Source organism: Aedes aegypti, chromosome 3 (assembly GCF_002204515.2).
Source record: "Aedes aegypti strain LVP_AGWG chromosome 3, AaegL5.0 Primary Assembly, whole genome shotgun sequence".
Taxonomy (NCBI): domain Eukaryota; kingdom Metazoa; phylum Arthropoda; class Insecta; order Diptera; family Culicidae; genus Aedes; species Aedes aegypti.
Window position 1 is genome coordinate 310,239,919 of NC_035109.1, and position 144,179 is coordinate 310,384,097.

The 144,179-nt window shown below is 37.3% G+C and overlaps 2 protein-coding genes across 3 annotated transcripts; both read right to left on the minus strand.

Annotated features, from left to right (window-relative positions):
* Window positions 1–1,177: 1,177 nt before the first annotated feature.
* On the minus strand, window positions 1,178–120,382 carry LOC5573470 (zinc transporter 10). 2 transcript variants are annotated; one of them, XM_021849354.1, is made up of 6 exons: window positions 119,566–120,382; window positions 42,152–42,703; window positions 17,286–17,940; window positions 8,955–9,086; window positions 2,222–2,400; window positions 1,178–2,153 (listed from the first exon to the last, which is right to left on the minus strand). In XM_021849354.1, exons 2-6 carry the CDS (start codon window positions 42,338–42,340, stop codon window positions 1,677–1,679), a joined length of 1,632 nt encoding a protein of 543 aa, XP_021705046.1. In that variant the 5' UTR covers window positions 42,341–42,703; window positions 119,566–120,382; the 3' UTR covers window positions 1,178–1,676. The 2 variants fall into 2 exon arrangements, with proteins under 2 accessions (XP_021705046.1, XP_021705047.1); XM_021849355.1 differs by lacking the exon at window positions 119,566–120,382 and adding an exon at window positions 42,885–42,974.
* Window positions 120,383–138,857: 18,475 nt separating this feature from the next.
* Window positions 138,858–139,866, minus strand: LOC110678182 (angiopoietin-related protein 1-like). Its single transcript, XM_021850805.1, has 3 exons — window positions 139,721–139,866; window positions 139,090–139,653; window positions 138,858–139,028 (listed from the first exon to the last, which is right to left on the minus strand). The coding sequence occupies exons 1-3, from the start codon at window positions 139,864–139,866 to the stop codon at window positions 138,917–138,919; spliced, it is 822 nt and encodes a 273-aa protein (XP_021706497.1). The 3' UTR covers window positions 138,858–138,916.
* Window positions 139,867–144,179: the final 4,313 nt, after the last annotated feature.

Here is a 144,179-nt window from a genome sequence, read left to right on the forward strand (position 1 = left end):
GGGAAAATAATAATAAATAAAAAAAAAAACAGATCGACACAGGATACGGAGAAAACTCGAAGTCGCAGAAAAATCAAAACAAAAATTTAAGGTGAATCGAAAAAATAATCGGAGGATAAAAATGTTCCAAACAGGAGATTTATAAAAATTGAGAAAAACACGAAGAAAAATAGATAAAAAAAAAACATCGGAATGATAATAAATCATTGAGCTGTTTAGTGGAATACCTACCTATCTATCTATATAAATAAAAATGGAATGGTGTTTGTATGTCACGAAATGGCTCAAGAACGGGCCGATGGATTTTCATGAATCATTCATAGTTGAATTCCTGAAGGGCTCCGACGTGTTCGTGTGAAAGAAAAACTTAGGAAAGTCTTCGGAGTAGTCGGGAAAACGGGAGAAAACTAATCTGTAATTTTGTATAGGGAATGGACATGACGTTTTATAACAGCCTACTTGATGGCAAGACGAAGTTTGCCGGGACCACTAGTAAGTAAATGAAAACCGAATAAGTACTATACCACACACAAACAGACGTAACACTTAGAACAAATCTCGATCAAAATCATAGTCACGAGGACATTGTACGCCCAATGCTAAAATCAGCGTGTTTGGCCGACGGGCCAATAGAGCGCGGTAGTGTGTAAACGTCAAACACGAACAAAAACGAAGCAAGCGTTGCGGGTGGCGGATTGGCCACCTAACATATTTTTGAATCGACCGTTAAAAAGGTGGTCGATGGACAATGATGAGAGTGTGACGTCTGTTTGTCTGTGACTATACCATTTAATTTTACTAGAGTTTGTATCCTATGACAGATACGCGTATTTTAACATCAAACGGTAAGGCTGTCTTCAGTGTCTTGTACTTGACTCGACTTCTTCGGACATCGAAATCAAAATCGGAAATTAGTTGGAAAATCGTAGAAATATATGATTAAAATAATTGGGAAAAAAGATGAAAAAAGGAATAAAATCAGAACAAATAAAGGAAAAAAAATAAAGAAAGGAAAAAATAAATATAAATAAAATATAAATAAAAAAAATCGAATGAAAATTGGAAAAGAATCATCGGAAAAATCGAAGGAAATTTGGGGAACAAATATCGGATAAACGAGAAGAGAAAGTACTAAAATTGCCGGGATATGGATATAATTTCCTAGATCATAAGCAAGTAAATTAGATTAAATAAATTCGTTTATTTTCTTCGTCACTTAAGCTAACTGTAGTTACTAATACTAAGCCTTACTATCGGTACAAATGCACAACAATGTTTTAAAAGCATCTAAAATAAAAACTGGTTTGTCTCGCTGTAGTATAGTAACCCTGCTCCACGGGATTCCATATCTTCCTATAAGATAGATCCCACTCAAATTTTCCTGTATTTCCAAGTTCTTAACGTCCTTTTAGTGAATAAAATACTCACATGGTTCATATAATATCTTACCGCTAGAGAATTTTGTTAGGATTCAAAGCTTTCTTTGTGCGTTTTGACGTAGCACTACGTCTCTGTTTTTTTATTGTAGTGTTTCGTGATAACGAAACATCCCTGTCGAGGAAACAGTTAAAACTTAAACAACTCACTTTGAAACTACAATAAGCGTAACGGATTTTCGACTGTTTCAGCTTCTGCTTCTGACTCGGATCAGTCTCAATGGTTATTTGTACTTCACTCTAGTAGCGTCGCTTGGTGGGGTCTTCGCTGGTGGCGTCGCCCTTCGAACACTCCGCAATAGTGGAGCAGGCTAGGGCCTGAGCTTCGTTTTCGATGGCCAGCGTTGGGCTGATGGTTTGAGTGATTGTGGGAATCTCCTTCGCACTTGTGCCATCTTCCAACTGGTAGTGGGGGTGGACTTCCATCGGAATCTGTTCGATCTTCTCCTTGGAGGCGGAGTTCGATTTGGCGGGAGATTTCTTGCCATCATTCTTGATGATTCTTTCGCAGCAGTGCTTCTGGAGACAAGCCTCCTGGCGACACTGCATAAGGCACGAACTAGTGGAGGTATTGGCGTCGGTGGCATCTTTGGCACTAGGGGACGTTAACAGGGGCAGTTCTGGTAGCTTAGTTTTAAACTCAGGCTGAATGGTGACCTTGCTGATGCCTTGGTCGTGGAAGAAGTTGATCACCATGTCGTTTATTTCCGGGTATACCTGTGACACGAGAAGAGTCGATTAAACAATGACTGTTTAATGGCATTTTAATTAACAATTAGTATTACCTTGTGGTCCTCGAAAATAATGTGAGCCGTAGCGACGTACTTTTCGCCACTGAGCTGCCAGATGTGCAGATCGTGGACGCTCACAACGTGCGGGAACGTCTTCAGCAGCGATTGCTCGAATATTTCGATGTCGATTGTGTTCGGGATGGTTTGCAGGAGAATCATGCCGGATTCTTTCACTGAAAATGAAAGATTAGGGTTTATTTCATATACAAAAAATGTCAATTTTATTTAGGACTTAATCTTTTCATGTAAGTAAGGGCTTAAAGTGTCGAGTTTTAGGGGTTAACCTACTTCACCATAACAGTTCCAACCCATAAGAGTGCCTAATTTTTCCCAAGTATCCAAAGTTATCAGGAATTGTAAGGGCAGAACAAGTTAGCGATTACAATATCTTTTTAATAAAGTAAATTAAATTGAATCTTATTCAATTGAATTAGTAATAAAAAATGTGCGTAATTTAAATTATATGAGTCTAGTACCACCTGGTGGCATACACTTGTCCCACTGAATAACTTTGTCTAAGATGCCATCTGTTTAAATAATCAGCATCCTGAGATGTACGCAAACCAAACTTGCTCACTAGCACCGCCTGGTGGCCAAATTTAAATCTAAACTTCAAAAAAATTCATAGCGCTTAAGGGGTGGGTGGCTGCCCTCATAATGTTACAAAAATTGTAATTAATCCATACCAAATCGTTGCGAGAAAGTGGGTGGGTATCAAAAATGACCATTTCCAGCGTTATAAAATTTTGTGAACGAACCCCTACTGAACAACTTTTCCGAAGACGAGAACATTATACATAGCATATGTTTCCAATGATTTTTACAAAGAGGAAGACGCCATATTGGATGTTGAAATCGAATTTCATAACCGTTTTGAACCATTGTTCAAGTTTGTCCAGGACATGAACCTTCTATGTCTTGAGGTTAATACTTATGACACACTTGTGGTATACGTACCATTGTACAATTATCTTGAAATGGGTTCTATACTTATAATTGTCTTCATTCAAGATAGCCTTGGAATAATTTTCTTGACAACTTGTACCATGGTATATGTATCAGATGTCTGTCCAAGGTATAACCTTCTGTCTGTGTAAAAAAATACGTTGTCTGTACCTTATTTCCAAATTGTGATTAGTAATATAGTAATGTGCGCAATATTTCTAAGGGGTTTTGATTTTTTTTTATATTAAAAAATATAGGAATATTGAAAAGAGGGGTAGTTTAGCGCGGAAAAATGTATCAAAATAGCTATATTGAAAGCTACGGACAGAACAATATGAAAACCTTAGAAAAAATGTTAAACTCGCTGATATATTGGTTTCCTTTTTAATAATTAAAGGTTTTTGTTACATTTTTTTTAAACTATAACCCTTCTTATCACTCCACAAATCCATAAAATAAAATAATTAGGATTATTCTACGACAAGCGTAAGGTGAGAATTGTCGGTCTAGTATTATAATAGCGAGATGATAATTTTCGACTCAAGTGACTCGCTGTGTTAATCAAATGGAGAGTCACTTCACTCGAGTCGAGTATTTTCACCTCGCTATTATAATACGAGACCGACAATTTCAATTTTCATCTCACGCCACTCGTAAAATAAGCTCAAATTATTAAGGCATGAAAAACGAATAAATTTATATTTGAGGTTAAAAAAGCTAGTGACAAAATAATAAGACCAGTACCGCAAAAGCTGAATCATATCACAATATTACCGTAAGGACGCCATTCACTGCTCATTTGCTCTAGACGTAAGATACAACATTTATTTTCGCAGGAAAAAAAGAAAAATGAAAAGTGAAAAATGTATGAGGGTACCAAATAATATCTATGACAATGATACAGGTTTAGGGTGCCATTCACCGTATGAGTTCATATAGGGGAATTGGGGGTAAAATTAACATCCCAAGCAATTTTCATGTTTTATTGCTTATGGAGTTGTCAGATTCTTTCTAAATTGCTCAGAATTGAAGAAGGATGTCTATGCAATGTGCCAAGTTGAGATGGAAATACAATTTTATGAACATTATAAGGCTGACACAAATATTAATTTTCTTTTATGTCACCCCCCCCTCTAAAATCCGAAAATTTTAAAGGAGAGAAAAAAATATTCATCATTTTTTTTTTACATCAGTTAGGTTTTTTGAATTTTTAGAGTAAAAACCAGGTAAAATAATGATCCAGTTGACTATTGGAAAAAGTTTAACAACTATCGTTAAAAATAAAAATTCGAAAAAATAACTTTTTTTTCATTTTTATTTTTATGGCACGTTACTCCTCTCTACTCATAAAGCTTTTGTTTTCGAATGGAAATATTTCATTATCTTGAATTGATATAAATGCATTTCACGTATTGATAGCTTTATATTCGTTTTTTTTAGAGAAACTTAAAAGTAGATGGAGTACCGTATTCCGCTCCTAAATGCTTATCTTTGACAGATACGCGTATTTCGACTACCACTTACAGTCTTCTTCAGTGTCAGTTACTCGTATCTACTAGTAGTAGTCGAAATACGCGTATCTGTCAAATATAAGCATTTAGGAGCGGAATTAAAAGGTATACGGTACACCATCTACTTTTAAGTTTCTCTATTGAGATTCTGCTCAGAGGATTCGAACATTAATTAAAGAGTTCGTTTTTTGTTATTTTTTAACTTTTAACATTTTGTTCCATATTTTCTTGATAATTACATATCAAAATATCACAATGTTGAATGTTGAAGTTGTGTTTCGTTAAAAAAATAAATAAATCATTTTTACAGGGCACATTTTTTATTTCGGCTCATACCATGAAAAATTACCAAATCAATATTTTTTCAAATATTTTAGTCAAAAATTATCTGCTCTTTCAGACAATGAATAAATTTCTAGACTTATTAGCCTCGAAAAACATTCGAAAATGACCGAAAATTGAAAATTATATCATAATTTTGTATTAAAATCGCTGTATCTTCAAAACGGTAAAAGTTAGCCTGATTTTCCCGTAAACCTTTTTTGTTGTAAATTTTGCGTACTTTCATAAAATCGAGTTGAAAACATTTAAAAAGTTTATTATAACTAGTGATCCTTTATAGAGAGATAAGCGGAAGTAAAATGGAATGATTTGGCAACAGACCAGCAGTGCTGATTTCGCTCGGCGTCGAGAATAATATTATAACACGGACATGACTTCCTCATTGCTATAAAGTGTATTTTGTTTCGTTATAGATCTTTGAGCTATATATCAAAACTAATAAACAGCCAAAAAAATAAAAAAAAAACTAAAAATCGCATTGACAAAAATTCAAAAAAAGTAAAACATTTCATTTTTTTGCTTCATGCAAAATTACTTTTACCGAAATAATTTCAAGCGGATTACATTACTCCTCAAGAAAAGTTCAAAACAAACATAACGCATGTTCGTTTGGCTCACACTTTGACAGCTCTCGCTGCTCGATTGGCTCACACTTTGACAGAAATATCAGCTTCCGCGAATCTCTCTTATAAAGGATTTCTAATTATAACCATTTTCAAAAATTCACCTTTTTTAAAAAAATCATAACTTTTTTGTCAATGATTTCTCCATCTTGACCCACTGTGCAAAAGACTTCATTTTTTGTCTACTTTAACATATATAAAAAAAAAATCAAAAATACGATTTTTGAGAAAATTGATTTTCAAGCTTTATTTTCGAAATATTAAAACTTACAACATTTTTTTTACAGTGTATTTGATCGGACAAACCGTTTCTAAGTTAATTTTTTTTGAAAATTATGAAGGAATTTTTTCTTAGGCCCTTCTCAAAAGTAAGGCTAGAGTCAAAATGGCGAACCGATGATGCAAAAAGGCATTTTTGGGCATAAAGAAAGCATGTGCAAAATTTCATCCAAATCAAAAAATATAAAATGAAATTTGGGAAAAAAGTCGTCATTTTCTGTAGAACCGCTCTAATCGTTCTACTTTTGACAGATTTCATTTTCTGCTGCATTCGCTGCTTCAAATCAACTGTTATACAGCACAAAGCAAATAATCTTGGCTTATAGCGCTGAAATTGTTAGGGTATAGCCATCCAAATGGCCGCGGCCAAACGTTTCATCGATTCTGGAAGGTCTTCGAGATCTGTATTGATCATGTACAGTCAGTGACATAAGTTAGTAACCAAATGCTGTTTTTTCATACAAAATGCCCAAGTTTGGGGTGCTGTATCTCAGCTTCTGGTAGTCCGAATTGGCTGAAATTTAGATGAAGAACTACAAATAACTTGAAGTTTTGCCTGTATGGGAATTATTACATTGCAGTCATTTTACATAGAGTTTCAGAGGGTTGTTCAAAGACAAAAGTAAGTAACCTAGATACTTTTTGATTTAATTCGAAAACGATGACGAACTACGAAAACTTCAAGTTTTTTGTAGTTCGTCATCTAAATTTCAGCCAATTCGGACAACCAGAAGCTGAGATACAGCACCCCAAACTTGGAAATTTTGTATGGAAAAACAGCATTTGGTTACTAACTTATGTCACTGACTGTACCAGATTCCGAAAACCATACTCCACTGCACTGTGACGTCACGCATCAATTTTGACAGGTACTGGTCCTGTTGTTTACAGTTTGGACTTAGTACTTTTTTCAAATCATTCTTAATTTCGTGAAAGTTTGCTGCAAGGAGAGGTCAAATCCACTGCAGATACCCACGGATCGTATTATTCTATCTTCCTACCGTGGAAAATCGTCACCATCAGCATGCTGGTGATAGAAATGCGAAAATGAAAAAATGTTAGTCATATGCAGCGCTCTATACCACAGCCCGTTCAATTTCAATGGTGTTCATTTTACCCCCACTGCATGTTCATAGTACCCCCGTTACATGTTCATTTGACCCACGTGTTTGGAACATTGACTCTGGAAAGAAATTTCAATAATATTGTTTCGCTGGAAAGAAAATTTCAATATTATTATTAAAGAGATTTTACGCCCTTGGCTAGTTTATCTCGGGACCAACGGCTTTACTTCCCTTCCGAAGGAAGTCGTCACTATAACGTTTACGTCATAAGTAGAGATGGTCGGGTTTCACATTTTTCAAACCCGAACCCGACTCGTCCTTGACTTATTTTATTTCATAAAACCCGGACCCGACCCGAACCCGAGACTGTAATTGAAAAGCAAACCCGGACCCGACCCGAAACCCGAAAAAGTTTTCTAAGAAAAACCCGAAGAGAACCCGAGTTTGAAAAGATGAGAAATTCATTGTTTCTGATGCATAGGGGAGCTTTTAGGTTGTTACTCTGTTCACCATTCTCACCAAACCCGACCCAAACCCGACAAAACCCGACTTTTTTCAAGCCCGTACCCGACCCGTACCCGATAATTTTGTAGCATTCAAACCCGACCCGAACCCGAACCCGAAAAATTTTAAATTTTCAAACCCGAACCCGACCCGAACCCGTCGGGTTCGGGTTAAGGTCGGGTTTCGGGTTTGAAAACCCGAGACCCGACCATCTCTAGTCATAAGTGACTGTCTTGGGGATGGGACTCGATCCGAGGTCCTCGGTGTGAGAGGCGTGTGTTCAAACCACTACAACAGGCTAGTCCCCAGTATTAGTAGTGCGTGAAGTAGCATCAGAGAAAGCAGCGATAGTTGTAAGAAAATTATAGAAACCATAAGAACATCACGGAGAAAAAAGGCCTTAGTTTGAAACAACCAATTCGTTGGTTGAAATTTAATGTAGAATTTTGGTTGTTTTCAACTGCATTTTTGTTGATGTAAATTCCTAATTTTGATTTAAACATACATCGATTTATAGTTAATGTCAACCTAAGGAATTAGGTTGAGTTCAATAAACTTTTGTTTGTTTTGAACTGATACTTTACATGTTTTAACAAATGTTTATTTTGTTTTTAACAAAGTGCGGATTACTTTGTTTGCTCCATACCAACGCAGTTCGATTCATTCATGTATTTGGTGATTGAACAAACCTTACCAATTATTTTCAATATGGACGTGAAATCAGGTAATGTTAAACTATAATAGACTGCTTTTTGTTTTAGTTGCTTGAATTAATAATTTTAAATTAGGATTCTAGATTCAAACTACGCACGAATTACCAGGATTCAAGTGTGATATAGGACCCTGTCAATAAAGCAACACGATTTGAACCACCATTAAAAAGATTCCTGCATTTTAAACGAGATGAAGAAAGGTATTTATGCATAAAGTATTCAAGATTTAATGCGGAGACATTCTAACTCATGTTTTTTTTTTCACAGAAACACATTGTGATGGCTTTACCATTCGATGTTTAAGTGCAAAAATGCAGGATCCTTGTACGCAAATCAAAAAGTCTGGCGGTAATGATAAAGGAAGCATCCACGCAGGATATAGCTGTGAATGTGGATCAATTTTATTATATACTTGCACAAATTTGAAAAGTAAATAAAAAATACAAAATTTAAAGTTTCAACAAAATGCATTATCATAAAAAATATGAAGCAAAAACAGTAGATCTACCAGCAAACAATGCTTTGTTTATTTCAAACAAGAAATTTGTTTGCAACAAACTCAATATTGGTAATTTCAAACTATTTTTTAATGTTTAAAACAACCTTAAACAAAAACAACCTTTGAATCAAAATTTATATGGTTCATTTCTTCTGATACTAACGGTAAATGAAATACAGTGCCTCTTTTTCCTTAGAAGTTTTTTCTTCTCTGTTAATAAAGTTCATATACATGGAATCATACTTACTGTAGGGATAGCTGAGCACCATCAGCACTACGCAAGACATTATCGAGCACAGCGGATCGACAAACTTGGACGTATCCTCATCCTCGTTGGTGTAGTGCACAATCATCGAGCACACAATGACGAAGATCGTACCTGCGGAGAAGATAGACGACAATTAGCCACCAATTTGCTGAATGAATTGAGTCATGACATGGTCACTCGCTTGCGTGTTGGTTAGGGCGCTTAGAAGAAAAAATCAAGGTCCGAAAAATCATGTTGCTTAGCCCTAGAATATGCTTATCTATAGCATTTTTAAAGAACAAATTAACAATCTAAAAAAATTTCTAGAGGTTCCGCCAGATCGATTCATAATAAATAGCTATTTATTTAATGAAAATTGTGCCAATCTTTTCAAAATATTTTTCTTATATTTTTTTATGAGCATTATTGGATATTCGTGAGACGGAAATCAATTTGAGAGGAACCATATGGCATGGTAAGTTCTGAACTGGTGGTGACTCCAAATCACGATACACAAATCGGGAAAACACGGGAATTTGAATTGATCGGAAAAAAGACGGGAAAACCCGGGAATTCGAGATGGTCACCGGGAAAATTATTTTGAACGAACATCTTCAAGCTCTAAATCTACAAACCAAAATTAAGTTGTAGGAAGCTGATATGGCTGATCATATTGCCATCAAGCATCTGTAATCTTGGACAAATAACTTTTAAATTTTCTTGTAGAAAAAGTCTAGTTTGCTACACTCAAGTTTAGATTCTGACGAAATTGTTCATTTGCTGGATACAATTTGCACACTCACTAACATCAGCAGGCGTATGGTTTAAAAGCTATTTATGACGTTTCAAAATAATTCAAAGCAGTCAAATTGACTGCATGAAAACTTCTTTCTGGTTATGTTAATTTGAAAACAACCAAAATTGATGTAAAAAAGTCTTCACCGTATTGCCAGCAACGCCTCACCAGCAGACTTCATTTTACATGGTCATTGAAAGTACGAACGGCAACCAATAGCCGGCCGCCGTAAAGCTCATTGGAATTTTTTCCTTTGAGAAGCTACTGTTTGCTGGATCGAAATGATAAAATCATCAAGATCATCTCCAGAATCAGATCTGTTTCCCGCAGATTTGATCAAATCACCTATCGATTATCAATTCGGCATTCTTCCTAACGGAAGAAGTTTCAGCAACTTGATCATCGTCGTTGTCTAACGGTTCACATAAGTGTAAGGAAGTAATGAACTGTAAACTGACCTCTGGTTAGACAAAGATCATCGATGAATGAAATCTTGTTTTGAACGATTGAAGAAGAAACAACCTTAAATCGATAAAAATGTTTAAAATACTGAGTTTTTCAAGTTTCATGATCGACATTTGCACGACTGCAAGATTATGTTAGTTCTTACGTACTGAACCAAAACGCATCATGTTCAAATCATATCCATTACGTTGAAGGTCGATAAAATTGGAATGTTTATGAAGAGACGCAAAACTCAACACACTGTATCGAATCAGGCTAACCTAAAATGCGTGGAAGTTCTTTTCCTACTTAAATCTAGCGCTCATATCAACAGTTATGAAAAATGCTTCCGATCTCCATCGAATCCTGAGAATATTTATCACTTACAACAGCTATGCTATATATACAACTGGAAGCATTCGCAATAGAAGGTATAGGAAAGTCTAGTACAGTTATGCTTGTGAGTCGTCCAGTGTTTACAAAAGAATGAAATCTATTTTTAAGTTTCAGCATTTTACGATACAGTGTTCTGATCATATGGTCCAATGAGTGCTTTAAGTTCAAGACACAAAATATCTCGCATGGCTATGCTTGTACAGTTTGGTAGTACACCAAGTAAGGATCATTGCGTGATCATATGAAGATTTTTCGAAGCAAGGGAAATTCATATTTTTTAAACATTTTATTGTTTTAAATCATAGATTCAGCCTATGCTGCCAATATCTTTCAAGGATACGCAGTTATTCTTAACGTGGATATGATGAAAATTTAATACAAAATAGGTTTTATATTAAAACAGAATCAGACGAAGAATTTCAGAAACTACGAGAAGAATTGATTGCCGAATAGTGGAAACAAGGATCACAGAAATTTGGGTCCGAGGTCAGGTACCCTAGCTTATAAAACATTCTGTTATTCGAAGATATTAAGATTGTATTTTCTAGAAACTTTAGGTATGAAACTTTGCAATCTTCCGCCAGAAAGATACAGTAAGTATCCAGAGCCTTACTGTCATCGGCGTACGATTATTTCTTATTGTTACGGAAAGTATATATTGATTTTTCTAGTACTGAGAATGTTTTTTCAATATGCTAGTGACAAACCACTGAATGTATACGGTTCTAGCAGAAAAAAAAATCAAGGTTATTCTATGAACTCACTTCCATCAGATTAACTTTAATCGTGTCATATCACGTAAGCTGAGATCAGCACGTCTCGCCTCAAATTTGATTGTATTTGAAGATCGTTCGGGGCTAACGGAGTTCATCTAATGAACAAAATCCAGTCAATTTTGTGTTTCAACACAGCCTTATAAACCAGTGCTATAGATGTTGTTGCTCACAATATCGATGCACGATGTATGATATCAGAATATACTACAATAGTTCTAAATAATGGACGCAGTAGTTTCAACCCCCAACAAAAAAATGATATCAGAAAATAAATTTTGCTGTGGACAAGTCGGAAATAACGTATAAAAATTACTATAACTGCAGAAACAGTCGAAGAACTAAAAACTGCAGTATGTTTAGTACCTTGTACTGTAGATTATTAGGCTCCAGTATTCAAATATAATAAAATTGTTCTTCGTAGAAAGCTACCAAATTCGAATGGTGAGTTGAATTAGACATCTAAATTAAAAAAAATGTCAGTATTTGTTTAAAATACTACTAGAATATTGTTGTATACTATGACACAACAACATAAGGATAAAAAAACAGACCAGGATGGTGAAAACAAACTAACACGAAACAATGAGCACCAAAATAGACAGCAGAAAATATAACCATTAGAGCACAATTTGAAATGGCATATAATTCAAATTTCGTATCATCTTTGGTGTTGAAATTCGATGAGCGTTGTTCAACGACAATATTCAATGAAATCCATATTGAACGACTGACTTCGTTATGTGAATCGCTAATGAATACCGATATGAACAGCATTCCTTATAACGCAGAACGCTCCACAGTTTTAACCGTTCGAAGGGAATAGCAAGCAGACATACACTTACCAGAAAATTTTGGAGCATCGCTGATCATAATCAGATAAATATACGGCTGAGAAGTAGAATTTCTAGATTTAAAGCTGGAGAAGATCTGTTGGAAACTTCAACGGAATGGTTTCTGAACAGGATGCATGATGAAACGTCATCGGATGTTTAGACTGTATGAATAGTATATTTAGTTTCACAAACAAGCAATCTGATGAAAAAGCCGTTACCAATTTGTGTCAGTACATCAGTATTATAAAGCTTGAAGTGATTACAATGACTGTTAGGAATGGTACCAATTACAGTACCGTTGGTGCAGTAGAATATCAAAATTTATCAAAGCGGGAATCGAAGAAAAGATGCAGATATCGTTGAAGATTTGAATAAGGTGTAATATCTAACAAATAGCCATTCTGTTATTCAAAACGTTTGAAATTGTACGTCCTACAAAGTTTAAATGTAAAGTATTGCAATCTAATGTTGCGGAACCACGTTCTGCGGAGCTTATTTTTGTGGCTACTATGCTTGGAAATTAGACAATTTAGTTTTCGAATTGAACTCTTGAAAATAAGCCATGAGAGACCTTCAATTCGATGCCGATGTAACAAATTTCACATCACATTGTTATCAGCCCTCGGCGAGTTTACCTCTGGATATTTGATTTTTGGGTATATCCTTCAGCCGTTTAAAGTGAAAATGGCACATTGGAAGACTAAATTTGTAGTTGAACCGAACTTTCAAATTGACAATCTCAACTGACTTTGTGTAATATTTGGATAAATTTGGAATACATTTTGCTAAGAATTATAATAAAAACATAGAATGAATAATATCTGAAATAAGCGTATTTCTTACATTTCTAATAATAAGAGAATTCAAACACTGAATTAGAATTAAAAAGGAGTAGGAAAAGAGAGTAATGTAAGGAAGTAATGAACTGTAATTGAATTGATAAGTAGGCTTAGAGATATAAGAAATAAGCAAGCTGAGAAAAATAAGAAACAAACAGACTGTCAGTTATTGGTTTAATCTTGGCTCGCAAAGACGTTGAATTACTACAACAAGTACTTCACGTTGAGGAACGAACATAACCCGTCACCACAAATCTTCCAACTGGTGGGGAACGTGCCTTTGGGCGGGCCTTCTGAACTCGTCATCTAGAGATATAAATTCTGAACTGGGCACCACAGCATTCTTTCGGTGGCGTTTCTGGCAATGTTCGGATTGCATTCCTGGACCGAATGAATTAAGTTTACCGGTGGATAAGTCAATTACGTTAGTGCTTATTCATAACGCACTAACAGTGGAAAAGGTCGTTTGGATGTTACTACAACTCATACAAAATTTGTAAAACATTCATACAAAAAGCATTACATGGAGGTACGTGGGTGTCATTTTTGGCACACAAAATCAAAACAAAGACGATAAAAGTTAATATCGTAGCATGCTATCATGCTGATGTGTGAGGTGTGCAAATGTTCACTGTGCAAACATTTTCTGCACAGTAGTCTAATAAGGTGCAAAATGCTCAATATTTTGTTTTTTTTTCTCTTACTATCAGGGCTTAATTTATTTTTCTATTTTTTTTTGACTCAAAGTTTTAAATCAGAATTTAAATTTAATTATTTTCTTTAGTTACTTTAGTTTAGTGCGGCTTTGTTTCATCCTCACCTTAAACTTATTCGCTTTAGTGGACTCTTCATTTTTAAGCTAAAGGCCGGTTTGCTACTGACAAGAAAAGGAATCGCCTATCTCGATGCGTGGAAAATTTCTCCCAAGAAATGGTCAAGAAAATCACTTTTTTCTGATCGCAGTACGCAGTTGAGAAGAAATGTCACTTCAAAGGGGGCTCTCTGTAGGAAATTTCTTGACCCTTTCAGTCAAGGAATTTCTTTGCTTTTCTTGAGCAAAACAGCATACTTAGCTTAAGTATGCTTTTTCGCTCAAGAAATGTAAAGATATTCCTTGACTGCATGGGCCAAGAAACTTCCTAAAGAGAGCTTCATTCGAAATGACATTTCTTCTCAACTGCGTACTGCGATCAAAGAAAAGTGATTTTCTTGATCATTTCTCGGAAGAAATTCCCCACGCATCGAAATAGGCGATTACTTTTCTTGTCAGCAGCAAACCATGAAGAAAAAAAAGTAAGGTTGGAAATTGAAATACTTAGGGTTATAGGATGCACAAGAGGGGCATATCTAGGTATGTAAATGGAAATGGAATGGTGTTTGTATGTCACGAGTAGGCTTGAGAACGGGACGTCCTATTTGAACAATTCTTTCACTTTTGTTTTTCTCAAGGGCTCGTGTTTGAGTGGAACAATATATTTGGGAAATCCTTCAAGAAAGCAAATTTGACATTGACTTCGGGATTTTTTCCTCTACGGCCTACTGGGCAATACAACGTTTGTCGGGACAGCTAGTTTTTGAAGTAAATCAAAAGTGCCAAGAGCAGAAGCGAAGGGGTGTAAGTTTCTTTTACGTCAACGTTCTCTATTCCGGACAACTCGAAACCGTACTGTTTTCGGACAAAATCATCCTCTAGAGAAATGTTTTAACTTTTTAAATGAAGTGGATGTCTTTGATTTTAATATTTGTAGAAATCGTTTTAAGAATATTGTTAGACAAATCTATTAGTATTTTAAAGGATATTCAGTCTGTACAGCGAAGCTGAAGACGGTGTCCATAAATAAAAAGTGACAGAATTCTACTTTTGAGAAAACGACTTATTTCAACTATTTGTCATTCCTTACTAATTGTATGACAACCAAAAACATACAAGCCAATCTTCTACGAATATTTTTTTTTATTGGACGGAAAAATCACCCTAAAAATACCGTTGAAAATCTTGAAGTATAGTTTTAGGTGTATTCAATTGAAAAACCGATCAAAGAAGGGTCACATTGTAACAACATTCGGGCCCCTCAATTAAAAACCGTGAAAGTTTTAAAAATTCTACCGGGAAATCCGGGAAAAGCGGGAATTTCAAAATAGATATTTTCTCTGAAAAAAAATCATCCGAATCGGTTGAGTTGTCTCAAAAAAATCTAAAAATTAAAATGTGACGTGTTTTGAAGTTTTCGAGTTTTTTTTCGGCCGGGGTGGTACCAGAAACACACCCAAAAACGGTAACACCAAATTGTAGCATTTTTTTTTACTTCAGACTCTCATCAAAGTATTGTTTCGTAAAGCGAATAATCAAACAGATGAGTAGCCTGAGATATTTATGGTTATATCACCCTGGTTGATCAGGTTCGTTTCAATCTTCTTAATCATTCTAATGATGCAGTTTGATTTTTGCTTTTCCCTACGGGTAATTTGCATTTTTCAAGGAGTTCTTCCAGAAATTTCTCAGGGTATTATATCGAATATATTGCTTTGTGTGCAGAATGCATTTACATAGATCGTTTGACTCTGTGTAGACCGCGGAATATGAAGGCTTCTGCTTTATTAATCATGCCATCCGAACATAGTCAACGCACGTGGTAACTTTGACAGATATTCAAATATCACATAAGTAGGCGGCGACCAACATCGCACCATAGAAACAGTGCCTCTTCGTTTCAGACTTGACAGTGTGCACACGAGTAAGCAACATTATTGCTTGAAGTTAATCATTGGTCCTAGTTGATCCCTTTTCCAAAGATGCAGAAATGCACATTGGCGATCCTGCCAGGTTTGCCTTAAAGGCAATAAAATAACATCCTGGAACTGTTACTCACAGTGATGTTCCTAGTGAAATTCTTGAAAAATTCTATGAATAATTCCTACCGAAATCTTTCGATAATCTTAGCAGTTTCTGAAAGATTGAAGTATTGCTGACAACTCGATGAAGAAATTCAAGGTATTCTGAGGAACGTTTTCTGGAATACATCACTACAGGTGAATTCAGGCGCACAATTTCTTCGAAAAGAAGAAATATTCTTCCATAACTTACCAGCACGAAAATTATCATTTCTTCGAAGGGAATACGCGCCGAAATTCGCCTACTGGAGTGCAAATTGATGAAATCCTTGGAGAATCGAAAGAAAAAATATATACAGAAGTCCCACGAGGAATTCCTCGGGAATATGTGGAACTATCTCTCATCACATTTTTTGACGTCTTCGATGAATCCCTGTATGAATTCCTTTTAAGATTACTTGGCAGATCCTTTTAAGTTCCATAGAAGATTTTTGACGGGTTGCTCTCAAAGTATCGACTGTGTTGATATAATCGTTGAATGATCTCTGGAGAGAACTTGGGCGGAAGTTCAAATATTTGGTGAAGTCCAATAATTCTTCAAGAAGAATTCAATTAGGATGCAATTATGAACGCTGAAGACAATTTTCGATAAATTCAAACATAAGCAACGCAAAATTCTTTGAGTGATTTATTTTAAATAAATGAATGGTGTAAATGCTGTTTTTTTTTAAACTAGTTGGTTTTATTTTTTTCGTCGACCAAAGGAGAAGGGAACGGCCAACTCCTATGCCTCCCCGTGACTACGCTCATGAGTTGTTTTGGTTCATATACGGCAACAGATATTTGCTAGAGTTTGCTTAGAGTTTTTCAAAATTTGATACTTATTATGCGCCTGTATCAGTGTATTCATGGCAAAATTCTAGAAAAATAGAAAAAAAAGTTTCTAATTTACTCAAACGACAATATGTATCTCAGACCCGTGACAATATTTTTTCGATCATCTTTGAAAATGTTCGTAATAAATTGTATTATCGGAGAGGAATTTCAAGTATTAGAATAAAAAATCGTGCATATATTTTAGATTCAATATTTTACAAAAAATAACCCGAAAATAGATATTTATAAGTTTAAAAAGTTTTATAGATTGACAAAATAGAACAATTGAATATTTTCAAAAACTAATACTGCACTATTACTCCATACTCGAACAAAAAATGCAATATATGACAATTTTCATCGAAAATTGTCATTATTTTATAAATCAATGTGGCGGAAACATCGAACGATTTTTTAGAAAGTTGATTTGTTCTACAAAAATGCTACAAATAAGCATTTCATTCATTCAAGGGTTGAGCACCATGACTTTGTGGACATTGATTTTTTTCTGGGACACCCTAGTGTGGCTAAATACTTACTACAGATATCTCGCATCAGTTCTCGCACGCTCTGTCGCTTTGGAGAACCAGCAGCTGCAGCAGCCACGTGTCGTCGTGACCCCGACAGCCGACGCTCGCCCTTCCGGATGCCGTCTCCGGTGACGACCCGATCCAGTATCACCGTTCCGCTGGAAGTGATGTACAGGAAGCTTCCCTGGTGGTACGTGTAGCCCCCGATGAGCAAATAGCAGAACCCATTCAGGATGAGTCCCATGGCACCGAGTATGAGAACCGGAATGGGATAGTGCATCGCGTCCTGGTGGTGGATGTGGGACAAGGTTTGCAGCGCTTCCACCACGGCTGAGAAGCAGAACGAAGCCAGAAAGATGCACACCACCAGCATGGTCAGGACATCGATTCGGGTCCAGCCGAATGTGTTCTTCAAACTGTTTTCACGCTGTTGGCGCACTTTGGCCTTGACTTTCTGTTTGACACTGGTGGCCTCATCTTCCGGTGAGGTTGGTTTGTCAACTTCTTGTAAATCAGCACTGCACGATATGGACGAAGCACTGTCTCCATTCGGTGGCACTGGTATCTCGATGAAGCGGTCCTCGCTGGCAGATGCATCGATGGAGTTACGAGAAGCGGACAGTTGCTTCCGGTTGCATGGTTCTGCCGTTTTCTGTTTGCTGTGCTGCGAATTGATAGAAAAGAGAAAAGCGCTGCAGTTAATTAAAAACGAAAAGTTAAACTTTGCATTTGCAATTGAAGATAGTTAATACAACACGGCAACACTATCATCTTAATTTGATAAACCTTGGACGGCCCTTATGTTCTCTAAATTAAAGTCTGCCTATGACAGAATCAAATGATATGACCCGGGAAACAACTTTTGCTCTATATCTATAGATAGGTCCCGATCTACGGTCACCAAGACTTCATTACCATCGTAAAGTGCGCGCGCGATTCACTGACTGATGGCTATAATGGTGCTAATTACAGTCATCCATCAAATTGTGCATATCATTATCTTGCCAGGCATTTATTATTTCCTATTATTGCTTCCATTCCACGACTCCTGTGTGCACGAATCGGCAGCCAGAGATAATCTTTCGCGGAATCTTGGAATCTGCTGGGTAGACAATCTTCTAAAAAAAGGCTTATTTAAGGTAAATATAAAATAGAGCCATTACCAATTTTTCAAGAGCATTTAGAGAACCAAAAAACAATTCAGAGAAGGAAAGAATTCTTGCTTATGTGACTTAAATCGAGCTGACCGGAAATTTCAAGCAATTTGTTATTCCACTATCATATCGAACAATACGTGTCGCATTCATCACATCGACGTCCACGATCATTTCATTTGGGACCAACTGAAGGTAGTTAGTTTCCAAAGAATAGGATGATTGTTGTTTACTCATACCGGATCGGGAAGCGCCTTATTACCAATGAGTAAGTGACACGATACTGTCCGACCGGCTGCTGTCGCTGAATACCGACGGATCAAGCGGATAGACACTAATAATGGCAGTCGATGGCCATTACCGCGAGGGGCCATAATGTTAGTCAATGGCCTTTGTGACAATCAATTTCGCTTTCAATGGCGCACGAATTGCACTTGATGTGGGTGATTGGACTGATTCCCATTGGGGGATGTATTAGCTGAGTGAAGTGTACGTTGTGGGAGGATTGGTATAGTTCTTTATAGCTACAGGTAACTACAGATCGTTGGATTAGCGTAAATGCGAACAGTCTTCGTATATGATTGTGATCATATTCTTGAGAGAGTGTTAATAAAATACGTGTGGTTAGGCTGTAGTCTGAAGAACGAATGAAAATTTATTTGCTTGTTTGTACAACTAAACAATCGTTGCTAGGGTAGGTATGGCTATAATGAGCCGGTCGTAGGTTACTACAATTTACTCACATCTCAATACTCCCCCTTAACCTACGATCCCAAGCATTTTCTTGAAATGTTCATGATTCTGCTTGGTTAGAGGTTTTGTAAATCCGTCTGCCGGTTGCTGCTTCGTGGAAACGTAGTCCAGGATAACATTTCCTCGGTTGAGCGTCTCCCGTACAAAATGGTAACGAATATCAATGTGCTTCGTCCTCGGATTGAAACCTTGATTTTTGGCCACGTAGATCGTCGACTGGTTATCGCACATGATCGGGATCACTTGCTGTTCGTCGAATTGCTTGATTAATTGCTGCCACCAGAGAGCTTCTTGGGTTGTTCTTGATAGCGCAATATATTCGGCTTCACACGTCGATAAAGCCACAACGTCCTGCCGCTTGGAGTTCCAGGATACCACTCCTCCTATCTTGGTAAAAACGTACCCCGTTGTAGATTTTCGCTCATCTGCATCTCCTCCCCAATCCGAATCGGAATATGCCGTTAGAGTAGGATTGTCGATTTTTGAAAATTGTAAACGGTGGTTCAGCGTGCCTTTTAGATATCGCAATATACGTTTTACTGCTTCCCAATAACGACGTCCAGGGTTGTTACTGAACTTGCTGACCATGTTCACGGCAAACGCTATATCCGGCCTTGTTGCGCACCCAGAGTACCGTTTTGACTCATATTCCGAACACTTAAGGCCAATAGTGACTTCAAATGCATCTGATTGGCATAAATTGGCAGATATTCGTGTAAATTTTAAAACCGATAATAATGTTGATTCAATTAGTTTTAATATTGTTTTTACTTCAAAGTGTGGAAGTGTGGAATGATTCAAATGCCGAACACTGTGTTTATTCTGTCTCATATTCCGAACACCTTGATTCAAATTCCGAACAGCACGAATAAATCGTATTCAAATGAATAATTTCGCAAATAAATTTATTTGAGCTTGTTCTTCTGGTCTGAAACTAGAGAATCATCACTACTCCCGCGGTATAAATTATATTGGGGACGTTAAAATTGAATTGCAATTGACTTCCGTTTCCTTGTTGTTTGGTGACATATTTCAGCGAAACATTTCAACCAAATCGCCATACAAAAACCGAGTGTTCGGAATATGAGTCTGTTCGGAATTTGAGACAAAACGGTACATTAAGCAGATTGTGTTCCACTGCGACTGCCATGAGATATCTGATCGTCGAATAACGCACCACAGCAGCATAGACCTTGTCATAATCGACACCATAACGTTGGGAGCAGCCTTTGATGACTAGCCGTGCCTTAAATCGATCCACTTCTCCGTTGGGGCCGTACTATTTTTTAAACACCCACTTATTGCGAATCGCCTTCTTGCCCTTCGGTAAGTCCGGCAGTTCCCAGGTATCGTTTTCATTCAGAGCATCCAACTCTTCTCGCATGGCCTTCATCCACCGATCTCGATCTGGTCGCTGTACAACCTCCGCATAGTTCGTAGGATCATCAGCTGAACCAGTTCGCTCCGGATCAGCATTCACCGGGCTGAGTTCTGTAAAATCGTCGGGAACAGTAACCGAACTAAAGTACACAAAATCTTAATACTTGCCTGTGGGTTGGCGCTCCCGACCGCTGCGCCTCTTTCCATGCTGCTCTTCAGCGGATCTTTCAAGTTGCGGTGGGAGCGCGACGGCAAGCTCACTCTCGGACGTCACGTTGAAGTTACGACCAGAAACTGCTACGTTGTTGGTTTCTTGAACTTCAGTATCAAAATTCTCCTCAACGTCCAGCCAGGAATGCAACTCCATGAATTCGACTGGTTGATCTGGTCCTTCTGTTGATGACGTCATTGACGGCCGCCCTTCGTTGATGAACACTATGTCTCGACTAACGGTCACTTCATTTGTTGATGGGAGGTAGACACGAAAAACTTTTGAACCTTCATCGTATCCTACAAAGATGCCTTCTACGGACTTCGGGTCGAATTTCTTCCGTTTCTGCTTTGGAGAATGAACCATAACTCGGGATATAAAAACTCGTAGGTGCTTCAGATTTGGCTTCTTCTGCGACCAGGCTTCTTCTGGGGTTTTGGCTTCCAACGCTCGAGTGTAACTCCTGTTCACCAAGTACGCCGCGGTAGATACGGCCTCCGCCCAAAACTTCTTCGGCAGCCTAGCGTTGTTTAACATGGATATGCTTTTTCGACCAGCGTACGGTTCATACGCTCCGCTGTGCCGTTCTGTTCCGGAGTGTAAGGGCATGTTGTTTGATGAACCACTCCATCCTGCTGCATGGATTTCTTCAACGACGAGTTGACATATTCTACCCTATTATCGGTTCGGAGAATCTTGAGCTTTCGTCCTGTTTGTCGCTCAACCAGTGCCTTGAACTGTTCATAAACCTCCTTCACTTGAGTCTTGGATCCAACGAAATATAGGAACACGAAAGTAAAAACACCATCATCAACAAATGTTACAAAATACCGGCTTCCACCAATCGATGGGACCTCGATCGGACCGCACACGTCGGAGTGTACAAGATCCAAAACATCTGTCGCTCTGGAAGTACTGGAATGGAAAGAATTTCTACTCTGTTTACCTTGAGCACAAGAGATGCAATCGGGCATGTCCGTCATCTGCAACACCAGTCCATTCACCAGCGAGGTCGTTTTTCCCATGAACTGCCTGCTCAGATGGCCTAGTCATCGATGCCACAACTCGACCTCGGATATCACGCGCGCTTTCTGAATTCTCTTCGTGGGCAGCTTGTACATTCCGTCCTCTTGAATTCCAGAAACAACTATGTTGCCATTTTCATCACGTACCTCGCAGCCATCGTTCTTGAAAAGCACCGTCATATTCTTCTCTCAGATCTTACTGATGGACAAAAGATTGGTTGACAACTCCGGCACCATCAAGACTTCCTTGACTTCAATCGGACCTTCATCCAGCTCCAGATTAACTGTCTCTTTCGCTACAGATTTGATTCGCTGGCTACCCGCAGTGTTGATCGGATGTATCCAATCAATTTGCTTGACAAATCCTTCTTGAGTCCGCGTCGTATGGGATGTCGCTCCGGAATCGAAAAACCAGCAATCTTCACTTCCGTTTCCAACCGCCAGTGTAGTACAAAGAGCCTTGCCTTTTGGCTTGAACGACATCGACTTCTGGGGACAACTCACCAAAAAATGGCCCGGCTTGTTACAATTGAAGCAAACTTCTTTCTTTTTATCTGCCTTCGGATGCCTTGATTTCGGTTTCGTATAAAGAGCTCCTTCTTCGGTACTTGAAGCATTCAACGGCCACTTCACGTCTTGAATAAGTTTGGTTTTCACCACGTCAGCTGTGAGCTCAATTCCGGAATATCCACGTAATCCTCGACAGATTCACATTCTTCGAGCCACGTCCCTTCGCGTATGAGGATCATCTTCATTGCAAAGGACCAGGAGGCGTAATTCTGGCGTCCTTTCAATTTCTCCACGGCCGGTAGACTAACTGCGTTTCCAAACGATCGCACCGGCGCAGCTGGCCACACACCAACACCACTGGTCGAGGCGCCATCTCCTTCGCCGATTCCTCTCGATCCGCCACCAGTACTCCTACCGCCTTGAGAACTTGAATCGCCCCTCGGAAGAACTATGTTGGGCACACCAGAAAAACTTCCTTTTGATTTACTATTCTTCAGCTATGGCCTACGCTCTGGGCCCATAATTTCTTGAGAGAGTGTTAATAAAATACGTGTGGTTAGGCTGTAGTCTGAAGAACGAATGAAAATTTGTTTGCTTGTTTGTTTGTGGAAGTGCAGAGAACTCCACCGGCTTCCTCAAAGATAGTATAACGTAAATATTTATAACCCCAATTGACCTGTATTCGGACGCAGCCGCACCGGTATTGCTTAGTACAAGGAATGAGAATTCCATTACTTACACACTGAGAATGCGGTGACTAATTCTAAGTAGCATCCGTTGGTTCCTTGTGCAAGCATTGCTCTTGTAATAACGGAGAAGCAACAATGCACAGTGGTCCAGGAATCAGTTTTACGCGGAAAGAGGCATTTTGAGCTTTAGAATGAAACATTAGACAAAAACGGTCTTCTACAAAGTTGTTTGTATTAGTTAGGCCCTTTGGTGTTATTGAAAATTAGGGTGGACCATATTTTCATAGAAATTGTGTAACTAACTTTCTTATTTGTAGAAATTATATTATACATGCTTTAACAAAGTTGTAGACCATTCAATTTCAAGTAACTTTGCCAAAAAAGTTTTTTTGTATCTCTTAAATTGACCGATTTAGAGCTTTTTTCCTACGGCGACATAGGGTGGTCCGATCAAAACTTTTCTGGCTCTAGAGTTTTCAATTCAAATTTCTCATCAAAGTAGTCTATGAAACACGCTATCTCCTTCCGTTTGGGATTTATTTTTGTTTTTCTCTCAAAAACATACCTACTTTGATTGTGAATATCTCTGATTAGGGCAAACATACAAAATATCTTTTGACGGTATTCAAAAGACAAAATAAAATTGTATATTATATCAAAAAATTACAGATGTGTTATTTTTGTAACTCCAATAAAATGCCCTGTAAAACAAAGGATTTTAAGCAGATAAACTTCAATAACTTTTGAACTAAAATAGATATCATCAATATTTTTGCATAGGGGGGTCTGTAGCTTTAAGGTTATGCTTTCACTTCATAAGCGGAAGGTCATGGGTTCGATTCCCAGCCCCTCCACAAAAAAACCAGTCCAGCCACCAGAAGACGCCTAACGGAGGACCGTGCTATGAGGAGCACATCCATCCTCCGTCAGTATCAGATGGTGACTGAGACAAACTGACCCTCTTCGCAGGCAGCTAGCCTCACTAACAACAGAGCTCTCTCCTACCTGCTCGGTGTGAGAGTAAAAGAGTAGGAGAGAGTGAAAGTTGATGTAAATATAAATAAGTTAAAAATAGATCTGTATCGGTAATGAAGCTACAAATCATCTGATTCCGGCACAGCTCTAAATCGGTCAATTTAGAAGATACAAAAAAACTTTTTTGGCTAAGTTGCTTAAAATTGAATTGTCTACAACTTTGCTGAAGCATGTATAATATAATTTCTACAAATAAGAAAGTTAGTTACACAATTTCTATGAAAATGTGGTCCACCCTAATTTTCAATAACCCCAAACAAAGGACCTTACTAAAACAAACAACTTTGTAGAAGACCGTTTTTGTCTAATGTTTCATTCTAAAGCTTAAAATGCATCTTTCCGCGTAAAACTGATTCCTGGACCATAGTGCAATGGGCGGTCAATAACGCTTTTGAATCACATTGATTAACAGGGGCCCACATAGCCGTAGCGGTAAACGCGCAGCTATTCAGCATGACCATGCTGAGGGTTGTGCGTTCGAATCCCGCTGGTCGAGGATCTTTTCGTAAAGGAAATTTTCTCGATTTCCAGGGCATAGAGTATCTTCGTACCTGCCACACGATATACACATGCAAAAATGGTCAATCGGCAAAGAAAGTTCTCAGTTAATAACTATGGAAGTGCTCATAAGAACACTAATCTGAGAAGCAGGATTTGTCCCAGTTGGGACGTAACGCCAGAAGAAATAAAGAAGAAGAAGAAGAAGATTAACATATTGATAAGAGTTTTTTGCATTTAGTAGTGGTAAAATATTGAACGTGGTAATTTAATACTCAAAATTAACTTTATTATAGGCCCAAAACTTCAAAGTACTATAGTTATGTTGTCTCTTGATAACATATTCTCAAACTAGCTGCGAAGATGCTTGAATAATACATCTTTTGGATGCCAAGTGTCAGTCCTATGGACATTTTTTTTGTAAATTCTGTGCATTGTTATATTATATTAAAGCCAAAAAAAGCTCTAATTTAAACTTCATAGAAATAATGGTAAATATACAAATCACTGAGAGATCGCAGCAAGCCGTGCGAGCGGGCGGTTGCGTTTTGCATTTGCTGTCACGTTTGCTTCGGTTCCGTGGCGAAAAATAGAATCGGCTGATGGCGCTATGCCACTTGTTTTAGTTTTGCAAATATTAATTTTGTGTTGTTCTGCGGGCCAGATTTTCACGTGATTTGCAGTAGTTTGGCCGGCACTACGTCACCCGGATTTTTTGTTTTCTTGTGATTAGTGTGATTTCAAGGGCTTCGTGCAATGAAATGCTGTGTGGAAGTGAAAAGTGTTTTTATAGCCAAAAATTCCAAAACAAAGTTTTAAGAAGTACTCCGGAACATGCTGTATCGTGTTACGTATTTTGCACAAATGATTCAGTGAAGTAGTCAATACAGAAGCTGATTATGATACCAGGCAGTTCCCCGCGCAAAAAGGATCATTTTGACGAAGGAATCAAAGTTATAGCTATTGGAACAATTCGAATATTTCGAAAAAGTGAAAAGCGAAGAACGAGTATTTTGTGATGGCAGAAGTCAGAAAGTTTGTCAGTGTTCATTGCTAGTGGAGCGACAGATTGCAGAGTAGTTTCGAAAAAGGAATTTGGTGAGTTTGTTCTGATCAGCAGCGCATGATAACAATGCGTAAATATTGAACATTTATCGGCCAGAACGTTTACCGAACGTATCCTATGGCACTATCCTTTCCATCAACATTCCACAACATCCCGTAACACCTATGAGAGGTCGTAGAGTTCTCTGCATCTTTCTTAAGTAGGTGTTCACTGAATCATCCCTTCCCATTTCCCAGCTTTCGCAAGGACGTGGCCAGGACAGCTCTCGACTATTGGAGGATGCGTCAATCTTGTCTAAGAGTTAGAGGTTAGTCCCAAACTTCTCACTTTGGTAAGGGATTGTTCAAATATTACGTAACGCAACAGGGGGAGGGAGGGGGTCTAGCATAGTGTTACGGTCCATGCAAAAATTTAAAATTTTCCATACAAAAGCTGTTACGTGGGGGAGGAAGGGGGTCTAAAATTGGCAAATTCTGCGTTACGTAATATTTGAATGAACCCTAACGGACGGGAAGGAGGCAACCCTCATACAATGGTCTAGGACTGTACCACCTACGAATTTGTGCGAAATGCTTAAGGCTAATGCTAATGCTAAACATCGATAAATGGTGTTACTTTTTTTGCACGGTTTTTGAAATTTTGAACTGAAAACTTTTTTTGCACGGTACGCATTTCCCGTGCAAAAACAGAATCGGGTGTATGCAGTAAAATAACCATTTTAGGGGGTTAACTGCACCGGCAATTTTCAGCAGACCAGAAATGCGCTGGATTTCACCATGTCTGTAATCGAAATCAGATTGTTGAACATTATTTCTGTCAAATGTTCCAGTAATGTGGTGGGATGTACCGTAAACATAGTAAATTGGTGTTAAATTGCATGGTAGTTTCAAGAATGGGCGTAGTCAGCCAAAATAGTAATTTTTACCACAGATTTTTTCCCGTGTATCAGATGAGGAATTTATGATAATTATTATTGCCATGCACTTTTCGGGGAAATGGGCTACTTGGGAAACGGGGTATTCAGAGAACTTGCATTCGGCCAACTGGCGTTAGGGGAAACGACATTCAGGGAAAATTAGCACAACCAGCTTTACCATGCACGAAAACAAATTTTGTTTTATAATCTACCGAATCCATGGTAGAATTAAGAAATGCACCAACGATTTTCAACCGACTATATAAATCTGTTAAGTTTACTATAATCTGGTAAAAATCACTGAGCAGTGCAGTAAATGTGAATGACTATGTCCATACACTGAAAAGAGCTTTGTAGTGAAAATCATTACAAAAGGGGTTAGAATTAACAGACTCGCACCAACGTTTTTCAACCGAAGTGATCTCATGATTATCATAACAAGATCTATTGTAGTTTTTACCATTATGACCGAATTTAGTCAAGGTTGTTGTCTATACTAACGAATAAACTATTGTGTAGTCAAATATACGAGACAAACTTATTATTTTGACTGTGTTGAAATGACTGCTACGTGGTTATTTGAAAATCTTGATTTAATTATTAAAACAACATATTTTTTTCATTTTATATCATTATTTTATCTTAAGTTAGATGATAAAACATTACACGAACATAATTGTATTGTTAATTAAATACATATTCTACGGTATATTGCCAGCTAACACATTAATATATTGGGAACCGTTTTACGTTTTTCGAATATAGGTATATTGGAGAACATTTCCCGCTGAAAGTAATTCAAAAATTGAAGGATTGGGTAAACAGACTACTAAATTTACAGATCGATGTATACTTACCACCGGAATAAAAGATCTCCATTGAAGCAGGAAATAATGGGTTATGGAAGGAAACAACCGTTCAACTTGACGCGATTGGTTCCCAGTTGGATCTGAAGACGAAACAGCAGCAAACAAATGAGTAAAACAAGCAGCTTCTTTAAAGTACAGACTTACCATGAATGATTTTCCAAGTTTCCGATTAGTTTTTATTATTTTCACTAGCCCAAATGCTCTAATATATGCTGTTTTGGGTGGAAACTTGAATTTTTCCTGCATGTCAACTTTAGAAATACAAAAAATAGAAAGACAAGATGGTGGACAGTAAATAAACACGATAGGAAAAAAAATACTGCGGAGTTCGTAAATTATACATTCTAAATGTTGTAGAAGTGACAACGCATTTTTGAAAATAATAATTTTCTTTTATTTTTACAACAGAGATGGCAGATTAAATCATAAAATGTCAAAATATATATGAGCTTTTTTAAAACATTGTATTCTTAAATTTACCATGCATGGATAACCATGTACATTCTTAAAGTAATGCAATGTCAATCAATTTAACTGAATTTTTAGTAATTTCACCCATATTTGCTCATTGTAAATTTTACTATTATGATGTCGTTTGAATTACGATACCATTCATTTCAGTGTAGTAGCATCAATTACAAAGCATTGTATTTCAATTCGTGACACCCACCGTACAACACAGTGTGGTTAAAAATATAATGCCAAACTTGTCCAATCTAGAATGTTTCTAGTCATAAATACTACAACTCTGGTTAAATAAACAGAATATATTTTCTTGTGCAGGGATGTTGACTATGTTTTGGTAGAGTCAACATATTGATGCAGTCGGTTGAAAATCATTGGTGCAGTTCTTGTTAACATCCTTAGAGGAGTTCCTCGGACCATTGTTGAAGGCACGACAAATTCAAGAGGAGCATCATAACACTTATTATAAACGCAATATTCATTCTCTGAATGCATTCCGTTAAGATGATTATAAAACGAAGCCATACCTCGAATTTTCAAGAGTCAGAAATACCCTAGTTCCAATGTTTCAACATTGGATATTCTATGTAACTCATTGGTACTATACCAGGGAGGAAGCCTCAGAATCATTTTCAAAGTTTTATTTTGAATTATCTGCAGAGCTTTCTTCCTGGTATTACAACAGCTGGTCCATATTGGTACAGCATACAACATGGCTGGCCTGAAAATTTGTTTGAATATCAAAAGCTTGTTCTTAAGACAAAGTTTTGATTTTCTATTAATGAGGGTATAGAGACATTTTACATATTTTTTACATTTGGCTTGAATGCCCTCAATGTGATTTTTGAAAGTTAAATTCTTATCTAGCGTGAGCCCTAGATACCGTTTTGATTCATATTACGGACACTTAAGGCCTCAGTGAAGTATAACCCAGCTAGGACCATACAAAATAAATCATTCTGTATGATTTTTTAGCGTTATCGAGCGTCGGAAGTCCTTAACTTTCGGATGGTGGGTAAAGAACACGCGTCCGCAACTTGAATAATTTTAAATAAATCAAAACGTTTGGCCTTTTCATGATTCTTATTCCGGACGATCCCTCACTTTTGCCTCATATTCCGGACGCTTTGATTCGAATTACGGACAGCTCATGATAATCATTAATGGAACAGTCAAATCATCAATTGAAATCGTTCAACCACTTAAGAGACGTCTAAGGTAGTTGGGCATTATAAATTTGCAATGATATTTATGGAAAAAACCTAATAAAACGAGCCTCGAAAATGAGAACTTTTGGATGGCGAAAATTGAAACATTTCGTGTGAAATGTTTCCCATACAAACGAGAGTGTCCGGAATTTGAAGCTGTCCGTAATATGAATCAAAACGGTACTTAACTTCATCTGACCAATTTATTGGAACCCCTCTCATCGTGACAACATGTCTACTTGAAGGTTTCAAATAAAAAGCTTTTGGTTTATGTGGGAATATTATTAGTTGAGTTTTGGAAGCATTAGGAGAAATCTTCCATTTTTGCAAGTATGAAGAAAATATATCCAAACTTTTTTGCATTCGACTACAGATGACACGCAGACTTCGTCCTTAGGCGGAGAGGCCTGTGTCATCCGCAAACAAGGATTTTTGACATACCTGAGGTAACTCAGGTAAGTCAGATGTGAAAATATTGTATAATATTGGTCCCAAAATGCTGCCTTGGGGAACACCAGCTCTTACACGAAGTCTTTCAGATCTGGAGTTCTGATAATTAACCTGAAGTGTACGATTTGACAGATAACTTTGAATTATTCTAACGATGTACGTTGGAAAATTAAAGTTTTTCAATTTAACGATCAAACCTTCATGCCAAACCCTGTTGAATGTTTTTTCTATGTCTAGAAGAGCAACACCAGTAGAATAGTCTTCAGATTTGTTGGAACGGATACACCTAAAAGTTGATGAGTGGTCGAATGTCCATGGCGAAATCCGAACTGTTCATTGGCAAAAAATGAATTTTCGTTGATGTGGTCCATCATTCTGTTAAAAAAAAAACCTTTTCAAAAAGTTTACTGATGGAGGAAAGCAAACTGATTGGACGATAGCTAAAAGCTTCTGCAGGATTTTTGTCTGATTGGTGCAGTTCTTAATTTTTCCATCGATTCAGTAGTTTCTGAGCGGTTTCACGCCGTCTCGCAAACCCGATTATTTTTGTATTTTTTGAATCTCCTGAAAATTTGCATACAGATTCTTTATGATCAAAAATGCCATTATGCACTTTCAGACCGCCATTTTGAACCTGGCTTTTTTTTTGAGAAGGGCGTATCGGAAAATGTATGGCAAATCTTTAAAAAACTGTAACTCGAAAACGGTTTGTCCGATCGATTTGAGATCTTCTACAAAGTTGTAGGTATTGCTTAGGACTATATGGAGAAAAATATGCACGATAAAAAAAGTTACAGATTATTTTTCATTTCAAAAACAAAATTTTAAAATCAATTTTCTCTAGAAACGCAGTTTCGATTTTTTTTATTTTTGGATATGTTTTAGGTTGTCCCCTGTGATTTATTGCACAATGTTTCAAAATGGAAGAATTATGGACAAAAAAGTTATGATTTTTTACAAATTACAGATTTTGAAAAATAATCGAAATAGAGGAAAACAATATTTTTTCATGTGATTATTTGAAAGTACAGAAAAACTGCAATCGAAAAGTACTTAGGTAAATTTTTTCTAGGTTGCATCAATTTCGAGATATACTCATATTTATATAAAATTTTCAAATAAAAAGCATATTTCGTGTTTCTCCATTCCAGAAAAAAAATATTTTGATTGAGCGAATCGTAGCTAAATCGTTTATCGTTTGATCAAAACATTTATGCTTAAGTATTGAAAAAAGAGTGCTCGGAAAAAAAAAAAATAAACGATATTTTCAAATGAAAATTTGAAGCAACTAGTTTTTAAAAACCGCAACATTGATGTTTTTAATTTTTGGATAGGACTATTTGGAAAAGGACTATTTGGACTATTTTTTTGGATTAGGACTATTTGGGAAAAAAATATGCACGGTAAAAAATAATGACAGATTTTTTTAATAAAAAAAATTAAAATCGATTTTGTATGAAAATGCATCTGTGATTTTTATTATTTTTGGACATGTTTTAGGGGACAACTTATGTCATTTATTGCACAATGTTTCATAATGGAAGAATTATGGACAAAAAAGTTATAATTTTATAAAATATTACAAATTTTGAAAAAAATCGAAATAAAGGAAAACAATACTTTTTTTATGTGTTTAGTACAGAAAATGCATTGGAAGAATACTGGTGGTAATTTGTGATTTTTCGGAAAACTACACATTTATTCTTCAAGATGAAGTTCAAAGCCATCATTGGAATGCTCAGCAAGCTACTTTGCATCCGTTTGTAATATATTATCGTCAAGATGGCAAAGCCAATCATTTATGTTTTGTTGTAATTTCAGAAAATTTGCGCCACGATTCTGTATCTGTCAACTTATTCATATCTAAAATGATAGATTTTTGCGATTGGATCACAAATTAAGTGTCAACAAGATATATTTTATGTCTGACGGAGCTGGATCACAGTATAAAAATAGGAAGAACTTTTCAACTCTTTGGCAATTTAAAATCAAATATGATATAGAAGTTGCATGGCATTTTTTTGCAACACCACATGGAAAAGGGCCATGCGATGCCATAGGAGGGACACTAAAACGTATGGCTACTAGAGTCAGTCTTGCCAAAGAACGTGAACATCCGATAAAAAATGCTAAGGAACTATATGATTGGGCTCAAAATCGGAAAGAAGAGCAGCTTACACAAATCTTCTTTTGTTATTCAACTACTGAGGAATATGATATCATTGCACAAGAACTTAACCAACTATTTTCAAGTGCAAAAACAGTTCAAGGCACTCAGAAATATCACTCGTTTGTCCCTATCTCTGAAACACAAATCGAAGTTAGACAATTTTCGAGCTGTGACGATAACAAGAAAGTAGTTGATATAATTAAGAAATAAAATTGCAGTATATATATATATATATATATATATATATATATATATATATATATATATATATATATATATATATATATATATATATATATATATATATATATATATATATATATATATATATATATATATATATATATATATATATATATATATATATATATATATATAAAACAAAAAAAAAACAAAAAAAATCCTCCATTGTTGCATTGTTGTACGATCTTGCCGCGATGAGAGGGCTTTACTAATTAGCCGGGCTTAGCCCTGGGGACCAAAGGTACACCGTTGTGATAGAATCACATTTTTATTGCCACGTTTAGATTTACCGTGTATATCTCGGAAGTGATGCATCTCAGCAATTTTACTTGAGTATTTTTCGATATAAATTTTTCATATTTAAAAATATATAGTTATTTTTCTGTACTCAAAAAAAAAAACGCACCAAAAATATCGTTTTACGTAAATTCGTTTTATTTATTTTTTTAAATTATTTATTTTTTATCCAAAAATTTTCCGTTTTGAGGCATTGTGCAAGAAATTACAAACAATATGCTGCAAAACATATCCAAAAATTAAAAACATCAATTTTGCGGTTTTTAAGAACAATGAACTTCAAATTTTCATTTGAAAATTTCGTTTATATTTTTTTTACCGTGCATACTTTTTTAAATACTTTAGTATATAGGTTTTGATCTAGCAATAAACAATTCAGCTGCGATTCACTTAATCAAAATAAAATATTTCTGGAATGGAGAAACACGAAATATCTTTGAAAAGGGCCTATTTTACTTTTTTTATTTGAAAATTTTATATAAATATGAGTTTATCTCGAAATTGATGCAACCTAGAAAAAATTTACCTAAGTACTTTTCGATTGCAATTTTTCTGTACTTTCAAATAATCACATAAAAAATTATTGTTTTCCTCTGTTTCGATTTTTTTTTTTCAAAATCTGTAATTTTTAAAAAAAATCATAACTTTTTTGTCCATAATTCTTCCATTTTGAAACATTGTGCAACAAATCACATAAGTTGTCCCCTAAAACATATCCAAAAATAAAAAAAATCGAAACTGCGTTTCTGGAGAAAATCGATTTAAAAATTTTGTTTTTGAAATGAAAAATAATCTGAAATTTTTTTTTACCGTGCATATTTTTCTCCATATAGTCCCAAGTAATACCTACAACTTTGTAGAAGATCTCAAATCGATCGGACAAACCGTTTTCGAGTTACAGTTTTTTAAAGATTTGCTATGCATTTTCCGATACGCCCTTCTCAAAAATAAGGCGAGGTTCAAAATGGCGGTATGATGGTGCAAAATGGCATTTTTGGTCATAAAGAATCTGTATGCAAATTTTCAGGCGATTCAAAAAATACAAAAATTAAATTTAAAAAAAAAATTGTCATGTTCGGTGGAATTGCTCTTCTACAATAAAATTCATATCAGTGTGTGAATGTGGTTTACTTAACACAAAATGATTCATGCGGATTTGTATTTTGAAACTGTTTGGCTAAAACTGGTGCTATGGCCAAAACCCGTGCTTCTACCCTAGTTGAAACATAGCAATCACGTCATGCATTATTCCAGAAAGTCGGAGTGCTACTGTCTATGACGATTTTCCCTTCAAATAGCGCACTTCCCAACCGCATTCGAGATGAGCAATGTATGAGTTATGCTTTTCCGTACCTTTAGTTAAAATACCTCATCCGCGCTTACATAATAGGTAGACTCAGCTATTGAAGCGCCAAACCAAGTTGAACTTAGCATGCATAGCGGACCAGCATCATCATCACTCCCCGTTTGTAGCCCCGGTGTGCCACCACCGTAGACATCTGGTCGAACACAGATCCAAGGGCCTTATTATTTATGGCCTCGTGCCCGGTGGCGGTTATTGAAGTCTACACGAGTGAGAGATATACTTATCGGTGCGTTTAGACTACTTTGCACCTATAAGCAGCAGCTTGATGTGCACCAATAGGTAATTGATTTGCACGGTTCCCATCGTTTGAGTGATCTTTAGGGGTAGCATTTGCATAGAAATGTTAAGTCACCGGTTAACAGTAATCGAGGGGAGCAAAGAGAGAACGAACCCCTATATGTGAAATAATTGCAATCACCATGCTATTTAATTATGAGATCATATCGCTAGTAACTGTGAAAATGGATTGAATTATTGTTCTCGGCTCGTAAAAAATACTACAACTCGATTGACTTGATGAAGAACAGTAGCATACAATACACACTTTGTATATGTGGTGTGGAGTGTAGTTTTTACTAGGGTTGAGGGTTTCTGCAATTATTGCCACATAATTCGAACAAGATTTGTAGTCATATGGATCTCCTTTTTTCAATCAATTTCGCCTTCATAGATGTCAAGAAGTTGGATGATGGGAAGGGTAATGGTCTAGGATTCACTATAAGCGAGTGATGCGACCGGATTCAAATTTAGTGTATGTGTGTTCTAATATATTTGTGATTGGGTGAAAGTGTGAATGAAATGTTTCAGTCAACGTTGGGAGTGACGCAGCTAAGAAAGTTAATGTCACTCCATAAGCGCTCGTCTTCCAGGGTCCCATCCTATGGGTAGGTCACTATGGGCGTACATATCACTAACTTCTGATTCTTCTCACTTAACCGTTCTGATTAAGTCTATTTTATGTGTTTATTACTTGCATTGACCTGATTAAACTTTCTGTAAAGTATTTTAAGTGTGCACTTTGGACGTGGTTTCCTGTGAGACAAAAAACAAACAACGGTTAGCACTCGTGGAATTCGTTCAATTTGAATGACCCAAATGCCATAGCCGAAGCCGCACCATAATTTTTCCTCAAAGGCAAACAGCAATTTTTTAAAAGAAAAACTATGGAAAAGTAAAAAATGTGTTGCCAAAATCGAACAGGCTCTGTACTTTAAATACATGAGCGATCTCATTAAGCAATAGTCTCATGAAGAATCCGTTGAGGATTTCACAATGAATATCAATACAATACGTCATTGTGATTCTCGCCATACAATCATCTACGATTTTAACAGAATCTTCCAAGCTAAAATAAGATCAGATGAAACTAAAGTCTGATAAAATTCGATGCTCTCTTCTAAAAACTAACCACATTTTCAAATTTTGTTACACAGAGGATGTGTTGAAATTGCACAGGCTCATGCTACAGTTCTATGTTGTGATCGAAAAAACTCTGGACGAGAGAGAATGGCAATACAAAGTGTGTTAGCACAACACATAATTTGCGTAACAAAATATAGGCTTGCTAAAAGTACAGTAATGGACAAAACATTTTCAATGTTTTCGATTTTACATACAAAATGGTCAACTATAGAGGGTTAGATCTGAGGTGTATATGGACAGACATAACTTGAATTTTAACATACATATGTGGAAATTTTAACAGGAAGATCGCAGTAGGCTTTGCGCGAACGGTCGTGTTTTATTTTGCTCCACGTGCTTTTTTCGTGCTCCCCTTTTTTGTGATTCCGCAGATATTGGTTAGCGCTACACCAGCAGAATTTTAGCTTGAGAGTGAATCACCGAAGCCTCCGTAGTTAAACGTTCTAATTCGTGTTTTGTTGTAACGGTTCACCGGCAATTGCAACTGGCTAGTAGGTTTATCCCTGGAAAAAATTGTCTCCGAAATTTCGATTTGGGTTCTACCGCCACCCAGAATGTTAATACCGTCGATGGGGGTGACAATGGGTCTAGGGGGTGAGATTGGGTCAAAACGGAAAATTATGATTTATGTAACATATCAGCTAATAACGCTGATATCGCTAGAAATAATTATTCACATGTTGGGGAACATATTATCACACATAATTTATAACAATATACATTTTTAGAATTAGTAATTTTTGTTTACTATATCAATAAACTTGTATGTTGAAACTAGATAAAACTTACAGCATTAAATTTCTCCTGTGCAAAGTATAACGCATGTACTTTAACCTCTATCGTTGTATTAGTAGAAGGTTGAAAGACTTTTCATTACACTTCACAAGTATTTTCCAAAATCTAATTGTTTTTTCCAGAAAAAAAAAATTTTTTTCGGTACGATGTCTGAAACATTGAAAATGGGGGTGAGATTGGGTCAAGCAAGAACGATAGTAAATTAAATTGCAAGACCATTTTTTTGAAATTTTACAGTGCCGGGTGTTGTCATTCCTCATTAAGATGTGGTTATTCTTTCTAAATACAGCATCTCTGAAACATCAAACAAGGATTCCGTGCATCGAATAACAATGCAACGAAACATCTCAAACCAGCAACTGTGTTTCGTGCGCAGCAACATCGTAAAATTTTATCAATTGTTTTTTTTTATAAATTCAATTATTTATTAGTGTTTTCATATTACAGAAACATCTCACGAAAGTACGAATGAGTTGGATCGCTGAAATACCGGTACTATGAAGTCAAAATCTGCCTGAAATTTATTGGTCGAGGAATGCCGCACCGAAATTTAACTATTTGCGAGGGTTTAAAATAATCACTGTTTCAGTACACCTCTCGGAAAACTGAATAGGCTTTATGGCAATGGGGATGAGACTTTGAAGATAATTTGAGGGAAACAAACAAGAAAATTTATGTAAACTTGACGATAAATGTTGGGTCTCATATATTTTCTCATAGCTCTTCAGATTTTTGGTATTATCGTTCTTTTAAGTGGGTTTATCATACTTGTGAAACATCTTAGATATCTTTTCGTCTTGTTTGCATCGTATTTCATCAATATTTTTCAGCTGTGAATGGTTTTGCAATCATGTTCTCAAAAATAAGTTATTTCAATAATAGTGACCCAATGTCACCCCCTCTATGGGGCGAGATTGGGTCATTTTTTATTCACTTGTAGTGCCGCTGTGAATAAATATTTTTCAATAATTTTTTGAACAGTTGTTAATGTACCATCAAAGTACATACACACCAAATTTGAAGTTTATTGGAGCTAAATTGCGATAGTTATTCAATAAACAAATCGTACATATGCCTTTTTGACCCATTGTCACCCCCAACGACGGTACGTGATAAAAAAAGTCGCTAATTGATCGCAGAGAGCCTCTTTCTGATAAAAGGAACAAATTAGAAGCAGTAAATATCGCGTTCTGTAATTCGGTTTGTTGGAGAAAAGTGCTTTAATGTGAAAGAAACGTCGTGTAATTAAAGACATTGAAGAAATTGTTTTTGTGTGGTGAAATGACGAACGAATGCGCGGCAAAGGCGAAAGAGGAAGACAAATATATCCCAAGGCTGGTTGAGCCGAAGGTTTCCATGGCGACGGCAATGCCACCTTAGATGGCTTTTGGTGAGATTGTTCTGATTATGATTTTTACTAAAAAAAAAACTAAATACGAGCCAGTTTAAAAGAAAACATCTTTTAAACAGGAAGTGTGTTTTCATTACCGTTATCCATTTGATAACGGTAATGCATGCATGCGGGGCTTATTGTTAGTGAAGGTGACTTCTGAATGGACGTGTCTCTCCAGCCACTCTGAAATGAGCCACTGGATCTGCAATAGAGCTATCACCTTCTAACTCCTGGACTAAAGCTTTCTGCAAGAGCATAAAAAAGCATTGCAGAAAGATTTCTTCCATAATATCATTGCCAGACAGTGGGTGTTATTTGGATTACACACACATATATGGAAATTTTAACAGACATAACTTGAATTTTAACATACAGTTTTGAGTGATTTTGTAACAACATTCATAAATTATTGTTATTATTATGTTATACATTTTTTTTTTTCAAAACATCGTTTTCCATTTATTTTTGTAATTAAAAAAAAAACTTGGAATGATTCGAAAACTCTTATTAAAGTATTCGAATCCTCTGAGCAGAATCTCAATAGAGAAACTTAAAAGTAGATGGAGTACCGTGTACCTTTTAATTCCGCTCCTAAATGCTTATCTTTGACATATACGCGTATTTCGACTACCACTTGCAATCTTCGTCAGTGTCAGTCACTCGTATCCACTGATTCGACACTATAAGTGTAGACTTGCAAAAGGTTCACTTTATACAACAAACTTTGAACGTTTTGCCACTGTAAGTGTCTAGCCAATCGAGTATTATTCTTTTCATATGAGTAAAATATGATAGCACATGCTTTCGTCTTGACAACTGTAGGAATGGTGCGTTTAGCTATTTGTTCAACAAAGTTTGAATTGTTCGTCACTTTAAGTGTCGACATTATTTTCTTTTTTCCAAGTTGTCATATCAATTGAAATCATTATATTTAGTAGCATTTTCGTTCGGAATGCATAACACAAACATTTTGTTTTTAAAAATTCTACGCTGTTCCATCAAAAGGGCTTAACTGATATGAGCGATTTCTCTTCATCGATCCTCTTTTTTGCTAATAATGTTACCAAGTTGAATAATTCTGTAATGTTTTTAGTTCATGAAGCAAGATATAGCGATTTTTTTTTATTCAACATCACGAAAACATGTAACGAAAAGTGAATCGGGTTTCTGCAAAGAGAGCAGCGATGCAGAGATATCGATGAATGGCAGATAAGCCCTTATGAAATATCAATGTCGAACTATATAGTTTTGACTATCATAACTTAAAAACGAGAATGTTTAGAGGTACCTACATATGCATAAAGGTGGAATAGTTTGATATCGAACAATCGAATGTATCTTTCGGAGACGAATTCGCCATCGGTTGAGGTTTCGATGATGAATTCGAATAAATCGAATTATTATCTTCTTATCAAATGGACCGACGCACGAGTTCACTAGTTTGAAATTTGAGCGATTCACTGGTTTCCATCAGTCTTCAAAATTTCCTTTGCTTTGCGTTGCTTTGGTTCATAAAACAAGGAGAAAGAGAATGCACGATCCTTATTTTGATTTTGGCTTTGATTTGCTCCTAGCATTTCGGTGAAAATATTGCATCATTTAACTGAATCATTTGTGGCTTTTTCAAGTAGGCAGACTATGGACCAGTGCACGAGTTCACTAATTTGACGTTTGAGCGGTGCCGAATTCACTCGTTTCCATGGACACATAAATAACACGGCACCGCTCAAACGTCATATGAACCAATGCACGAGTTCACTAATTAGACATTTGAGCAGTGCCGAATTCACGGGTTTCCATGGTCACATAAATAAAACGGCACCGCTAAAACGTCAAATAGTGAACCCGTGCATTGGTCCATAATGAACTCGTGCATTGGTCCATGGATCAATGCACGAGTTCACTAATTTGACGTTCGAGCGGTGCCGAATTCACTCGTTGCCATGGTCACGTAAATAACACGGCACCGCTCAAACGTCAAATAGTGAACTCGTGCATCGGTCCATACTGCAGGTGAATCACAAACATTGTTGGTAGGCCTAGCAACCAACACTGTTTTCTTTTCAATGCGAGTTCATAAAGTGCGCGTCAACAGTTAACAATTGAAGTTGCTTCTCTATGTGGTAAACGATCTTGTGTGACCAAAGTGATTCTTCCAAAAGAACTATCTATTCAGAACTCAAGTGTTGTACTGTTGCTCTACGCACTAGGCACTACTATACTCGAGCTGTTGTTGAGTATAAGTTAAATTTGCGCATGTGTCTTAAAAATACGTTAATATAATCTTTTTATTGCAGCCACAGACAGCTTAAGTTGTCTTTTCTGAAGAAAATGGTATGATGTTTCATCAAATGTGTTTGCTTATGACATTGGCATCACGCTTAACCAGGAGCACAACCGCTGAAGCGCTGTTAGAGGTATCGATCATTTACGAAGCTCAAATATTGTTCGTTCAAAACATTGATCTTCATTCAATTTTTTATTACATTAATAATGCTTTTGAAATATCTGGGAAAGATCTACCAAATAAAAAATAACTAAATAAATTGTTTTGACATTTTGTACGCATTTCTACTCTTACCCTGAATTGAACAAACGTATCAAAAGTTTCCCTTGCAAACAAATTATAGTTTAATTCGCCCTGCTTCCTAATAGAGTGCTATTAGTATTTGGAAACTTGCAATCAGAAGACACAGTGTGTTTGTTTGACAAATTGCGACGTGCGGTCGCACGCTCTACGAGTGCTATTATACTGCTGGTATACCCTATATTAGTCGCATATTAGCCAAAAAGAGCAAATGACACTTTTTTTCCGTGCTCAATTACGAGAACATCTCGCTTTCAATAACTTTTCGAAGAATTCACCGACACTTAATTTTGCCGGAATTATCTCACTGGTACATTTTTCCGCTAAAAGCCTTTAAGCACTTTAAATCAACTTCACTGCTTTAGTACTCACTATGGTTTATATGTGCGCTTCTGTCGAATAGAAACTGGCACAATCTTCTCACAAAAGGCTTTGTTCAAGAACAAACAGCTATTCACATTAAATATCACTTATATGGCTCTTTTGGAGAAAAAATGTGCACTCTGTATCACCTAGATTAACTATATCCCATCTTCGTCGCCACTGTAGTATTTCACTAAACGGATAACTTTTCTAACTTTGAAGTAATAAACCTTAAGTTAGACTTTCATAGACTCATCGTTTATTCCTTCGCATGTTTGTGGTCATTCAGTGAGGATCTCGGTATCTCATATCATCGGATAAATTCGTACAACTTGCAGGTTACATTTCGAAATGGAGTTTTCCCATTCTGGTCGAATCATACATATCAACTCTATGGCCAAGAATAAAGGTGGTAATCTATGCCCTATTTTGTCTATGTTTACTGAAGCTGAGAAACTGAAGTCTAGAGTATGCAGTTTGCTTTGAAATGATTTAAATCAATGATGCATTATTTTTGATCAAGTGAGCACAGGAGCAATTAAATGCAAAAGGCGCAAATTCGACGCGAAGCATTGGTTTTTCCAAAGCATGCTTTTCAAAGTATCTCTGCAGCAATGATGATCTTTGAAGACTGGTTTCCATGGTGACATAAATGACACGGCATCGCTAAAACATCAAATGGCGAATCCGTGCATGGGTTCATTGTCCCTCAATACGGATTTCTTCGGTGGTTTTTCTTTGGTGATGTGTATTTCGGTGGTCAAGAAGAACCAAAGTGGTCACCATGTATTCAAAACCATGAAGATTGAGCTGTCGCTTGTCTAATGGACCAATGTACGAGTTAACTAATTTGACGTTTAAGCGGTGCCGAATGGACCGATGCACGCGTTCATTATTTGACGTTTGAGCGGTGCCGTGTTATTTATGTGACCATGGAAACGAATGAATTTGGCACCGCTCAAACGTCAAATTCGGGAACTCGTGCATTGGTCCATCCACTCGTTTCCATGGTCACATGAATAACACGGCTCCGCTCAAACGTCAAATAATGAACTCGTACATTGGTACATGGATCAGTGCACGAGTTCACTAATTTGACGTTTGAGCGGTGCCGAATTCACTAGTTTCCATGGTCACATAAATAACACGGCACCGCTAAAACGTCAAATAGTGAACTCGTGCATTGATCCATTATGGTGATGAATCTTAGTGGTCCGGTGGTCCGGTACTCCAAAAGGACCAGAATAACCATTCATTCATCCTTTTGGCAAATAACATCCAAACAATAAAAAATCATAAAGATTTGGACGCCGTTCATTTGGTTTTGGGGCAGAAATTCGTGTAATTTCATCGAATTGTTCAGATTGGCTATCCCCCGGAACTCCCAGGAACCGGTTTCGCACGGACCAAACTGAATCGAAATTTGTAGGGGATGCGCTCCGGTAACTTGTTTTTCCTAATTGTAGAGATTTTTGCCAAAATATCCATGACATCTGACATGTATCCATTTAAGCCTAATAGAACTCAAATCGTACAACACACTGATTTTTGCGCTATTTCAATTTCTGGTTGAAGTCATAATTTGTAACTTTTTCATAAGGGTCCTTTTGTTTCCGATAAATGAAATTTCCCTCAAAAAAATAATTGTCAGAAAATTTCATCTAAAGTTACATTGATTTGAATTTTGAAATGAGTCGAAAAAGACCCAAAGTCATTACTAATATTGACCTAGTCATTGGAAAAAATATATGCTAAAATACAAGTTATGTCGTACTTGCAGTACCTACACTCATTCAAATCGGTTTATGAATAACTGAGATCTAGATTACCGAAGTTGATCATTTTGTATGGAAAATCTAAAGAGTTCCAAGTGCTATTATAATATTATATCTCCGAATATTATCAACATACTCTATGTCCTACAAAATGACAGAGAACATCACATAGTACATTCAAATAAACTTAAGCTGTATTGATTATACTTTGATAGCCCTCGTAGAACAAACTTACCTTGATCGTCAGGATACATCCGGTCAGGGCGATGATGTTACACAACATATGATACGAATCGACGAGCAGCACCAACGCGTGCGAGATGTGACTCAGGAACAGTTGCACCAAAAAGTACAGAATCGACAGCACCAGTACAATGTACAGCTGCACCGGTTGCATTCGGTAGATCCATTCTTTCATAGCCATCTTCACTCACGACCTCTATCTTCACCTTCCGGCGCCGGCTGTCTGACTTGATCCACTACAAATTCTCCCTATATTTAAATTCTTCCACTGGATTCAGCACTTGGAATGATTCTTTTATTCTTAAAATTTATGCGATCATCTTCACCATAAACACCTTTAAAGCCACTTTCCTTGTTTGATCATCACATGTATAAATTTCCTGGATAGATTTGTTTTACACCAAAGTCCATATTCACACTATGAAGACGTTGACGACGAGTCGTTCTGTGGTTCGTCACTAAATGCGCGACACTCCTACTCCTCAACCGCACGCGACGAGCTCCGATCGGTGAATAAATTGAATTATACGCCGCATCTGGAAATCTGTATGGAACAAAAGAAGCATGGCAAGAGAAGCGAGATTAGAAATATTGAGATAACCACAACGACGGATAACGTCGGAGTAGAATATGGGTGGCAACTACTCAAAGGTGTTCATTATCAAAATTAAATTGGTCTGTGATGGAAATTGTGATATACATAAGATTATATCTTAATTAACAACAATTAGGCTATGGCTTAAATATGTTAATCGTTTCAGATCTTCAAACTCGGCTGTGTTTCCTTATTGGCTCTTCTTCAAACTAGTACTCATCCACAAATTGGCAAATACTTACATGCACCTTATTCGATTACTTGACTGGGCTTGATATGGGAAGCAAAATGGAGAGTGATAAGATAAGACGTAGAGAGACTGAACCGAGGCTTATCTCCAGAGTGGTAAATAATGGGAATACGATGACGCGTTATTGAGGCGATTCGGGGGTGTTGTAAATTTGACTGCCTGATTTTTGTACATTGATTATTGTGCCTATTGTTGGCACAAATTGGCACTGGATGGAACTTAACTTTTTGCTGTTATCTTTTCAAAATCAAGGACACGCTGTAGATAAACTGTACCATATTATTTTCACAAATTAATCAAACTCAATATCTAATGATTGCTGAATATTCTGAAATTCTTGGGAAAACTTTTGAAACATAACTGGAGAGATCTCAGTTTTATCATAGATGGAGTATTTCAGAGTCTCATTAAACTTACAGAATAATACTCAGAATGCTGATAGCCAGCAACACTTAGAGATCAAAGCAAGTTGTGAAAGACTTTGCTATGGATCATTAGACCCTGACCAATTGTTGCACAGCATGAGATGATGATACCGTGATGCATCAATACCCGGACGCTTAAGGCGACACAAATGTTCGAACTCTAATATGAGTGTGTTGTTTTAGGAAATTCTTAATGTAATATTGTTTAATACATTGTTTCAAGCAAGATCTTCACGAAAGTGATTGTTTTTATTTTTATTAATTATTTGACGATGGTTACTAGATCAGAAATAAATGTTAAATGATTAATATTGTTAAAAGTAAAGGGAGTGAATAAAAACCAAACATATTATAACTTAATTTTAACTTTAATTTATTATTAGCACCAGAGTGTCCGGATATTGGTACCGTCCGGACTTTGATTCACCACGGTAAGCAAACTTAAGATTTTCTCTAGAGGTGAGGTCCGCTCTCTATAACAATCATGATCCACATCACATCATTAGAACCTGTTTATCATCTCCTGTTACAGCTTTTATAAGGTCGGAAGGATAACAGTGCATGATAAAACTCATCTAGACAAGCTACAATCCTGGGGGACACTATTGCTATCGAATATTCGAAGATTCTTCACGCTAGGAAAATTGAATTCGTATCTTCAACGGTAAATAAGCGAGAGAAATGGGTTTTATCATCGCTCTCTCTTCGAGGCTCTCGTTCGCTGCGGTTTTTTTTTCAAGCTTTTTTCAAATTGCGAAATATTGCCGTTCATGGACCGATACAAATGAAATCAATTTCTGCAATGCCTGGTGAAGATGAATCGAAGCCATTTACATTTAACCCCTCTACCGGCAGCTTAATTTTTTACCGCTAAAAAAATATTAAAATCGCGATAACTAGTCTGACCATCTATCGTATCGGCAATGATAAATTTATTTTTTCAGATTTTTATTTTACGTACTTTATGACCTAGCACAAATTTCGTACAACAAAGTCGCTCAAATATAATGCGATTTGTGCAAAACTAATAAGAGGAGCTTTCAGAAATGTAACACCATCAACAAACAGGTAGCAAAAAAAATGCACAAAATTCACAATCTGCTCTTGATAAGTGCAAAAATGAAATGTGAGAAAATCAGATTTTTATCTACACTAGTATCTGAATGGCAGTATGGTAATATGGTAATATACTAGATATTTGTAATGTTTTTATAAGGTTTTCATTACCAGAGTCAAACTATTTTATAACGTTAAAAAAAATACTTGAAATCCCTTATGAACGTAATTATAAATATTTAACTAGTGGTTCCGGCAAACTTCGTTTTGCCATCAAGTAGGCTGTTGAAAAACGCTATAGATCGTCCCTGGGAGGGAGAAACCGATACAAAATTTATGTACGTCATAGTGAGCCGCGATTCTGCTGTCACGAACTGTCACTGTGAGCCCAGATCTTAAAGAATGGACAAACATGAAAAAAGCGCTTAATCGATCAAAACATATTTTTGCATTTCAACAAAGTTGACAACAATCGGTTGAAAATCAATTTCTGCACACCCAAAAGCAATGCCACGATAGCACCTTTTTATTTTATCGAATATAAAGTACTGAAATACGCATCTTTTTATTCTTTTTCAATCAAAATTAAAATTCAATGCACATAAAACTATGGCCCTTTTTCCAAGTTTGTCCAGAAAGATTGCAGGTACACATCGAAAGAAAACTAGCGATTTTTCCCAAGCCTTCCTTGATTGTCGTTGGTGAGCGGAAGTTATCTTGCAATTTGGAAAAATGTTGTTCAATATTTTGTGTGTAGTATCTGTGCCTCCCTCCCAGCCCAAGTAGCAAAGTTAATGTTATGCTATTCTTGAAGTATTCTCTTACACCAATTCTATAAAACTAGAAATAAAACCAGTAATTCTAAAAACCTACACAAACCCAATGATAAACCTCTCATAAGACTAAAGTGGCCCATACTAGAGACGGTGTTGGAGAGCAGCTGCCAGAAGTCCACCTTGCAAGGAGGTGTTCAGTGGTCCAGTTCCGCTCCTATATCATGGCCAAGAGGAGGAAGACCACTGGAACTGGTTGTTTTCGTTATTAGTAAGTTGTGCGCCGTGAGTTCAACAACGACTTCTGTGAAGAACAGATCAAAAATCTACGCAAGGCACTCCGTAAACGATAGGATTCATAATACTACAATCAATCATGTACATATTAGTGCGTTGATTGATGGGAGAGAAATTTATGATGTTCTCGGCCAAGAGTTCTTACTCTCGCTTGAGCGCGTTCTTACAGATAAGTACAAGAGTTTCATAAAACTGTTGCCAAGGTCACTTGTTCTTATTGAAAATGAAGTTTTATGTGATGCATCCGAAGTGTTCTTGAAGAAGTATTTAAAACCAAAAACGGTTCAAGGTCATTTCTACTGGGTGAAAATCACTATAAAACCGAGAAGAATATGCAAATCTACGATAAAACTATCATAAAAATAAATAAAGCCAGTTAGAATCTAAATTGTTACTTGGGAGGATCGTCCCATACAAAATGACTGTTCCTTTTACTCTTGGTTTTCCGACTTTCCCTACTATTCTACTCCATTATTCCCGAGATTTTTACACATACAAACACGTCGGAATACTTGACGAACAAAACAAAGAAAGAATCATCCTAATCCGTTGACCCATTCGTAAGCCATTTTGTCACATACAAACACGATTTTATTTTTATTTATATTTAATACATCTTAGAAAATTTGTATGTTTACAGTTTAAATTCAATGTTTTTGTCAATGTCAATGTCAACAACAAAACTCGTTTGATGAGTCTTTTCTTATAAGTACCTTTATTAAAATTATGCTTATTCGATTCATGTTTATTATTCAAGTTGTTGAACAAACAAGTGTATTTAACAATTTTGAATTGCAGAAATTTCTGTAGGGCTGGTAGCAGGTATTTTTCTAGAGACTGTCTCTATTTTAATAAAAGCCTCTGAATAGTCTCCATTTTTATTGGAAGATATTTAAGATCTATTTTTTAATCAACATGCTCCCTAGAGTCTTTTTTTATTAGAATTGCAGTGAATCCTAATGCAAAATTCTATGGCTTCCAGAGAAAAAACAATCAAAGACTTTCATGCAGTTTTTCAGCAGGTTCTTCTTTCATGTCTCATGGAAAAACCTCTAGGAATCTTCTAGTGGTTTTTCCAGAGATTTCATCTGAAATACTTTCAGGGACTCATACTTGGATCCCTCTTGATTTTTTTTTTCTAGAGCTTCCTCTACCAATGCTCCCAGAAATTCTTCCAGCGATTTTGCAAAGGATGTTTAGAGGACTTTTTCCAAGAAAACCTTGAGCACTCCAACGATTCACTTCCAGTTGTTTCTTCAGGGATTACTCCGATTTTTCTTTCCAAATACTATACTAGGAGTTCCTCTAGTTTTTTTTCACTCATCCTTGAATAATCACCTGATACAATCATAGAGGACTCAGGCCTTCCTTGAAAAAATCTAAAATAATCTTTGGAGAAATTCCTGGGTAAATTCTCTTGTTATCCTTGTTAAAATCTAGGTTATATTCTTGAGATATCCGAAACAAAATTCTTGGAGAAATTCTGAGCATGAGCATGAGCATGAGCCACGTCCTTATGGTCATCGGGGAAAGGAAGGAATGTTAGTGTGACATCCATTATAACTAAAGACCGAGTATACCTCTGCATCTTCATGGTTGCCACGGGAAGGAGTTTTGTTAGTGGGAGGGCTTCAAAGCTACATGATCAGGATTCACCTTGGTAAGTGATGCGATTTATGTAACCTCTGTTTAAAAAGTTATCTATCAATGCGTCGACATCTTAAACATCGAACTATTCAAAGGTTTGAGTCTCGAAATTTTATAAAACATGAATAAGCGCTTATGTCAACACTTAAAGTGACGAACAAGTTGTTGAAAGTACTAGCCATCTTGTTTGATTCGGAGGAATCAGTCGATAGCATTCCTCCGAATCAAATAAAGTGACGAACTATTCATAGTTTGTTCAACAAATTCATAAAAAATACATGTTATGATACAAATGTGTTATTACAAGCATGAAACGAGCTCACCAATTGGTAATCCATCCCCGACTGAACAGTTACAATCGCAGCGTCAACACGTATAAGCAGGAATATAAAATAACTCCGATGGCACGCGAATGAAGTGCTAACTGAACAAAAAACACTCCGAGCGCACGAAAATGGATCGGACTGCTTGGGCCTTCGCAAAGCACTGGGCAAACGAATGAAACCAGCGAAAATCACTCCGAGCGCGCGAAAATAAATCGGACTGCTTGGGTGTTCGGAATTATCTCTGAATCTTTCGGAAAATACCTAAATTCTCAAAAAAATCCTACAAAAAAAATGAAAAAATACATACAGTAATACGAGCAGTAACACTGTCTAAATGTCGTCATAAAGAATTACAAAAAAAAAGAAGAGAAATGTCTGGCCTGATTATCTTTTTTTCTGGTTTATTTTAGGTTACATTTTGTTTATATGTTTCCTGTTTTTGGATCCTGTCTGGTCTCTTTTTGCACCATTTTTTTCAAGCTAGAGTTCTCTAAAGTTCCTTTATTCAAGGCACTTAAACGCTACCAGGTCTCATCAAAATTTGAACAAATTTTCTTGAAGGTTGATTACGCGTTTGTACTTTTTATGATCGTTTCTTAATGAATGACGATTTTAATTTTGTTATTAGTCAGAGCTTGAACACTCATCAAATTACGGCTTACATATATACATCAACGCTGTGCATAACAGACACACTTAAGATACTACTTGCAAATATTCTGATGATGTATGGTCAACTAAAGCGTATTTATTTTTATTTTTCCAAAGAAATGCAAAATTAACAAAGAAGAACTTAACATGCATGCAACGTTTTCAAATCAAGTGTTCGATGCCTCGGTTCTTGGAAGACGATGCAATTTTTTTTTTGCTCAAGAAATGCGTTTTGCTTGGTCCTCCGTACAAATAACATCGAAAAGATGCATTGCACCCTGCTGAGAAAATTAAATGCTTATAGAGCTGTGATACCCTGGTGATCCAAAGGGATCCAAGTTCAATACTGTAACCCGTCGATGTTTTGTCAGAAAGGTTCACAACTGTTTCACATACGGCTCACAGAATTGCGAGAATGGATTGCCGAGATTTCATCTATATAAATAAAAAAGGAGTGGTGTTTGTATGTCACGAAATAACTTGAAAACGGATGAACTGATTGACGTAAGTTAACCCTGAAATAATCGAAAAAAAAAACCGGGAGAAGACTAATGTGTCATTCTGTATGGGGATTACATGACGTTTTACAACAGTCTACTTAATGGCAAGACGAAGTTGGCCGAGACCACTAGTAGCTAAATATAAAATTTTGAACTTTGAGAAGATTCTCAGAAAAAAATAGATAACGCCATTACATAGTCACATTTAGTTATGAACTGTTGTGTTTTTATTTTAATTTATTATCGTTTTTCAGATATGCCTTAACAATATTGAAAGAAGGATCTTTTAAGTATTATAAAAAAGATATTCAATCTGTCGCCGGTTCACGGTAGTAAACTGTCAGGAATGCCCAAAAATATAAGTTCTGCGATAGCCGAGAAGCGAAGGCAAGTTTCTCCATTCGTGTCGATTTACAACCGGTTGACCTTCGTTAAACCACACGATTGGGATCGTTCTAGTGATGCGTTGTTCAAACTACGACACGCGGCCCACGCTGATGGCATTTTGTGTGTGTAGTGATTGTTAAGTTAGTATTAAGTAACTTAACATTGATAAGTTAGTATTAAGTAACTTAACAATGTTAAGTTAGTATTAAGTTAACTTCAGACTGTTAAATCTATCGTTACTTTTGGTTAACCCTCTTAAAAACCGAACAAACTTCATCAAATTGGTATTGAAATATGTTTTATTTTTATTTTTTTAAGGTGATTATAAAACGAAGCCAAACTTTGAATTTTCATGTGCACAAGACTGGAGAATCTGACAACAGTTCGCGTTGAAAATCAATCAAATTAGTTGCTTGCTGATGGTGACCAATGGAATAAATTTTCAACGCGGAGCGCTGTTCGGTTCTCTCGTCTTTTGCTCTTGAAAATTTGAGGGGTGGCTTCATTCTATAATCACCTTAAATCTCCATCTTCTTCTTGACCTTACGTCCTCACTGGGACAGAGTTTTATTCTCTGCTTAGTGTTCTTATGAGTTCTTCTTCCACAGTTATTAACTGAGAGCTTTCTTTGCCAAAGTTGCCATTTTCGCATTCGTATATCGGTGGCAGGTACGATGATGCTCTATTCTCAGCAAAGTCGAGGAAATTTCCATTACAAAAAGATCATGGACCGACCGGGAATCGAACCCAGACAACTTCAGCATGGCTTTGCTTTGTAGCCGCAAACTCTAACCACTCGGCTAAGGAAGACCCCATGTATCACAGCTCTTCTTCGAATTTCCTGTCAAGACTTTCAGTTTTTTATTGTTTCATAGTGCATTTAGAGTATTATACATTTTGAACAATGCCACAAACTGTGATACTTTGATTCCCTATTTAGAGTGCCGAAGAAGCCAGAATGACAGAATAAAAAAAATGTGTTATATTTTTTCGCATGCGTTGAGCTTAGATAATAACATATTTTTTACGTTTCCAGCTTACTTTTGCAGTTATACAATTATGTAAGTTCAATAAGATTGTGATTGATATATTTTCAAGCATTTGCAAAATACATCACTATTTCAAATTCGTTCATCTACATTTCATTGAAATGTAGATGCAAACCGTCCCGCAATCTGTAACAGATTGAAAACCTCTGTCCTAGTGTAATATTTACGATGAGTGCTTCCAGTTCTGTTGTGTGATTAAAATAACAACAAAACAGCTTCCTTGAATGGGCAAAGAAGGAGAATATTATCGAAGGTGTCCCATAGGTTGTTCTAATAATAGCAGAGCATTGTTTTGGGGGGAATAGTTTCAAGGCTGAATTTATTATGATCGTCCATTGAGCATGAATGGCATACGCGTATTCGAGGCTTGAATTGGAAATGAGTTTACACTCGCGTAAAGCCAGTACATGAAATTTAATGTTCGTTCCAGACGAAACGAATTGTAACTCAATAGTAGTCTTCTTTATTCGTGAAAAAAAAACATAAAACTTGACTTTGTATGTAATTCAGTAGTCACTCTGAATCTTGATATTCTAGAAATCATCGAGATATAAAGATATAAAGATATTGAGCAAGTTGTAAAACTTAGTGAAGATGCGGTTGAAAGTGGTAAAAGCTAACTATCATCCAACAGCACCCTTCTATCAGCTAACAGCACCCCATTTTAATTATAATGCCATATCGAGTAAAGTGGAATCGACAGCATATTTTGGACTACTTTAGTGTTTTATTGAATTCGCCGAAAATCTTGAATATAATTCAACAGCAATAACAAAAAGAAGTTTTTCTCTCTCCAGAAGTTCAGCATTCTTCTGATGCTATTAACCCCTCCACCGGTAGCTTCATTTTTTTTACCATAAAAAAAAAAAAATCAAAATTTATGGTAAAAAATAGAACCTGCTGGTAGAGGTCCCAACTGAGACAGAGCCTTCTTTTTAGCTTAGTGTTTGATGATCATTTCCACAGTTATGAACGGAGCTATTGGAGAACTTTCTTTGCCAAATAGACATTTTTGCACTTATATATAGTGTGAGAAAATTTCCTACACAAAAACAAGCTCGATCGGAGGAATTCAAACCCATCACCCGCAGCATGGTTTTGACGATAAGCCGTGAATTTACTATTTGGGTTATATTTGGCTATTTGGGTAGCCTAAAGTCTTGCTCACGGTATGGACAATTTAGCAAAGAAAAAATCTGAGAAAAAATTCCAATGTTGTTTATGATTGGCTCAGAATGCCACGTTTTGTCTCAAATTCCGAACAGACTCATATTTCGAACACTCGGTTTTTGTATGGCGATTTGGTTGAAATGTTTCGCTGAAATATGTCACCAAATAACAAGGAAATGGCAGTCAATTGCAATCCAATTTTAACGTTTCCAATATAATTTTTACCGCGGGAGTCGTGCTGTTAGGAATTTTAAATCAAGGTGTTCGGAATATGAGACAGAATAAACATAGTGTTCGGCATTTGAATCAAAATGTTGTTCCATACTTTTACGTAAAAACAATACTAAAACTAATTAAATCAATATTATTATTGGTACACTCAACAACTAACAGTTAGACTTTGCGAAGAAATTAAAATTTACACAAATATCAGCCAATTCATGCCAATCAGATTTGGATTTTTGGTAAAATCACTTTTCTGGGTATTTTCAGCAAAGCTGTAGAATTTCAAGAGATAAAAATGTTGGAATGAGCATGGATATGAGCATACAGAGGCGCGTCCACGTTCGAAACCATGGGTAGGACAAACGTTGGAAAATATTTTGTGCACATTGAAGCTAAGAAAAATTTTAACCCTATGGAATCCTAGACTGGAAATTTCAAGTTAGCGTATTCAAAGGGCTCAAACGCAAAGGGGTGTAAGTGACATTTTGGTCGGTTTTGAGTTGAGGAAATTCTTCTGTTTCCAAGCGTTCTAAAGATATTTTCAAGTGACTTATCTGCTTAATAGACGAAATAACATGATTGTTAGAAAACTGGCTTGTTTTTATTTTTTTGCTCTCGTACAATTTGTATGGAATGAAAAATTTCAGTTTAAGTTCGAAGTAGATTTTCTCAAAACTGAGTTTTTTTTTCACTGACACTACTTTGCTTCTAACCCCCTCGTTTTCACGCCAGACTACGCAAGTGGCTTAAAATAGGAAATTAGAGACCTATTGCCTGAAAAAAAGACTTTAAAAGATTCAAAAAGAGGCTGTGAAGAGTCGTAACAGGAACCAAGAAAACAAAACGAAACCTATTAGAAGCCAGGAGTTCAGGCAGTTCCTTCTTGAAGAGTTTGATTCTTCATAGCATCAAAGCAGGCATTTCAAGATCCAAAATCTTTTTGGAATTACGTGATTTTCCCCAGGAATTTCATCTGCAATTTATTAAGATAAAATGTTTAGATGTTACTCCGAAAATTTCCTAAAGAGTTTGACTAGGGAATTTTGTTTTGGATGCCTCAAGAATTCAACCTAGATTTACCCAAAGAATACCACAGAAACAGAATTTCTTCAGAGACTCATCAGAATTCCTCCTGAAATTCTTTGTGATTTTTTTTCAAGAAAGTCTCAATTCCTCTAAAATTTTATCCAATGATTAATCAACCTTTCTAGGGATTTCCTATAAAATTGTCTTTGAGAGTTAATATAAGATTTCAACTTCTTCTTCTTCTTCTTTCTGGCGTTACGTCCCCACTGGGACAGAGCCTGCTTCTCAGCTTAGTGTTCTTATGAGCACTTCCACAGTTATTAACTGAGAGCTTACTATGCCAATGACCATTTTTGCATGCGTATTTCGTGTGGCAGGTACGAAGATACTCTATGCCCTGGGAAGTCGAGAAAATTTCCAACCCGAAAAGATCCTCGACCGGTGGGATTCGAACCCACGACCCTCAGCTTGGTCTTGCTGAATAGCTGCGCGTTTACCGCTACGGCTATCTGGGCCCCCTAAGAGACCTAAGACCTAAGATTTCAACTAGATTTCTTTAAATATACCTTCAGCAATTCCCTCAGAGATTTCTTCTAAGGTTTCTTTAGAAATTCCTACTGTCATACTTCTCCATGAAAATGCCAATGAATTATTTTGGAAGAATAAATCAAGGAATGATCAGAGGAGTTATTGGGAAGATTGGTATAGTATTAGCTGGTGCGAAAACTTAAATAAACTTTCAAAAGTTGCATGAATATTTTTGGGAAAACTTTTTTTTAAATGTTTGGAAAAACTGCAGGAGTTGGATGAAATGCTGAAAAAATTTTTAAGTAAATAAATGTTTTTTTTTTTTCGAAGAACCCTAAGGAAATTTTGGATTTCTGGGATAAATCGTGAATGTATTATTTAAGAAATCCACATGAACAGAAGAAATTCTTGCAGGTTTTCTTGAAAAAAAAAAAAAACACAGCGATTTTTTTTTTCAAAAATTCGAAAATAAACCTTTGAGGATTTCCTCAATTCTGTAGAAACCTGTGGAAATCTTAGAAAGATCTCCTAGAAATACAACTAGAGAACTTAGTTGAAGAGATAGTGTAAAACATATCTGGTAAAAACTCAATGATAGGAAATTACTGGAGGTAGTCGCAAGGAAACCTGGAGCATATTCTGAAGAAATTCTTCTAAGCATCCTTTGTAAAATATAATTACTGGGAAAATTGGTAGATAAATCTCTAGAACAATTTTGAAAGAGATCCCTGTAAGAGACCCTGGAAAAATCTAAATGAAAACACCATGATAATTGGGTCTTAAAATTTTTAATGAAATCTTGTTTTTGTTCAATAACAAGAAAGAGCATCTTACTGCAACTACTTTAGCAATATTTCCCGCTCAAATAACGGCTATATCATGTTTAAACTTAAATTTAAAAATTGGGTCCATAAATGAACCTTGACACTTAAGATCATGTGTGACGTTCGCTTAGTCGACAAAAACACCACAGGGGTTTTAGTTTTACCACTGGGGTTGTTCCTATCTGACATTTCGAAACAAAATATACTCAAAATTTGAGTTTAAGCCAAGGAGTGTGACAAAATCTAAAAACATGTTTTTTGCACTCAAACCAACGGAAAACATTTGAAAATTGAGTAAACATGTGTTATTGGCCTAAACTTAAGCGTTTGGCACTAAAATTGGAACAGGGCTTTAGGACCCTATTCTAGAAGCTATTCTTAGGGGAATCTGAGATAGAATTCATGAAGAGTTGTTGGATGTTGGACCCTATATAGTCTCTGAAATTTCTCTGAAGCATAGTTTATTTTATTTTACAAGCTTTCTGCTGATCTTATTTTTTATTTTTATTTTTGCTAAATCGTGGGTAGGACAATCCTTTGAGTGTCCTACCCAGGTGTTTTTGTGCGTAGTACATGTCCTATCTGTCCTACCCACTTCCCGCGCCACTGAGCATAGATGACAATTCGTAGTTGCTACTCCGTGATTGACCAGAATAATTGAAATTGCACAAGGAACCAAGAGATGCAGCTTGGGAGCAGCAGCTATCCCGTTGATAAAATTTAGGTGTGAAAAGAAATGTGTTCCTATGATTCATAACAAGATTATATCAGAACGTGTTACAATTCGTTTCATAACTAATAATCTTACAAACAAATATAACAAATTTTGCTACAATCTTGTCATACATAGAACACAATTATATCACTGGTTGTTATGATAACAGGACATAATATAATTGTGTTAAAATTGTTATTGTATGAAGGACATTTACCAATAACGAGTAAGTTGATCGTTTTATTGTGTCACTAATTGTGACGTTATGTTTTTTCAGCTCAGAAGCAACCAAGAACATGTTCAGATGAGCTGAGAAGACGTCGAAGTAAATGAGCTTTTATAAGCAATCATTTAAAGAGTAACAACAGCCTCAATGGTAAGGGCGTCAATGACGTACACATCGGTTACACATAGCATGAGTGCGACTTACACAGAATTTTCACTCAGCCAGAGAGTCCTGCATTGGTTGCCTCATTCTGTGTAGTTTTAACACGAGTATATCCCATTAGGCATAAAGACGTTAGGCATAAGGACGTTAGGCATAAGGATGTTAGGCATAATGGACGTTAGGCATAAAGACATTAGGCATAATGGATGTTAGGCATAATATACGTTAGGCATAATGGACGTTTGTCATAAAATAACTTGGGCGTGTGTCATTTAAAACTCGCCTTATATCGAAAAATTTTCAGGCCCATTTACAAATTCAATTACGCTGATGGGGGTGGATTTCTGTCCTTAAGGTGTGATAGCTCATAATAAAGTGCGATGTTCATACAAAAAGCGTTACGAAAGGGTGGATTGATTGACTGGTATTAAATTACTTTTTTCGGTGCTATGAAATGTGACCATGAACCGAATGACAGATATGGAGGAAAATTGGTTGTAATTTTTATTTTTATCATTCTAAAATCCAGCTCAATCCATTTTTGTAAGTATCAATTTAAATTTGCGATGTGCAATCAAAGAGTTATGTGTTTCTAATGATGTTTATTTCAATGAGTATATAACATTTTTTTGTTATATTTTTGAGTTAATTCTAAAGAAGGGAAATCTTCCATATAAATATGAATACTTATAGCGCAAATGAGTACCTTGAAGACAATAATCGAGAGGCAAGTCAAGAATTTAGGTTATGATAGGTGACATTATCTTCAGCAATAATTTTCTGGTAGAAGACAACTATCTTCTTGGCGTTACATTGCTACTTCGAGTCTGCTCGTCAATTAAATGTAGTGAGAACGGTTCCTTTGCTACTTGTGCAAACAATTTTCGATGATTTTCAATCAATTTCCTCGATATTCGTCGAGTTTTAAAATTAAAATTTGATTAGATATTTATTTTAATTTCAAAAGTCAAGTTCAAATTCAACATAGCACAGTATCCAGAATTAAACATGGCGTGCATTTGGGAGAAAAATTATATTCCCAATGTTATTGCATAGAGCTCCAACAACTTATTTGATTACCCAGTGTTACTCATAATCAATCAACAGCAAGTCGAAACGAAAATTTCGGATGGAAATATTTACATCTACAATTCAAAAAACTATTAGAAAAATAAAAATACAAATAACAACTGTAGTAGATAAAAGTCTGGTGGTAAACATGAAGAAAAAAAAACGGACAGTAACAAAACATGATAAGCGAATTTTAGCGTGTTTGAAAGTAATTCGAAGCATGCTTCAACGTCCGGGAAAGAGCGAAACGAATGACCTGGAAATATGATGCGGTCGTTTGCCGAAAAATAATGCAGAGCGCGCTTGCATGTGATTTGAGTATTGGTATTGTGTTCGGGTCAATACAGATGCTTCGGCATAACGAATAAAGAGCGAGAGTTTTGGCGCGAAATTATCCGGTGTTTCAGACTCGGATGATTGGCAATGGTTTGTATGTATGGTATGCGATCATCGATAGACAGATAGCGAAAGAGAGCGTGCGGACTACATCATACTGATGAGGGTTATGAAAGAACGCATGCGCGGATGTGTTGATGAACTTCGCTTCGTCAGCGAGAGCGAATGTGGTGAAAAGTGAGACCGTTTAAACTGCGACCTCCTCGTGTCGGGGAGAAATTGGTTTAGCTTCGGAAGATTGTCTCTAATAAAAAACGAGGGGGGAAAACGAATGCGGTAATCGGATGTAGCCACGAGAGAAGGGGGCGAAGATAGCACGACGGCACGAGAAGATCATTCTGTTGACTAAAGTTTACACGATCGGACGTGCTTTGTCCGATATCCGCGTTTTTACGGCGAGTGTTGGCGAATAGTGAAATTCGGTAATTTTTAGGATCCCGGGCATTCCAAAAAAAATGTAGTTACGACAACAACATATATTGGAAGAAGGTGATTTCTCAAACAGTCTTTTCCTCCAACCATTTAATTAACCGTATAAGTGCAAAGAAAAGCCTATGATTCAAAGAAGGGAAAATGTATGATGGAAATATTAAAAGCAATAATGACATTAATGTCTCGAAAGAACAGCTTATTTATAGAAGAAGGGAAATTTTCTGATTAAGACATTAGCAGCACTAACTCCAATAATTTTGTTGACATCAAAACTATAAAGAACAGCCTTCAATTTAAAGAAGGGATAATCTCTGATGGAAAATTTGCCAGTTATATGTGTAGAACCAAACCCAAAAGATGAGCAACAGATCATGTACAGCGTCGTTCTTATTCTTGGCTATCTCATGTGTGCGCGATACACGATTATGCTGCATGGCCAAGAAAGTGAAGAAAACGAAAAGATCCTGAATCGACTAGGAACTGAACTAAGATACCTTCAGCATGGCTTTGCTCTATGGTAAGAACTCACGCCACTCACGCCGAGGACCTGGGATCAAATCCCAACCCCGAGATAGTCACTTATGACGTGAAAGTCATAGTTACGACTTCCTTCGGAAGGGAAGTAAAGCCGTTGGTCCCGAGTTGAACTAGCCCAGGGCTAAAAATCTCGTTAATGAAGATAGGAAAAAAAAAATATCAAAAAAGTCAATACACTTTTCCAGCAAACGATTTCTATTTTCATTTTGAAAATTATGCCTATCGTCTATTATGCCTAACGTCCATTATGCCAAACATCTATTATGCCAAACGTCCATTATACCTATCGTATTTATGCCTATCGTACTTATGCCTAACGTCTTTATGCCTAACGTATTTATGCCTAACGTCGTGCACCCTTTTAACACATGGGCTGCGTTGAGCAGACTTAGCGTGAAAGGGGATTCTCTGCCGCTCGCCTCTCTCGTAAGCCACCGGATGTTCACTAGGCCAGGAGAAGTGGATGAACTTGTCATTCATGTGAAGAAATGAAGCAAATTGGTGCAACGGTTTTTGAACACAGAGCATTCATTTTCTAGTACCACTCCGACCGTAAAAAGATCTTGAAAACTTCAAAAAACATAATACTGTATTTTTTAGATATCTTGGAGACAAGTCAGCAGATTTGTATGATTTTTTTTCATAGAAGCTCCTAATTACCTGACATATTTTTTGATGACTAAAAACAAAATGGCAGCTAAAGAAATTTTATATGGGAAGTGTCGGTACCCCAAGGAATATCGAAATATCTTCAAAACCAGATGAACAATGGTCAGCATCGACGCATATTCCAAAAGTAGAAACAAAAGTATCCATTGCGACTCGAATATTTATTGTGGTGCGAAAATGAAGCTGCCAGTAAAGGGGTTAACTATGTATACTGCAAAATTTTAATCATAGTCCACCGACACCAATAATTTATTTTTAAATAAATAAATGCTACATTAATAACTTTTTCACATCTTTATCGTCAAAACATACAGTATTGGAAATAAAAAAGTAAACAAATGCCGATTTTCATACAAAATGGTAATGTTTGGATGCTTGTAGCTCTGTGGGTACTTGCGTATGACATGTCATTTTGGTGGCGAACTAAAAATAACGTGAATTAAGCATTATTGTTGGATTTTAAAATTTTTACACACAACCCTTAAAGTTTAAGACGGAAATAAGCAAGTAAACAACAGCATTGTCTTATAACTTAGGAATGAAATAATTTTGGTGTTTTTTTTCTCCTCTAGTTTGTAATCCGGCACAGTTCTTACACAGAAAACTATGAGATGATTTTGTAATATATTTCTGAGTTTTGGTTATTTCACATTTATTATTTCGATTTTGAAACCGTCGTAAACTTTAAGACATGTGTATAAAATTGTAAAAATCCAACAAAAATAGTAAATTCACATTATTTTTAGTTCGCCGCTAAAGTTTCATGCCATTCGGATTATTACACACAGAACTACAGGCCTCCAAATTTGACAGTTTTGTATGAAAATCGTCATTTGTTTACTTTTTTATTTCCAATACTGTATTTCACTCATTTGAAATAGAAGCATGAGACGAGCTCACCAATTGATAATCCATCGTTGACAGAGGAGCTCCCAATCACTTCGATTTCGCAACCAGCACCTCTTAAGCAAACGGGCTAAATGAATAACGAGCCAGCATGCTTTAGCTTTACGAAGCATTGTCCAGCAAAACACGCGAAAACGTAAAAGAAACTCCTGCGGCGCGTAAACTAAACCAAAATTTCTCCAGCGACGGGCTTCTTCAAGAGATAAAAATGTTGTCGTATAACTTGGACACTCATCATCTGTTTATTGATTCAAGGCAGTACACGACTCCGTGAAAAAAGAGCTGTGCCATATAATGTTGAAATGTGGTTTTTATAAAGATTATATACACCGTAATTCAAATTCCGGTGTGATTCGTAGAATCAAATGTTAGAATTGCAGACGAGGTGTCTACCTCGTTTGTAACGTTAGACGAATTGAATCAAGGCATTGACGCACTTTAAAATTTACACAAAATTACAATATTTCATGTTTTGTTCATTTAATGTGAACCCGAGCAGAAGAAAATAACTACTGAATACCAAATTGAGATATTCCATACCAGATAATTTCCAATAATTACAACCTGAATGAGATATGACTGAGCCCTGCATAAGAGGTAAAATACCACAAATAATACCTTCTGAATATTCTACAAATACCAAACTGATAATTAGATCAGGTATTGTAATACCTAAATAATACATGATGAATTTTCATATAAAAGTGAAATTTTTCAATAGTAGTTCAATACCTCTAGCAGTCCTCAATAGCTACCCAATACCAAAATGAAGTATTTTTAATTGTTTTAAACATTTTTTTAAATACCATTATAATCCCAAAATGAGGTATTGATAACTGAAAAATACCTTTTTGTGGTATGATACCAAAATATGGTATGCGTAAGTTATTTCGAGTTATTCTTTCCTCCTCGGGAAGGTATCATGATGTAATTGAAATTTTTTTGGAAATTTAATTACAGAAACATTAAGTTAACAGATGGAACAAACTTTTACGGCAGAAAAAATCTGATAACATTTATTGGAATCCTATTCAAAACATTGCATTCCATCTTACCACACCCGTTTTAACTTGCCCTTACCTTATACATTATTGCATCACATTTGGCATAAAGTCGTTTGGCATAATGGTCGTTTGGCATAATAGTCGTTTGGCATAATGAGTCTGAAACCAAGGATTTCTCAATTTTTCGTTTTTACGTTTCTTTTGAATCTTTCTGATGACATCAGGCTTGTCTTGGAGTCAATTGAAATAAAATGACACTTTATTCAACAATCATTCGCTCTTGAATAAATTTAAGCATATTTGGGAAGTTATGGCCAATAGTACTTTATAATTTATGCAGAAATTATCCTTCTTTTAAATATCAATTCTTCTTTTGAACTTCACTATTGGAACAAATTTTTGCACTGAAGATTTTTATATATTTAGCACAAATTTACCCTTCTTTTAATTGTTCTATTTTTTTCTAAATATGATGTAATCATAATCATAGGTATGAAAACTGTTGATTTAAAATTTCAATAAATTTCTCTTTCTTTTATGCATAGGCTGTTCTCTGGAGCTATATTTTTAAGTATTTTTTGTTTCGATAACATTGATCTGCTCAAATTATCAGCGAAAAGAGAAAACGATTACTGCATTTACTTCGATGGGTTGTGCTACTTTTCCTCGAATGTCGGTTCCCCGAATGTTGTTTCTTCGAACGCCAGCTCCCCGAATGCCAGTTCCCCGAATATCCCCGACTAGCCCACACCCCCGAATAGTTCTTAGCACTCACAAGTGTCGTAACTTTATACATTTCAGTGTGGTGAACGAACTGACCATCTAATATGCACTCTTCTTTTTATAATTGGTGGTTCTTTCGAGTTTTACCGTCCTCAGCATTGTTGCCAACATGTGTATGCCCGAGAATAACAGAATACTTCCTTCTTTTGACTACTTATCGTTCTTCCTTGTCACCACTTTTCGGGGAAACCAGTCATTCGGGGAAAAGTAGCACAATATGATTCTGAACGCACGTTTTATGTCTTTTCGTTTTATTATGCCGCAATAATTTTTGGCGTCCATTCTTCTATTGGTTTTATTATAAATTTTGCCTTATTTTAAAAATAGGCTGTTCTTTATATTTACATTGTTTTAAATTTTATTATTTAGTAAAGCTAAATGTCAACCATTTTTATATTTTACTGTTTTATCAATTCTTGCCAAATGTGTTGTTAGAATGATAATTACTTTAGAACCTGCCAATATTCAACAACTTTTTTTGGGGCAAACGGTTGATCTCCTTCCGAAATATGCTGGAAAAATATTATTTCAATCACAAATTTTCCCTTCTCTAGATAATAGACGGTGGTTTTGATGTACACTTCCAAAATTAGAGTTTAGATTGAACCGATGAAAAGTTTTGCCACAAATATTTTCTTTTAAAAATGTGATGCTTATTTGAGCATACTGTGAGCAGATTTTGTTGCGTTAGAACCTTAAACATTTTAAACGAAAAATAATCTGCTCTAATATATAGGCTATTTTTGCATTAAGTCGCATTGATAGATCTTTGGATTAAAGCTCTTCATATTTTGCAAAAAATAAATTCCATTTTTCATCAAGTACCGTCATTTCGGGTGAAATTGATCAATTTTCGTGGTTTTTCTTGTCTGATTTCTATAATGTTGACAATGCCAAACAACTGAATGCAGGAAAACAAGTATGAAGGTGAGCCTCATTGACTTAAGTATCCAAATTTTTTACCAAAGTTAATTTAGTGCTAACAAATATGTCTAAAATAAAAAAATCGGGAGATCTCATTTCGGGGTGAAATTGATCACTTATCAATGCCATTATTCTTAACAATACAATATTTATAGAAATAATGAATGTTTAAATTTCAAGAATAATTCAGAAAACGCCTAAATGTATGCAATTTTCTAAGGAATTTTCCAATATATACCTGAAATTCAATTATTTCAACCAAATTAACGAATTGGTACGAGTTTTGGTTATGAAATCTAGTTTGGGGATATATCTTAAGTATCTTCACAAACTTTCAGGATGAAACCATGTCCTAATCCTTGTCTAGAACTAGAAGTTTATTGATGTTTGTCAACACTGCACCGTACAAGATTTTGAAATTTTACATTATTTTAATAGAAATGAACATTTTTGTACGCAAAAAACTTCACAACACACAATTTGGACATACTTACGACAAACAACGTTCATTCACTGCAGGATACATTGATATTTGCGCTCCATTAGGAAGAAATAAAATTGAGTGACACAGTGATCAATTTCACCCGAATTTACGGTAATCTTCATCGAGTGTTACGTCCTAACTGGGACAGAGCTTGATCTGCAGCGAAATATTCTATGAGCGTTCCCGTGATGAATAACTGCGAACTTTCTTTGCCAATTTACTGTTTTCAAATATGTATATCGCAACAAGCTCAAAGATACTCTATGTTCTGAGATGTAGAGACCCGTCACGAGTTTTATTTAGTATTTAGTGAACCAACACCACGCTTGTTTAGAACCTACCAAAATTTTTTGCTATGAGCTCGGTGGTATTGATCTCGGTAAAAACTTAAAAAATGCTCATATTTATTTTTAAGTAATTCATTATGCCAAACGGCCATTATGCCAAATGACCATTATGCCAAACGGTCATTATAACAAACGACCATTATGCCAAACGACTGTATGCCAAACAGCTTTATGCCAAACGACCTTATGCCAAACGACTTTATGCCAAACGGGGTACAATCATCACATTTGTCTATGGTCAGGGAAATCCAGGAAATTTTCACTACGAAAGGTTTTGAACCAACCTAGACATCTTCAGTATGGAGGGATTCCACGGAGGCATGCAAGTCGATTCTGATCGACCATTTCAAAAATATCTGAAACTTTGCACAGTTTTTCAGTTCCATCTAAATCGTCATTTTCCTATATCAAATCTTCAAGTTGAGTCACGACTAACTTTTCAAAAGGGTGTATGTGAAAATGGTTCAAAAATATTCAAAAAGCTGCACAGCAAAAACGGTTCGTTCGATTGTTAGACAACTAAAGAAACAAAGTTAGACAACTAAATAAAGATTCCAAAAAAAATACACACAGTAAAAAAAAAATTTTTTTTGCATTAAAACACATCATTTTTGTCACAAAAACTCAAATATCTCAAAACCCTATCGGAATACCAACGTATTTTTTTGAGGGAAAACGGTCCATTATATTAGCTATCTACCATAAAAATTTGGTGATGGTAAGCCAATAAACAAAAAAGTTATGACATTTCTAATATTTCACAAATTTGACACTTAGTGAATTTTTTTTTTTCATTGTTAATTTTTTTTAGGACCGCAGTTTGTTGCTGAATTTTTTTTTAAGGTTACCACATGAGGTTAACAAGTTGTTTTCATGATATTTTATTTAATTATTCATAACTATTATAGCATCTATTAGAAAGTTAGACGCGATCCAGTGTTGTGATCTAAAGTCTTGATAGTGTCATATTTTATATTGTACGTAACTGAAGAAAAATTCTCTCAATAGTGCTGAAACCTTTTGATAAAAGAAACCTATAAGATATCTAATATTGAAGACAAAAGCTACAAAAAAAGTTTTCTATAAAGGTATACCTGCAAAAAGTTTACCTCGTAGAGAACAAGGCGGGTCTATACCCAGGTAATCTAGTATACGTAAAGCAGGTCGGTTTTCTCGGCGCTGGTTTTCTCCACAAAGTTAAAATCTGATTACACCTGGGTATAGACCCGCCTTGGTAGAGAATAGACTTTGTTAATCATATTTGGGAGAAAGCGAGTAACTTCAACAACATCAAAAACATGATAGGTACATACCATGAACATACTCACGAAAAAGCTAAAAATATACTACCACTATGGTTATAAAAGATTTAATTGTAAAATTTTTCTTCAGTCAAGCAAACGACACCAAACTAGTCAGTAAAAACTTAAAAGTGATTTTGTTTATTAAAATCTAACGAGCAACATGAGTAGTCGCTTTCTCAACTGTTGCAGGCCGTTTGCAGAAAAAAAGTGTTCGAAAGAGCTACGAAATCTCACCGAAAGCACCATAGATAAACTGAAAGCGGCTGGTTATGCTCCAATGTCTACATTGAATACAAATTTACGCATTTGTACGTCCTGCCGTTTAAACGTTGACAAACGGGCAATCTGTACATCATCGGTGGATCAGGTTGCAGGAAGTTCGAAAACAACAACAACTGAGGAATTACTAGATGCACCGACAACAACTGAGGAGTTACCAGAAGTACCAAGTACAGATAGTCTTGCCACGGTACCATCAGCGACATCTGTTTCAACAAATCAATCAGAAGATGAGTGCACCCAGAAGGTCAACATCGAACGCTTCAACGAAGGGATAGCTGGAATAAAAGTGACTCCGATTAAATGGACGAAGATGGGTTACGTCAATTATCCCGAGAAAAAATACCGTGAAATCAACGAAGCTGTACGAAGAAACCTCTTCAAATTATGACCTGAGGATGTGGAAAATACAGACTACGATGAGGTAATTATGAATATGAAGGAAAGGTTCTCGAATGTAGCCACGACAAGGAAAGAAAAATTATTGATTTTGTCGATGCTGCCAAGCTCGTGGTCTATTCAAGACGCCATTGATGAGTTCAAAACCAATAGAAATACTGCAAAAGAGGCAAAACAATTCAAAAATAACTGTCTTGCAACCAAAAATGCTAGGTCGAGTACTTCATTAACAGATGAGACAAAAGAAAAAATAATTCAATATTTTGAAGACGATGAAGTAAGTAGAGCTATGCCTGGCCAAAAAGATTATGTATCTGTAAAAAAAGATGGAAAGCGTCAAGCAATCCAAAAACGATTAATGATGACTACTTTGAAAGAAGCGTATACACGCTTCAAGGAAATTAACGAAAATATTAAGGTAGGTTTTTCCTCATTTGCAAGCCTTCGTCCAAGGCAATGCAAGCTTCTATCCAATTCAGGAACACATAATGTTTGTGTGTGCACAACACACGAAAATATTAACCTAATCTTACATAGTTTGAAAAGAATCAATTTATCAAAGGATATTAAAATGTTAACTGGTAGTCTTTTGTGTGAAAATACAACATCAAATTGCTATCTACGATCTTGTTCGGATTGTCCAGATTCTTCATCATTGGAAAATACTTTATTCGCTGAGTTTGAAGAAAATTATATTGATCAGTTATCATTTGAGCAATGGGTGACCACGGATAGGTGTGACCTAGAAACTATTGTAAAACCTGTAGATGAGTTTGTGTCATTTTTTTGCTTGAAATTGGAAAGTTTAATTCCTCACGACTTTATTAAAACAGAGCAATCCCGCTTTTTTAAAAATACGAAAAATACATTACAAGATGGTGAATTTTTAGTCAATTGTGATTTTTCTGCAAACTATAGCTTTGTATTGCAAGATGAAGTGCAATTCCATCACTGGAACGTACAACAAGCTACAATTCATCCATTCGTTATTTATTTCAATGGAAGTACGCAAATTGAACATTTTAGTTTTATTGTAATTTCCGAAGATTTAAGACACGACTCAGTATCTGTAAATTTGTTCATTGCCAAAATGATTAACTTTTTACGCGTTGATAAGGATAAAGAAATCAGAAAGATATATTTCATGTCTGATGGAGCAGCATCGCAGTACAAAAACCGTAAGAATTTTTAGAGCCTATGTCAATTTAAATCAAAGTACGGAATTGATGCAGAATGGCATTTCTTTACTACGTCACATGGCAAAGGTCCTTGTGATGCTATTGGAGGAACCATAAAGCGCATGGCCACAAGAGCAAGTTTAGCCAAAGAACGTGAGCATCCAGTTAAAACTGCAAAAGAACTATTTGATTGGGCGAATCGCAGAAAAGAAGAAGATTTAACAAAATTATCATTTTGTTTTACTACTACTGAAGAGTACGAATTAACGGCATCAGCGCTCAGCGAGCAATATAATAACGCGAAAACGATCCAAGGAACCCAAAAATTTCACTGTTTCATTCCATTGTCAGAAAATAAAATTAAAGTAAAACTATACTCGAACTGTACTGATAATGATGCAAAAGTGTTCGATATTGTAAAAAAATTGAATAACAATAAATAAATAAATAAGTATTAATAAAATGTTTTCATGATCTCATAACGCATACCCAAATCCAAAACATTTAAAGTTTATATATAACATTTAGAAACTCATCGATCATACTCTAAAAAAAAATATCCTGGTGAAAAAAAATGTATTTTCGTGTAATCTGTTAATTCATTTTAATTTATACATATATACATATACATATAATATTTATACATATACATAATATTTATACATATAATATACATAATACTAATGAATACATGAAAACGACTTGTTTAATTCACGCAAGGCCCTTAACAATAAAATCAGCAACAAACTGCGGTTCCCGTAATAATTTACAGCGAAAAAAAATTTTTTTTTTCTACTAAATGTGAAAATTGTGACATGTTTGAAATGTCATAACTTTTTTGTTTATTGGCTTACCATCACCAAATTTTTATGGTAGATAGCTAATATAATGGACCGTTTTCCCTCAAAAAATTACGTTGGTATTCCGATAGGGTTTTTTGATATGTGAGTTTTTGTGTCAAAAATGATGTGTTTTAATGCAAAAAATTTTTTTTTTTTACTGTGTGTATTTTTTTTGGAATCTTTATTTAGTTGTCTAACTTTGTTTCTTTAGTTGTCTAACAATCGAACGAACCGTTTTTGCTGTGCAGCTTTTTGAATATTTTTGAACCATTTTCACATACACCCTTTTGAAAAGTTAGTCGTGACTCAACTTGAAGATTTGATATCGGAAAATGACGATTTAGATGGAACTGGAAAACTGTGCAAAGTTTCAGCTCAATAGAAAAAAATGAATTAAAAAATTTACCAAATTTTGGTGCTGTTGCTTGGAATCACTCTATGGCTCTGCTTGGTAAGGTAATCGGCTTTATCACTAGATCTAAGAAGGCTCCAATATGTCGCGTATCCCACGCCCCTCCTAGAAACGTCTTTTGTAAAAGATCTCCGAAGATTTTTTTAAGCTTGTCACGCACTGCCTGGCCTCCATCACCCTTAGTAGCGTGGCATGATTTGCGTGTGACCCCTATGAAGTATCTAGACTGAGCACAACAAGGTATGTGTTCCCGATACCGAATTGCATGATCATTACAAGAGAAAACTACAATTCCATACTAGGGGGGAGGAGTACATAGGAAAATTGACACCCTGCTTCTTTTTGTACCCCTACTTTCTAGTACCAATGCGTATAATATCACACGTTAAGCATTATAGAGTTGATTTTTCACATTTCAAATACATCACAGCAAGCGTAAATCGCTACCGCACCGTCATATGACCGCAAATTACACCAGCGCGATAGAAAATGGTCTACAAAATCTCACATAACGTTTGATCAAGAAAACATAAATCTCTGATTTTTCATATTTTGTGTAAAACTAGCTCAGCTTTCCAGTGATCAAAAAACTTTTAAAATCGGTGTACGCAACCACCATGAAAACTCAGTTTTTCCGATAAAATCCAATATGGCGGCCAAATAGTTTTATTTTTGGATATGAAGTTCCTATGTTTTCTCTTTTTAAAATTATGTTATTGTGAAGGGGTTGTTGACGAAATCATTATGGCAGTTTGAGTGAGGCAAGAATTGTCAAAAATCGAGGGGTCTTCAATAACTGTTTTGATTATAACTAAATTTGACCAACCAACCTTTAGTTACTCGACAGGAGCTTGCGAATGAGCATTATTTGAAACATTTTGAAAGACCAAGTGTAAATAATGAGCCGGTCTTAGCGAGAATTACTACAGTCAACTCTCCCTAACTCGATATTGAAGGGACCATCGAGTTAGGGAGGTATCGAGTTACAGAACACAAATCCAGTGCAACTGCGATCCAAGGGACCATCGAGTTAGCCATGAAAACCAACTTTTACTATGGTTCTCCAACTCGATATCGAGATACGGAATATCGAGTAAGGGAGAGTTAACTGTAATACCTAATTGTGATACAATTTTTTTGCAATGCACTTTTGGGGCATGCAAGATGAAGTTTTCTATTGATTTTTATGTATCCACTTACCCCATCGTACCTAACATTAGTTTGTGTGTACAATCAGTATTGGATATTGCTTTAGCAACTTATCGTTTTCAGAGAAGAATGCGAGACGATGCGAATCTCAATGCATCTAAATCTGAAGAGGGAAACAGCAAGGATATAGACCTGCTCTTTGAATCTCCAAAACCAAGTACACGGTTGCATGAAGAGATAGAGCTAGGCCTAGTGGTGTGATATTGTTCGGTTAAGATGTGTTTAATTTGTTGAAGAATTTGTATATCATGGGACACTTAAAGCCTTTTCGAACGGAATTCTCCCATCCGAATATAATGTGGCTTACTTGCGGTCGTCGCTCCGCTACTGCTAATGTGTCATCAAACTTATGTGCAACTATGCAACGAGCATGGCGATTCGAATCGTCGCGTCGGTCAACGGTTCGTTTATCGAACGTTCTTCGTGCTTTCAAGGCTATCCCCTAGCGTGTACTTGGCGGCTTTAGCGGATTGCGCTACGTGCGCCTTATCAGAAATTCCGCTCACCGAAAGTCAATCCAAACACATCTTCTCCAGAATACTGATAAGCTGAGCTAAGCTGGGTACAGTCGCCCAGTGACCTTTCCGAGTCATTTCTAACACGAGTTCGTCCTGGTGGGACGAGACAACCAGTTTGGAATTTAAATTTTACAACTCGATTGAAAAACGTTTTTAGGTTGACGTGATCGCACCCCAAAAGCACCCACGCTATGGCCCCATCCGAGAGGAGAACGGGAGAAGGGGAACTTGTTTGTTTACAATTTCGAGAGGACTGATCGCCGAGCACGGTCCCAAGTCGGTAGGCCGTGAAGTTTTATCGCTGCCAGGCCAAGGTGTCGGCCATATCGATTCGATGCATAGTGTTTTATTATGTCGATTTGGTGCGCTTTTTGAATGGCACCTATCCCAATAAACAATTTGAATTTTATCCAAGACATAATGCATTCCTACAGCTTAAAATGATAAACTGCACATAATGTTTTCATTTATTTAGTTAACATCCTGACAAGTCACATTGAATCAAAGATTTCACGCCACAATACTCGGTTCGTGGGGAACAGACGCTGTTGCAAACCGCTCCTAAGATGGAGTATAGACGGTTTAGAGCTTTTTGACAAATTTCATAACGCTGAAGGGGGTTGGTGGGTGTCCTCACGATGTTCATACAAAATTTGTAGAATAATCATACAAAAAGCGTTACGAAGGGGTGGGTGGGTGTTAAAAATGGTAATTTTTAGCGTTATGAAATAAATGAATGAGCCCTTACAGAAGCAAACCTCCCTTCCCTACGACCAAAGTTCCCACCGGGATTGGTTACCGGATTTTCCCTAAAGTTACAAATGCAGAGGACTTGAATCATGAAAGAATTGATCATCCTGTGAAGAAATTTGAGTGGATTTATTGAAAAATCGCTATTGAAAGTCGAATATGTTTCATGTTTGAAATTTGAGACGATACGGCATATCACTTAAATCAACGATTAAAGCGTTATTGAAAAAGCGAATGAAATGGATCAAATAAAACACTGTGGCCATGTCCCCAAAACAGAAAAGACCATATTTTAATAGTGAAGATGTATGACGGCGGCGCGACGCTGGGCGATTATTCAATGTGTGAATAACGACTCATTTAATTCGCTTAATGTCGCTTCACCTTCATTGGTTTATCAATGACATGTGGAACGCGAGACAACGCCATTGGAAGCGCACTTAATCGTCTGGGAAATTGTGCGGGTGGGTGACATCGAGTGCGAGTTAATTTTATGGCGGATGATATGAGCAACGAGAGATTGAGTTGACAGGGTAATTATTTATGTAGGTAAACATGACCCCCAATACTATCATGCGTTCATTGTCTGGCACAATGGATGACATTCCAGTAGTCCAGGTCGGCAGTAGTCGTTCTACAGAGCTACTGTTGGGTTTTAGTAACGTAAAAGTGTTTAAACCGTGCACCGAATAAACGCTTCAGGAAAAAGCACGCTTATTGTACACAGCACGAGCATGCGATGCTAATATTTTGAGATACAGTGAAGCTGAGCCGAAGCCACACTTCTAATTTTCAAGAGCATTCTTGGATCAGGAATTTGAATTAAGTTCAAGATTCCTCCAAAGATTATTTCGTGAACTTCCCAAGAACATCTTAAGTCCTCAAGGAGTTCATCCAGTCTTTCTTCTATAGATTTCACCAAGACTTTGTCCTTTAAATATTATCTTTATTTTATTTTTTTTTTTTAATATTTCCCCTTCTGAATATTATTCAAAATTTAAAAAATATCTCTTTCCAATCGGCAAAATTGTTGGAACTCTAGTGATAAAGGACGTTGATGCCATTCGATTTGTCCTAAAGCAAGTCACATTCCATGGTTTAAAAATATGTCAGTTAGTAGAAATTTTATTTGTTCATTTTCGAGGTTAATGTCAAATCATTATACCGTAATCCGGGGTAACATTGATCATTCATTTATATCTTAAATAATTCGTTTGAAAATACAAATGCTGCAAATTTTATATTTTAAACAAGTACTGCCACCCATAAGGCCCCAAGCACAATGTGAACGGCAACGCGGTACAACGGCAAAACGGCATGCCCATCTTGATCTACACTTTACATATCAATTCAGTGTTGACTAAATCCTTTTCAACATTGACTTGACAAGTAGAGTGTAGCTCAAGATGGGCTTGCCGTTTTGCCGTTGTACCGCGCTGCCGCTCACATTGTGCTTGGGGCTTAACTCGTGACTATATACTGCATTTTGTTTTTTGAAAGATTTAAACATGTTTAAAAAAATGTTTTAAGTGAATTTTTGATTTAGCTGATATGGGGTAACATTGTAAATAATGTTCGGTAATATTGAAAATGTCGTTGCTTACTTAAATCATGGCCCCAGAAGCCGAATATGAGGCCAAACGCTTACAAGTCATTTACTTTTTGAGTTATTTTGAAATTAAAAACACCTCGAACCACGGAATACGCCTAAAAGTAGGCAATTTCCTAAGGGAATTCTATATTCTTAACAGTAATTCGTTAATGTTGCCTAATTGAGCATACTTATGAAAGTTTTGACAACGGAATCGTTTTTGGCGATGCCATATTTAGTAAAAATCACATTTTCCTTGCTCATATCGTTTGCAGAACTTATGTGAGACGTGAATGTTTGGTAGCGTCATCCTTGCCCATTGAAATAATTGTTTTGAAAAGTTGACAAATTTACGCATAAGGTAAACGCAATTTGCGCAATAATCTTCACTTTCATTAGCTTCTGAATATAAGAAAGAGAAGCACCATTCATGATTTGAAAATGTCCCTTCAATGAATGGCGATACGAACCTTTTACGAGACGGATCATTCCGATCAATGTTACCCCGCTGATCAATGATACCCCGGATTACAGTACTTGCAACAGCCATTTGTATCGTATCAACATCACAGATTCCAATTTGTGCGACTGTGGGAAATCCTATGGAGACATTGATCATATAGTATTTCATTGCGACAAATATATTTCTCCAAGAAACAAATTAATGAACAGCATTTGGTCTCTCAGTTCCTGTGTCTGTGCGTGACATACTTGGTGCAAAATGTTATCCAATTTTAAAATTATTGTTCAATTTCTTGAATGAAATCTCATATTTTGTTTGATTCTTCGTTGTTGCTTTTTTCTTTTCAATTTATTTTCAGATATGAATAAGGTTGTGCTTCGTTCCCTGACTGGTTTTTATTCGACTGAATTGACTGAATTGATGCCCTAATTCCAAACCTAATTGATGTCCCTTTCAAGACAATGGCTCTGTTATGGTTCGTTACCGTGTGAGCCTTTAGTTTTATAACGTTTTGTGAAAAGATTTTCTAAAAGAAATCACTCAAAGGGGTTTTTCCCTCTTTCAAAATTTTTGTTTAAAATAAATAATAATAATAATTATCTTTATTTAGGACATTTATTATTATAGTTTAGGATGTCCTTGAGAACTAGAGGCTCTAGTTTAGAGCAATAATTTCTCTAAAGAGGTCTCCACTAATTTCCTTCAGAATTGTCGTTCAGTTTTCTGCAAGATTTCAGCAAGAATTTCTTTTTTTTTTCTCAAAACAAGAAACATGAAAATTAATTAGAAGAATTTCAGTAGTAATTCGTAGAAAAAAGTTGTTATTTTTACTATCTGGAGGAACATAATGATGAATCCCTGGTAAAATTTATCATGGAAGAGTTTATTGACGTAGGAACTCCTCAACACATGTCGTCAAAAATCTTTTTTTTTTAACTTTTGTAGAAAACTTTGGAGGTTTTGCTAGAGTAACTACTGGAAAAATCGGCGCAAGAATTGGTGGAAATATCTTAAAATCCTTGAGTAGTATTTTGGACCATTTTCGTAGTTAACGAATCAAAATACACTGCAAGAAGAAGAAAAAAAAATACTGTAAATACCATATTAGTTAAAAAAAGAGATTTACTTGCATTAAAATATAGACCAATTTTCTAAAAAATATCCTGTTACCAGCTTTATCAGTCTATTATATCAACCAGTGTTGAGAAAAACTCAATTTATCATAAATCACGCTTGATATTTTTCATGCGTGAGTTGTCAATCACGCAACTCAGCTATAAAAAAATCATGGATGTGTTGGCTCACCTTTTTGATTCATTGTCTCGTATTTCCACAGCTTACTCACACACGGCAATAATTTCTTGTTAGTCTGGTAAAATTATAGTAATCCTTTCTAACGTAAACAACAACATTCGGGTTTCACGAGTTTTTGCCGGGTTTTGAGACTGAATCATTTTCTACGGTATGAGATGATTGAGTTGATTTCGCATCAAAATCTTAAGCGTGAGATTAGCGAAGCAGATCTCTAACAGCGTATTGATTGAGATTTGAGTGTGAGTCTATCAACACTGGTATCAACTATGGTAGATAGAGAATAGAGCTGGTATCATCAGCCCAAATAACTATTCAGGCAGGCTCCATCCCATTACCCCGAACGCCACTACCCCGAATGGGTCACTACCCCGAAAGCCATTACCCCGAACGGGTCATTACCCCGAACGCCACTACTCCGAATGAGCCATTACCCCGAATAGTATGAGATACAGTGCAGTATCTTGTTTTGTGGGCAAAACTGTAGACCATATCGTTATAAAGGATTAACTATTCATGCATGCGTCTCTAATGTAAACTGGTAACTAATGCTGCGTAAAATTTATCGGTAAAATGTTCATAATATATTTTTCCTTCTTTCATATGTCAGCTATTCTTTCGAAATATCTCCTTCTTCTTCTTTCTGGCGTTACGTATCAACTGGGACAAAGCCTGCTTCTCAGATTAGTGTTCTTATGAGCACTTCCACAGTTATTGACTGAGATCTTTCTTTGCCGATTGACCATTTTTGCATCCGTATATCGTATGGCAGGTACGAAGATACTCTATGCCCTGGGAATCGAGAAAATTTCCTTTACGAAAAGATCCTCGACCAGCGGGATTCGAACCCACGACCCTCAGCATGGTCATGCTGAATAGCTGCGCGTTTACCGCTACGGCTATCTGGGAAATATCTTGTTGTCAACTATTTTCTTCTTTTTCTTTCAGTACCCTTTTCTTAGCTCAGTCACAGAGAACAGACGTTCATCTTTGTTCGTCAGCGTGTATAAAGCTTTGTAATGGTCATTTCAAAGTATGTCGTTAGGCTCCTGTTACGTGGCGCTGTCATCAGAATATAGGAGTTTCAATTTTGCCGCTTTTACACTTTGGCGCTAGTGTCACCATCAAAAATTGCCACTTGTCGCTAGCGTTGCTTTGTATGCCAATGTATATTGACGTTCACTAGTGCCATCGTGTGGTCGAAACGAGTTTGTATGTCGCGTTGTCTGCGTTGGCGGCGCTGATGATTGACTCTAACCTTTACACTTGATTTGGATGGAATTTTGTTTGAGCCTCCATGTCTGTTCTCTGTGGCTCAGTGGACACTTTCTCAGTTCAAGGTTCATTCACTGATTTCATCGTTATCGACACCCACCCACTCCCTTCGTAACTCTTTTTGTATAGAAATTCTACACATTTTGTTTGAGGTGTAATATTTGGAGAACAACAACAGACAAAATTTATTGCACCCATCAGCGTTATGAAATTTGTGAATGGGCTTTTAATAGTACAATCCTTTTATTGACTGAGAGCTTTCCTTGTCAATTTACCATACTTATGTAGATGTCTCTATGCCCAGAGATGCCAACGAAATTTTAACCGCAATAAGATCCGTCACCGGAGGACTTCGAACCCATACCGTCAATATGGTATTGCTTAACAGCTACGTGCTCGCCGGTATTTGGACTTCTTGATGATGTTTATATTTCAATTTTGTTGTTTAACAAAGATTTTCCCTCCTTATGAATAAGATTGTGCGATAGCATCACGTTGTTACAGTGATTATTCATGGCAAAGCTGCAATCATTTCACCAGAAATTTACCCTTCTTTCATAAATAGGCTGTTCTTTCAAGTTTCCGTTAGATATGCAAGTCGCTAATATTTGCATATGGATCAGTTTTTTTTAAAGCAGAATATACTTTCATTGCATTCATTGAAGGTAATCTTGCTATAATTCTAATCAGAAATTCTCCCTTCTTCTATCTTCTTGTATTATAACAGTCAGGTCTCTTATGGAACTGCTCACCTTTTTTTCTGTCATCATCATTTCTTCATTGTTTTGAACCAAACATAACTTTTTTTGTGGTTATATAACAGATATTGAAATTCGTTTCTCTAACATGTACTCGTTACTAGCGTTTCTATACCACAGCGGAACGGTTGTCTATGGTTGGTCTTTAAGCGGGTTCCATAGAACAACACTTGCAGCGATAATATCAGGGTGATCTTCTATTGCCATCGTTCTTCAGACCATTGCAGTGTGGCTGTGTGAATCTAATTGAAATTAAATGACAAATCCAAACGAAACTTAGTATGAAAAACTTATTTTCAGAAAATCAAGTTCCTTTTTAATCCACTAATATTTGAAAAAGAAACATGTTGTTTTATACTCATATGGACTCGTACAATTATCTCCCCACCTTGTAATTTAAATGAGTCGTAAAATGCTATGCATTCGGGATAATGGCGTTCGGGGTAATAACCCATTCGGGGTAATGACCCATTCGGGGTAATGACTTTCGGGGTAATGGCGTTCGGGGTAGTGGCATTCGGGGTAGTGGCGTTCGGGGTAGTGTCATAGAATCCAAATTGGCTCCATCCCATTACCCCGAACGCCACTACCCCGAAAGCCACCACCCCGAATGGGTCATAACCCCGAACGCCACTACCCCGAATGAGCCATTATCCCGAATAGTATGAGACACAGGCCAGTATCTTGTTACGCGGGTAAACATGTTGACCGTCTCTAATGTAAACTGGTAATTAGTGGTGCGTAAAGTTCATCGGTAAAATGTTCATAATATATTTTCCCTTCTTTTATATGTCAGCTAGTCTTTCGAAATATGTCGTTGGAAAATATCTTCTTCTTTCTCTTTCTGCGACAGTGCCTGTTTCATAGTTAAGTGTGCACTTTCGCAGTTCAAGGGTTCATTCACAAATTTCATAACGTCAAAAATTGCTATTTGTGACACCCACCCACCCCTGTCATAACAATGTTTGTATGAAAATTGTTTAAATTTTGTATGAGGTGTAACATTTTGAGGATAACCACTCATAAAATTTGTTTGCCCCCTTCAGAGTTATGAAATTTGTGAATGTGCTTTTAATAAAACAAACCTTTGCGCTTTCTTTGTCAATTTACCATTCTTGTACGTGTTACTCTAAGTCAAGGGAAGTCAAGGAAATAAGTTTCGGTACCGGAGGATTTCGAACCCATACCCTCAAAATTGGTTTTGCTGAAAAGCTGCGTGCTCACCGGTATTTGGACTTCTTGGTAGTGTTCATATTTCAATATTGCTTTTTGACAAAAAATTTCTTTGTTATGAATAAAGGTTGTATGATAGCATCACGTTGGTACAATGATTATTCACTTCACGTCACGTCAAAGCTATAAGCATTTCACCAGAAATTTGCCCTTCTTTCTGAAATAGGCTGTTCTTCGTTGGATGAACTAGTCATTAATATTTTCAAATTGAACAGCTATTTTTTAAAGCAGGATATCCTTAAGGCATTTATTGAAGTTAATCCTGCTATAATTCTAATCAAAAATTCTCCCTTCTTTTATCTCCTTGCATTAAAACAGTCAGATCTCTTATGGAACTGCCATCACTATTTTTTTATTGTCTTGAATCAAACACAACTATTTTGTGGTTATCTTGAAGAAATTCAGTTGAATCCTAAGACCAACGAAAGTATTTACTGTAGCGGCGATCAGAGGGTTCCGTTTTTCTAACATGTACAAGTATATTAGCGTTTCTATGCTACAGTGAAACGATTGTCTATCAGATTGGTCCTTAAGCGGGTTGCATAGAACATCACTTGCAGCGATAATATCAGGGTGATCTTCTATTACCATCGTTTATGAAACAAAATTCTTCAGAAGATCTTAATGCTAGTAGATCGACATCTAAAAAATTTGAATGAAGGAAGTGGGTAGTAGCGTCCAAAACAAGACTTCATTACATCCTAATTTTGTGCATATTATAGCTATCCTTTTCATAATGAATTCACCCTTCTATTCGAAATAGGCTGTTCCTTAGAGCATTGCAGTGTGGCTGTGTGAATCTTATTAAAATTAGAGGACAAATCCAAACGTAACTTAGTATGTAAAATTATTTGCTGAAAATCTAGCCTTTTTATCTCATAATATTTGAAACATACATTGTTAAGCCAAACATGGTTGATACTCATAAGGAATCATATAATTATCTCCCCACCCTATAGTTAGAATTAGTCTCAAAATGTTATGCATTCGGGGTAATGGCGTTCGGGGTAGTGGCGTTCGGGGTAGTGGCGTTCGGGGTAGTGCCATAGAGTCCACAAATTACGTCACGCTCCGAGGGGGGAGGGGGTCAAGCCAAGCGTGACAAGCCTTACAAAAATTTTGGAGGACTCATACAAAAAACGTGACAAAGGGGGGGGGGTCAAGAAAGTAGAAATTCAGCGTGACATAATTTGTGTACCATCCCTAAGGGCCCGGTGATGTAAGTCACATTGGGATTGGGCTTGAAGAAAATTGATTCGTTATGTGACGTAGCTCAGTCGATCGCTAATCAGATATCGCTCGGTACGTCGTTGTCCATGCGATTTCGGTAAAAAGTGCAAAGTGGATAAAGGACCGTCCATAAATGACGTAGCATATTAATGGGGAGGGGAGAGTCTACGACTTTGCTACGAACCATGAATTATGTATGGAAAAATAGGCTACAATGTGGGGGTGGGGGTTGTCAAAAAATGGTCAAAAAATGCTACGTCATTTAAGGACGATCTCTAATTGAAGTGTCAAGAATCTATCATTCAATCATCATTTTTTTTCGTTCAAATTTAAGAAAATTCTTTGTAGAAATCATTTAACATGGAAAGTGTAGTGAAGTGATCGTATTTCTTGAACATTATTTTGATATTGAGTGAAAAACTGTTTTTTTAAATCTGTTAAACGGTGATGATTATTATCCTCACAAAATAAAGAAGAAACAAAGCCAAAATTTCAAATTTTCAACAGCAAAAATCTAGAGAACCAAAACTTGGTCTGTGCTGAAAATTCGATCGAGTGATCGTCTGTTTCTCCAATGTTGTGCTTTTGAAGCTCCAAGGTATGACTTCGTCTCTAATACACCTAAAGCTAGCACAAGAGCTATATCAAACGTTTTGTTGAACTAAATAGGTTGATGTTCGTGCCCTTCTCTCTCGACGAAATCGTTCTCTTCCTTCCATAGATGCCTAAGCTGTTTGTTTGAAATCCCAACAAATTGTTACTAAATTACCCCTCATTCTATTCCTTGTAATGCCTTTATAGTCAACAATGAAATATGCTTTTGTTGATGTTTACGCAAACATTAAATTCCTAGGCTACAGCCGTTTATCATCTCCGCACGCAACAACCCCACGGCTCATTCCAGTCAGCACCAGCTTATTCAACTATAAGTAAATGCTCACCGCTCATGTAGATATTCATCTGATTGCGATAAAAAAAGAACACACAAAACGGGCAGAGCTATCAACCCTGAGAAATCCGTGCCACCGTCGACCGCGATAACGTGTGCAAAATTTAGTTATCATCGGCATCATTATTCACATCCATCCAAGATGACGAGACGTGACGGTTCTACACTACTTACATAGGGGGAATGGTTGGTAAATGGCTGGGCATGGCGTACCATTGGTACCTCGCGTACCTGAAGGAATAAAATAGACCCCTTTGTGCGGTCCTTAGCCTCTTGCCCAGCAACTCCTATCCCTACCTCCTCGCGGTACTGGCCGGGGTACGAGTAACCTTAGGGAAGATCGGGTAACCAACCCCCGGTGGGAACTTTGGTCGTATGCTGACAGGGAAGGGGGGGTTTGCTTTTGCTTTTGCTTCTGCAAACCTTGAGCGTCTGTACTCCATGTTAGGAGCGGCTCACAACAGCGTCTGTTCCCCATGTCAGGGGCGGCTGATCATCGTCCGAGTGCCAGAGAAGGACTCTAAGCTAAACTGCGCACTATGGTCCTCCGAACATTTAGGGGGAATGGTCCTCCGGAAATCTAGGGGGTTGGTGTCAGGCCCTGCAAGCCAGCCGTAAAAAAATCAAGCAACGAATAATCAACGAGAGAATACGAACCGGGACAATCGGCGAAGACCACAGCGACGTAAAGGGACTAGCGATTGGAAGCTCGGTACGTGGAACTGTAAATCTCTCAACTTCATCGGGAGCACACGCATACTCGCCGACGTGCTGAAGGACCGTGGATTCGGCATCGTAGCGTTGCAGGAAGTGTGTTGGAAGGGATCAATGGTGCGAACGTTTAGAGGTAACCATACCATCTACCAGAGCTGCGGCAATACACATGAGCTGGGAACAGCTTTTTACCTTGGATCCTTGCTGACGGCTGACAATAACGTTAGCCGTGAAATACGGAGGCGCATCATCAGTGGAAGTCGGGCCTACTATGGCCTCCAGAAGAAGCTGCAGTCAAAAAAGATTCACGCCCGCACTAAATGTACCATGTACAAAACGCTCATAAGGCCGGTAGTCCTCTACGGGCATGAAACGTGGACGATGCTCGAGGAGGACCTGCAAGCACTTGGAGTCTTCGAACGTCGGGTGCTTAGGACGATCTTCGGCGGTGTGCAGGAGAACGGTGTGTGGCGGCGAAGGATGAACCACGAGCTCGCCCAACTCTACGGCGAACCCAGTATCCAGAAGGTGGCCAAAGCTGGAAGGATACGATGAGCAGGGCATGTTGCAAGAATGCCGGACAGCAACCAAAGATGGTGTTCGCTTCGGATCCGGTTGGTACAAGAAGGCGTGGAGCGCAGCGAGCTAGGTGGGCGGATCAAGTGCGTATCGATTTGGCGAGCGTGGGGCAGAACCGAGGATGGAGAGATGCGGCCACGAACCGAGTATTGTGGCGTGAAATTGTTGATTCAGTGTTATCTGTGTAGATGTTAACTAAATAAATGAAAATGACATAGGGGGAAGTCGTTCAAAATGCACCCCATTTCGATGTTTTCACTTAACGAAATACAAATGTTTAGTGTGTTTTTCTATCCAAACATCATTTTGAAACCAGGGAGATCGCAGTAGGCGTTTGATCTGTTACGTTTTTATCGTCGCCGCAAATTATTAGATTCAGCTGGTGCAGTTTTTGAAAAAAGTGTCTGTAGCGGAAATAAGTCGGTTTATTCTGCACGCGTTCTGCTGGGCAGTGCTTCGTTAAAGCTCAAGCAGAAGGCGAAGATGCATCCAAGCCGGACCTCAAATTTTAAGAAGAGCTGGTCCGGAGAACCGGGCAGCGGATCTGGCTGAGAGCTTGATCGAATGAGCTGGAGGTGACCAATCCATCTGATTTTCAGGCAGAGCCGTTATCAGGAATTCTAGATTTGTGCTCTTGAGGGTTTGAGTTTTGGCTTCGTTTCAACTTTACCAGGAAAATCCTTTTTTTTGCGTCGTCGCGTCATCGAAGTTTTTTTTCTCGTTTTACTTTGCACGCGTTATGAGTGCAATCGAGTTCAGATTTTTACGTCCGGCGACGTGATATTTTGCTTTTGTGAAATGAGCATGCTAATTAAAGTAGCTACAGCTGCTCAATCAAGGATGGATGATGAATTTGGTGAGCTCGTTTCATACTTTTATTTCAAATGTACAATATATTATGAAACGTATTTTTATCATTACAACTGTGGGAATGTTACTTGAATGAATGGATTTAACAAAATATGAACAGTTCGTCAATGTTAGTGTTGACATAGACTCTTGTACATTAACTCCAAAAGCCCCATATCATTCTTTTTACCTGATTTTCATCATTATAAAAAAAACATCATTTTGAAAGGTTCGACGCTAAAAGTGTCGACTTACCGTATGTTCACGTCTTTAGAGTCTTTAGTGTACTGGTAGGTAATTTTTTGAACTAAGGTTGCATGAATCCCATCACTTACCTAGGTGAATCCTGATCATGCAGCTATGATCCCTCTCCACTAACTCCGTACTGTGACAACCATGGAGATGCAGAGGTGATCTCGGTCTCCAGTAACAATGGATGTTGCACTAACATTTCCCTCTGGTCAATCACGGAGTAGCAACTACGAATTGTACAGTCATCAATGCTTATGCAAACATCATTTGAAAACCAGTTACAATATTCCTGTCACAAAAGTACAGAAATTTTGTATTTTAGTCAGCAAACTTTTGAACCACCGGTGAGGTAATAAAACAGAATTATATCAAATTTTGAAAGCTAAACTTATTTATTTATTTGTTATTTCCATCATAAATATTATTAAAGTAATCTTTTAGTTATTTGTTATGTAGCTACGATGCAAGAAATGTGATCATAATTAGTAATCATTATGATGTAGAACAGAAAACAAATCAGAAAAAAATCACAATGGTGATGCCTATCTTGTTATGTAATCTTTATCATTGATTTTATCTCAGAAAATATCAACCGTTGCTAAAAATTCAACATGTTTTCCATGTGTTCTTATGGGTAGAATTGAAACACAACTTCCGGTCTAAATTTGAATATCTGTTTAAACATGTTGTTCGCATTCTTAGCTAAATTGATATTTTTGTAACTCTCAAATGGAAATCTCAATTTATGTATTCAAATCGTCACAAATAAAAAAAATATTAGTTCATTTGAGGGACTTCTCTTGAGTTAACGGAAAAAAGCTAATTATTAGCAAAGAGTACATTTATACACTTATTGATTGAAAAAAAAACATCGAACCGCGGAAATATAGTATTTTGTTGGAAAACAAGTAGCATAGAAGTGAAAAACTAGTAGCATTAACTCTATGAATGACTTCGTATATTAGTTAGCTATTGCAGAATAAAGGGTGAACGGAAACACATTTCGACACACACAAATATTTGGAAAAATTCGCACGTTCAACCAATCATCTTCAAACTTTCAGGAAGTAAAATAAAACATGTTATGGATATTTTTTCATGTTTGTTTTATTCAATTTCAATTCCATATCCAAATGAACGAACTTATCTCGTCACACTACTCATAAGGTCCTGTACAACACTAGGAACAACTTTTTTGTTTGCGTGGCAGTCCATTTTTTTTTCATATCTTCCTCCGATTTCACTTTCTTAGGGTACCTCCGAAACGCATTTTCGGTGCGTTCGGCGGGTTGAGATGCTTCGGCATGAAATTGACCTCCTTAGACTTGTACCACTCCAAAACCTCTTTCGAGTTATGACACAACGCCAAATCCGGCCAGAAAACCGTAGAACCATCGTGTGAACAGCGTAAACAAATACACCTAAGATTTCAATAGAAAATACCCAACGTGTAAAAAGTTACAGCCACTTAAAATGAGTGCAATTTTATTCCGTACACCCTTTAGTGCTATGAATGAATTCATGCGTTAGACCAACTCCTTTCAACTATATGTGCATTTTAGCCCACATTACCCTGCTTTTCATGCCGTATCGTCGTCACGGTAACCGCTATCCAAATTGGCGAACAAGCGTGCAATGGCGAGCCTAATCTCCTCCACACACCGCCAACAGTCAACAAGCAATCATAGCTACTTAACTGGGCCTGACGACGACGACGATGCTGAGATGTAACATTTGCTATCAATGAAGGGGCCGTTTCGCCGGGCAGCCTACCCGATTCGGTAATTGAAACTGATTAAACAGTCCGCCCCATTCTTCGAGATTTGGATCATGGATGAGATGGATGATCGAGATTCGTACCTAGGGCCGTAGGCGTTGCCATGCTGGGCGGATACCCGATCAGAAGAAAATAGCAAGCCTATAACAGTCATATATCATAATAAGCTATATAGGTCGGATTCGATTATCAGGAGACTCGATTATCCGGCGACTCGATTATCCAGGGTTCAATTATCCGGAATTTTTGACTCGAATCTCCGGATTTTTTTATGATTTTTGTTTTTCATTTCAATGCATTTTTTTTTTTGAAAAATAAACATTATGTTTTTAATAGAAAAAAAAACAGAATTCGTGAAAACATTTTTTTTACTATATGACTGAAAACAATTCTAATATTTTTTGAACACTCGTTACAATATTTCAGTCTGTTATTTTGTAGGTATCATTCATAGAAATGTATGGTAATGATTTTTGGGATTTTACCTCTCATCCCTCCTTACAAAGAGCATACTATGGTATGCTGGCATCTAAATTTAATACCATCACCTGGTACTCGTTTGTAATGTTTCTCTGCTCGGGCATAGCTAGGTACATACTAGCAAACTCGTAGCTACGAATGTCGCGTCGCAAATCGCGTCAAAAACGTGTCCTCTTTATCGCGATAACACGCGAACGCGTCTCACAGCGAGCCCTAATTTATTAGTCCATTATTGTGCAATTAAGGGGTACATTTAGCGGGTGATAGCGAACATCGGATTTGCTGACTTGAGCTGCCGCCCAGCCACTTGCTCTGCATCATTGTTGCGTGGGCCCAAGTGCTAAACACAAACAGTCATTAGCATATTGGCGCCAATTGGCGTGAGAAATTGCACGGAAGCAGTGCGCTTTCAAAACAAGCAATTTAACGGACTATGACATGCTCAGCGGAGCAAACACTAGTTATGCTTCCAATAATGTTGCTGCAACACTTCTGACGCTGTCATAACCTATTGTCAAAGGACGGTGGTGGTGAATCTATGCAAATTCAATGATTCGTGAACAAACTTCAACCGAAGTGGAGAGAGCTTGGGACTTGGCTCTTGTTGTCGACGGAGTCTGGCAGGCAAATCTCACCGAGCCTTGTCTAATGGTGGCCATTGATGTGCGTCTAATAACTATGTTCACCATATCGAATCGTTAACGCATATACTTTGCTCGTTAGCAGTGAATCTATGCGTGATTTTGGCTGTAGGTAGATGCTTCCGTATGGATCGCGTAATCGCCTTTCGTACAACTTGACCCTTATCCTCCTGGCGATGATGAAACGCGAGTAATTTGATTTCGAGTTTGAGCTTTAAGGTGAAAATGCATCGAAGGCAAACCTCATTTTGTTTTATAGAGAACCAGACAACGAACTAAGCCGAAAACTTGATCGATTGGTCACTCGCTGGTGATTACCAATCGATCTAGTTTTCAGCTTGAACCGCTGTCTGGTTCTCTAGATTTGTGCTCTTGAAAATTTGAGGTTTGGCTTCGATGCATCTTCACTTTAAGGTAAAACATGTCGGAATCCAAACATGGCTGTGACCAGGGCCGCATTTGCGGGGGGTCTGAGGGGGCCATGGTCAGTTTTCCTTATACACGGAGCCGCAAATCAACCCAATTTTGACTTCAATTCGGCTCTTCCGTGGGATAACCCAAATTTGGGTTAACTGATATATACCTATCATTAGGTTGTTTCCATTTGACAGCGGCAAAATAAACAACTCAGTGCAAAAAAAAATCTATTCAGCGTTAGCTTTCGAAGTCTCCGTGATGGGTTAAAACAACTTAACGTTGGGTAAACTCGAAAGAACCCAAATTTGGCTTATTCCATTGATCTTAGACGCTGAGTCGGTGCGTCTCTCTCTGTTTTGACAACATTGCTGTTGCGAGAGAGGCAAAACAACCCAACCGTGGGTAAAAACTAAATGCAGTTTACCCAAATTTGAGTAAAAAGAACTTAATTTTTGGGTATTCTGATTTCTCCGTGTAGACTCAGTAATGGACAGTAGAAGCCATTCTTCTTCTTTCTGGCGTTACGTCCCAATTGGGACAAAGCCTGCTTCTCAGATTAGTGTTCTTATGAGCACTTCCACAGTTATGAACTGAGAGCTTTCTTTGCCGATTGACCATTTTTGCATGTGTATATCGTGTGGCAGGTACAAAGACACTCTATGCCCTGGGAATCGAGAAAATTTCCTTTTTACGAAAAGATCCTCAACCAGCGGGATTCGAACCCATGACCCTCAGCATGGTCATGCTGAATAGCTGCGCGTTTACCGCTACGGCTATCTGGGCCCCTAGTAGAAGCCATTCTGGGTTTTAAATGGACTGTGTTGTCATATTGGGGCCTTCCTTAGCCGAGTGGTTAGAGTCCGCGGCTATAAAGCAAAGCCATGCTGAAGATATCTGGGTTCGAATCCCGATCGGTCCAGGATTTTCTCGTAAAGTAAATTTCCTTGACTTCCCTGGGCATAGAGTATCATCGTATCTGCCACACGATATACGAATGCGAAAATGGCAACTTTGGCAAAGAAAGCTCTCAGTTAATTACTGTGGAAGTGCTCATAAAAACACTACGCTGAGAAGCAGGCTCTGTCCCAGTGAAGACGTAAATGCCAAGAAGAAGAAGTGTTGTCATATTTTAAGCAACTTTGTTGATGTTGGTGACTTCAACCAAGTTGCTTAAAATATGCCAACAATCAATTTAATTTAGCAACAATATTTCAATTCGCTGCAGATCCTTGATCAGTACTTGCTCGGCTGGTTTATCGCGAGAAAATTCAAATTAATGCATTCCGCACAATCCCTTGATATTACGATATTACCGCACCCGACCAACTTTGCGGTGCATATTTTAAACTCTGTTTTGCAACAGATTGTTGTCATTGGCCATATGGAGGAAAAAAAACGGTGTCATCTGTCACGATACTTTTTAAGCCATCTGATGACGACCGCCAGTGAAATTTAATATTCAATCAGCGCCCCATCTGCCGGGCGCACGAGTCACATCGCGGGGTAACGTGCGCCTGTACCTCGTGAACAGCCGTGAACAGGACAGCTACACGTCGCGGATACAAACCGTGAAACGGGTAACTTTGATAGGGTCAAAACTCCTAATAAATGAAAAATAAACAAAATTTGAAAAAAAAGACAACCAAAATGCAACAGTTTAAGCATCCATGACAAAAGTAAAGTTAGACATAAGATAGAACTATTTTCATTGGAATCGAGAAGCTGAAGCTGAAATTTCAAGTTATAAATTATGCCCATAACTTAGCTATACATAACTTTGTTATTTTCTAACCATCATTCTTTTCAAAATTAAAATAGATTAGATTTGTCTTTTGAATTTAACTTGTTTTAGCTAAGAGTAGTTTTCCCCAGATAGCCGTAGCGGTAAACGCGCAGCTATTCAGCAAGACCAAGCTGAGGGTCGTGGGTTCGAATCCCACCGGTCGAGGATCTTTTCGGGTTGGAAATTTTCTCGACATCCCAGGGCATAGAGTATTGTCGTACCTGCCACACGATATACACATGCAAAAATGGTCAATTGGCATAGAAAGCTCTCAGTTAATAACTGTGGAAGTGCTCATAAGAACACTAAGCTGAGAAGCAGGCTTTGTCCCAGTTGGGACGTAACGCCAGAAAGAAGAAGAAGAAGTTTTCCCCAAATATTTCCTCATTTTACAAAAAAAAAAATTGGTATTGGCAAACATCCATAAACATATAATGGTAAACAAGGATTAAAGCATGGCGCTAGCCTGAAAGTTTTTGGGGTTTAAAATATATCCCCAAACCAGATTTTATCAACAAAATTCGTACCAATTTGCTTATTTTGTTGAAATAATCGATTTTTTGTTAGACATTTGATAATTCACTTGGGAATTGCCTACATTTAGGCGTTTCCCGAGTAATTCTTGATACACCCCAACCTCTTTTTACGACCGTTATCGGGGGGTCGTAAAAAATCGGTCGTAAAAAAAATCAGGATTATAATTATGTTGTTGAAAAATGCAACGTCTAGATGTGGAAATACTGATTCGAGATCTTCGGCAAAGTTGAAGCATGAGTTGAGAAATAGTTTTGGGAACTTGAAATCAGAAGACACAGTGTGTTTGTTTGACAAATTGAGACATGAATTTGCGAAAAAATACGCGTTCTAGTGAGACTCGAACTCACGACTCCGTGTACGCTAGACCGGCGCTTTAACCAACTAAGCTACAGAACACCTTATGATTCTGCGGAATAGAAAGCCAAACTGAATCCGAGTACTAACTATGAACACATCTCTTTTCGCAAATCCATGTCTCTTTCGGACTTAGATGCCAAACCTCCACCACGCTCACGTTTGTATCTCCCGATCGCAAGTGAGAGCGAATTGTTTATGGATGCTGAGTTCTTACGCTCTACAGCCACATACCTATAAGCCGAACGCTTGTCGGCACGAAATTCAGTGTGCGTTGAGCTCTCAGTGCGGTCGCACGCTCTACGACCAACTGCGCCAGGAGGACGCAACTCGGGATACATTAATGAATGTTTGCCCTTTACTGGCATAGCATAGCATAGGCATACTAGCAAATCTGGTATATGCCAGTAAAGGGCAAACATTCATTAATGTATGAGTTGAGAACTTTCCAAAATGGCAGTTCAAGTTTTCATATTTTGGTAAAAGATGGCAACACTGCTCGATTGTTATCAAAAGATTCAATTTTATGGGGGTGTGATTTGCAAATACCAAAAAAATTTAAAGATAACGATACCGAATGTTCACCAAAGTCGAAGGAAGTGTTGCGTGCCATACAATCGGCCAAATCACAAATGTTCATGTGTCTGGCAACACTGTTGAGGCAGAATAAAGTAAAGATTATAACCAACAAACTTGAGCGGAACAGAAAAATATAATGCTTAGCAACATAGCAATACTCTTCAACTGTAATCCAGTTTTTCATGAAGAGTTCAAATTTTTTTTTTCGTAGCTGGCAACACTGCTTAGTGAAATTACGCCACCAGGCAGTACAAGTGTGCATGCAACTATTGTTTGGCGGATATCTCAGGATCCTGACCACTTAGAAAGATGGCGTCTTCGGCAAAGTTGTTCAGTAGCTCATGGACTATTATTATAATTGCTATGAGGTTCAAAATTTTGCCACCAGGCGGCGCTAGTGAGCATGAAACTTTTGTTTTGCGGATATCTCAGGATCCTGGCCATTTAGAAAGTTGGCGTCTTCGGCAAACTTGTTCAGTAGCTCAAGGACTACCATTATTCTAGCCAAGAGATTCGAGATTTTGCCACCAGGCGGCGCTAGTGAGCATAGAATTTTTGTTTTCCAGATAGCTCAGGATCCTGACCACTTAGAAAGATGGCGTCTTCGACAAAGTTGTTCAGTAGCTCAAGGACTATCATTATAAACGCTATGAGGTTCAAAATTTTCCCACCAGGCGGCGCTAGTGAGCATGAAACTTTTGTTTTGCGGATATCTCAGGATCCTAGCCATTTAGAAAGATAGCGTCTTCGGCAAAGTTGTTCAGTAGCTCAAGGACTATCATTATAAATGCTATGAGGTTCTAAATTTTGCCAGCAGGTGGCGCTAGTGAGCAAGATTTTTTTTGTTTTGCGGATATCTCAGGATCCTGGCCATTTAGAAAGATGGCGCCTTCGGCAAAATTGTTCAGTAGCTCAAGAACTACCGTTATAAACGCTATGAGGTCCAAAATTTTGCCACCAGGCGGCGCTAGTGAGCATAGAATTGTTGTTTTGCGGATATCTCAGGATCCTGACCGCTTATAGAGATGGCGTCTTCGACAAAGTTGTTCAGTAGCTCATGGACTATCATTATAAATGCTATGAGGTTCAAAATTTTGCCACCAGGCGGCGCTAGTGAGCATGATTTTTTTTTTGTTTTGCGGATATCTCAGGATCCTGACCATTTAGAAAGATGGCGTCTTCGGCAAACTTGTTCAGTAGCTCAAGGACTACCATTATAAACGCTATGAGGTTCAAAATTTTGCCACCAAGCGGCGCTTGTGAGCATAGAATTTTCAAGTCAAGTCTAGTACACGACACTGAAGACGGCCTTACAGTTGAGGTCGAAATACGCGTATCTGTCAGAGGATACAAACTCTAGTGGAATTAAATGGTATAGTACTAAATTCGGTTTTTTCATCTACTTATTGAATTTTTGTTTTGCAGATAGCTCAGGATCCTGACCACTTAGAGAGATGGCGTCTTCGACAAAGTTGTTCAGTAGCTCAAGGACTATCATTATTCTAGCCAAGAGATTCAAAATTTGGCCACCAGGCGGCGCTAGTGAGCATGAAACTTTTGTTTTCCGGATAGCTCAGGATCCTGACCACTTAGAGAGATGGCGTCTTCGGCAAAGTTGTTCAGTAGCTCATGGACTATCATTATAATTGCTATGAGGTTCAAAATTTTGCCACCAGGCGGCGTTAGTGAGCATGAAACTTTTTTTTTTCTATCTTTATTAACTAGATTTTTAGCCCTGGGCTAGTTCATCTCGGGACCAACGGCTTTACTTCCCTTCCGAAGGAAGTCGTCACTATAACTCTTATGTCATAAGTGACTATCTCGGGGATGGGATTCGATCCCAGGTCTTTGGCGTGAAAGGCGTGTGTTCTATCCCCTACACCAGGTCCGTCCCCCATGAAACTTTTGTTTTGCGGATATCTCAGGATCCTGGCCATTTAGAAAGTTGGCGGCTTCGGCAAACTTGTTCAGTAGCTCAAGGACTATCATTATAAAAACTATGAAGTTCAAAATTTTGCCACCAGGCGGCGCTAGTGAGCATGATTTTTTTGTTTTGTGGATATCTCAGGATCCTGGCCATTTAGAAAGATGGCGCCTTCGGCAAAGTTGTTCAGTAGCTCAAGGACTATCATTATAAATGCTATGAAGTTCAAAATTTTGCCACCAGGCGGCGCTAGTGAGCATGAAACTTTTGTTTTCTGGATAGCTCAGGATCCTGACCACTTAGAGAGATAGCGTCTTCGGCAAAGTTGTTCAGTAGCTCATGGACTATCATTATAATTGCTATGAGGTTCAAAATGTTGCTACCAGGCGGCGCTAGTGAGTATGAAACTTTTGTTTTGCGGATATCTCAGGATCCTGGCCATTTAGAAAGATGGCGTCTTCGGCAATGTTGTTCAGTAGCTCAAGGACTATCATTATAAACGCTATGAGATTCAAAATTTTGCCACCAGGCGGCGCTAGTGAGCATGATTTTTTTGTTTTGCGGATATCTCAGGATCCTGACCATTTAGAAAGATGGCGCCTTCGGAAAAGTTATTCATTAGCTCAAGGACTATCATTATAAGTGCTATGAGGTTCAAAATTTTGCCACCAGGTGACGCTAGTGAGCATGAAACTTTTGTTTTGCGGATATCTTTGGATCCTGTTCACTTAAAAAGATGGCGCCTTCGGCAAAGTTGTTCAGTAGCTCACTGAAAATTATCCACACGTTTGATCCTAATTATTTTCAACGTGGATCTGTCGTGTCGAATTGCAAGGTGAAATGACGTGTAAAACTTGTGATTCTGTGAAGGATTGACTTTGGTTCGATAGCAAAGTCTTTTACACATGATTTGAACGTTTTTTACAATGGCGATATCCATCACTAGTAGAACTAGTTTTCCTATCATGACAAGGACTCACATTTTCCGTTCACGCGTGACAGGACATGCTATTTTTGGAGAAACCGGGTGCCCGTAATGGGTGCCTGGAATCAGAAAATCAAGCAATAATATTTTGAAAATGATTCTGAAGCTTCCTCCCTGGTATAGTACCAATGAGTTACATAGAAAGTCCAATGTTGAAATATTGGAACAAATGTCAATTAAAATAATTAATAATTTCAGGCCTAAATCGTTACAATCTTCTATTGCCACGATTAATGCGTTATATGTTTAGGTTAAGTTAGGTTAAGTATATTCAAAGCGTTTTCTTCTCTTATAAGCAGGTGAAATCAACTCACCTGTAAAAAATCTGAACTGCTACGGCAAATGAAATGTAATATGTTGTTATCAAAATGTTAATAAAATCTTAAATTTGTTTTACCAAATTAGGATGATACTGTTGTCTAATAACACAGAACACCTAGATATAAGAAATGAATATAATGTTTGGAATGATACTAATAAAGAAATTATAAATATAAAAAAAATCAAGTAATCGCTAATAAATCCTACTGCAAAGTTTACAATAAATTGTAAATTTACGTGTTTTAAATTTGAATTTGGAGCCGATAGCGACTGGTTTTACACCATCGTTTGATGAGTTTTACAACTAGTGAAAATTCACGTGTGAAACACATTGATCCAGCTTGTAGAATGTTTTCAGTGTATCAGTATAAAAGTTATGAGATTTAAAATTTTGCCACCAGGCGGCGCTAGTGAGCATGATTTTTTTTTGCGAATACAGTATGGACCCGATTTTGTCAGCCCCTCGTTGAATTTTGGGCTGACAAAATGGGGAACCTGACAAATTCGGGTCATTTTTTTATGTTCCTGTTTTTCAATTTTTTATGTGTTACATGGTTACATAGAGTTTTAAGAGGGCGATGGACATGTTTTTTTTATCAGGGGCTCCCCCTCCCTTATATTGGTAATATCGATTTTTAACACTTAATTAAAGGCATTGTCATTGCCCCCTCTGGCTACGCCCATGCGTGCATGACATCAAACATCATCATCAATTTGAATGTAATCGTGGTAAAACATGATGATAACAATTTTTTGACAAATTTAAATAGGCTGACAAAATCGGGTCAAAAAGCTGACAAAATCGGGGGCAGACAAAATCGGGGGCTGACAAAAATCGGGTCAGTACTGTATCTCAGGATTCTGACCACTTAGAAAGATGGCGTCTTCAGCAAAGTTGTCCAGTAAGTCAAGCGCTATCATTATAAAAGCCATAAGATTGAAAATGTTGCCACCAGGTGGCGCTAGTGAGTATGAAACTTTCGTTTTGCGGATATCTCAGGATCCTGACCACTAAGAAAGATGGAGTCTTAGGTAAACTTGTTGAGTAGCTCAACTTTGCCCAACACGCCTTGTCTATGTAGTCAGGATCCTAATATATCCGCAAAACAAAAGTTTCATGCTCACAAATTTTGAATCTTATAGCTTTTATAATGATAGTTCTTGAGCTGATGAACAACTTTGTCCAAGACGCCACCTCTTTGAATAGTCGTAATCCAGAGCTATCCAGAAAACAAAAATTCTATGCTCACTAGCACCACCTGGTAGCAAAATTTTGAATCTCATAACTTTTATAATCATAACGCTTAAGCTACTGAACAACTTTGCCGAATACGCCATCTTTTTAAATGGCCAGGATCCTGAGATATCCCAAAACCAAAATTTTCATGCTCACTAGCGCCGTCTGGTGGCAAAATTTTGAACCTCATAGCGTTTATAATGATAGTCCTTGAGCTACTGAACAACTTTGTCGAAGACGCCAGCTCTCTAAGCGGTCAGGACCCTGAGATATCCGCAAAACAAAAGTTCTATGCTCACTAGCGCCGCCTGGTGGCGGAATTTTGAACCTCATAGCTATTATAGTGATAGCGCTTAAGCTACTGAACAACTTTGTCGAAGACGCCATCTCTCTAAGCGGTCAGGATCCTGAGCTATCCGCAAAACAAAAATTCTATGCTCACTAGCGCCGCCTGGTAACAAAATTTTGAATCTCATAGCGTTTATAATGATAGTCCTTGAGCTACTGAACAACTTTGCCGAAGGCGCCATCTTTCTAAGTGGCCAGGATCCTGAGATATCCGCAAAACAAAAGTTTCATGCTCACTAGCGCTGCCTGGTGGCAAAATTTTGAACATCATAGCGTTTATAATGATAGTCCTTGAGCTACTGAACAACTTTGCCGAAGACGCCATCTCTCTAAGTGGTCAGGATCCTGAGATATCCGCAAAACAAAAGTTCTATGCTCACTAGTGCCGCCTGGTGGCGGAATTTTGAACCTCATAGCTATTATAGTGATAGCGCTTGAGCTACTGAACAACTTTGCCGAAGACGCAATCTATCTAAGCGGTCAGGATCCTGAGCTATTCGCAAAACAAAAGTTTCATGCTCACTAGTGCCGCCTGGTGGCAAAATTTTGAACCTCATAGCGTTTATGATGGTATTCCTTGAGCTACTGAGCAACATTGCCGAAGGCGCCATCTTTCTAAATGGCCAGGATCCTGAAATATCCGCAAAACAAAAAAATCATGCTCACTAGCGCTGCCTGGTGGCAAAATTTCGAATCTCATAGCGTTTATAATGATAGTCATTGAGCTAGAGAACAACTTTATCGAAGACGCCATCTTTATAAATGGCCAGGATCCTGAGATATCCGCAAAACAAAATTTTCATGCTCACTAGCGCTGCCTGGTGGCAAAATTTTGAACATCATAGCGTTTATAATGATAGTCCTTGAGCTACTGAACAACTTTGTCGAAGACGCCAGCTTTCTAAGCGGTCAGGATCCTGAGATATCCGCAAAACAAAAGTTCTATGCTCACTAGCGCCGCCTGGTGGCGGAATTTTGAATCTCATAGCTATTATAGTGATAGCGCTTAAGCTACTGAACAACTTTGTCGAAGACGCCATCTCTCTAAGCGGTCAGGATCCTGAGATATCCGCAAAACAAAAGTTCTATGCTCACTAGCGCCGCCTGGTGGCGGAATTTCGAACCTCATAGCTTTTATAGTGATAGCGCTTGAGCTAATGAACAACATAGCCGAAGGCGCCATCTTTCTAAATGGCCAGGATCCTGAGATATCCGCAAAACAAAAAAATCATGCTCACTAGCGCCGCCTGGTGGCAAAATTTCGAATCTCATAGCGTTTATAATGATAGTCCTTGAGCTACAGAACAACTTTATCGAAGACGCCATCTTTATAAATGGCCAGGATCCTGAGATATCCGCAAAACAAAATTTTCATGCTCACTAGCGCTGCCTGGTGGCAAAATTTTGAAAATCATAGCGTTTATAATGATAGACCTTGAGCTACTGAACAACTTTATCGAAGACGCCATCTCTCTAAGCGGTCAGGATCCTGAGCTATCCGCAAAACAAAAATTCTATGCTCACTAGCGCCGCCTGGTGGCAAAATTTTGAATCTCATAGCGTTCATAATGATAGTCCTTGAGCTACTGAACAACTTTGCCGAAGACGCCATCTTTCTAAGTGGCCAGGATCCTGAGATATCCGCAAAACAAAAGTTTCATGCTCACTAGCGCCGCCTGGTTGCAGAATTCTGCAATTCAATGACCACCATATGTGAGCCCTCGAACTACTGAACAATTTTGTTGAACATCATGATCCTCTATTTTGAATACTTTTTAAGATAATGATCATTTATAAAAACGGTCGTTAATCTGAATTTCGGTCGTAAAAAAGTGATCGGAAAAAGAACCGTCGGTAAAAAAACGGTCGTAAAAAGAGGTTGGAGTGTATTTAATTATCGATTATTTCCATAATTATTGTATTGTTAAGAATTTAGCCCAAATTTAGACTTTAGGATTCAGAGCGCCCAAATTAAGTATGTAAAGTTGTGTTGGGGCAGATTCGAGATTTCCGTTGGAGTTGGAACGGAGAATAAAACGGTCACTTGCTGTAGCTTAGTCGCAGTATTCGGCGGGAGTGGCGCTAGAGGATATTTCATTAGCAAAGCTCACGGAGTTGTCGCTAACTTCCGCTAGGAGTCTTTCTTCTGCTTGTATTGACATTATTTTCCTTGGAATAAATAAATATTTCGTTTGTATCACAGACACTCAATGTTTTCATGTTTTTAGAGTCTTGTGATGGTTTAAAACTATATACTGTTTGTTGCAAATGTTTAGTTTGCTTAATTTATTCAAAGGTTTCGAAGGTGTAAATAACTTAACTACTTAACTTGTATTTGAAAAAAGTACAGACTTAGAATTCTTGATTTGCTATCATAAAACCGTTTATTCCAGAAAATTGTGCTTATTTCGAACGAAACTGCCTGCATCTAGGCGTATTATGTGGCTTTTTAAAGTTGACTTTTGTAATTATACTGTTTAACAAGAAGCAAGAGTGCCCTAGTGAGGGAGAGCGGTACAATATGGATCAGTCGTGTCCGGATCGCGCAGCGACGTGATCGCATCAGTAATGTTTGGTCCATCAGTTGCTCTGCAGGAGCGAGCGATTGGACTGGAAGCACACTCGTTTGGCATGCAATGCGTATTCGAGTAATGTCTCGAATCCGGTTAGGCGTGATTTTATATGGATCCTACCTTATCCCACTAACCCAATATCCTTTCCATGACAACTGTGGAGATGCAGAGGTTCATTCGGTCTTCAGTAACAATGGTTGTCTAACTAACATTCCTTCCCTTCCCCGATGACCGTAAGGACGTGGCCGGCGCCGTTATTGAGCTCTCGATTTGTGCACATTGAGAATGGTAAGCTAATCCCAAGCCCCATGTGCAACTTCGAATGTTCTTGACAATCACGGAGTGCAGCTACGAAGCGGTCATCCATGCTCATGACCATGTACCGTTTAACAAGAAGTAAGAATTTTGACCCAAATTTAGTGGATAAAGCAATTTTCATGTCTAAACATGTTTTGTCATATTATGCTCTATTTCGCACCAAAGTGTCATTTTTAGTTTTTGTATTTTTATGTTTTTTTTTATAAATTTATAAAAAAAAACCACATAGGCAGAAAGAGCTGATCGAAGCGCTGATTTTATCGAAATAAGATTGAAGATATTTGAAATCTCACGGATTGGAAAAAATCTATTTCACACCGACTACATTCCAGAGCACCATCTTCGTCGATATTCACCGAAATCAACTTTTCTTCAGATTTGAAGTGTGTTAACATAAAATCCATAATTTTATCAGAAGCTGGACAAATTCATGTCCACTGGTTTCTTTTTTGAGCCTACACGTTATATAGCTTATTTTGTCATTCAAAATTCTTCAAATCAACCAATATTTTGAAATAAGCGAAATAATACGATGGGCCAAAACAATGCTCTTCGGGCTCTTCGTGTTTCACATTGAAATCCTGGAAACTTCCATTGATTTCATATGGTAGGTTTATGTCGTATACGTTTGTACCTCTTCTCTTCTAAAACACATTCATTCAAAATTATAAGCTTATTTGTGTGTTCTATGACACTGCAGGTCGCATTTATGGCTCATGAGGACTGCAAGCGGACCGCAAGTAGCAGGTTGAGCACTACTGTTCTATACCGTTTTGATATAATTTCTCTATGAATTTCTCATCCATATTTCTATAAAAATCGTAACGTTTAGTCAATACTTATACTCAATGATAATAACATAATTTTGAGTACAGCAATTGCAACACAAAATTCATTTTAATTTGGTCGAATTTGACGCTAGGGCTCAAAAGATAAACTGATTTTTAATTTTTATTAAATTTAAAAATCATTTAGTTTTGCGATACCCAGATTACAGAAGAACAGAATACAGAAGTAGGTTGCATTATATTTCTGTATTTGTGTTTTGAGGGCGGAGGGTTCCATGATTTTTCTCATATTTGGCCTGTTGACTATTGTAACCACCGAGAGTAAAGCATACCAAGACTAATTGTTTTAGTTTTCAATTCAGTTTTAAACTTATATTCAACTTGGTAGTTATTTAAATTGTGTTTTTTTTTGAGTCTTCTTGAATACTTTATTTTATGACTGATTCAAATTCCTGATCTTGTTTTGCAGCTAGATTTTAAGCAGCTTCGATTGCAATTTTAATAACGATTAAAATAGTTCTACGCGTAAATCTGAGTTGAGAAATAAAAAGTTACAAATATAATATCAAGATAAGACATCACTGGTAAAACGACAACAATGTTTCTACCATGACTTCTTTCAACACTCAATAAAAATAAGCCTGAACAAAACTAATTGCCATTGCTGGCTCAATTTTCAAACTTAATTTCACTGAATTATGGGCTAATACTTTCACAGAATCCTGGAAATTAGTTTCCCTAACACGTGGCTGTGATTGACATAGTACCGTTGGCAGGATTATAAAAAACGAGACAAGCTTTTAACAAAATCTTGAGTAGGTTCTTTGAGAATTCTTGAGACGACCTTCACCGATAAAATGGGCAGGATTCGCACAGAATCTTCAACAAAATTCCATGAGCTTCTTGTCAGGATTTTTTTCAACGTAATTTTCTAAAATCCTGGACACCGTTACAATATTACACTTTGTAGGATTTTGAGAAGGTTTTTTTTTTGAAATACTGGTTCTCAAGGATTTCAGGGAAGAATTACGAAACGATTATTGTGTGAGATTCTGAAGGAATTCTAGGCACAATTCTTACAAAATTCTGGACATTCTGACCATGATTTCAATTAAAGCTTTTTCAGGATTCAAACATATCCCGGATCATTCTAATAATACTAAGTCGGATTCTGACAGAATGCGGAGTATGATTTTTATAAAATCTTGGGCATTATTCTAACAGGTTCCAAAATTACTGGGGTAAATTCATCAAAATAATCTGGACAAGATTATCACATAATTTATAAAGGAACTCTTGCAATATCCACCAGGATGCTTTGCAGCTATTATCTGTTTTTAGATTTCTCCAAATGAAATATGCTTCATTCACTGATTTTTGTTAGATTTCATAAACTTCATTTACTGACTTTTGTCAGATTTCATGCCAATATTTGCTATTAAAAATGTGGCCCGCCACACAAAATTGAGTCTGCTATTTGGCCCGCGGGTCAAAAAGGTTGGGCAGGCCTGGTTTAATTCTTGAATAAAGGTCACTTATGCGAGTATAGTGGTTATCACGCCCAATGGTATGAATGCCCTAGTGTAGATGTAGTTGTGAACCTTAGAGGAAAACATTATGTACTCTGTCTCGAAAAACACCCAGAATCCGGGTATAAATTTTTCAAATTGGGTAATATTTCCATATGCATTTTGATGAGTCTGGAAAGCGTGTGCAAGTTTCTTTGAGGAAAACAAAAACAAACTGTGTATGACGAGCGTATGCTAGCTCTATTGTTCCTAAATCGCTCATACATACAAATTGAATACCGTTAAGTCACCAGTCACCTACCACCACTGGTACTCATAAGCCGAAACAACAACAGAAACACGTACAGCAAACCAAACGCCCAGTGAGCCGCCCAAACGACTCGTCAATGGAATCACCACCGAGGAAGAAGCAAGATCTCACCGAAAAAGCCATTCGAGAAGCAGGACAGCAGCAAGCTACATTATCTGCTGAGGATGAATCATCAGGCGAAAGCGATATGGAAACGGTTGATTTGGATGACGATGTTGAACCCAGTGACGTCACTCAATGGATCGCTTGGTTAGAAAGGAAGGGGAAAATATAAAATGGATTGTATTTAATGAATTACTCTCCGACCCGAATGATCGGAAACGATTAAAGGGTCGTTAATAAAACAAACAAACAACAACCAGTCACCGTGCGGCCTGCATTCACCGTGCACATATACAAATTCCTACAGAATATTCATACAATTTTCACAAATTAATCTTTTGTCAGCAAAATAAGATAAAACTAATGAAATGAAGTAGTTTTTGTTACAGAGCATTTTGAAAAACTCAGCTTATGTAGTCATAATCATGTGAATTCTGTCTGATAATAAGATTTTTCAACACTCTTAGTAGAAACATCAAAAATTCACATTTTTCATTTTATCGATAGAGTATGAAATTTTTCAAAATTTCAACAAGTTATCACTGTGGATACTATTAGTAAGATGTATTTCATCGTATGAGCAAAGAGGTTTTATGCGAATTAGAATTTTTATTTTGTTTCAGTCAAAACCCAAATGAACGGTGATTGGATCCTTTTCAATACATATGGTTCCTATTACCGTGCATTAGTGTAAAAGGCATGAAATATTTCGGTAATATTAGATTTAGTTTTATGTCGTCATTAAACTACTTTATATTTAGTTTTTGAGTGAATATTGAATGGTTTGGACAATACAGTCAAACCTCCTATAACGATTTCAATGAAAAAATAATTATTTTTTAAACTTTGAAGATTTGAATACTCTTAAAAATGAGTGTGCACACTACTAGCATCACTCCATCAACAAAGTTTGTTCAAGAAACAAAATTAAATCATGACGAAAACTATACGCACGGTAAATGGTGACATAGAACGGTATGAGGCGACCTAAACATGACATTTTCAAACATAATTTTTGAGTATTTTTTTGTTATGCATCACTAGATTTAGATTTTTCTCTGAATTTTTATATAATTGCACGCTACGTAGTGGTATTCTAGTACGCTTCAAATTATTTGGGAAAGTTATATATTTTTTTGAAGTCCAAATTTTTCTTAAATGCACGGTACATAAAACTTTTTAGAAAATCATGAAAGACATTTACAGGATAAGAAATATGCAAAACGTCTGTCACAACTAACATTACAGTTCTACCCAACGGAAATATGCTTCAAAGTTTTTTATCAAAAACATCCTAATTATATTCTATTGAAAAGCTAAATTAGAAAAAAATGGGTTCCGTTTTTGACAACTGAAAATTCCGACTTTGTTGCCAAAAAAATGAATCCCCCCTTATAACAGTAAGTTTTAAAACACTGCTTCAAAATATGAAATCAAAAGTTTTTAAGACGAATTGCGTAAATTATTAGATTTTTCTCCGAAAACCTATCAAAGTTACTCCGTTTCACGGTACTCGAATTACGTTGAAAATCGACACTGCGCCGGCATGGAACCCGATCCGGTCAATTAGTATTGCACCACTCGTTGTCTTAACTTATCATTGAGCCTTAAAATCGACTTTGCATATTAATTGAAGACAAAAGTTCGTTTGATCATCCACATGGTTTCATTGTTCAAAATGAGCGAAACCTTGTCACGAGTTCAAGGTGGAGTTCCCTCCATATTGGCTCCCCAATTCCACATGCGATTAATATTTCCCAAATCGGAAACGAAACGAGACTAATGACACCTGAGGAGAGCTGATAAATTCGCCCATTCATTGGTGCAATTAAAAAGCAATTCACGGGAAAATCCCCTCACTGGCTGCACGCACCCAAACAATGGCTTTCTCGCGCACTTTTAGTAGTAATTTGGATCGATTTTCGCGCATCTGTCCGCGTCGTCGTTCGCGCAGCCATGTGATTCGTCCATTTAGTGGTATATGGCACTTTTCAGATTCGCGACTCGCGACAGTGCACTATGGGCGATCGGGTGGTCAAAAATAAAACAAAAACATTTATAAAAAAAACTAATTAACACACCTCGAAGCATCGTTACGATATTGAAATTTTATTTTACATTTGTTCCATGCGATGTAAGTTAGGTCGAAAATTAAAATGTTTGTGTAAAAAAATAACAAATAGCCATAACTATTCCAATTTGAATCGATTTTTATATTTTTTGGAATGGACGTCCCTTCCTTCAATAGCATTAAACATACCATGATAAAAGATAAAAGATAAAAGAAAATCTTAAAATTTGTTTTTTTCGCGTTCGAACGTAAACCAGAATAGGAGTGATAGTATTGGATGTTAGAAGAATCGTGAAGAATTCTTGCATAACTTTTCAAAAGGAGCTATCTAACATTAAGAGGCTCTCATTGTTTACTTTCTCTTAATTCAATAACTAAGCCACATTACCCTCTGTTGCGTTTTTAGTATGAAACGCTAGACAAGGATATTGTCTTTCGATCTATAGTGAAAAACTTCTCAAAAGCTTTAGTATTGCATTGTTATAATCAAAAGAGAGCGAGACAGGAAAAAAATCTCTAAAGATTTACATAACAATATAAATGTGTAGTCATGCATATCTAACAGATTTGAAATAAAAGCATGAAACGAGCTCACCCATTGATCTTCCATCCTTGACAGCCACAAACCGCTTTAGCTTCACAAAACGCATACAGACTCCCTATGTGCATCATCATTGAACAAACTCATTATTTCACAAAACAGCGAATTTGTATCCCAGAATTTATAAGTATGACTTGGCAAAAATATTTTTGGCCGTCAGGAACTGTCCATAGTGGAGCGCAGTGAATTCGGTGGAGCGACATGTGTTGTGTGTTGCTTTCTCGCATTCTCACCCCCTTGTTACCTGTGCACCATTAAGCGGGTGATCATCATCACTTCAGACCTCCTCTCTCCGTCCTGCCCTCACTTTCATCCGATAATCGACCAAAGCAAAGAAGACACTTGCGTCATTCAGTGTTTGTGTGAGATGCGATGTTGGGAGTTTTGGTCGTGTGGCAAATTTGCGAGTTTTTATTTGCGACTAGGTCAACATTTAACGTGCGTTTCGCACGTTCGATATTCTAATTGATGGGCGATTACCTATCAATTTATTCAAAGTAGATGAGTTTGTTTAATGCAAAATATACGATGGCGTAGATTGTTTATTGTATCCTTGATGGGTGTTTGGTATTACGTCGAAAGGGTTATACAGCCATTCCATGAAAAACCGATCTAGTGGGTCACAGAATTCCATGAAAATTTGCTATTTTGTTCCTTTTTCGAAATGAGGATACAAGTATTTTGAATTTTTATTAGACCGAAATAGAGTGACCAGAAAAATCGCGATTTAGCAAAAAAAAAAAAAAAAATTCAAAGATATATAACTTTTGAACCGCTTGACCGATTTTCAATTTTCATGGACGAAATAAAAGCTAAAAATTTTCAAGAAAAATATAAAATTTCACAAAACTTGTTTTTTAACATGAAAAAAAAAAAATCCGTTTTTTCGTGTTTTGAAGGCCTCGGGACAAAAGAGGCTATTGCTGTTCTCATTTTTCATTACATCTTAGAAAAAACTAAAAAAAATATATATTTTTTCATGTAATTTTTTTTCCGAGTTCTATATTTTTTTGAAAAGTTGAAATCTTAAGCTTTTATTCCATAAAAAAAGATTGGAAATCGGTTGAGCTGTTCAAAAGTTATGATTTGTTTTTTTTTCGAATAAAAACTCGAATGCGCTGAGACCTACAGTGTGTGCCGATAAAAAATGACTGATTTTTTATTTTCAAAAAAATATATCTCAAAAACTAAAAAAAGCATCGCTTAAAAACGGAAATTTTTGATTTATTTTTTCTTGTAAAAAACATGTTTCTTTTTTTATTTTTTTCTGAGAAGTTGAAATCTTTAGCTTTCATTTCGTCCAAGAAAATAAAAAATCGGTCAAGCGGTTCAAAAGTTATAATTTTTTTTAAATAAAAATTTTGCAAAATCGAGATTTTTTTGGTCACCCTATTTTGGAAATGGTCACCCTAATAAAAAAAAACCAAAAACACGTGTATCCTTATTTTGTAAAAGGAACAAAATAGCAAATTTTCACGGAATTCGGTGACCCACTAGATCGGTCATGGAATGGCTGTATAAACGTTCGCTTAGTAAGAATATTTAGATGGATTATATCATAGCTTTTTATTGAACATAACATTTATAAAAAATATAGTGCCATAGTTTGGCCAATACTACATTACTCAGTAATTGAGGTTTAAGTTCTGGGGCAGTTCAACGTTAGCCAGAATAGCCAGAGGCAGCTTATTGGGATATAACAATATTTTATGACTATCGATAACAATACAAAATTGGCTCCGTAATGCCTTGATCGCTTGAGCCTATGGATAATCGATCAATTTTGAAAGACTTTGACGGCATGTAATTGCAATTTGCCATTGGAAATATTTGAAAATGCTTATCGGTAATAGAATGGCTAATTAATCTATTTATAATTAGTGATTTTAATAGTTACTCTTAAAAATGGGCGTAACTCAAAATTACGACAACATTCTTATTCAAAACTCCGCCCAGAGGTTACAAACAACTAAAAACACCTACTTCAAACCAAATTTTGATGGTTTAGTACTTCTGATAATCACGACCAATAAAAATCCGTTCAAATATCTTAGATTTTCTTTGAATTTGTGGACTTATACAATCAAAAGGGCGTAACTTCAAAAAAGGCCCTACGATTTTTTTTTAAATTTTGCCCAGACATGCAGCTTAGCTATAGAAAACGATTGGTGAGCACAGATTTGATGGAGATTTTTTTCTGATAATAACGGTCAGGGGAGCACCGTGATTTAACCATGATGTTTTAGAATTCAGCGTGTTTCTATGAGCCGATATCGAGTAACAGAACGTCAACTCATGTAGGTTTGACTGCACGATAATCATTTTGTGATTTTCGTACATAATTCTAGTAGAAATACTGGGATTTCTGTAGAAATCTAGGGATTAGCATAAAAATCTTAAAATTTAAGTGAGGATTCTCGTAGCCCGGAGGGAATTCTGAATCTTCTTTATAATACCAAAATCTATGTAGGAATGTAGGGATCCCGATATACATACATACCTGAATTCTGATAGCTAATTTGGGATTCTTGTGGGGAGATGTCAGTTGAAAACTTTGAGATTTTAGAACCATATGAGAATTTTAGAGACTCACACATCTTTGGACTTTCTTTGAAAATCCTTGAGATTTCGGTAGCATTCCTGTAAATTATGTTTTGAGTCTTCGAAAAAAAAAACAAATAAAAGTTAAACACAAGCGATGGCGAAGACGAAAAATCTACATCAGTTTTTTTTTTTTTTTTTTTGAATGAGGGAAAGCCTGTAGGAGTGAAAAAAATCTCTTCTCCTATAGGCATAAAACCCTCAAACCTATCTTTATTTAGGCCCTTACCATAAAGTATTAGGGGCCGATTCAATAACGTTATATACAATGTTTGTAATAATTTTGTTTAGCTTCTACATCTTGTCATACTTTCACAACAAGTTAGAAGTTCTAAACTCGGGGCTTGGGATGCATCGTAGGACGGTTCTCTTGTCACTCCATCTTCTCAATGGATTTGTGAAGTTGCTCAGATGCGATGGTGATGATCAGCTCAATGGTATTATTGGAGGCGTCGTGCAGTTCAAAATGGTGGCTTGAGGAAAATTTGAGGAAACGGAATCGGTTTGATATGTGGCTTAAGACATCCGTCAATCACTCAAGTCGCAGGTAATAGTAATTCACTGTTAAAGACAATAATTAGATAGGAAAGTCAATAGCTTTTAGAAATTTATATATAGGATTTAGGAAATTGGGATTGCGAGAAAACAGAGCATCGCGGACTGTTGCGTTGGGTGGTTTCCATAAAACAGGAAGGGAATCAATCAATTCTTGTCTTTTTACTTCATATTTAGAACAAACCCAAACAACGTGTTCTATATCTTCAAATCCTTCACCACAGTCACAATGATTAGTATCACTTAAACCAATACGCTTAAGGTGAGCCTTAGATCTATAATGATTCGACATTAGTCTAGAAATAACCTTAATAAAGTCCCTAGTCAGATTATAATCTTTAAACCATGATTTTTTTTGATATTTTTGGTGCAAGACCGTATAAGTAACGTCCCATAGATCCTTCATCCCAAGATCTTTGCCATTCTGCAATTGCTTTTCGACGACATGTTTGAAAAAACTCCCTAAAATCAATTTTTCTTTCAAAAATTTCACCTACTATGGCACCTTTTTTGGCTAAAATATCTGCCTTTTCATTACCATTGATGAGGCAATGCGATGGTATCCATATGAAAGCGATGCTGAAAGAGCGCATTGTTAATGTATTCAATAGTTTTCTTATTTCAATAATAAAATATGTTGCATTTTGTGGTTTTATTGATTTTAAAGCTTCAATAGAGCTAAGACTGTCGGAAAATATGTAATAGCTGCCAACCGATAAATTAAGGATGATAATTAAAGCATTATATATCGCTGCCAACTCCGCAACAAATACTGAACATGGATTCTTAAGCTGATGATATGTAGAAACGTTTTCATTAAAAACACCGTAACCTACACTATTATCTATGCTAGAGCCATCAGTGTAAAAACATTTGTCAGAAGAAAGTCTTCCATATTTCGATGAAAATATTAAAGGTATTATTTTGGATCTCAAGTAATCTGGAATATTATTTATTTCTTGTTTCATAGAAATGTCATATGTAACTTTATCGTTGTTTAACTGAAGGAAATTCATATTGAGCTGCTCAGAATCGATTATATCAGGTGAAATATCTTCAGACATGTGCCAATAATAAAGTGGCATTCGTCTGGACTGTACCATTAATTGCAGAAGTTTTTCAAAGTTTGCAATGATAATAGGATTCATGATTTCACTGCGAATTAGAAACCGACTCCCAAGCTCATAGAACCTAATCATTAAAGGAGGAACACCCGCTAGGACTTCCAAACTTTTAGTATGAGTAGAATTCATAGATCCCAATGCTAAACGAAGACATCGATACTGAATCCTTTCTAAAACAAGGATATGTGTACGTGCAGCTGGATAAAAGCAAAAACTTCCATACTCTATCACAGATCGTACCGTTGTCTTGTACAACCTAATTAAATCTTCTGGATGAGCTCCCCACCAACTTCCAGTAATGGACCTGATAAAATTTATTCTTTGCTCACACTTAGATTTTATATATTGAACATGTTTTTTCCATGTACACTTGGAATCTAACCAAATACCCAAGTATTTGTAGGATAAAGATTGATTAATTTTTTTACCTGATAGCTGTAGTTCAAATTTTGCTGGATGATGTTTTTTAGAAAAAACAACCATTTCAGTCTTTTCTGGTGAAAATTCGATTCCTAAATCAGTTGCCCATGAAGACAAACTATCTAATGTAGTTTGAAGCGGAGCTTGCATATCTTCTCTATCTTTACCTATTACAGAAATAACACAATCATCAGCTAATTGTCTGAGAGTACATCCTTCAGCCAAGCAATTATCAATCTCACTCACATATATGTTATACAGAAGTGGACTCAGGCAAGAGCCCTGAGGCAAACCCATATAACTTACTCGGTATTCTGAGATTGAGCCACTAGAAAAATACATGTGCTTTTCCCTTAATAAATTATTCACAAAATTATTGAGTTTTGGAGAAAGTCCTTTCCTATGCAATTTTTTAGTAAGAATATCAAGGGAAACTGAACCAAAGGCCCCTTTTATATCTAGAAATACAGAGGTCATTTGTTGTTTACTACCAAACGCTATATCAATTTCAGTTGTCAACAAACCAAGACAATCGGTAGTCCCTTTTCCTTTACGAAAACCAAATTGTGTTTCTGAAATCAACTTATTTGATTCAACCTAATTGTCTAAACGGTTCAGAATCATTTTTTCCATTAATTTTCGTATACATGACAACATAGAAATGGGACGATAAGAGTTGTGATCAGAAGGTGGCTTACCCGGCTTTTGGACCGCAATTACCTTGACTTTTCTCCAATCATTTGGAATAACATTATGGTCTAGGAACCAATTAAATAAATTCAATAATCTTTTTTTAGCTACATCTGGAAGATGTTTTAATAGATCAAATTTTATACCATCTTTCCCTGGAGAATTGTTCCTCCCTGATAGAAGAGCTAATGAAAACTCAATCATTGTGAACATTGGTACACTATCCTCAGAAGTATCAAAACAAATTTGGTTTTCTGAAACAATATCCGGGCAAATTTTTTTAGCAAACTTTTTGATCCATTCATGTGAATACTCTTTATCTTCATTAACTGAAGATTTATTTCTCATATTTTTAGCAGCTTTCCAAAGAGCAGTCATAGAGGTCTCATGTGATAATTCTCCGACAAACTTTCTCCAATAGGATTTTTTCTTTGCTCTCACTAAATTTTTAAACTTACGTTCAAGTGAAATATATTTCTCATAAGATTGTCTCGAACGCACTTTTCGATAAACTTTAAAAGCAGCAGATTTTTCTTTTACAACAGTATTGCATTCTTTATCCCACCATGGATTTGGTATGCGATTTACTATTTTTTTATTTGGAATCGGTTTATTTTGAGCTTTTATGGCACTATCTATAATTAAATTCGCAATAAAATCATATTCATCCTCTAAACATAAATCTACCAGATTCTCAAGAGCCTCTGATATTATCGAACTATATTTTTTCCAGTCAATGTTTTTAGTTAAATCATATTCAATGTTCACATATTCCCTCATTCTTTGATTATCATTATGAATTGAAATAACTATTGGTAGATGATCACTTCCATGCGGATTGTCAATTACTTTCCATGAACAATCATAAACCATTGAAGATGAACAGAATGATAAATCTAAAACAGCATCCTTTTTTTGTGGACCTGCAATTCTTGTTACATTTCCTGTATTCAGAATACATAAATTGTAACAATCTAACATATCATGGATTGGCATCGCTCTTTTCTCATCGTGGTCAGAACCCCATGCAGTACTATGACAATTAAAATCACCAACGATTACCCAAGGCGCAGGAATGGTATCAAGTATTGTTTCAAGATCATTGTAGCTAAAAGTTACTTTTGGAGGTATATAAAAGGAAACTAGAGAAAAGTCCTTACCTTTCATATTCACATGACATGCTATAACTTCTATTTTGGATTTATTAGAAACACCAATTCTATAAAAGGAATGACATTTCTTAATACCAATTAAAATCCCTCCGTAGCCATCGCTTCGGTCCAGTCTAATAATATTGAAATCAATCAAATCAATCGTCAATTCAGGAGTCAACCATGTTTCACATAACGCAAAAATATCACAGTTAGTTTCTGATATTAATAAATTCAATGAGTTGATATTAGCCATAACACTCCTACAATTCCATTGTAATACTGAAACGTGATCAGTCAATTGATTTGCGTATCTAGCCATCGAAATCAATTAATGATAAAATGGGCCACTGAATAGTCATCTGTTTACCAAAGTTAGCTATCATCGGTATACATCCAAACAATAAATCTTGAATAGGTTTTGGTGCTTTTAAAATATCCAAAACCCACTGAATAATAGTTCAAAGTTTCAAAAAACCAGTGAACATAGTATTTTCTTTCTGTGATTGAAATTTTGGTTCAGTTGAGGATGTATCACGATGAGCATTACCAGAAAGTAATGGGAAGCTTCTGTTGAATTCAACAGAATCTCGAGGAACAAGATTGTATTTTTCTGGAGTATGAACTTTCTCAATCCTAGCTACTTTTTGCTTGTTCTTTGACATAACAGAGGAGGGAATATGCTTTCTACCTCTTTTATCCTTCTGCGATGGTAAGGAATCATATTCAGTAACTGAATCAGAGTCATCATCAGAATCTGATAGTTCCAAAAACATATTTGAAACTAAGGTTTTTTTTTACCAATTCCGCATAGGATCGCTTAGAACGTTCCTTGACAGAGTACTTTAGCTTTGATGAGTAATTTTGAAATTTAGGGCAATCCTTTTTATCATGAGGATCTAGACCGCACAAAACACATTTCTCTACATTTTTCTGGCAAGCATCTTCTTCATGTTGGCCCTCACACTTGAGACATTTTGCTTTATTTGAACAAAAGCTTTTTGTATGTCCAAGCTGTTTACAATTTGTGCAACTCATAAACTTTGGAACATACAATCGAACACGTAAACGTAAGATTTTGTTCATGGTAACATAGTGTGGAAGTGCAGAACCTTCAAAAGTAATTCGAAATGATCCTGATGGTACATACTGTGAGTTAGATCCATTTTTAATTACCTTCTTCAGTTGTTGACAATCTATAATTTTTACTGGGGGTATATTTGGGTTTTTGAACACACCCACAGCTTCCTTAAAATCATTTGGAGACAGGTCACTGTCACTGGTAACTACACCATCGATTTCTACAACTTTTGCTGGAACATATACACGGTATTCTAGACGAAAGCGATCATCATTGACAACAGCATTGGCCTCTTTATAGTTTGTGAAAACCACCCTAAGTTTATCACGATTGACTTCAGTAATAAAAATCACTGAAGGATAATGTTTAATCAGATCACTGGTAACTTGTTTCACTCTTATCTTTTTGTTAACACGCCGAATGAAAACCACCCAACGTTCGCGGTTCGGATCATCTACATATTGTCGTATTCTCGGTTGTTGTGAAAAATGAACGTTCTCATTCTCAACATCACACTGTTTAGAATGAGACTGTTGAATGGATGTTTCCTTAGATGGTTGTGTTAGGCTTGATCCGTGTTTAGATATAGTTGCAGTATGAGAGTCCATATCAACATTACCGCAGGCAATTTCTTGCTGCGGAAATGTGTCAGTAGGGATGTTACCGTCTCTCGACGAAAACATCCCTTCTGACTTTATTGAAAAGAGTTTAAAAAAAAACTTTGAATAAAACGAAATGGTAAAACAGAAACTAATGAAAGAAAAAATAATAACAATATAATGGATAAAACAATAAGGGTGGAGTTTAAGGCTTTTAGATACCGCTAATAATAAGAGGAACAATGAAAAACACTTATCTGCTATTGAACAATGAAAGATGTGCCAGCCAGCAAACCGACGACTTGAAAATTCCTACAATTCCAGCTGCCACCACTTTTTTTCCTGCACGACACGGCAATTTACTTTACCACGAAAAAATCTGCTGTCAAATCACTGCCAGAGCGAGTAAGCGCACGTCCGATCGTTACGGCTACTGCGATCCCAATGAATCTACATCAGTTGACATGCATTGCAATACTTTTGATCTACGATAAATTGATCTTCCATTTAGAATGATCAATTTCGGTGTGCTATTTCTCAGTTATGGGACCTCCCTTAGCTTAGTGGTAACATCCGCGGCTACAAAGTAAAGCCATGCTAAAGTTTCCCGACTGGTCTAGGATCTTTTCGTGCCACGATATACGAATGCAAAAATGGAAACTTTGGCAAATAAAGCTTTCAGTTTATTACTGTCAAAATGCTTATTGAACACTCAGCTGAGATGCAAATTTTGTCCCAGTTGGGTCACAATGCTAAGGAGAAGATGAAGAAGAAGTTCTCAGTTTATGCAGGGCCTACTCAAAGACAAAGAATACGTAATTTACTACTCATAAAAGCATAACTTATCTACGGGGCCCAGATAGCCGTAGCGGTAAACGCGCTGCTATTCAGCATGACCAAGCTGAGGGTCGTGGGTTCGAATCCCGCTGGTCGAGGATCTTTTCGTAAAGGAAATTGTCTCGATTCCCAGGGCATAGAGTATCTTCGTACCTGCCACACGATATACACATGCAAAAATGGTCAATCGGCAAAGAAAGCTCTCAGTTAATAACTGTGGAAGTGCTCATAAGAACACTAATCTGAGAAGCAGGCTTTGTCCCAGTTGGGACGTAATGCCAGAAAGAAGAAGAAGAAAAGCATAACTGTCCCATATAGATTTTCAAACCAAGCTTTTTTTTATGGAAAACCATTGTTTTCAAGTATTCTTCACTATGCATTCACAGAATAAAAATGGTGTGGAAAAATATGAAGTTGTTGTGGTCCCATAACGAAAAATAATGGCATATCAAAGCAGTTCGCTTGTGTTTACCTTTTCTTTGTTTGTTTTTTTTTTCGAAGACTCAAATCATAATTTACAGGAATGCTACTGAAATCTCAAAGATTTTTGAAGAAAGTCCAAAGATGTCTGGGTCTCTAAGATTCCAATATGGTTCTAAAATCTCAAAGTTTTCACCTGACATCTCCCCACAAGAATCCCAAATTAGCTACCAGAATTCAGGTATGTATGTATATCGGGATCCCTACATTCCTACATAGATTTTGGTATAATGAAGGAGATTCAGTATTCCCTCCGGGCTATGAGAATTCTCACTTAAATTTCAGGATTGTTATGCTAATCCCCCAGATTTCTACAGAATCCCAGTATTCTTACGGATTGTACCCCGTTCGGCATGAAGTCGTTTGGCATAAAGAAGCTTGGCATAAGGTCATTTGGCATGAAGTCGTTTGGTATAATGGTTGTTTGGTATAATAGCCGTTCGGCATAATGAATGATCTAAAATAAGCTGATTCAAACACAATATACCATATATAATTTGCGATTTCTTCTGCACCTTTGAAATTTGACACACTGATTCCTTGAACACCAATATTTCTCGAAACTTTATACCGAGATTGGCACAAACGAGCACATAGCAACAATTTCTGACTAGTTCTCAGCAGAATTGAGCACAAGGCAGTGATAACAAATGACGAACGAAATTAAGTTTGTGTTCACATCGCATTTTTTTAATTTAACCATATTGAAAAAGAAGTCTTGGAAATCGCCAATTGAAAAAAAACATGACGTCCTGAGTAAAGTTTTCAATTTTTATCAATAGTGGTTGTCAAGAATTTTGGTAGCATCACATGAAAAACAATTTGATTCAAAGCAGGTTTATGTATGACTGAAATATTCACGAACATGTTTTCAGTGATTATTAAAAAACATAACTTGATAAAAGTACATAACACTTTATGAATACAAACTTGTAGAGTGTCCATTAGGGCGGTTCAAAATTTAAAAATGCTTGAGAATCCAATCTCCCATATGAGCAATTCTCGCTGAAACTAGGCCGCCATCGGCACCCATCGTTAGAATTCCAATTTTATGTCACTGATCGCTAGTTTTCGATAAAACTTAAGGGTGGTCCTTTCTGTTTTCTCAAATTGGTGGACCCCTCGTACGCCAGTTAGCTGAACAGTTTGCGAAAAAGCCCATTTTTAGATAAATCTTGGGTATTTCTTCACGGGGTATGTCTCATATTTCGCTTGGAACACATAACAAACTTAGTGGCATCGTATAGAGAAAGGATATAGCTTTCATATAAACTTGAAAAAAATTTGGCGGCTATTTTGAATTTGGCCGCCATTTTGAATTTTGTTAGAAAAATCGATTTTTCACCATTAGCGCACCGCTAGTTTTGAATTCTGAGATCACCATCAGAAAGCTGAGGAAAAATTGCGTAAGATAGGCTACAAAAACTAGGTGAGCAAAGGTATTTACCCTATGATATTAACGATTTTCTAAATCATGTTCTACTATTTTGACGTATATGGCGAGTGCAATCAATGCAAACATAATTTTTTGTACAACAAAGAAACAAGTTTTCAATCGTTGGTTGAGACATATGAAGAATAGGAGTATTAATTTGAGTGAAAAAATCTGGCGGCCATCTTGGATTTTGACGCCATCTTGGTTTCAAGTAGTAGAATGAGTTTTCACCTTGTTAGCACTCAACATGTTGAATTTCAATGCTACCGTTACACTTATTCTTCTTCTTGTTCTTCTTTTTCCTCACGTTACGTCCCTACTGGAACAGAGCCAGTCCTTCAGCTTAACTTCGAGTTGTAAAATAGCATTATTTCTTTCATTCATTTGGTCTAAAACCATTGATACAAATGAAAAATCAGTTGAACAGCTGAGATAAGATAAGAAGGATAGAATCTGATTGTTTTTTTATTTTTTAACGGAGGCCTTATAATTCAACATGATGAGCACTGAGATGGTAAAAAATCATGCAACTGCTAAAAACCAAGATGGCGTCGAAAGCCAAGATGGCCGCCAGTTTTTCTAACCTCGAAATTATACACCTGCCTTTCGGCATTACGTCCACATTAGAACAAAACCTGCTTCTCATCATTCAATTTCGCTATTTTTCACATGCATGTTGGGCGGTACTAAAAACGATACTTTATGACTTAGAAAATCAAGGATGTTTTTTGCTTCAAAATTTAAGACTTTCATTATAAATTAATGCACTTTTGTCATTGTTTTACGTTAGAACTACAGATATTACCACAAGGCTTACTAATGTCCCGACACGCAATCTATAAACTTCATACAATGAACAAAATTGCATAGGGTAAATAATTTTTGTTTAATACAATCAATGTTTTTTGACGGTTTTCATTTATTGAATTTATTTATTCATTATTACTGAATTCAAAGATATGTCGAAGAATTATTCTGTTGTCAGAAATCGCATTAAAAAAGAAAATTCCTGTTTAATAACCTGGATTGATAACTAATAAAGCTGAGTATCAGACTCGGTTCCAGTAGGGACGTAACGTCAGTAAAATGAAGAATAATAAGAAGAAGAGTATACGTAACCTTTTTTTATTGGTAGCCTCTAAATTCGACATGCTGAGTGCTAACAAGATGAAAAATTAATTCTACTACCTAAAATCAAGATGGCCGCCAGATTTTTTCACTAAAAATAATATTCTTATACTTTACTCGACTCGAATAAAACACCAAAGGTTGAAAACTTGTTTCTTTGTTTTACAAAAAATGATGTTTGTATTGATTGCACTCGTCATATACGTCAAAATCGTATAACATGATTTAGAAAATCGTTCATTTGATAGGGTAAATACCATTGCTCACCTAGTTTCTGTAGCCTATCTTACGCAATTTTTCCTCAGCTTTCTGATGGTGATCTCAGAATTCAAAACTAGCGGTGCGCTAATGGTGAAAAATCGATTTTTCTAACAAAATTCAAGATGGCGGCCAAATTCAAAATGGCCGCCAAAATGTTTTCAAGTTTAAATGAAAGCTATATCCTTTCTCTATACGATGCCACTAAGTTTGTTATGTGTTCCAAGCGAAATATGAGACATATCCCGTGAAGAAATACCCAAGATTTATCTAAAAATGGGCTTTTTCGCAAACTGTTCAGCTAGCTGGCGTACGAGGGGTCCACCAATTTGAGAAAACAGAAAGGACCACCCTTAAGTTTTATCGAAAACTAGCGATCAGTGACATAAAATTGGAATTCTAACGATGGGTGCCGATGGCGGCCTGGTTTCAGCGAGAATTGCTCATATGTTCCTTACCAACCTTAAATTTTCAGTTTTCTAGGTGGTGATTTAAAGATGGCCAAAAGACAATGTAGGTTTATATGGAGATTACTATGGAGTAATTTTGAGATATGTTCCGAACACGCTAGTACTTTAATGTAAGTACAAACTAATAAGTTTGTAGCAAAAACTCATTCTCCAAACCGTAATAAAGAAATTTGCTGAAGAGAGTAATTCAATCCGAATAATAGCAGAAGAGATATTCATGAGTTTGTTTGCTATTATTTAGCCTAATATGGGGTTATAGCCCTGCAAACATGTACAAAAATCCCAAACAAAATTAGCTCCAAAGGGATTTATTTCTTCAGCAACATCCTTCATTGAGGTTTGAAGAATGAGTTTTCTATACGGGATGATATGTTTCTACTTACATTACAGTACTAGCGTGTTTGGAACATTTCTCAAAATTTCTCCATAGTAATTTCCATAGAAATCTACATTGGCTTTGGACCACCTTCAAATCATCACCTAGAAAGCTGAATGGTATAGGATGGTAAGGAGCATATGGGAGATTGGATTTTCAAAATTTGAATCACCCATCCTGGGACATCCCGGGAGAAAAAATCCCGGGATTTGACAAATTTCAGGATTTCCCATCTCGCGGTATATTAGTTCTGATATCCCGGGAATCCCGGGATTTCCGAAATGTACGTAAAATTTGAAGTAAAACAATGACATTTTTCCTCACTATAAAGCCTTATTTGATAAAATGCAAAAGCTTCATGCAAAAGAGAATGAACGAGAAATTATGTTTATGAAAAGACCAATTTACCAAGTAAGAAACACGTATTTTTATTTGTCTAGTTGCAAAATTTTAATGGTTTTCTCTTCAACATAAGTCGTTTTTGTAAGCCTAGGCTAAGATAGCCAATTTGAAAGTGATAATGATGATGATAATAGAAGCTACCATTTATTGTAGCAATGTATCCACCGGTAGCAATGGCCTGTTCTAACAGAACAATTTGTCCAAGCTTGTATGCCTATTTGTATTAAATCCTACTCCAGTCTGAAGGGCCAAAAACGAATGGCGGACCCGTAAGCAGAGACACTTAAGCGAAACCCGCAAGGGAAAAATAATCGCCTTCCAGTAGTGAGTTCACACAAACAGTCGTACAATTAATCTCTTGTTAGTCAGAAAGATCCAATAGATGGGGAGAAGAGCCCGCCTTTTTCCACGAAATGTTATCGATAGAAAGTTGACAGTTTCACTCTTGCTATCCAACTCGCTTCAATGGGATGCCCTGATGGTCCCACCCAACCCAAAATGCATATAATATACATAGGAAATATAGGATTTTTTATCCTTGTGTAGTATTTTGAAGCTTGTCGTCAAAACGATGTTGTCGAACTATTTCACCTTTAACTATAAAGTATCCTTTATGCGCGTTACTAAAACCTTCACTGTAGCATTAATGTGAATTTCATCAACAACCTTTTTTTTTTATCGAAGCGCTCTGTCCGTCTGTTTTATGGACACCTTACCACTCCACATGGGTTGAGAGAATAGAAAGAATCCAGAAGAGATTTTTACGGCATGCGCTTAAAAATTTGCCATGGAGAGAACCCGATAATCTGCCACCTTACCGAGTGCGTTGTCAGTTACTGAGCATGGACACCCTTGAACAACGAATAAGGGAGATTGATTGCCCAAATCTTCTTTCTTTGCTGCCTCTGCATGTTCCATCGAGAATGCTACGCAATCATACGCTTCTCCGCCCGGTCAACATAGGACTAACCTGGGAGGGAGAAACCGATACAAAATTTCAGTACGTCAAGGCGAGCCGAGATTTCTGCTGTCACGAACTGTCATTGTGAGCCCGGATCTTAAGAGTGGACAAACATGAAAAAAGCGCGTGATTGATCAAAACATATTTTTGCATTTCATCCAAGTTAACAACAATTGATTTAATATCAATTCCTGCATATACGAAACGCAATATTACGATAGCACCTTTTATTCCGATTGAATATAAGTATTGAAACACGCATCTTTTTATTCTTTTCAAATAAAAATGAAAATAATATGCACAGAAAACTATGGCCCTTTTCCCATGTTTGTCCAGAAAGTTCGAAGGTGCCCAACAAAAGAAAACTAGCGATTTTCCTCAAGCCTGCCTTGATTGTCTTTGGTGAACTGGAGTTATCTTGCAGTTTGGAAAAGTTTTGTTCCATATTTCGTATGTAGTATCTGTGCCTCCCTCCCAGGGACTAACTATGGTGCTAACGCTCCACTTCCTGCCATGTTAAACCACTTTAATTTAGTACAACAATTTTTTGATTTTAATATGTCGACAACTAGTTTTAAGAGGAAAATTGTCACTCAGCGACTACCGTAATAATAAGTTATGGTTTTGTATAAAAATTGAAAAATTCACTAGGGCGTGTTCCGATGAATGTATCCCAATAAAAAAATAAAAAAATAAATAAGACTTATAGAGAATTTGAAAAAAAAATCTCTAGCAAACTCGTAATCAATCAAGATAAGTTTTGATTTTGAGGGGCCCAGATAGCCGTAGCGGTAAACGCGCAGCTATTCAGCAAGACCAAGCTGAGGGTCGTGGGTTCGAATCCCACCAGTCGAGGATCTTTTCGGGTTGGAAATTCTCTCGACTTCTCAGGGCATAGAGTATCTTCGTACCTGCCACACGATATACGCATGCAAAAATGGTCATTGGCATAGTAAGCTCTCAGTTAATAACTGTGGAAGTGCTCATAAGAACACTAAGCTGAGAATCAGGCTCAGTCCCAGTGGGGACGTAACGCCAGAAAGAAGAAGAAGAAGTTTTGATTTTTTCCTAAGTTACTTCATCAGACTTTAGAAAGTCATATATGAAATGTGATTTGTTATAATTAACATATTATCTTGGAAAGTTACATTATCTGTTTATTTCATTGAAAAATAAAATATTGTATTGTTGAATTTGTACTTTCATTTCAACCAAAATACTAATTTTATTGAAAATTTGAGCTTAGATGTTTGTCCCAAATCCTGAGAAATGTACACTCAACAAACTTGGTAAAAGAAGGGAAAATTTATATGAAAAATATTGAAAGCTTTAATTCAAAGACTTATCATTGCAGCATTACTCAAAAATAGCCTTTACATGAAAATAGTTTTTTTTTTTTTGTTAGGAATCTTTAAATCTTCAATGCCAAAAAAATTTCACACAGCATCATTTGAATGAAAAACACATTTTTAAAAGAAAATATTTCTTTCAAAATTTTCGAACGATCCAATTTTAATTATAAGTTTGGAAGTGTTAATTGAAAAACCATATATTTTTGAAAGCATGGAAAATTTGTAGTTAAAATATTTCGAAACAAGGTTTAGTGTTTGTAAAAAATAAATGTGTGTTGAAATATTAGCAGGATTCAAAGCAATGAATATTCTAACAGCAAGACTAGAAAAAATGTATCAAACAGCAAAATATCAAAATGTTACCCAGACAACCAGAATGTACATATAACGAAATCACCTTTTCCATTATGCGATGGTTGTATGTGCAAAGATTCCGTATAAGATGTCGTCAAAAGGTCTTATGCGTACAAAAGTGGAGGCGTTTTACGTACATTTGCGCATGACATTCAAAAGTTCTTAAAAATTGGTTCGTTTGATTGCAGATATTGATGGTGACAATCCAGGGGGAACAACAGTAAGAATTATTGCAAGAAACTTTTTTGACCGGTAGGAAAATAAACACAGCAATCCTTTTAGGCATTTTTGAAAGAATCTCTCAATGATTTATTAAAATAAAATCTACCATTCGCATCGTGTACTGAGTAAACGCATCTTGAACAAAGCTCGCTAGTTAAAGACAACACGAGCGTGGTTGGCGCTAGCACAGGCTGAATGTGCGATCGCTCTTGATATAATCCCTCACGCCATTACTGTTGAAGATTTTCCTCACAATTTCTACAGAACTCCCACAGCGCATTTTGTAAAAGTTAGTTGAATTGGGTAAAGAATGTGTGCAGATTTGGTAAAGATATCCCTGCGATATATTTCAAGGAATTTCTGCGCGATGCATTATTTTTCATGTTTATATGCATACTTTAGTGCAAAGATAATAAACTACACAAATTCAGAGATTTTTTACTATTATTTCATTTTAATTTAGAAACATATGAGGAAATAAGAACTACTATGTCTTATGCAAAAGAAATTGATCAATAAAGTTTTTCCAACGAATTACTTCAAAGTCCAACAGCTTTCTTAGTCTCGGCATGAAAAAAAATCACTTCAATTTCCGACTAAGAGTTTCGTACGGTAGCATCGGCCCTCCCATAATTTCAAACATGGACGCGCCTCTGCCCTACATAATTTTATGCGACCAATCAGCAAGTTTGATGAACGATTATATTCGGGAACTAGCACTAAATTCCGATTCCTTTTCTGATCGTTGACTTCCGCTGCAGTGTCTATTCGTTAAACATAATATTGGAAGTAGTGCGCTGTATAGTTCATCTGATGATTAATGCAGCACACTACTTTCGACAATATGTTTAACGTATAGTAACAACAGCGGAAGTAAATTATTTCTTCAATTAAGTGCTGGAGCACTAAACATCACTAAATGAAACAATTTTGATACAGTATTGGACAGACATTAATCAACTCTTTAGATTTTCCATACAAACTAGCCAATTTTAGAGGGTTACCCAAGTAATCAAATAGCGCTTTAATTCGCCCTGAGTGCCAATATAGTGCTATAATATAACTGGCATGCCCCATATTAGCCGTATAATAGCCCCATAAGGCCAAAAAGGCGAGTGGTTACTTGGGTAGATCTCAGTTATTTATAGACCGATTTGAAGGAATAGTTCTTCATACATACAGTATTGGACAAAACATTTGCAACTTTTTCGATTTTCCATACAAAATGACCAACTTTGGTAAGCTATATCTCGGTTACTTATAGACCGATTTGAATGAAATTTTGGCAGAACATCAAACATAACTTGAATTTCAACATATTTTTTTGAGTGATTTTTTCCAATCACAAGCTTAAAAGCAGTAACGGTTTGACTAAAGTGAATTTTTTGACGATTTTTCATAAATGACATAACTAAATATATTGAAGGAATAGCTTCATAGTATCTTCAGCAAAGTTGTTGATTTTGACGAGATGAACAAGTTTGCTGAAGACAGTTTTTGTGTAGGGCTATCAGATTTTGAGATGAACAGTTTTGAATTTTTCGTCGAAATTTACACTTTAGTTAAACCGTTATTACTAATAAACTCATGATTGGAAAAATTATTGAAAAATATATGGTAAAATTCAAGTTATATCTGATGTTCTGTGAAAATTTCATTCGAATCGGTCTATAAATAACTGAGATCTAGCTTACCCAATTTGGTCATTTTATGTGGAAAATCGAAAAAGTTGCAAATGTTTTGTCCAATACTGTAAATTGAATTTCAATATATTCTTTTGAGTGATTTTTCCAAGCGCGATTTTTGATTTTTCGCGGATTTCGTATACTTGACATAACTTGGAAAATTGGCTTCATGGTATCTTCAGCAAAGTTGTAGATTTTGATGAGTTTATCAAGATTTTGTAAAGGGCTTTTATGATAAATAGCTTTGAATTTTTCGACAAAAATTTTAAATTGTAAAATATATATTACTTTTGTTATAACTCGTGATTGAAAAAATATTCAAATATATATGTTAAAATTCAAGTTTTATCTGATGTGCTGTGAAAATTTCATTCAAATCGGTCCGTAAACAATTGAGATCTAGCTTACCAAAATTGATAATTTTGTATGGAAAATCAAAAAATTTACGGTGTGAATAGAAACATACAACATTTTCATAAATCAGTTTACGGTATAGTTATTATTTTTGAATAGCATTCAGGGTCTAATCAAAGGAAGACGACACCCATATTTGAGACTATTATAATTGGCTTTTATCAAAACGGTTTAAGTTGTGCACATTCAAATATCTCGGAAAATGTTTTTGTTTGCCCCATTTGACAGTATTCTAGAACACCTATATGTTGTTCGCATGTCCAACCAGTGAATATTAGGAAAAAAATGCGTAGCTAGCAATTGAAAAATGCATTTTGGTCATATTGGCGCTTACGTCGACCATAAGAACATGGGTAGAGTAGTCGATGATTTTTTAAACTAAAAAATGTTGTCTACAGACATGCTCTTTCTGAAGGTAGAGATTTCACTATTTACACATAGTTGACCACTTGTAATTCCATGATCCACGTGCATCTCCTTCTCATGTGTGCCATCACGTGCTCTCACGAAAGCCTCAAACTGTCCATCTCAATCGAAATCTTCTTCCGTTTTGATGTTTTTTTTTCTTTCCCCAATTTTGATCAACTGCCCCACGATGCCAGTACTTTCCGTTGTTTGCTTTTCCCTTATTGAATTAAATTGGTCAATCAACTCACCGCAGTCATCACAGCAGCAAGTGTGGATGGAGTTCATCCAACAAATAATCCACAATCGTTCATGTCCCCTCAGCGATTCATACAGGAGGAATTAATGCGGCATGCAGCTACACGAGATTGGTTTTGCTATCAGCTGTTTTGTTCGGGCTGTGGTTTGCATGGGCTATACACTACGACACCAAAGACAAACAGACTTATCACTTAGAACAAATCGCAATCAAAATCACTGTCATCGGGACATGTACGCTCAATGCTAAAATTCATGTACCATGTATTCGAATCGACCCTTTAAATAGTCGATCGCCACTGATGAGTGTGACGTATGTTTGTCTGTGACTATACTATCACTACCCTTTCATCGTGGTTTGTATGTTTCCACATTGCACAGCACTTTTTTCTATTATAAACCTACTCATCAAATCAAAATCGCGCATTGCTCATTGGCAAACTCTGCCGTTCCTCTCGAGCGAGTCTAATTTTATACACACACTATCCGTAAACAAATCGCGAGATCTAAATCCGGAACAAAACGAGAATCGACCGGTGAACGTGTTTCTTCATATGTCTGTCTGGCAAACAAGCAAAAAATAAGATCTTTTGTCACAAACGCCGTGCTTCGCGATAAAGTCGTGGGCGTGGAACCGTGAAATCACTGTCTGCGAAACAGCCAAAGTTCCGATTTAAATGCTCAAATACGCGGCGTCGAATTTTAAGCGTCGGAGGAACCATGTGCTAGTCGCTCGCGCAAGATAAGCCAGCAGCGACGTCTATTTCGGAAACAGACCACCAACCGCTTCCAACACTTGTTACCCGAAGACTGAAGCATGAAGCATGAGGAGGATTGATTGGTCAGCTGCTTGTATGAGTGGCGCCGCAAGCAACGTCGGCGTCGTGTTGTTGGCGCGCGAAAACGATGCCCTGGCACGTGCAGTTTATCGCCTTTGGTTGGCGTCGCGGCGTCGGTGTTCAGTCGGGCTCAGAGAGAAAGCACGCTTAGAAAGGCGCACTAGTGTCTAGGACTATTGACCGGGATTGTTCAATAGAGTATCGAAGCAAATCTTTCGGTTTTCCACATTGATTGAATTCTTATCGTCCTGTTGAAACGTATTTATTTGAAGTAATTATTATTTGACAGATATTTCCAACAAAAATTGGATTGCAAGTTTATAGAAATGTCACCGTTTACGACGTGTTCATCGCGAGAACGTCGATACACTGAATACAGTCAAACCTCCATGAGTCGATATCAGAAGAGACCATCGACTCATGGAATTATCGAGTTGTGGAAACAAATTCCTTGGCAAGCAGTTTGAGGGGACCATCATAGTAACCATGAAATTTCGTTTTTAGTATGGTTCCATGAGTCGATATCGAGTCATAGAACATCGACTCATGGAGGTTTCACATATTACTAGACAGGTTTCTGTGCGAAACGAATTGCACTTCCGAATACGTGCCAAAACGCTGATAATCACGTGCGCGGGATGATCAATGCACGCATCCGATACCGGCGCGATAACACGCGGTATAGCGAGATTTATGCCATTGTCTACCGGTCTTATTTATCTTGCATCGCTTCGCATCTGAATGCATCTTCTCTACATTGCTTACGTGCACAACGTCGTCGATGTGTAGTTGCATTCTTCAACGCATTTATTTCATTGTTTCTGTTCTGCTGTTCTGCATGCACCTCTACTACAACGTTGATGTACCGGTAGGGTAGGAAGAGGCAAGATCAGGGATGGGAAATGTACTGTAGCAAACATTTACCACCTCTACATACATCTTCCTACACGACCATCAAAATCCAAAGCAAACCATGACAGTTCAAAACAAAAACATGTCACGGCTCTTCAAAACTGTAATCTTCTTCTTCCAAACGTTTTTTCAAACCCGAATGCGAAATGACTCGAGCACAGTGCACACGGGTCCAGGAAGCTAATTTAGGCGGACATGACGTTTTCGTCGAGATTTATTGATTTTAAAGCCATAGTTGCTTCTGAGAATATGTTTAGAATTTTTAGTACTACAAAATGTACTGATCAAAAAAAATTTACGGTGATCGCAAAAGTGACGTATACGCCAACATTTTTTAGTTCAACGAATCGTAAGTTGGTATGTTCAGCAAAGTGGTAGCAAATGATCATAGAAACAACTTTGCCGAACAAATTTTTTCTCGGTTTTGCTTAAGAGCCGAGATAATTAAGTATTTTTAATAAAAAATCGTTTTTTGCTTTTAAATGTTTTATTTTGTAGTTTTCTTGGGCTACTATGTTCTACAAAGTTTTTAAACTTATTATTTGCTACAACTTTGCTGAACATACCAAAGTTGTATTTCTTATGGTTTTCATGTTATTCAAGTTTTTCATCTAAAAATTAGCTATTTTGTATGCCTTGTATCTCAACTATGAGCACCTCAAAAAATATATCTTTCATCCAAATGATTTTGCAGTCTTTCGAGTCCCTGTGAGCAAAATTAGGAGAAGATGATATTTTTCTATCTCGTTTAAAATCGATTTTACTAATTTATTGAATATTCATATATGTTTAACTCACAAAACTCATGGCTACCTAAGCACATCAAACCAAAGGTAACACGTGTATTTATACAGAAATATGAAGTACATCGTTTTTCGGTTGTTTTTGATTAACTTGGAAGCATCTGCATGAAATTTACCGTATTTTCCTCTACCAGTATTTAATCTATTCCTAAGCATCTTCTCCTAATTTTGCTCACAGGTATTTGAAAGACTGCAAAATCATTTGGTGGAAAGATATATTTTTTGAGGTACTCATAGTTGAGATACAAGGCATAGAAAATAGCTAATTTTTAGATGAAAAACTTGAATAACATGAAAACCATAAGAAATACAACTTTGGTATGTTCAACAAAGTTGTAGCAAATGATAAGTTCAAAAACTTAAAAAAAAAACAAAAAAGCGAGCCAAGCTCTCACGAATTATTATATCTATCCCTTTGTACGCAAAAATTACCTCAAAACATTATTGGAAAGCTTCAAAACAGTCAAATTTTTCAATGCATTTCACAAACGAGCTCACAAACGAAAATGTCACGTATACTGCTTTGAATTTGGGCTCTCGTTCAAAACTCAAATTCAATATGCTAGTTAGCATGTTGGAATCCTAAAACGTGCTGAATTGTGCATAAAGGGGCCTCCTGTATAAGATTTGACCCGGGCCCCCTGAATCCCAAATCCGGCACTGATCGCAACGGAATGATTATGCTTTGGCTGTTAGCGCTAATAGATTTCAATTAGTTGAAAACACAAGCGAAATATTAGCGATTGAATTATTTAACATTTTTGTCAATCATTCACCTTGGGATGGCTGCCCGAAAACGATCATAGTGGAGAGACAAAACATTCAAGCAGTGTGTGAACCTGAGAGAGACTCGCGAAGAAAAATATCAACGTCATATGCAGCCCAGATTCCGCTGTCACGAAACGTCAAATGCAGCCCGCCGTTTTTATGGCTGAACAAGTGAAAAGTATTGTATTCAAAATATACTGGTAATAAAAACCTCTGCCAGGAAGCAGATTTTCCAAAGATGCTGATAAATCTATACACAAGACTATTTATTCATAATGTCTACTACGTTTTCTGGCATGAAATTTCACGCAAAAGGCTATTTTTGCTTCGGTGTGATGCAAACGAAAAAGTTTTTTGGTGGGATGTTCATGTGAGAGTTTGAACGGCTTGCGCATGATTGATATAAACACAGAGTGGAATAAGAAAAAAACTAAGCAATCACAGAAAATAAAGACCGTCTTCGCGAGTCTCGTCTCAGGTGTGAACCATTGGCAGCACGCTAACTCGGAAGTACCCATTAAATGGGTTCCATGTACCCATTTTTATGAACAGTACTGAATTGTCAGAAAAAGAGTATTTTTCTAATGTCATAAAAAGGGTACTTCATCCCCATAATGAAGTTCCCATTCGATTACCAATGATGGGTACATAATACGCATGATACTTTGACGAGTATCGCCATTTTGAAGTTGACTTTGCGGTTTTGTGGATTGTGAATAGGGTCCTAAAGCCCTGTCCCAATTTTAGTGCCAAACGCTTAAGTTTAGGCCAATAACACATGTTTACTCAATTTTCTAATGTTTTCCGTTGGTTTAAGCCCAAAAAACATTTTTTTAGATTTTGTCACACCCCTTGGCTTAAACTCAAATTTTGGGTGTATTTGGTTTTCCGTGTCCTTTCCGAAATGTCAGATAGGAACAAACCCAGTGTTAAAACTAAAACTCCTGTGGTGTTTTTGTCGACTAAGCGAACGTCAAACATGATCTTAAGTGTCAAGGTTCATTTATGGACCCAATTTTTAAATTAAAGTTTAAACATGATATAGCCGTGATTTGAGCGGGGAAAATTGCTAAAGTAGTTGCAGTAACATGCTCTTTCGTGTTATTGAATTAAAACAAGATTTCAATAAAAATTTTAGGACCCAATTCGGATTTGAATTCTGCTGGCAAACATGTTTAGAATATCTTTTCAAGGTAAGTAGTTTCTGGAACGGTTTTTGTTCTGATTAAAGGGTAATCATTTTCATCGTTTTCGTTCTAGAACGATCCTGGATGTGGAGCAACAATTTCCGGAGCCTCTACCCGATGTGCAAAATTGCACTTAGCGAGGAAGGGTATCGGGAAAGTGTCCTGTAAAAGGTTAGCTGCGGTCCGTAGATTGATCTCTAATGGCTAATTTAAATAGATCATTTCACGCTACTAATAAAAATATGATTATGTTAATATATGAACATAATATTTCAAATAAAACATGCATTGATTCAATTCCATTCGTTTATGTTTTGTTTTAACAAATTGATGAAAAACTCCACCTGCATAAAGAGCAAAATCGACAAAAGATGAGGTTTTTTTACCCATTTATTCTAAATCTATCAAGAGTGAAAAATACCCATGTTTTGAAGTTGCTGCGGAATACTCTTTAATGAGTAAATCGGCTTTACTCATTAAATGGGTTAAGCCACTTTAGTTGGAAATGGGTACGAAAGTACCCATTAATGGGTACTTCCGAGTTAGCGTGTTGATGCTGCTGCTGCTTTGTATTTTGGTTGACTGGTAGAATCAATGAACTGTGGTAAATTGTGGTCACAGTTCCCAAGGCTGGGCAAGATGGCCACCAGGGGCAAGTAAGCACCCCTCAATTTTGAGGCTATTTGAATGAAGTTTATTAAACCCGAAAAGGACCACACTACAAGAGGTTGTTAAGACTTCTCCTTACAACTGTTTCTCAACTTCTTAGTTTTGGGGCGTATGAATACATCTACCCTAGTAGTGTACCGTAAAATGGTATAGCTTTGATAGCTCGATAGAAAATATGATTCTACTAGTGGAATGTCCCGTCGAGCTTTGAACTTATGACATAACCCAATTGTCATTTTCTTTCAAGTTCAACTTCAAATGCTAGGAGTGCCAATCTCCTAGCTAGGCATTGCCATTTGCAAAGCCTTGTCGTGCACAGCAGCTCAACTAACTTTGGCATCGACTCCTCAATGTACCGCTAAATTGGAGCACCACATCCAAATAGGTATTGCCGTGTACAATACCTGTCGAATATGGCATCTTACGTGTCATAGCATTGACCCCTCATCGGCCTCGTTATGGGAGCACCACCACCAAAATTAGTATTGAAGCTCACAATACTTTATCGAGCACGCCGGCTCGATATTTAACCTCCGAGCAAGGTGCTACCGCCTTAAGCACCATGTTGAGTACGGCATCGCACGTGCCGTAGCATCGACCCTCTCTAACGAACCGCCCTCAAATAGCGTCGTAGTAACCCAGAGCTCTGATGAGCTTGATCACTGACGCTTCTGTGCTGCGATCATTGAATAGCACTTCCCGTACTGATCCAAACACGCCACACTCTGCCCTAAATTTGAGCCCGGTCCGAGCACTCCGCCAAAAGATGATTAACATATAACATCTGGTCGCACGACTAGCAATACGCAGTATCGCCCCTGAACCTCAGCTCATGAGTAAGTCAAGTATGTCCGATCAAAATTTTCTAATCTCGAGGATTAGGAAGGCCTATCGGTTGTTAAACCACCCGGCGTTCTATACGCTTCGAGACATTTGCTTCACCCAGCGGGTAGCGTCACATTATGGCAAGGTAAGTACCTTCTGTTGAGCACGACGACCCTGGTTTGCAAGTTTATCAGCAGCCTCATTGCCTGGGATAACCGTATGGCCTGGTACCCAGACGAAGTTTATGTTCGTGAACCGTTGTACTTCTATCAACCACGTGTGATCACTCCGCCCATGCTCAATGGCTAAGAGGCAGCTTGCGGAATCAGAGAAGATGACGGTCTGAACCCCGTTAGCAAGCTTACAATCCTGCAACAGGGCGTAGGCCTCAGCTGAGAAGATACCACAGAGACAAGGTAGCCGGCCACAACCATCAGTGAAGAGGAAGGGTCTTCCGCTATACTGGGCCTCAACTTGTCCATATGCAGCCTTGGCTACGTTAGGATTGGCTTTGACACCGCACCGCTCCTCCACACTCCAGTCGACCTTCGGAGCCGACTCATCACAGGCCTTTTGCCACAGACGAGGCCTTGTGCACAAAGTTGGTAATTCGGTATCCGTTAGCCTGTGCCACCAGGAAGAGGCCTTTTGGACCGAGGGCCCTCCATCAGGAGGATTACCCCTCTAGAGGGCCAGAAATGTCTTGGTCACCAGGTCATCAGTCATCACGTGGAGCAATGGGAACTTTCCGCACTCCACCAGCAGTGAAACCACCGGTGAAGATTTAAACGCGCCTGAGCAAATCGGGTGGCCTCATTGTACTGAGTGGTTAGAATTTTGAGGACTGACGAGTCCTTTCTGCTCCACAGTTCCGAACCATATAGTATGCTTGGGACAACTAGTGCCTTAGCAACCTTAGTCAAAGTGCAGCGGGAGGCCTCGGATGAACGACTTGGCGTTGAACGTGAATTAATGAAGGTCAGAATAGTCTTAAAAAAGTGGGTGAAGCAGAGAGAAAGGTAGATAGCAAGGTTATAGAAAAATATGTGAGAGACAGAAGAAAAAGAAGAATAAAGGCAACCCAAATGTTTTACTGAAATCCGCGAAACAGCAAGGATAAGCGTGCCGACCTTAGAGATGGGCAAAAAGAGTAGGAGCCGTTTAAAAGATCCGGATCACTCAAACGAACGAGTGATCCGTGGTTCTTTTTTGGCGAGAATCGGTTCATTTGATCAGCACGGATCAGACAAAAAGTGACCCAGAAAACGAACGGATCGATTATTTTCCCCTATTCTCCATCGTTCATTTCTCGGCTGCATTATTACGCTTGACACGTGCCTTGATTTGTGCGCCATGGCACACATGAAAACACAGTTTGATGCAGCTCCGCACTCTCAGCATACACTGACAAACAACTAATTTGACCCGCTCTCTTGGATACAGGCAGATGAAAGATGAGAGAAAAAGTGCCCACACGAATGGTTCGGGTAGGGAAAACCGGTCGTGTGTATCGTGAGTTCGAAGGGCGAAAGATACGAAAGGTACGACGGATGTCACGCAATACGGAGTGAACCGCTCTTTTTTTAGTTCGTTCAGTTCTGTTCGCGCTTCCTTTGCGAGATGCTGAGCCAATGAACCCAGGGGGCCGGCATGATGGCCATATTTTGTTGCCTCTTATCGAACGCAAGCAGTGCTCACCAATACTATTACGCTATAAGCAATGCAGCTGGTGTGAATGTGGGAAAACGAACCTAGGCACACAAAATCTACGTATATTGTTCGTTATTATTTCCATTCCAAAGTAAGTTTCATTTCTATTATCGTGAAAAGCACAATGAAGTGTTGTTTTTCTTCTTGCGATGACGATTTTCATAATCAGGAGAACAATTATCACGATGATAACATTTCGCATCATGAGTTTCCAACACACACCGATGCGAGGGATCGATGGCCAACTGCCATTGCTAACGCGGATAAAACCACTAATAAGAAAACCGAAGACTTGCAATGCATATTCTAACATACCAGCTTTGCGCAGTTTTTGTCTTGTTTGGCGCATTTTGTTCCATTTTCACTCATACGGAAGGTAAACATTCAACAAATATATGAGTGTGCGTGAGAATTGCAACTGGAGTATAAATTTATGCTCCCGATAAGAAGGCACAACAAGACCTGTCAAATACCATATTGAAAAACTATGATGTCATCCCTCTGAATGAACCGTTCAAAAGATCCGGATCACTAAAATGAATGATTCGGATCGGATCCGTTCACTAACATGAGCCGCTTTACCCATCTCTAGCCGACCTTAGAGATGAGGGATTAATACAGAGTCTCGTTAGCCGCTGCGAAGGGTAACCTTCTGCGAACCCTCCTTGAGCTGACTGTAGCAGCTGGTGTTAAGCTGTTAGTTACAGATTATAGCGTTGATCGCGGAATTCCAGTGTGGATCCTCGGATTTCAGTGTGAGTTCTAGGAATCCAGTATGGATTGTAGTATTTTAGTGTGGATTCTAGGATTCCAGTGTTTCAGTGTAAATCATGGTATTCTAGCGTGGATCCTCGGTATTGATCCTGAAATTACAATGTAAATTTTGGGATTTCAGTGTGGAACCTGGAGTTCATGTGTTGATTCTGATATTTTAGATCCTAGGATTCCAGTGTGAATCCTGGGAATCCAGTGAGAATACCAGTGCGAACTCTGGGTTTCCAGTGTGGATCTTCGAATTTCAATATGGATCCGAGGAAGCCAATGTGGATTCTGGAATTCCAGTGAGGTCAAATGGGTATACTAGGATTCTTGTGAGAATCTCTGGCTTTCTGTGGCAATACTATGTTAATTCTGTAAGAGATGTGTTTAAATACTGTGTAAATGTTTTGGAAATACTGCGGAAGTAGTGAGTAGAAGTAGTTTGAAAACGCATTGGGAATCTTATGGTAAAGCATGGATTCTTGTGAATGTTCTGTGGAAACGCTGAGAGGATCTGGTGTGAGATTAGGAAATCATGTGATAGTAATGTGGAAAACAATTAGTATTCCTGAGAGAATCCCGTGGAATTACTTTAGGAATCATGTTAGAATCCCAATATAATCATGTTTATGTGAAAATTCTCTGAGACCGTTGGGCGATTTTTTTTATTAATTTTGTGGGAGTTGTGTAGGCGCGGTAAATGGCTGGGCATGGCGTAACATTGGTACCTCGCGTACCCGCAGGAATAAAATAGACCCCTTTTTGCGGTCCTTGGCCTCTTGCCCAGCAACTCCTATCCCTACCTCCTCGTGGTACTGGCTTGGAGAAGATCGGGTAACCAACCCCCGGTGGGAACTTTGGTCGTATGCTGACAGGGAAGTGGGGGTTTGCTTTTGCTTTTGCCTTTGCAAACCTGGAGCGTCTTTACTCCATGTTAGGAGCGGCTCACAACAGCGTCTGTTCCCCATGTCAGGGGCGGCTGATCATCGTCCGAGTGCCAGAGAAGGACTCTAAGCTAAACTGCGCATTATGGCCCTCCGAACATTTAGGGGGAATGGTCCTCCGGAAATCTAGGGGGTTGGTGTCAGGCCCTGCAAGCCAACCGTAGAAACACATCAGCATAGGAACGTCAACGAGAGAATACGGACCGGAACAATCGGCAAAGACCACAACGACGAAAAAGGACTAGCGATTGGAAACTCTGTACGTGGAACTGCAAATCTCTCAACTTTATTGGAAGTACTCGCATACTCTCCGATGTACTGAAGACCCGCGGTTTCGACATCAATGAACAAATGTGCAATTTTAGAATCAAAGGTCAAGCAATTTTAGAATCAACGTGCATAGCCCACACTCCGGAAGCACTGATGATGACAAGGACGCATTTTACGTGCAGCTCGAACGTGAGTACGACCACTGCCCAAGCCACGACGTCAAGATCAGCATAGGAGATTTGAACGCTCAGGTTGTCCAGGAGGAGGAGTTCAGATCGACGATTGGAAAGTTCAGCGCCCACTGGCTGACGAACGAGAACGGCCTACGACTGATAGATTTTGCCGCCTCCAAGAATATGGCCATTCGTAGTGTTACCTATGTGATAGGTCACAATCGTGCATTTGCCTTTTTTGTATTTTTCTTTTTTCGTTTTGTTGTATTTTTTTCCTTTTTTGTAAATAATTATGCTTAACATTAATAAATATTTATAAATATGTAAATAATATTCCTATATTCCCTATCCCAAGTTACCAATTACCCTTAATATAAAATCAATGAATTAAAAAATAAATGAAATAAAAACAATTTGTAAATAAAAATAATTTAAATATTTGAATGCAAATCCCCGTCCTATAAAACCCTACATCATCATTCCTTCCTTATGCACTGCATCATGGCGCCTTGTACCAACTGTCGGAAACAAATCCCTCCCGGGAAATGTTCCACCCATGGGTTTTGCTGCATCATCCTAAGCGATATAAAAAGGATATGCAGGCCAAGGAAAAGAGATCTTTTGGTAACTAAATTTCTAATGGTCGGTTCGTTTAAGACCTAAAACCTCAATTTTAATCTATTCAGGAACTAAATTCCTAACCGTGTCGTGAGTGCAACCGCCGATCATTCATACCAGTGCCGAATAGTGGAGTCGTCATCCAAGTGCGAAATTGAGCGGAACGAAGGCGTCCAGATCCGGCGTAAGGTGGCCCAGACACAAAGTTACCGACATCAGAACACCCAGAGGTCGAGTAAGCCCGCAAAACGTGGTAATCAGGTGAAATTAAATGTGCGCATCCTGTAATATCCTGTGGATACCCCCCCCCTCAAAAAATGAATAAATTTATTGTTTAAAATTTGAATTTCAAAGGTACAGTGTTTAAGCTTAATTATTTATTACAAGTGCCATTCCATTTTATTCTCTTCCGTTGTGATCGCAGTTTTTCTCGATAAAGCAAGTGTGGGTTGTGAGTTCGGCCCTGAACGATTCTCCCGGATAGACCCTGAGAGGGCTTAAGTGTAAATAGTTTTGAAAATTTTGCTTGTTAATTAGTTTTTTTTAATTTTGAATTAAAGTTTTTTTGAAGTTATTTTCATAGTGTTAATTTTCTTAGTTTTCTAGTCTAGTCTTCTTATTATTATTCTTTTCTTGAATTAAATGAATTAGTAAAATTAGTAATTAAAAAGTAACAGTAGCACCTATTTCCAGCGCAGCCTCCCGTATCGGTACACTTGGAGATCACCTCAGCAGACAGAATCGCAAATAGACCACGTTTTGATCGATGGACCGACGTCAGAACCTATCGAGGCGCTAACATTGGCTCCGACCACTACCTGGTGATGGTGAAACTGCGCCCAAAACTATCCGTCATCGATGATGTACGGTACCGACGCCCGCCCCGGTACAATCTCGAGCGGCTGTAACAACCGAATGTCGGCAATGCGTACGCGCAGCATCTTGAGGCAGCGTTGCCGGATGAGGGCGAGCTCGATCCCTTTGGGGCCGGCGCGGTCATATATGACCGCAGTACAAAAAAGGCTGTTAAAAAAGAACCAATGAACAAATGTATATACTGTCTGTTAACGCCGAGAATAGATTCAACAGTAAACTCGGACTCGTGGGCGTAGATGTAGGGAAAGAAAGTGTGTAATAAACAATATGCACATTTATTGCTACTAATTACTTATATACACTTTGCACACACATGATTGTCCTAATAACTTAAACACTACACCTATCACCGGTCTGTGGGTTAAAGCGCGAAGGATGCGTAAACGCGCGCGGAGCGCAGATAGTTTTAGAAGACGATCTATTCGTGCCGGCGATCAACTATAATACTGATCGTATGCTACTGCCGTTGATGGCATTGTAGATACTGTCGGAAAAGGGGGGGGGGGTGTTGATAAAGTATTCAGAAATACACTACTCTGCCTCGTATATTGTTTGATACGACTGGCTAGACGTAGCTGTATTGTTCTAACAATGCTGTCTGGTTCTGCAAACTTGGCGAGTGATGTTGTGTTACGAACCAGTGTGGAATTCATCGAGAATGAGAAAGTTTTGTTTCCCAAATCTGTGCATTTGGATTGCGGTCTACTTCTGTAGCATGCAGTGGACGTCTTTATACACAGTGGGCTCAACTGATCGATCGTCATAAAATAGGTAACTTTTCACACATAGTTCACATTGGCGTGAACATACTCCCCGCCTTGAACTCCGTAAGGATTCAATATAATTTTCTGAAACAGTGTTGCTATTTCGGGATCATTTTTCCGATCGAAGATAATTCGGGACCTCCCTGCTCGGATGAACGATGGGGCCTAATTAGTATGGACTAATACTTGGAGATTGGTGGCTGCTATGAGCAGCAGGTGTAACACTATCTGATGACGAAGTCTAACAATGACGACAGAAGAAGATATGGTATTCGACGTCACGCATAACCGAAGCGGTCCGGACAAGCACCGGAGTGGTGAACGCAAGCTCGCAAATTACGTGAGACTAATGTGACTCGATTGATTGTCGACTAATGCAGGTTCGAAGAATGTTGTGGAAAACTTCGTTGACGCAGGAAGCTGTACGGCACTAAAAGGGATAAACGGCTGAATGACTGTAAACCAAAGGAACATAAGGGTACTTGCCTGTGGCCAAGTCCCATCCGTGGGGTCCGAGGACCCACACGGAGAGCCTTGCTCCTCTTTACAGTTGCTCCAGGAACATACTCGATTCCCCCGAGCTTGGGCCAGGAGTCCGCTCGACTGGCGGATAGAGATGCCGATCGCTTCTTGAACGGTTGACTGATGATGGGTACATAGGGGAAGATGGGACAAAATGCGCTCGATGGTGATGATTTCGAAGAGATGGTTGCTTGCATACATGTCGCCCTGTAGTATCATAGTCTTGCTTGATTACGTGTAGTTGAACTGTTGTAATCCTGATGGAGTTGCCTGGGTGTCGCTTGCTTGGAAAGTACTTGTTGGCCTATGAATGTGTAGCCAGCCTTGTGGTGCAGTTTATGGAAATTGCACGCATATTTGGATTCCTCCGGTCCGATCACGCTGTAGTGTCGAGGATCAGAATCCACAACGGAAGGCTGACTAATGCTGCGTTTGTTGTAGGTACGATCAGTCCTATGGTGCCGTTTAATGTAAACGACACGCAAACGAAACTTCCAGCCCAATCACGAGGAGTGCGTTGCGGGAAGAATCTTACAATCGGAGGAGAATCGTACCTGTATAGAAGGCAATACAACCCTATGGTGCAGTTTTGGAAGATGCACGCAATGAACTTGTCGGAGGGTTGATATGGAGAGCATGGTGAAGGTCACTCGAAGAACGATAGTGGCATGACGTCATCATACAGGGCGATTCTTGATACGTTATCTGCGACAAGTACGGGCTTCGAGGCATAGAGCATTTTGTCGTGATGATGCGTAAACTAATGGAACCGAGTATCCGATCTGGAGAACATTCCTTATTTCACGTAACTGATTACACATCGCAGATAGATTTTCCATAATCGTGCAATCTTCACTTGTTCGGCATTTGACATGCACAAAAGTCTTCGGCAAAGTTGTCCCAAATATACTCTTTTATCAGAGAAAAATATGAAGTATATGCCTTTATGACCTAATTGACAACCTAGAACATCCTGAACATCCTGAAGTTTGGAAAATTTAACTATAAGTACATACTAAGCGTGAAATGCTGTTTGTAAACATAAATGATGTTCAGGCTAGATAATACAGAATTACCCTTTTAACAAAAACACTATTTCACTTGCTTTGCTATGTCCTGGGATGTTCTAGGACGTCCACACTGTCCTGAAGCACACTTTTTGAAATCTACAACCGTAACAGTAATTGTTTGGGTTAAAAATAATAACATTACAAATTCAAATAGAATCTACCAACCTCTGAGAATCTAAAGAGCTATTTCAAGGAACGTTTGGGATATTCCAGGCCAGGGTTGCGATGGATCTTCTTCGTGAACAATGATCGACGCATCTTCGCGATCCAACATTCGCCAAAATTCATTTTTCATTTTTGCGTCACGAAGAGCATCGCAAAAAGCGAACGGATGCAACGTCGAAGAAGCAAAATGAACACACCGATAAGTGGTTCGCGAAGCCTCTCCCCTCGTAGGATTCATTTATCCACGTGCTGTTCATTCTCATGATTCATTGCAAGGTTGCTTCTTCTCGTAAAGTCAAACAAACACTCCACGCTAAGCCAGCTCCACGCAGCGCATGTGTTAAAACTACACATAATGAGGCAACCAATGCAGAACTGGCTGACTGAGTGAAAATTCTGAGTAGGTCGCACTAATTCTGTAAGTTGCCGACGTTTTCGCCTTCGGCTGTCCGAGATCGATGGAAAGGGAACTGTCAATGATATCCCGCGTGGTAGCAAACAGTTGGCCGTTGGTAAGATGGGGAGTTTTCTGAGATGTTTTCTAGCGAAAAGCCGGAAGGTGGTCGCAAATGCGAAAGTTTTTTCCCCATTTGCTTCCGATTCGGCTATTCAAATGAAAAAATCTCTGAAAATCTTTAAAATTGGAATGTTTTTTTTAATGTTTTCAGAAGCAAAACAAAAATGGAAACGAATTCCGCATTCCTCCTCTGTGCGCAATTCACTCATTCAGTTATATTTACCACCGTTTGCACAAAACTGTGTACAGCCCCTTTGCACAGAATCTGTGCTGCACGAAAAGAGGCCAATTTTGTGCGCTCGGCACTCATTTTTGAGCGGAGCAAGTTTAGCGTGATGGTTGCAAGCCCACATGAAGATGATCGAAATGAATATTTTTCTGTTCTTCGCGAAGAGCAGGCGGCGTGGATCGTACCGTTCACATTACCAAGCGATGGAAAATCACCCGATGATAGCGTCGGGAGAAACAGCGATCCGAAAATGAAACACGAACGAATGAAGCGCCCGAACGGTTGTTTGTGTTTATTCGCAGATTCTGTTTTGATGCCTACGAAAATTCATCGTGCCTCGCGTTTCCGATCGTTGTTCAGCAACATTGTTCCAGGCCCTCCAAATTACCCTGGAGTTCAGAACTTCAGGTCTACACTTGTTCCAGTAGTTATTCTCGCTAAACTGAGTGAAGTTATATAATCTACAATGTTTACTGAACCTTGTCACGGATCAAAAGGCTACTTCAAGAAACGTTTGAGGTATTCCAGGCCCTCCAAATTACCCTGAAAATCTGAATTTCATGTCTACATTTATTCCAGTAGTATTTCTTGCTAAACTGGGTGAAATTATATAATCTACCATGTTCACTGAACTGTCGCACGTATCATTAGGATGTTTTAAAGAACGTTTGGAGTATTCCGGGCCCTCCAAATTACCCTGGAGTTCAGAACTGCAGGGCTACACTTATTCCTGAAATTTACCTCGCTAAACTGAGTGAATTTATAAAATCTTTCCTGTTCACTAAACCTTCTCATGCATCAATAGGCTGTTTCAAGGAACGTTTGGGATATTATAGGTGCTCCAAATTACCCTGGAGTTCAGAATATCAGGTCTACACTTATTCCAGTATTTTTTGTTGCTAAACTGAGTAAAGATATATAACTTACCAAGTTTACTGAACCTTGTCACGGATCAATAGGCTAATTCAAGGAACGTTTGGGGTATTCTAGGCCCTCCAAATTACCCTAGTGTTCGTAACTTCAGGTTTACATTTGTTTCAATGATTTATCTCACTAAACTGAGTGAAGTTATATAATCTAACATGCTCACTAAATCATCTCATGGATCAATAAGCTCTTTCAAGGAACGTTTGGGATATTCCAGGCCCTCCAAATTACCCTGGAGTTCAGAACTTCAGGTCTGCACTTGTTCAAGTAATTTATCTCGCTAAACTGAGTGAAGTTATAAAATCTAACATGTTCACTGAATTTTCTCACGGATCAATGAGCTGTTTCAAGGAACGTTTGGGGTATTCCGGGCCACCCAGATTACCCCGGAGTTCAGAAATTCAGATCTACAATTGTTCTAGTAATTTTTCTTACTAAACGATGAAGTTATTTAATGTTCACTGAGCTTTCTCACGAATCAAAAAGATATTTCAAGGAACGTTTGGAGTATTCCAGGCCCTTCAAATTACCCTGGAGTTCAGAACTACAGGTCTTCCCTTGTTCCAGTAATTTTTCTTTCTAAACTGAGTGAAGTTATATAATCTACTATGTTGACTGAACCTTCTCATGGATCAATATGCTGTTTCAAGGAACGATTGAGGTATTGCAGATCCTTCAAAATTTCCCCAGGACTTCAGAACTTCAGGTCTACTATTTTCCAGTAATATTTCCTTCTAAACTGAGTGAAGTTATATAATCTACCATGTTCACTGAACCTTCTCACAGACCAATTGGCTATTTCAAGAAACGTTGGTGATATTCCAGGCTCTCCAATTTACCCTGGAGTTCAGAATTTCAGGTCTACCCTTGTTCCAGTAACTTTTCTCGCTAAAATGATCAAAGTTTTCCCTTTGGGGCCGGCACGGTCATTTATGACCGTAGTCGGAAAATGGCTGTATAAAAAGAACCAATGAATAAAATTTACTGTCTTCGGAAAAGTCCTTGCAAATATACTTCCCTGTCAGGGAAAAATTTTAGGTGTATGCCTTAATGTCCTACTTGGCAACCTAGAACATCCTGAACATGCAGAAGTCTGACAAATAGAATAATTAGTATAAAAGTAGCTTAAAATGCCTTTTGTAAATACAATTGATGTTCGTACTTGGTAATACATACCTATTATGTCAAGAAAAACGCTGCTTCACATGCCTTTTCATGTCATGGCAAAGAGTTTACCAAGTACTTAACTGACAATAAGGCAATCCATGAGACAGCTGTGATCAGCTATTTGTTTTGTTTACCATGAATTTTTGACAATCATCGCTTGGGGAACAAAGGAGATTGGTAAGCACTGATGACGCTTAACGAAATTTCGGTAAGTTTAGTGTTCACTGTGCTTGCACTTTGAGCTGTCAACCCAATCGCGAAGTGTCCTCATGGATAGTCTTATAGTCCACACTGCCATCTGTTGCAAGAACCGCGCGAAGCACTGTCTGCTAGATGGATTTTTAGTTGACGTTTGCCTAACACGCACACTACTATACGAATTGACTTACAGGCATTGTTCGCATCATTCAGCAACTTGTACACTATCAAAAGTCAAAGCGGTCGAACACTAGCGCCTCTGGTGGAACGATCGCGTCGGTCAAGTTCAAATTCATCGTTAAACGCATGTACCATGAGCTTCTCAATAGTGTTACGTCTGTGACAGTACAGTAGTGACGCCTATACACGGATAGTCGTGTTGCACGATTGCAAAAAAGAAGTAGAGCTCGAGATTTGTATGACGATTACCGGATCTTTTCGTAAAGGAAAGAGTCTTGACTTCCTTGGGCACAGAGTATGGGCGCATGCCTGCCACACGATATACCCATGCAAAAAGGTCATTAGCTGAGAAAGATCTCAGGTAATAAATGTGGAAGTGCTAAACTAACACTAAGCTGAGAAGCCAGCTTCCTCCCAGTGGGAACGATATGCCAAAAAAAAAGAAGAAGATTCGTCGACAAACACATATATTCAAAACGTGTTTCTACTCGTTTACGCATTTAGACTCTACTGAGGGTTTTACAAATTGTTCTCAAACAAAAGGTGAAAAGCAGGGGGGTTGAAAATAGTATATTTTTACGTGACATACTTTATGGATGCTTCCCAATAGATGTCGCTAATTTTGACTGGAAACTTTGTCGAATACACCATGTTTCGGAAGTGCTTCGTGTCGGGGTTATTAATTTATTACCACTAAATCCTGACTCTAATCGCGTTGTAGATCTTATGTACTGAACATCCCGACAAGTTAGATAATCTAGAACATTCGAAATGATCTGATAATATTTGCTGAACACTCAGAAGGTTCAGAATATACGGTAGATTACAGTTCATCACCTTGTATGATGAACAAGGTTGTTATCACAAGCATAGACTTCAAGTTATGAACTCAAGAGCAGTTTGGAAGACCTAGCACCTCCCAAAAAAAATATTTGTCATGATTTCTTGTTATGTTTAGCATTTTGAGCACCAAAACTATTGAAAGGCGTTCAAAAAACTGTATAATAGTTCTTGGAAAAAATCAGGCCCCAAAGGGTTAACGACGCTGCCGAAAGCATTGTCGGATATGTGGAACGGAGCTCAAGAAACGATTGGTTCGACGAGGAGTGCCAGGAGGTTTTAGAGGAGAAGAATGCAGCGCGGGCTGCAATACTGCGGTATTGTATGCGGCAAAACGTGGAAAAATACAGACTGAAGCGGAAACAGCAAACCCGCCTATTCCGGGACAAAAAGCGCCGCCTGGAAGAGGTGGAATACCAAGAGATGGAGTTGCTGTAACGTTCTCAAGAAACGCGGAAGTTCTATCAGAAGCTCAACACATCCCGCAAAGGTTTCGTGCCGCGAGCTGAGATGTGCCGGGATAAGGATGGGAGCATCTTGACGGAAGGACGCGAGGTGATCGAAATGTGGAAGTGGCACTACGATGAACACCTGAATGGCGCAGAGAACACAGGCACAGAAGGTCAGGATAACGAAGGCAATGGCTACGTTAGCACAGCGGACAGCGGAAACCAACCAGCTTCCACGATGGGGGAAGTTAAGGATGCCATTCAACAGCTCAAGAACAACAAGGCCGCTGGTTGTTTTTGTTATCTAAGTCAGAAATTTCCAGTCCATATACCGTCAAACGCCTAGAGGTATGCAACGCCCTATAAATGTTGGGTGATTCACTCAATGTTATTCGATTTATACTCCATTATCAAAGTTACCCCAAAACGTTAAACCGACTTCCGATTATATGAAAAAATTTATATCCATTCAAAATAAATCTTTTGACAATCTATCAAGTGCAATCGATAGCTAGGCTGCGAGTACTTGTTTAAAAAATATAAATTATACTTCTTTGAAACAGCATGCATACATTTTCAAGTTTTCTTCGAAAAAACTATCAAAGTTACCCTGTTTTACGGTACCCGTTAATCATTACCGCTCTAACTTTTCCAAATCATAAAAAAGTACCTTTTTAATCACGAAATCATTACAAACTTCGTTGATTGGTATTCTCTTTAGGATATGCAAATTCATTTCTGTAGAAAATTAAGCACATAAATCTCCATACAAACTGGTAAACTTGCAATAGACTGACAAAAGATTGATCTTAAATTAAGTGAATTGCGGTATTTTGACACTTGAACCAAAAACTTGTTTAACTGTGTAGTTGATGTTGAAACTAAATAAAAAATAATAACAATATAAATATTTTTTTTAATTCTATTCAGCTTTTACTATGTCTCCAATTGACTCTAAGTAGTTTACACTTCTCGGATCAACATCCTGGTATACTTCATTCCGTCATATTGGTTGTAGCCATACCAATAAATAGATCGCCATTCACCTCTAACACCGAAAATTCCGTTGAGATCACTGAAAAGAAACAAAGCCATATACTTCAACTAAACGTAATCTATATCGAGATTCAACTTACGCATTTCCACACCAATCGAACCACCAAGCTCCCGCCCTGCTAACAGCGCAATTCAGATTTACGGCTCCATCATTGTCGCTATCTTTGGTGGTGAACTTTTTGCCCCGGTTGTATATCATGGAATCGCCAGCAGTTCCGCTGTACGTTCCCAATCTGTCCAGTGAATATTTCTGCGGTTCACTTCCAATTTCAAATCCATCGTACCGCGCATAGACATAGTTGTTGTTGTAGTCCTTCAGCTCTACAATCAGTTCAACGTTTCTATTGCTGGTAAGTCGATGCAGCTTCTCCAAACCAAGCCAGAATTCGCCTCCGAGTGATCCAAATCCGTTTTTGTACTCGCTCCAGGTGCGTTGGAAATCCACAGAACCATCGAATCGATGCTGAACCACAAGCCAACCTCCGCCGAACTTTTCCTGTTCACAGTATCCCACCATGACTTCATCGGTACCGAAGGGTTTCAGTTGATACTGACCGTTCGTCTTGCTCGGTGTATTCTTGCACGATGTTACAACCGCAGGTTCTTCCGGCTTGGAACAGCTTACTTGCTGCTGGCAGAATTTGCTGCGATTGGTTTATCAGAACAACCAAGTTCTGGTTTGTGCTCTGCTCTATTCTGCTCAGTGTCGACGAGAATTCATTGCGATGGTTCTCCAGATTCTGCAGGAGACGGTCCAACTGATCTTTGGTCGTTTTGTGTTGAGCTTCCAGTTTGTCGGAACGATCGTTGATGTTCGTCATGGTTTTGACAAACTTGTCGTTCATGTTAGATTCCATTTTGGTGAGTGTTGAGGCGAATGAGCTCTGGCTTGCTGCAAGGTCGTCCTGCTTTTGAGTCAGACGATCAAATCTCACATTCGCTTGTCGAAGCCATCGTTTACTTTGGACACCAGTACGTTGAAGTTTTGAGTCATGTCTTGCTTCAAGCTGGTCAATTTGGATGATAGCTCTACGCGACTGTTTTCCTGGTTCTTGGCGAGATCTCCAATTTGCTCGTTTGTTTTATCAAAAGACTCAGTTATGTTCGTCAGTGTCATCGCGAATTGCTCACTGACATTGTTCTGCAATTTTAACAGCCTATATGCGAGTGAATCATGGCCTGTAGCAAGATCAGCTTGATTTTTGCGCAAGAACATCGAATCGCTTGTCTGTATGTTCGAAGCCCTCATTCATGTCAATCGTCATCTGGTTGAAGTTTCGATTGATATCTTGTTGCACTACGGTCAATTTAGAAGACAGTTCTGCACTGCTCTTCTCTAGATCTTCTGCGAGATATTCAATCAGCCAATTGGTTTTATCAAAAGAATCAGTCATGTTAGCCAGTGTCATGGCGAACTGTTCACTAACATTCTGTTCCATTTAGCCATTGTAGAGGCAAGTACTTCATGGCCTGTAGCAAGATCAGCTTGTTGTTGCGTAAGAACATCGAATCGCTTGTCAGTATTCACAAAGCCTTCGTTCATACCGGTTATCATTGTGTTGAAGTTATGACTCATGTCTTGCTGAACATTGGATAGTTTCAACATCAGCTCCAATCTATTAGTTTCCTGATTCTGCACAATTTCTCCTAACTTCTCTTCCGTTCTATCGAAATGGTGACCTATGTTTGCCATAGCCGTCACAAATTTCTCACTAACAACTTGCTCCGCTTCATTCAACCTAGATGCTATTGCTGCATGATCTTCAGCAACATCACTGATCAACACGTTCAGTTGTTTGGTTACATCTCCTTCAACATCGGCTAACATCGCTTTGAACTCCTCGCGGATACTTTCCTGGTTCTGCATGAGCTTCTCATGTTGTTCCTCCATCTTGGCCAAAAGCTGATCATCGCCTTGTACCAGACCATTTTGATATTCCATAAGCGTTTCCAGCTGCTCGAGGGTCTTCTTGAGCTGCCCTTCCGTTTCCTCAAGACGTTCTTTGATGTTGATTTCGCCCATCAAAACCCGATACAGTATGTTATCCAATTTCTGAATGACAACGTCATAGCTATCTGTAGCCGATTGAGCCATTGAACTCCACAAAAGCAGAACCACGCAAAGCGTGAGGCGAATTTTGCCAAACATTCTCGATTGGAACGAGATCTACCTGCCAACTGACGACCTTGTCGAGGGTAGTTGTGGTTTTATATGTCCCCTAGGGTATTTCGTTTTTAAGATAGAAGCTCTGTTATCTTCAAGAAATGTTGTTACGTTTCTTGGCGAAACTTGTGTATTGGAATCAATCATAAGAAAGAAGAAAAACTAAACATGCACTATGGTCCAGGAATCAGTTTTACGCGGAAAGATGCATTTTGAGCTTTAGAATGAAAAATTAGACAAAAACGGTCTTCTACAAAGTTGTTTGTATTAGTTAAGCCTTTGTTTGATGTTATTGAAAATTAGGGTGGACCACATTTTCATAGAAATTGTGTAACTAACTTTCTAAATTGTAGAAATTATATTATACATGCTTCAGCAAAGTTGTAGACCATTTAATTTCAAGCAACTTTGCCGAAAAAAGTTTTTTTGTATCTCTTAAATTGACCGATTTAGAGGTTTTTTCCTACGGTGACATAGGGTGGTCCGAACAAAACTGGTTTTCTGGCTCTAGAGTTTTCAAATTCAAATTTCTCATCAAAGTAGTCTATGAAACACTTTTAGAGCTTTGAAAAAATGCGCATTTGATGAGTGAAAAAACTCGCTATCTCCTTCCGTTTAGGAGTTATTGTTGTTTTTCTCTCAAAAACATGCCTACTTTGATTGTGAATATCTCTGATTGGGGCAAACATAAAAAATATCTTTTGACGGCATTCAAAAGACAAAATAAAATTGTATATTGTATCAAAAAATTACAGATGTGTTATTTTTGTAAATCTAATAAAACGTCTTGAAAGTTAAATATTTTTCATCACAAAAACTTTAATAACTTTTGAACTAAAATAGATATCAACAATATTTTTGCATGAAAATTTACGTTTTGTTAAGTTCTAAAAGTCGTTCATATACGTTTTGTTGTTTGTATTAGTTAAGCCTTTTGTTTGATGTTATTGAAAATTAGGGTGGACCACATTTTCATAGAAATTGTGTAACTAACTTTCTAAATTGTAGAAATTATATTATACATGCTTCAGCAAAAGTTGTAGACCATTTAATTTCAAGCAACTTTGCCGAAAAAAGTTTTTTTGTATCTCTTAAATTGACCGATTTAGAGGTTTTTTCCTACGGTGACATAGGGTGGTCCGAACAAAACTGGTTTTCCTGGCTCTAGAGTTTTCAATTCAAATTTCTCATCAAAGTAGTCTATGAAACACTTTTAGAGCTTTGAAAAATGCGCAATTTGATGAGTGAAAAAACTCGCTATCTCCTTCCGTTTAGGAGTTATTGTTGTTTTTCTCTCAAAAACATGCCTACTTTGATTGTGAATATCTCTGATTGGGGCAAACATAAAAATATCTTTTGACGGCATTCAAAAGACAAAATAAAATTGTATATTGTATCAAAAAAATTACAGATGTGTTATTTTTGTAAATCTAATAAAACGTCTTGAAAGTTAAATATTTTTCATCACAAAACTTTAATAACTTTTGAACTAAAATAGATATCAACAATATTTTTGCATGAAAATTTACGTTTTGTTAAGTTCTAAAAGTCGTTCATATACGTTTTGTTGTTTGTATTAGTTAAGCCTTTTGTTTGATGTTATTGAAATTAGGGTGGACCACATTTTCATAGAAATTGTGTAACAACTTTCTAAATTGTAGAAATTATATTATACATGCTCCAGCAAAGTTGTAGACCCATTTAATTTCAAGCAACTTTGCCGAAAAAAGTTTTTTTGTATCTCTTAAATTGACCGATTTAGAGGTTTTTTCCTACGGTGACATAGGGTGGTCCGAACAAAACTGGTTTTCTGGCTCTAGAGTTTTCAATTCAAATTTCTCATCAAAGTAGTCTATGAAACACTTTTAGAGCTTTGAAAAAATGCGCAATTTGATGAGTGAAAAAACTCGCTATCTCCTTCCGTTTAGGAGTTATTGTTGTTTTTCTCTCAAAAACATGCCTACTTTGATTGTGAATATCTCTGATTGGGGCAAACATAAAAAATATCTTTTGACGGCATTCAAAAGACAAAAATAAAATTGTATATTGTATCAAAAAATTACAGATGTGTTATTTTGTAAATCTAATAAAACGTCTTGAAAGTTAAATATTTTCATCACAAAAACTTTAATAACTTTTGAACTAAAATAGATATCAACAATATTTTTGCATGAAAATTTACGTTTTGTTAAGTTCTAAAAGTCGTTCATATACGACTTTGACGAGAAAATAATATTAAAAAAAACTAGAGTTGAAAAACTTATTTTTGTTGGACCACCCTGCGATGATTAGGAAAAAATGCTCTAGATTGGTCAAATTTTGAGCTACAGAAAAACTTTTTTTGGCAAAGTTGATCAAAATTTCAAGTTCTACCGCTTTGTCTAAGAGCATATACCAGTATTTTTGCAAATAAGAAAGTTGATTATATGATATGGGTGATATAGTGGACTACCCTAGTTTCAAATGACACAGTATGTAAGCTTACATTTTTAGAAACAATTTTTGTTAGAAGATCATTTTTGTCTGAAATTTCATTTTCATGCCCAAAATGCAAAATAATAAAGAAATACATACTATGAAAATCTTCAAAATAGTTTTAGAGCCCTATCTTTCTTATTTCGGATTTCTCGTCAAAGCGGTCTATGAACGACTTTAAGAACTTAACAAAATGCAAATTTTCATACAAAAATATTGATGATATCTATTTTGGTTCAAAAGTTATTAAAGTTTTTTCTGCTTAAAATCCTTTGTTTTTCAAGGCATTTTATTAGAGTTACAAAAAATAACACATCTGTAATTTTTTGATACAATATACAATTTTTATTTTTTCTTTTGAATGCCGTCAAAAGATATTTTTTTATGTTTGTCCCAATCAGAGATATTCACAATCAAAGTAGGCATGTTTTTGAGAGAAAACAACAATAACTCCTAAACGGAAGGAGATAGCGAGTTTCTTCACTCACCAAATTACGCATTTTTCAAAGCTCCAAAAGTGTTTCATAGACT

Bases quoted from the DNA above. Each gene is read 5' to 3' on its own strand.
- LOC5573470 (XM_021849354.1), bottom strand. From the start codon at position 42,340: ATGGCTATGAAAGAATGGATCTACCGAATGCAACCGGTGCAGCTGTAC. The intron at 9,087-17,285 runs GTAAGTATTTAG...TCTTCTCCGCAG, and splicing joins ACTGATGCGAGATATCTGTA to GTACGATCTTCGTCATTGTG. The intron at 2,401-8,954 runs GTAAGTATGATT...TTTCATTTTCAG, and splicing joins GGTGCTCAGCTATCCCTACA to TGAAAGAATCCGGCATGATT.
- LOC110678182 (XM_021850805.1), bottom strand. From the start codon at position 139,866: ATGGAATCTAACATGAACGACAAGTTTGTCAAAACCATGACGAACATC. The intron at 139,654-139,720 runs GTCGACACTGAG...AACCAATCGCAG, and splicing joins AACCATCGCAATGAATTCTC to CAAATTCTGCCAGCAGCAAG. The intron at 139,029-139,089 runs GTAAGTTGAATC...GTTTCTTTTCAG, and splicing joins TTCGATTGGTGTGGAAATGC to TGATCTCAACGGAATTTTCG.